General features: G+C 35.8%; 8 protein-coding genes and 2 non-coding genes across 12 annotated transcripts in view; 5 read left to right on the top strand and 5 right to left on the bottom strand.

The window, feature by feature from the left end:
- LOC132053555 (signal peptide peptidase-like 4) overlaps positions 1-11,695 on the top strand; it is a 13,983-nt gene extending 2,288 nt beyond the window's left edge. Inside the window, exons 2-14 of one of the 2 annotated variants that reach the window (XM_059445642.1) lie at positions 1,429-1,587; positions 1,699-1,810; positions 2,122-2,241; positions 2,456-2,607; positions 2,743-2,925; positions 4,021-4,055; positions 5,478-5,640; positions 7,663-7,716; positions 8,111-8,203; positions 8,320-8,462; positions 9,342-9,412; positions 9,594-9,677; positions 10,830-11,695. In XM_059445642.1, the coding sequence (XP_059301625.1) occupies positions 1,429-1,587; positions 1,699-1,810; positions 2,122-2,241; positions 2,456-2,607; positions 2,743-2,925; positions 4,021-4,055; positions 5,478-5,640; positions 7,663-7,716; positions 8,111-8,203; positions 8,320-8,462; positions 9,342-9,412; positions 9,594-9,677; positions 10,830-10,936 (1,476 nt within the window). In that variant the 3' untranslated portion in view covers positions 10,937-11,695. Of the gene's footprint in view, positions 1-1,428; positions 1,588-1,679; positions 1,843-2,121; positions 2,242-2,455; positions 2,608-2,742; positions 2,926-4,020; positions 4,056-5,477; positions 5,641-7,662; positions 7,717-8,110; positions 8,204-8,319; positions 8,463-9,341; positions 9,413-9,593; positions 9,678-10,829 lie in introns of those variants that run through there. The other variant, XM_059445643.1, reaches the window with a different exon arrangement.
- Positions 11,696-15,877: 4,182 nt separating this feature from the next.
- LOC132053554 (ATG8-interacting protein 1-like) lies at positions 15,878-19,447 on the bottom strand. Its single transcript, XM_059445641.1, has 2 exons — positions 17,354-19,447; positions 15,878-16,169 (listed from the first exon to the last, which is right to left on the bottom strand). The coding sequence occupies exons 1-2, from the start codon at positions 18,335-18,337 to the stop codon at positions 16,062-16,064; spliced, it is 1,092 nt and encodes a 363-aa protein (XP_059301624.1). The 5' UTR covers positions 18,338-19,447; the 3' UTR covers positions 15,878-16,061.
- A 3,591-nt stretch (positions 19,448-23,038) lies between these two features.
- Positions 23,039-23,548, bottom strand: LOC132054210 (uncharacterized). Its single transcript, XM_059446255.1, has one exon. It carries the CDS (start codon positions 23,546-23,548, stop codon positions 23,039-23,041), a length of 510 nt encoding a protein of 169 aa, XP_059302238.1.
- Positions 23,549-42,543: 18,995 nt separating this feature from the next.
- Positions 42,544-50,122, top strand: LOC132053552 (uncharacterized). Its single transcript, XM_059445639.1, has 9 exons — positions 42,544-42,642; positions 44,096-44,176; positions 48,061-48,150; positions 48,266-48,432; positions 49,072-49,141; positions 49,275-49,354; positions 49,455-49,517; positions 49,621-49,697; positions 49,827-50,122. Exons 1-9 carry the CDS (start codon positions 42,565-42,567, stop codon positions 49,925-49,927), a joined length of 807 nt encoding a protein of 268 aa, XP_059301622.1. The 5' UTR covers positions 42,544-42,564; the 3' UTR covers positions 49,928-50,122.
- A 418-nt stretch (positions 50,123-50,540) lies between these two features.
- On the bottom strand, positions 50,541-53,507 carry LOC132053553 (uncharacterized). The gene is made up of 3 exons (XM_059445640.1): positions 53,154-53,507; positions 51,157-51,285; positions 50,541-50,892 (listed from the first exon to the last, which is right to left on the bottom strand). Exons 1-3 carry the CDS (start codon positions 53,463-53,465, stop codon positions 50,719-50,721), a joined length of 615 nt encoding a protein of 204 aa, XP_059301623.1. The 5' UTR covers positions 53,466-53,507; the 3' UTR covers positions 50,541-50,718.
- Positions 53,508-63,373: 9,866 nt separating this feature from the next.
- On the top strand, positions 63,374-71,184 carry LOC132053551 (bifunctional L-3-cyanoalanine synthase/cysteine synthase 1, mitochondrial). Its single transcript, XM_059445637.1, has 10 exons — positions 63,374-63,644; positions 67,698-67,807; positions 67,900-67,957; positions 68,731-68,994; positions 69,608-69,745; positions 69,836-69,887; positions 70,001-70,080; positions 70,369-70,428; positions 70,799-70,879; positions 70,997-71,184. The coding sequence occupies exons 1-10, from the start codon at positions 63,456-63,458 to the stop codon at positions 71,093-71,095; spliced, it is 1,131 nt and encodes a 376-aa protein (XP_059301620.1). The 5' UTR covers positions 63,374-63,455; the 3' UTR covers positions 71,096-71,184.
- A 4,015-nt stretch (positions 71,185-75,199) lies between these two features.
- On the top strand, positions 75,200-75,285 carry TRNAY-GUA (transfer RNA tyrosine (anticodon GUA)). The gene is given in 2 exon segments: positions 75,200-75,236; positions 75,250-75,285. It is a non-coding gene; the product is annotated as a tRNA-Tyr (tRNA).
- Positions 75,286-86,253: 10,968 nt separating this feature from the next.
- TRNAY-GUA (transfer RNA tyrosine (anticodon GUA)) lies at positions 86,254-86,339 on the top strand. The gene is given in 2 exon segments: positions 86,254-86,290; positions 86,304-86,339. It is a non-coding gene; the product is annotated as a tRNA-Tyr (tRNA).
- An 818-nt stretch (positions 86,340-87,157) lies between these two features.
- On the bottom strand, positions 87,158-92,011 carry LOC132053556 (ubiquitin-conjugating enzyme E2-23 kDa-like). The gene is made up of 6 exons (XM_059445644.1): positions 91,780-92,011; positions 91,603-91,682; positions 90,557-90,671; positions 90,411-90,463; positions 90,189-90,317; positions 87,158-87,337 (listed from the first exon to the last, which is right to left on the bottom strand). Exons 1-6 carry the CDS (start codon positions 91,821-91,823, stop codon positions 87,210-87,212), a joined length of 549 nt encoding a protein of 182 aa, XP_059301627.1. The 5' UTR covers positions 91,824-92,011; the 3' UTR covers positions 87,158-87,209.
- A 16,650-nt stretch (positions 92,012-108,661) lies between these two features.
- On the bottom strand, positions 108,662-118,561 carry LOC132053550 (AT-rich interactive domain-containing protein 1-like). 2 transcript variants are annotated; one of them, XM_059445636.1, is made up of 3 exons: positions 118,413-118,561; positions 115,374-116,463; positions 108,662-109,748 (listed from the first exon to the last, which is right to left on the bottom strand). In XM_059445636.1, the coding sequence occupies exons 2-3, from the start codon at positions 115,866-115,868 to the stop codon at positions 108,915-108,917; spliced, it is 1,329 nt and encodes a 442-aa protein (XP_059301619.1). In that variant the 5' UTR covers positions 115,869-116,463; positions 118,413-118,561; the 3' UTR covers positions 108,662-108,914. The 2 variants fall into 2 exon arrangements, with proteins under 2 accessions (XP_059301619.1, XP_059301618.1); XM_059445635.1 differs by lacking the exon at positions 118,413-118,561 and adding an exon at positions 117,221-117,426.
- Between the last annotated feature and the right edge of the window lie 25,618 nt (positions 118,562-144,179).

Here is a 144,179-nt window from a genome sequence, read left to right as displayed (position 1 = left end):
AGACTAAAAGTAATGTGAAACACTCTCCATGTCAAATTGGATTTCCACCTTTCTTTGTTGAGCCATCCATAATAATTGCAATTTTTCTTAAAAAGGAAAGCAATTATGCCCGAGAAAGTATTATGTAGACCAGATAGTACATGCTACCTTCAGTGTGCGGTGCTTTCTCAACCTCAAAAATTCCGAAAATTAAGATTGGCATCCACATGATTCATGTTTGACTTTAGTTGGTTCCGCATTTAGTATTAGCAATATAAATATACTTATATTTTTGTGAATTTGTAATGGTTGTGCCAAGTTGAAAGTGAACCAATCAATTTGGATGGAGAGGCTATTAGTCTTTATTATTCCCTCTGTTTTGACATTTCAAGTTTATTGTCTCGTCCCAACCCCCCAACGGCCCAACCCCTACCCCTTGACCATGCCCCTGCCACCCCTGGAATCCCAATCCCTACCCCATCCCACCCCATAGTGTTTTGCTACATTACATGTAAACACTCTTAGGATAATATTTTTTTTGCATACTTACCAAACACTAGAAAATAAGTAAGAAACCCACTTGTTTTCCAAGAAAACATTTTCCTTCATACCAAACACACCCTTAATCTTACTAACCCAACCATTTTAGGCAGTCCATTGTCTATGTACCAGCTTTTGGAACCTAGAACTTACAAAAGGAAAATATGAGTTCAAAAGTTTAAGTTGCATCTTTGGTTGATATGACTCTTTGGTGCATTTTCGTGTCCTTTTGAGTGAAGCATTCATCAGTTTGTGTTTCTGTCATTAGTTTACGAAAGTAAGGACTAAACCTTCCAAACAGAAAAGGCAGGGTCGATAGCTTAACTTCACCACCAGTTTGCTCCATGGCATCTGTTTATTAGGTCAAATAAAAGGACTTCCAAATGGATAGAACTGCAAATTTGCCATCCTCAGTAGTCTTTCTATTGATATATATCATGTATAGAGCCCTGAACTTGATGGATTAGAAACTAATAGAAAGTAAAAATTTTACTTTTTGTCATGATAGTTGTTTATTTCCGTGTTCGTTTTCGGAACAGAGATAAATAATCCAGATTATATAGTTTGATCATACATGTAGGGTGTGTTTGGTATGGAGGAAAACATTTTGCGTCCAATTTTCCCATGTTTGGTTGGTCAAAATATTTTCACTAGGAAACAAGTTCCTTAAAATAAGAAAAATGACTTTCCTAGTGGAAGTAAGGAAAAAAAGTTCCATAAGTGGCATTCCAATTTTGGTGCTATATTAGCTCAACTTGACAAAATTCCATGTTGTGGATGGTATAGAAGTTATGTTTTGTTGTTTGGCATTGTGTGAGCAGAATACTGCTCCGATGTACTTTGATTATCATTCTCAAACTTGGAACTTGTAACAGCACTCATCTCTTAAAGTAATGTTTCCTCAAATAGGTAAAAGTTCCAACATGGGTTAATGGGAGCGAAGTAACTCAGTTCGTTGGCATTGGGGCTCGATTTGGCCCCACATTGGAATCAAAGGAGAAGCGTGCTAATCAGACGAGGCTTGCCTTTGCAGACCCACCAGACTGTTGTAGCAAACCTAGGAATAAGGTTGATCTCGCATTTATTTTGAAAAACATGATTCCTTTTTATCAGAAACATCAACAAGGTTGTCATATATGTAGCGCAAACTCACCTTTTAGGTCTTCGATTGTGTGATAGCTCACCGGTGAGGCCATCCTGGTGCACCGAGGTAATTGCAGCTTCACCACAAAAGCAAAAGTTGCAGAAGCTGCTGGCGCTTCAGCAATCATCATTGTAAACAACCAAACAGGTTTTGCTGCTCTAATTTCAACATTTTCATCAGTAATTCTCTTCTTCTTTTCCTTGTTCTAATATGAATATAGGCTCTTAACTTGATATGTACTTGTGCAAACTGCTGTAAGCTGCATAGCAGTCATTATAAAATTTCAACCGACTGTGGTGCTTATGCTTGAAAGTTCATTAAAATAGGCCCGATTTGGGAAAAAATGAATATCTAATATTTCCTTTTATTGTAATACAATCACCTTTCAAGTATCATTTTCTCGATATGCGCAGTCCAAGGGTTTAAATATGATTTTGTGTTCTCTTATTGCTCTATAGAGCTCTTCAAGATGGTTTGTGATCCCGATGAATCTGATGTGCACATCAGTATCCCTGCTGTGATGCTGCCACAAGATGCAGGAGCAAGCCTGATACAGTTTCTCGTGAACAGCTCTGCAGGTAGGCTTATTATATTTTATTTCTTGTTAGTACCTTTTTTTTTTAGGGGGGTGGGGGGGGGTGGGGGTGTGGAGGAGCAAGGTAGACATCCATCTGCTTTTTTTTAAAAAAAAATCTTTTTCCTGCTAGCTGATCTTCACTGATAGCTATTGTGGAATCTATTCATGTGGATTTGTTCCTACAATTGTGACTTACAGACTTCCCTTCTGTTCAGTTTCTGTGCAGCTGTACTCTCCGAAACGTCCAGCGGTTGATGTAGCTGAAGTGTTTTTATGGCTTATGGCAGTTATTACCATAATATGTGCTTCTTATTGGTCTGCATGGAGTGCTAGAGAAGCCGCAATTGAGCAGGACAAGTTCTTAAAAGTAAGCCATAGTCATTCCTCAGTACCTTTCCCCACTCATTAGTGACCGTCAATGCATTTCTTTTAAGATAGGCGAATGCTCATTGCAACTCTCCTTGACAATTTGGTTGAAATATGTTCTATCTTGCTCTGGTAGGATGGCTCAGATGATTATGATGGCAAGGAGGTGACTCATTCCAGTGGTGTACTGGACATCAACACGACATCAGCACTTCTTTTTGTGGTGGTTGCATCCTGCTTCTTGATTATGCTTTACAAATTGATGTCCTTCTGGTTTATTGAGGTTCTGGTGGTTCTGTTTTGCATCGGCGGCATTGAGGTATGTCATAGCTATTGAAGACAATCACTCGATTAACTAATAATGTGTTTTCTCTAACAGCTTGGGTTTTTAGATGAGATCGTCACGTAGTTCATCATGGTATAATCTTTGTCTGGGTTCAAGTATCCCTATCGCTCCTTTATCAAAAAGAATTTTCACGTGCTAGGCCAAGGAAAGGAGTCAGACCCGCACGTGAGCGGGCGTATTGAGGACTAATGAAGTAATTGATTAATAATGTACACTCTCTAAAGTTTAAACTTTTAGATGAGATGTATCACACAGTTCAACAGTACTGAATGAGGAGCCCACACCCAAGGATACAATATTCTCCCTCTGTCCCAATTTGTGTCACACTCTTTCCTTTTAGTCAGTACAAAAAAGAATGACACCTTTCTATATTTAGTTATAATTTAACTTTAAGTTTCCCTTCTTACCTTTAATTGGATGAGTTATAGCTACACAAATATTTATGAGTTGTTTTGACCACAAGTTTCAAAAGTTTTTCCTTCATTCTTAAATTCCGTGTCTAGTCAAACACCTTCACATGAATTGGGACATAGGTAGTACTCCCTCCATTCCAAGATAAATGTATTTCCCACACCTCTTCTACGGTCCAAAATAAATGAATTTTACAAAGTCCAAATATGTATTAATTAATTGCTTTCAAAATTACCCTTCTCTCTAATGGTTTTTTCAACTCCCAACACTGACTATCTCTAGTTTTAAGAAAAGTGTGGGAAAAGTAAAAGGGTAATTTGAAACAAATTACCCTTTAATTAATGCCATTAATTAACTTTCTTAAGGGGTGTGCCACACCCCAAAAATTCATTTATTTTGGAATGAAGGTAGTGTTATATTAGTTCGACTAATAAAGCTCTATAAAAGTAGCGATTAAGGACATTTTCATTTGTACTTCTTAATAACTTCCATCTGTAGGTGATTCAATATTAGTTGTGCTGAAGCTAATAACTTGCTAGCATGGGATAGTTAAGCACAGGAAGTAGATGAATAAAATGAATGGAATAAAGATCATCTTGTCTCCACGTGACAACATATGAATTCCATGCTGACACTTCTTCCTCGTTGTGCTTGCAGGGTCTACAAACCTGTTTGGTGACCTTGTTATCATGGTATGTTTATTTTACTGATGTTACTAGTTGTTATCTTCTTAGTTACGGTATGTCAAACAGTTTGTTTGGCAAAATAGGGGAGGACGAAGAGGAAACGGATTGGTAGGACTGTAGGAGAATTTTCAAGAAATTTATTACTGGAGTAGAATCGGGACCAAACTGAACTTTTCCCCCTTTTCTATTATTTGGGGTCTTGGGTGGTTGGCTGATTCCATACCCCTCGTTCCTCGTTTTATATTAACCATTGTAGTACGGAATCCCTCTCATTTAATGGATGCAGGTGCTCATTAGATTTAAGTTTCCACTGTGGCACTTATTTTATTTGGAAATTTAGTACAGAAAGGACTAAGGAGGATCTAAAATTAGCTCTTTCAGTCTTAATTCAAACCTTAGCATTTCAAAAATCTTTTTTCAATCCTGACATTTTTGGACTTAACTTAACCAAATATATTATTCCCCCAATCTTAACCAAATATATTATTCCCCCAATCCTAATTTATGTGAAGGTGTTTGACTAGTTACAGAGTTTAAGAAAGAAAGACTTTGACACTTGTGGTTTAAAACCTAAGTTGCTCGAACTCTCCAAAATTGTTGCCGCACCCGTGTCGGACCTCCAAAAATACACTACTTTTGGAGGATCCGACACTCACCCATCGACATTTTTGAAGAGTCTGAGTAACATCATTTAAAACATCCCATAGATATTTATGTGGCTACAAAATCATGTCAATAAGGGCAACCTGGGAAGTTCAAAGTTTAACCATTTCTAAGAATAGAAAGGTATCATTATTTTTGGGACAGAATTAAATGGAAAGTGTGTCACAGAAAATAGGGCAGAAAAAACAAACAGTACAACAACAACAACAACATACCCAGTATAATCCCACCAGGTGGGGAGGGTAGAGTGTACGCAGACCTTACCCCTACCTTGTCAAGGTAGAGAGGCCGTTTCCGATAGACCCTCGGCGCAAGAAAAATCAAACAGTACACTTAGTAAACAAGATATGGTGATTTAGCAGACTACTGAGAAGGGACTGTTTTGTGACACTTTTGTATTTCAGAAGATTGAAAAGGTATATAAAGTCTTAATAAAAGATAAATTCGTTCTCCTTGAAGTGAAAAGTGTCTAATCTGTTTAGGACAGGTGGCCCCTTTAAAAATTGAGAGGAGCTTCCTCTGCTATATATAAATTAATTGGCTTCAAGTAGATGTAGGCTTTTGAGGAAGGCAAAAATATTCCCCTAAAGAAGAAATAGACATGATATCGTTTTCGCAGTAGGGTACTTCAAAATTATTGAATCGGTGATTGTGACTAGGTTTCTATTAGTTTATTATTATTGAAACAAGGTGTAAATTTTACTTACCATAATGTTATTTCATTAGTTGATTCTCAGACATCTGGCTAATGGTTATTATTTATAGTTTCAGATGGTTTGAACATGCTCAAGAATCGTTTATTAAAGTTCCACTTCTGGGGCCCGTTTCATATCTTACTCTGGCAATTTCTCCGTTCTGCTTAATTTTCGCTGTTTTGTGGGCGGTTTTCCGTCGTGTCTCCTTTGCTTGGATAGGTCAAGACATACTCGTAAGAACTATTATCTAGTTCCCTTGTCAATTTTTTGTCTTCATCTTTGAATCCAACTGTCTACCTTCATATTGACATTTCATTATGGTGATATATACTTATTTGGTAAGGAATAAACTCCTTTTTATGTACTTCAAAAGAAAAAGAAGTTGTTTGCGTGAACTCATGATATGTTTGAAAAAGAGTAGACATGTATGTAAGAATATTTATTGTGACAAAATAAGGGGTAACCTGCTCCTGTTCTATTATCGAAATATGCGTAAAAATCTTAGCACTTATATTGACATTCCTCTGTTCTTGGGTACCTTTTCATCTCTCTTTTTATAAAATATCATTGTAACTTTCTTTCCCTTGGAACTACTATACTTCTGCTGAGGTATCATGTTTTCTGCAAAAGTGAAATTAACTATATCTGTATGAGAGTCCTTATTTTGTGTTTATGCGGAGAGATCAGGGGGTGTGCTAGGCATCTATTCCCTGTTGGAGTTCAGCTTCTATTTTTTCTTTTTCTTGGCTTGCATGATCACAAAAGACCAAAAATAATTATCATTTTGCTTTTTTATATTTATAGCAAAAATATAAACTGTTAAAAAAGAGGCTGAAAAACACTTAGTATTTGTTAGGTGTTTGGACAATATATGAGTTGAAGTTGAAAAAAAAAAAAAAAAAAAAACAGAGAGTATTTATAGCTGAAGTTGACAAAACGTTTGTGGAATTTGAAATTGTCTTTGGGCATGAGCTTCACTTGGAAAAAGAGTTTGTAGAAGTTGAAGATTTTGTAAGTGGAATCCAGTTTTTCTAACTTGAATACCTTCAGATCAATATTTAAATCACTTTGAAGTTCAAAATTGATTTCAGTATTGACAAATACTCCCTCTGGTTCAATTTATATGTCTTACTTTCCTTTTTAGTCTCTTTCAAAAAGAATTCCACTTTCTATATTAGTAACTTATAAAATTCAACATCCCACATGGCATGTCTAAGATCACAAGATTCAAAAGGCATTTTTGGTACATTATACGCATCTTTAGTTTAAAGACCACAAGATTCAAAAGTTCCCTTAAACTCTATGCCCAGTCAAACTAAGACACAATATGAAATCGAGGGAGTAGTATATATGCCGAAACAGACCGTTAGACCCAAGGAGACCTCCCAACCCTCCCACTCTCCACCACCCTGAAAGAAAAAGAGAGTTTAAGCAAAAAACCTCTCATGACAGTGAATTGTGTAGCTGTATTCATGTTCTTATTAATATTGTGTGTCTTTGTTCATGCTCATATAGTATTGGCTTGAGATTAGACTAAGGAGATCTCTCAACCCTCCCCCTATCCCCTAACACCCTGAAGGGTAAAAAAAAAGGGGAAGAAAAGCAAAAGTCTCTGACGACAGTAAATTGTGAAGCTGAATTCATGTTCATATTAATGGGTGCTTCAAAAGAGTGGTTGGTTCTTCATATGGAAGGGGGGGGGGCGGGGGAACCACTTATTGTTGCATTGCTAGTTCAAAATTAGATTGAAGCACAACATAGATATGTCCGGAATCAAGTGGGTAATGCCAAGAATCATTAGGTGGAGGAAGAACAGGCGGAGGAAAGCATGGGAGGTGATCTTCTTTGTGCTCATGTGAACAGTTTGGAAGGAGAAAAATAAAAGAGCATTTGAGGGAGTTAAAATTTCGTATGTAAATATAAGGGGAATCATTTTTGTCTTATGTTCGCTGTGGAGTACACATGATACTTCAATGTTACAAGGTTTTGGCTGTTGTTTGTAAAACATGTTTCCATGTAACTTTTCATTTTTTGGATATACCTTGTATACGTGTGGTGTATATCTTACTCCGCCTTTTGGCTAAGATGAAGTGTAGTCGTGTTCTTGTCGGTTTAACATTGTATATGTGGTATGTCTCTTCAATTAATGAATGATTTACCTTTATCAATGCAAAATATGACTCAAAGAGCGTGATGTTCTTATACTCTATTTTTTTTTTTTTTTTTTTTTTTTTTTTTTTTTTTTTATAAACTAGGGTATTGCATTGATCATCACCGTTCTTCAGATCATACGAGTTCCCAATCTCAAGGTAAATCGCTGCATTTGGGTGGACTTTGTTATCTAATTGTTTCTGCTATTTTAGATCACAAGCAAATCATTTTTTGACAGAACCTTCTGCCCTTGGTGCTTCTAACTTTGGATTAGCAATTCCTTAATGTGGCGCCCCTAATTTTATTCGTCAACTAATGAGTAGATAATTACTCCTCAACAAGCTAAATTTTACTGACAATACCTTGCTAGCATCATGCAACTAAGCAAATTGTAACAATTAAGCACAGTAGGTACTAAATAGTATGTTTTAGAAACCTATTTTCTGGTGATTACTTTTACGTCTTCTTTAAACTCAAACTGTGGGACTTTAACAGGAACTGTCAGTGAAACCATTAAAGGAGATTAATTATTTTTTTCTTTGACATTATCAGGTGGGAACAGTTCTTCTCACTTGTGCATTCTTCTATGACATTTTTTGGGTATTTGTTTCCAAATGGTTGTTCCACAAGAGTGTGATGATAGAGGTAAGCTCAGACTTACTTGTTTTGTCTCTACTTTAGGTTTACTTGGGTACTTTTGCCTCTGCTGTCACAGAAGGGTGTTGGTGTTGACAAAGGAAAATTTGTTGTTTTCGGTGCAGGTTGCACGTGGTGATAATAGCGGAGAAGAGGGAATTCCCATGTTACTGAAAATCCCACGGATGTTTGATCCCTGGGGCGGCTACAGCATCATTGGGTTTGGCGACATAATTTTACCAGGATTGGTAGTAGCATTTTCATTAAGGTTTGACCAGTAGCTAAATGAGACTTGTGTTTTATCCATGAATATGGTTCCATGGAGCCCCAAGTATCTAATACTCCCTTTGTTGCAATTTATTTTTCTTAGTTTGACTGGCCACGGAGTTTAACAAAGTAAAGAATTTTTTTAATCTTGTGGTATTAAACTAAAAATATGTATAATGCACCAAAAAATGCCCTTTAAGCTTATGGTCTTAAACATGCTATGTGGGATATTGAAATTAAAGAATTTCCAAAGAGGCATTCTTTTTTAAACAGACTAAAAAGAAAAGTAAGACAAACAGATTGAAATGGAGAGAGTCACAATTGGTGGAAAGTTGTAAGCCCGACTGGTGCCGCTAGGGGCTATATGTTATGGTTGCTTAAAGCTTCCATGTTAGAGGACTTATACTGGTACTCTCAACGTCCCAATTGATGTGGCACACTTTCCTTTTTAGTCTGTCCCAAAAAGAATATCATCTTTCTATAATTAGAAACAACTTAACTTTAAAATATCCCTTTTACCCTTAATGAGATGATTTGTAACCACACAAATATCTAAGGTCTGTTTTAAACCACAAATTTCAAAAGCTTTACTTTCTTTCTTAAACTTTGTGCCTAGTCAAATAGTGCCACATAAAATGGGACGGAGGGAGTAATAAATTATAGAAAATGCTGTACCAAATTTCTTGTTTGGGACTGAGTCGTAGTAGTAATTGTTGTTGCTGTTGTTGTACCAAAGTCAGGGGTTGTGTACTTAGCAATTAAAAAAAGGGTTGATGCATCATTGATTAATGCTGCATGCTTACAACTTGAAATATAAAGGCAGTCAATAGCTTGTTAACACTCTTTGGTTTTATTTATTACATTATGCTCTTTGTTGCAGATATGACTGGCTGTGCAATAAGAGTCTTCGAGCTGGTTATTTTCTGTGGACTATGACTGCTTATGGTTTAGGTATAACTTCTGCATAGAAAAATGTGCTTTGATTTGATTTGATCACTTGTCATAATACTCTTCTTATGACTAAGTCTGATTTGATCACTTGTCATAATACTCAAGTTTATACCATCTTCTCTTTGTTAATACGTATCATATCAGTTTGTGTTTTCATTTGACTCTTATTTTCTTTGTACAGGTTTATTTGTAACATATGTGGCTCTGAACTTAATGGATGGTCGTGGTCAACCTGCTTTGCTATATATAGTTCCTTTCACACTAGGTATGTTACAGGAAGCATAAAAAGGCATTCTTACGGTCATAAAAATTATAATGGAGCAGCCAATAATTGGTTTGATAGTGAAGGCGGAGTCTACACTACATATTCACTGTGATTCCGCAGGAAAGAGGAAATTAGCCAATTAGGCATTGAGTCTTATGTCCACATAGAGAGCAATTTCGAAGCTGTTATATGCATGGCTCCGAAGATGTAATCAGGAGCACCACACCCAGTCTTGTGGCCTAGTTGTCAATTAAGTGAGTGGAAACTCTAAAGAACAAGGTTCAAATCCCAGCAGAGATAAAAAACGCTAGGTTATTTTTCATATGCCTAGGTCTTGATGGACAGAGTTACCCAGTACCTGTGTTGGTGGGAGGTAGCAGGTTTTCGGTGGAATGGTCGAGGTGTGAACAAACTAGTCCAGGCACCATTGTTATTAGAAAAAAAAAAAGATATAATCAGGCGTACGCAACATCAACTTGAACTTTGATTTAGTGGTGTCATAGTGCAGTGTGGATAGTGTTGAAAGTATGAGTAGTGTTGACTAATTGCAAAATGAGTGGACGTTAGTCAGCAAAAGAGAAAATTTACAGATCTGATATGAATGAATAGGTTGACATCATTTTTCTTCCTTTTTTTGGTAAATTTTTGGGCAAGGGGGTCAGAGGTGGAGGCTTTTGTCAAATGAGAGATGATAGTGGTAGGATTTGATTAGGGTGTTGATAAGTCCTCATTCTTCCTCTTGTTGCGGTAATGTTAACCTAATTTCTTCCTCGTGAACTATGAATCTAGAGTACAAAGGCCTAAGGTTCCTCCCCTTTTCTATGTATTGACCTTTTAGTTACCAATATCTAGGTAGCTACGCAACCCCCCACACCCACACCCACACACACCACATGGCGCGGATTTTAAAACACAGAAATATACTCATCCCAGAGTGAGTCTTTATAGCAGAAACAGGAAGAAATGAAAATATGCCGGTTTTGGAATATAAGGTAGACTGTAGGCATAATTTTTCCCCGTCGATGTGCTTACATGCCTTGCCTTCACAAGGGTATTAAAGCTGAAGGCTGCTGTTCTAAACATTAAAATCTCGATCTTTTCATATTTAGTTTGTGGTGTGATTACGCTGAGCTCTATTATTGTTAACTCCAGGCACATTTTTGATGTTGAGTGCGAAAAGAGGGGAGCTGAAGCATCTATGGACAAGAGGAGAACCATATAGGCCTTGTCCGCATATCCAGCTACAACCGGCCGAGTAATTTGACATTGTACTCTCTCTGTAATCACATATAGCTCTGATTTGTCATATTACAAAGTTAGGGTACATATGTTAGTAATGTGAAAGAGGTTAGAGTTCTCAAAGTCATAGGTTTACTTAGGTTTCTCCCCGACCTCCCTGCCCGAACGCTGAGTATGTTGCTGTTAATGACTGACAAGCGAAGGTGAAAATAGAGCATGTAGTTTACCAGTTATGCGTTTGACTAGAGTTGCAGCAAAGTTTTGAGTTTAACTTCTATACACTATACACTGACAAGTAACCGTTAATGTAAAGTGGAATTAGTAATCTGGAAAATAAGACAGGTCATAGTTATAACAGTGTAAAAGTTGTTAACGTTGTCAGTGTGTACAAGTTAAATCCTAAAAGAGTTATACAGCTCGTGCAGTTTATAAGGCCTTCATGTGTAGCTGTAAAATCCCTCATTATATGGCATCGCGTGTAGAGTACTTTATCGGGAAACAAGCCTCATCAATGTGTTATACAGCATATGTAAAAGTGAAGACGATGTCTGTGATAGAGTTTGTACAAGGCCATGGTTAACTTAAACTATTCTTTAAATGTTTTGTTGTTTTTCTCCAATTGTTTGTCAGTTTTTGTTGAGAAACAGAGTCTAGTTTTACTTTTGGCAGCTGATACCAATGATTTTGTATCCTTGGTACGGCATCAGTGTGTTTCTTTACCTTTATATATGTATAAAGACTATTATTGACCTCTATATGTAGTATTATTTTCTAGCGAAGGGTGTTCAATTGATCACTTTGGTCACATTAGATTTACAATTTGCCCGATGGGAAATAGCCTCTTGACTGCTGCCCTCCATGTCCAGGCGGTTTCTCAAATCTGGGCAGAAAAACCTAAGGGTGTGTTTGGTATGAAGTAAAACATTTTTCAGAAAATATTTTTCAATGTTCTCGTGTTTGGTTGGTTAAAACTTTTGGAAATATATTCTCTAGGAATACATTTTTTTGCGCGGATTGCCCTTCTTTTGGGGTGGTCTTTAATTTTGCCCCTCATATTTGTGGTCTTTAAATTATGCCCCTCATATTGCTGGTCATTAATTTTTGCCCTTCGCATTGCAACTCTGAGCGTTCACGCAGAAATCTTGAGGTTCTGAGTTCGAACTCCCGCTCAAGCATAAATTTTTAAAAAAAAAATTGCAAGGCAAGGTTTGGGTCGCGTGTATGCCAAAACCGGCATACACTTGTTAAGGAATTATCAAATTTATGCTGGACCTGGCATACTCATGGGTAGACTTGGCATAAGTATGCCGGGTCCGGCATAACTTTGGTAATTCCTTAACAAGTTTATGCCGGTGGGGGCATACTTATGGGCAAATTTTATGTCGGACTCGGCATAAACTTGTGAAGGAATTACTAAAGTTATCTTGGGATCAGCATACTTATGCCAAATCTGTCGTAAGGCATAAGTATGCTTTGGGTCCGGCGTAACTTTGGTAATTCTTCACAAGTTTATGCTTATGGGGGCATAGCGAAATTTAAACTACTGTGTGCGATTTTTTTTTTAAATTTTATTTGTGTGAGGGTTTGAACCTGGAACCCATGGGTTTTAGTCGAAGGGCAAAATTTAAAGATTTCAAATATGAGGGGCAAAATTTAAAGACCACCCCAAAAGAAGGGCAATTCGCATATGTAGTACAATTTGCCGGCGAACGCTTTGGCCACATTATATTTACAATTTGCCCAATGGAAAATAGCCTCTTGACTGCTACTCTCCGTGTTCAGATGGTTTTTCAGATCTGGGCAGAAAAACTAAGGGTGTGTTTGGTATGAGGGAAAACATTTTTTAGAAAATTTTCTTCAATGTTCTCGTGGTTGGCTGATCAAAATTTTTGAGAACATATTCTTTAGAAAAATAATTTCCTTAAAAATTAAGGAAATGACTTCCTTAGTGAAAGTAAAGAAACAAGTTTCATAAGTGGCATTTTACGAATTGTCCAATACCTCCCTACAACGCCTCTCGGATGAGAAAGATTAATCCTGAGTAAGCTTCAGTTGATTCTCAAACTAAATCTTTTTATAAGCAAGGAGCTATTTATAGGAAGATAATTGCCAGATCAGTCTGGTCGGAAGGAAGCTTGCTTACACCTTGCTTTATATTGAAAGAAGTCTTCCTCCTTGAGAAGTTAGCCTTTCTATCATTTAGTGGATAACTCCTTGCTCCATTCCGCTTAAGGTGGCGCGCCTTAGTCCCATAAGCTTATGCCTATACCTGCTTTCCCTTGAAATATGCATAGTAGTCTTGGCCCAACTTTGCCCGGGGGTTGGCCTTTTAGGGCTTATTTCACTTCTTTGTTTCTTTTTCTCTTATTGCTAATTGGAACTCCGGCTCCGGTAACCTCCTGAACCTTATCCATTACCCTTACACGCCTAGCTTCCATGCCAACTTCAATAGTGTTAGTCTAGATTAGATACTTTTGGGACAACATATTGAATTGATTTACTAAACATTCGAAAACAAGTAAAAAACGTACTTATTTTTCAGGAAAACGTTTTCCCTCCTACCCTAGATAGACATCAATTTGTTTGTAAATTCATAAGTAAACAACTATTCACTAGAGTTCCAAAAAAAAGGCGCGCAGTAAAGGACAGACGAGCACCAAGTTAGTTTTATTTCACTAAGCCTCTTCCCTCAGCACGGTTCTAGTTCTTACGAGACAAACTCAAGGTGCGCGAGCCACCTTCAGTTTTTAAAAGGGTATCGGAGTCAGAGGCAAATTCAGGATTTCTAAAATATGGGTGCACTACAAAGAAAAAAAATGTATAGGTTGGGGTTGATCCCTAATCCTCTAGATAAATAACTCAACATTCAACCAGTGCATCATTTAGCTTTCTTGTAACATGGGTTCCAACACAGTTAATATTATACCAATTTAAGAAAAAATTATGTACACAAAATATGTGATTTTACGGAGAGACCATGAGTTCACGTGCCCCAAATTTTGTACAAAAATTCGCCCCTTACCGGAGCATCCAAGCCCTCCATGGCTTAGGACTCGTCTCCTCCTCCAACTAGAATTTTATTTCCTATGTATTTATGTTAGCCTATTTCTGCAAGGGGTTTTTATGTTTCCTAAACTGTTGTAAATTCAATAAGAAGCATTATTCATATTTTCCGGTCTCCTCTTTTACATTGCTTTGCTGTGAACTGATACCTGTAATACCCCCATCACCTTTTTGGGCGTTGATTTAAGATAAAGAAGATTTCCTATCCCATTTAAAAGGGTAGCGCAATATTGTTCCAAACCTACAATGTTAATCTTCAAAAGAAGAGAGAAATATTATTTCGGGCCTAAAATGTTAAGGAAATTAAGTAAAATCTACTCGAATATGATTGAATACTTAACAGATGAACCCACCCACACAAATATCTATAACTTCGTTGATTGCCAATAATATTGGTAATGAATTTATAGGTTGAATGCATGAGGCAAAGGGGTTTAAGAGAGTTCATTTATATTTCCTCCGTTGAAAAATTATACCAAGTAAATAGGGTAAAAATATCTTTTGCATTTGTTTAAATTTTTGAATCCACTAGATATATTTTTTTTTTCCCTTTGAATCCCCTTTTCAAAGCCACAAATTGAATGAACCCTGTCATATAATGAAAGAATTGGTCTTTAAGATTGGGTTGTCCTGTTGACTCAGTCGCAACTCAAATAACTAATTTTTAATGAATTTAAGTTATCTACACTAACCGTCTAAAATGTTTCTATGATCGAATCTTAGCATGCAATAGTATGTTTGTTACAATTTTTATCAAGCTACTAATTAATATTAACTTCAAAATCTAACTATAAATCCTTGTAAGTGACTTCCTTATAAGTGGCGTGATTGTGTCCCTCAAATAGGAAAGGTAATCCAAAAGACCAATCTATCAAAAAATATTCCTTTTAATTTGCTTTGGATACTATGGATCACAATTATGTTGCTTGACTCTTAAAAATGTCCAGACGAGTGTGTGCCAAATCCTGTAAAAGTAAAGCATTTTTTGAGGTGCGAAAACATTTTTAAAGAGTCCAAACAATATAACATCATGAAGAGGTAATGATTAAATTAATAATAACAATAGAAGAGAGAAAATAAGTAGGAAATATTGTTCTGCACTCTCTTCGTTACCCCCTCCTTCCCAATTTACGTGATACACTATCTTGTGATACACTATCCTTTTTAGTCCGTCCCAGAATAATGATACATTTTTATATTTAGAATAATTTAACTTAAAACTTGATTTAACTTGATTTTTTACCCTTAATGAAATAATTTACATCTACACAAATATCTATGATTTGTTTTAAATCACAAGTTTTAAAAGTCTTTCCTTTCTTTCTTAAACTCCGTGTTTAATCAAACTATATCACATAAATTGGGATGGACGAAGTATCAGTTTTACATAATATAGTCACAAGTCTGAGGATAAATAGTTCCAAGAATCCCTACAAAACAACTACAGTACAAGCTCCATTGGAGTACTGAGGATTGGCTATTTTAGGGGCTTTTAAGTAATTTTGTAGTGTAAGGGTAAAACAAAAAAATACTTTTAAGCACTTTTTTAAAAGCTAAAATGACAAAAATAAGTCAAAAGCCATAAGCTAGAATTTCTAACTTATGACTTTTAGCCTATAAGTCAAAAGTTATAAACCTATCCAAAAGCGCTGTTCATAACTCGGAACCTGAACAGATAATGGCATAGTAAGATCCGTCAGCAAGCTATCAGCTATAGGCTACAGCAAATTAGCTTAACTGTAAGCTGAAAACTACCTTAAATATTAATTAAGCTGTTCAGAAGACCACTAGTATACTACTACATTCTCTTCTTTAATTTAGTCTTAAGATGTTTTTCAAGTTCTGGGGAGCTAATTTCCAGAAAGATAGCTTCAATTTTATGCACATCGCCAAATTCTTGGGAATCAACACATTTACTAGTTTTTACCCATCAATGTTGCTCACAGATTCCACCATTACAACCCTATTAAAACAACACATCCACTCGTTAAACCCCATGAAAAGTAAATAATATTAGGTACACTGAAAGCAAACCTAAGCTATGACTTGCACACAGACAAGCTCATTTTCGTCATCATCATCTTAACGTTGTGCTGATGCACTCCCTCGGATAAAGGAACCAGGGCGACCACTCCCAATCATCACTTCTTTCAATCGGGATATGGGACTAATAAATGCCCTGCTCATTCTCTGTCGATGCAAGGAAAACAAGTCGTGATTCAACGATGCAACTTATCAAAGAAAGTAAATATTTGAGGCACAGATATGAAATGCAGTAGTATGGTTTAAAAGAATCATAAAACACAGAAATCGTCCATGTTAGGCCATTTTCATCTAGTTTACAAAGAGTAGGCTCTTAAGAGGTTCTATTTGGCTGCAATTTGTCTCAAATTTGTAACCCTAAAGAAAGGATCACTTAACCATTTAGAAGTCTTCATTCCGTCTTATTTATCTATGGTTATTGACTAGATCACAAGAAAGCAGCAGAGTGAAAGCTTTGTCATAACACTGGCCCCTCCAAGAACCAATCCTATTTGTTGGGCGCTGTGTGTTTGTAAAATAGCCTTACTTCAGTCAACTTAAGAAGAAAAACTTGAGGCTGCAAAGGGAGCTAAAAGAACTTCCAGTCTCAGGTTATAGAACTGAAATCACACCTGAAACACTAAAAGAAACCAGCTCAATAAGAAAAATCTACTGCCAAAGTTGAGCCCTGAACTTTCCATATAATTGGATAATCCCCCACTCCCTACGCAACCAATGCTACCTACTGTTAGCATTGCTTCTTCCAGGAAAAGCAGAACAAATATTTCAACAGTACCACAATTATAGTGGTATTTGAGAGATTGAAATCTCCGCATGAGCCAGATTCAAGCAGTAAAGAAAAGATGAACCACTTAGCAAGCAACAAAGGGGTGAAATGGCAAGTAAGGTATTTTATTATCCAGCAAGTATCACTATTATTTGAAACGAATGGGATGGAATCTGGACACAGGGGAAAAGAAGTAGAGCAATGGAGACGTGGAAGGAGGAAAGCTAAAAAAGCCACTTAGGTCTGTTGAATAAGACAACTGGCCTGCAACCAAGCTGAAAGTTTATTATTTAACTCCAGCAAACAGGAGTATAAGCCAGTGTTTCTTCATCTGATTTGATAAATACCACCAACATAGGAAGTATTGAGATCAGGTAATCACCTCCTTTTTCAGGAGGTCTTAACCAAAACAATTAAGGAAAAGCTACATAATCAATTACTTCAACGTTTATTTAGCTGATTTGTTAATAAGCTCACTAACAAAGTAAGATCCAAGGTAGAACATGATCAACTTAGTGAAGACACCAGTTTGAACTATTTTCAAGTAGAACTGTCATAAACTTACCTCATCATGTCCTCCAAACTTCCACTTCATTTCCAATACCTGCCACCTTTTCAGCTGCCATCTCTGGCCAATAATCACAATGCCCATAACAGCTGCAGCAATGAAAATGGACCAGAATGCATTTGCATCTTTAGCATGGGCAATAAGTGAAACAGCTCGCCTTTTCCACCAGGCTTGACAAGGAAGATTTACTGCATCATCGTTATCTTCATCTTTAGCCTTTGGCAAATTAGATATGCCTGAATCTTCTTCAACTGGTTCTGCTAGCATATTGTTTTCTTCTGTTGATGCTGACACACCCATGGGTTCTTCACTATGGAAAGAACTATATGTAGCAGAACCAAAGAAATTCTGCTCTTTGTCCACCAAACTTGCCCCCTGCAAGGCTGCATCTTCTTCAAATTCTGCACCACTTAATGATAAAATGTTAATCTTTTCATCAAAGATTTGATCTCCAGGAAATTCCATTGTGCTCAGTCCTTTAGTTTTTGTACTCATATCACATGTATCTGAATTAACCCCTTTGTCAGCAACAAATTCAGAAGTAGTATCTTCTCCACCCCTCTTATTAAGAACCTCGTCATTATCTGGTTGCAATGCCGAATTCTCAGCATGAAATTCCGTTGTGCTCAATCTTTTTGTTTTTGTACTCTCTTCATATGTATCTGAATTAACGCCTTTGTCAGCAACAAATCCAGGAGTAGCATCTTCTCCACCCTGCTCATTCAGAACCTCATCATTATCTGGTTGCACTGCTGAATTCACATGCTGATTTTGTGGAAATCCAAAGTGCCCCGACATAAACATTGGATCAGAAGTTTCAGCTACATACTTTGCATTACTATCATCAGCGAGATCAACCTGTCTTGGACCAGGGGCAGCAGCATATGCTGACTGTGTGAGCGACACCACTTCCCACTCATTTCTAGGAGGAGCAGTTTCCTCATGTTCCTCTTTGTTTTCCATTTTCTGAAATTGGATCATAGAGAAAGAGAGGGCAAATGGAACAATGAATAGAGATTAGAGCTTAGGAGCTAAAAAGCACGAAACACAGTGAAAAATCAAATATGTCCAAGAAAAAATAAGAAGAGAAGGTAAAAGGAATTCCAAGACTTTTCACTTTGCAATATTTTGCACCTATTCCAGTCGCTAGTTTAATATCAAATGATGCTTTACAGAGATAAACAAGCTACCGGTAAGTCGCCAAATATCAAAACCTGAAGTTTCAAGGAGAATACTTTATCTGAAAAGAAAAACATAATTATACTTCTAAACCAAAACTTAGAATCTCCATTACTTAAAAACATCTCCAAATTGCTAACAGACTAGAGTGTGATCCATCAAGGGAATCTATTGTGTTAAAAGACATAATTATATTGTGCAAATAAAAGTGTGACCTCTCTAATATTTAACTTTAAATAAGGTGATCACATACTTCAAGATGGTATCACATAGTGATACTATGTTGAAGTCCAACCACCAGCGGCGGAGCAAAAAGTAGTAAGTAAGGGGGTTAAACCGAATTCCTTCCATCCGAAAATTTAACTATGCAAGTAGGCAGTGGTGTAGCCAGGAATTTATAAAAATTCTGGAATGTCACAAATGGGATATGAAGCTATGAGCTACAACAACTTTTAAACCCCCTTTATCACTATAGTAGAACTTTTCAGTCAAGGGGATTCAACAGTCAGCATATAACCAAAAATCATTTTTATTCTATTTGTGCAGTATAATTTTTTGACAATGAGGATTCAAACCCATTCATTCTACTTAGTTCTGCCACTGAAATAGGTAAAAATATTTTTTTTAACACATATATAAACTGTTGAATCCTCTTAGCTTCTAGATATAGCATTTTTACATCTTCTCAAATCGCTTCTTAGAATTCTGCCACCACCCATATTAAAAAAAAATAAAAAAAAAATCACATGCTTAGCCCATAAAAGAAGAATAAGGGGGTGTTGAAGACATATACTATATATATAATTAAGTCAATGAAAGTTTACCATCTCTAACATGTTAAGCTTTTAGATAAAGTGGTCTGACACTTCTAATATACTTCCTCCGTTTCAATTTATTTGTCTTACTTTCCTTTTTTTAGTCTGTTTAAAAAAAATATCTCTTTCCTTTTTTAACAACTCTTTATCCCAACTTTACACATGGCAGATTTAAGATCACACAAGATTCAAAAGATTCTTTTTACTTTCTTAAACTCCGTGTTAAGTTAAAACCAGACAAACAAATTGAAATAGGGGGAGTATATCATATATCATATAACGAAATAGATAATTCATCCCTCTCTTTTTGAGTGTTTAACAGCAAGCCCTTTCTCTCTCTTTCTTCATCCAAGGAGCCATTTGGACATGGTTTGAAATCCCAAATCATGCCTTTTTGGATGATTTGGGATTTCATCTCATGACATGAAACCATGAGATGAAATCAGTGTTTGGATATGCGATTTCATCTCATGGTTTCAAAACATGATTTCAAATCGCATGTCCAAACGCCTACTAATTATAACTATGCAAAGCACACATGTGTATACCTTATAATACAAGTTCTTAACATTCAATTTGAATAAGCAGCATCACATACAAGAGAAGATAAGCATAACAAAAATTCTCAACCATCCGCCAAAATCATCAAAAGGACATGCAGACACCCAAAAAACCATTTGGTAAAGCAGAGTACGTAGTAACTGATACATAAGTCAATGATCATATAATACTATCTAAAAACCATAGGAGAAAAATAATCATACAATTAAAAAAAAAAAAAAAAAAAAGAGTTGAATTATGGAATACTTACAAGTGAAAGGCAAGATAGATAGAGATGAAGAGATAACTGTGAGAAATGATTTATTAGAAACTGTCTCGAAGAACGAGCTTAGATGATTATAGGGACACGATATTTGATTGAGTAGGCTACCGGGATAGCCGGTAACTGTGTCAAAGACTTTTGAGGAAGTAACACATGACAAAAATGGTCCCTTATGTTTGAGGGTAGGCTCAAAATGGTCCTTTAAAGTATGCACTGAACAGTTTTGGTTCTTAAGTTTGTTAAAAGCCAACACTTTTTTACTCTCTATCAAATGCTTACCGAATTCTGTAGGTTAGATTTGACGAGAACTATAAAAGAAATGAATTAATGAGAACTCACATTTAGAGGTATAATTTTTGTAGTTTCTGCTATTTTTATTTTTTATTTTTATAATCCGGTAAAACTTGTCGATATGTAATTTTTGCTATATTTTATACTCCCTTTGGTTCAAAAAGAGTGTCCAATTAGCTATTTGCACATTCTTTAAGAAAATACTAACTCCTAGAAGAAGAAAAAAGTAATTTCACTAAACTTAACCTTAAATAAATAAGTATTGAAATTTTGTCACTTAACACTTAATAAATGCAAATCTGAATGTACACTCAAACATAAGAGACCATTTTTATTATTTTCTCTCTGAGGAAGTTTTGTTGTCAAACGGTGTAGTTTGGTTGATTAATTAGGACATAATCTGTGGGTCTACGTCAGGCGTGTGGTTAGTCCCCGGTTTTTCTTTTGATTGCTTGTGCCAGGAGAGAAGCATCCAGCGTGGGGCACGCAACCAATTCTTGTTTTTTCCTTTTCCTAATTGATTCTTGTTTTTTTGCTTTTTCGTAATTAATTCTTGTTTTATTTTGTTGAAAAGAAATTAATATTGCTCTATCCTATCAAAATATGTTTCACGTTTCGTTTCTTGAAATCGAAATTCAAATGATATGAATTTATATTAATGTTTTAAAATATTTTCACTATATTAGTATAAAATAAAATTACAATATATAGTATTGTTCGAGTAGTTTCAATCTCTATATTTTAATTTTAAAATATTAAATATAATACGATTCAATTTTAAAAATTAATTAAATTAACTCTTGAAAAAATAAAAATGACACATATTTTGAAACTGAGGTGTTAGTAGTTTTCTATTTTTTGTACTCACATGGGCAGATCTAGTAAGGAGGGTTGGGATGTCATGCCACCCGCACACCTCGAGCGAAACCTTGGATATATAAACAAATACATAAAATGGCACCCTAATAGACAAATAGTTGTTTAGTGCCACTGGTTAAGGGCTGAAAGTTTTGCCCACGGCGTGGGATTGAGCCCAACTTGCACCACTTTTCTATTATATATAAGTGGCTAAGGAGGACCAACACAACAATGCCTATTTGTACCCAAAGCTTTACAAATTGTACACGCAAATGCTTGTACCAAAAGCTATATAACTTGTATACTTTAACCAACTATTTTTTTATCCCACGTGGACATATGTCATAGTACTTAATATTTATTTTCTTCTCATATATAGACGTATGCACTTCAATTTTAATTCTTCGACACATTTATTTTCGTCGTGCACTTTTACTTGTTCACTTTTGACTTTTCACGTTCTTGCTGAATATTTATTCTCTTCTCATGTATAGACGTATGTAGTTCAATTTTAATTCTCTTACACAAATTTATTTCCTCCGTGTACTTTTATTTGTTCACTTTTGACTTTTCACGTTCTTTAAGAATTAATAAATCCCACGTGAACATATGTCATAGTACTAAATATTTATTCTCTTCTCATGTATACACGTATGCACTTCAATTTTAATTCTCTGACACATTTATTTCCTCTGTGCACTTTTACTTGTTCACTTTTGACTTTTCACGTTCTTGCTGAATATTTATTCTCTTCCTCGTGTATACGTATGTACGCAATTTTAATTCTCCGACACATATTTATTTCTTCCGTGCACTTTTACTTGTTCACTTTTGACTTTTCACATTCTTTAAGAATTAATACATGAAGTACTCCCTCAGTCCCATATTACTTGGCTACATTACTTGACTTTTCACGTTCTTTACGAATCAATAAATAAAGTACTCCCTTCGTCTCATATTACTTGGCTACATTACTATACTTGACTTTTCACGTTCTTTAAGAATTAATGAAGCACTCCCCCATCCCATATTATTTGGCCACATTTCTAAAAATATATGTCCATTTTTTCATTCTATATTTTTCTTATTTATTATATATATTTCTGTTATCTTATATTATTTATATTTCTATTATATATAAACGTGAAGAGATGACTAACATAGCAATACAAATTTATACCACAAGATATAAATTGTACAATTTAACCAACTATTTTTTTATCCCACATGGACATATGTCATAGTACTGAATATTTATTTCTTCTCATGTATGCACGTATGCACTTCAATTTTAATTCTCCGACACATTTATTTCCTTCATGCACTTATACTTGTTGACTTTTCAAGTTCTTTAAAAATTAATAAATGAAGCACTCCCTCCTTCCCATATTACTTGACTACATTACTAAACTGTTTTTTTATCCCACGTGGACATATGTCATTGTACTGAATATTTATTCTCTCCTCGAGTATACACGTATGCACTTCAATTTTAATTCTCCGACACATATTTATTTCCTCCGTACATTTTTACTTGTTCACTTTTAACTTTTCACGTTCTTTAAAAATTAATAAATGAAGTACTCAACATTTTTTTTTTTGGTAACTAACTTTTTCTTAATCACCAATGTGAATAATTACAAGACTATAGCATCCCTAACACAGGTTGCTATCTCAGCAAATATACTCAAAGAATTACAGCAGTAACGAATTAATCTAGTAAACCAGCTGCTGCATTCTAGTTCTAATGCTCGCAGGAGCTCTCACACAACACACATAGGCAATCTCTCTTGCTACCGCCTGCCATGATCTCCTCTTATCTTCAAACGTTCTTTGGTTTCTTTCCATCCACACCGCGTATATAAATTCAGTATATACCAACTTGAGGGTTTGTGCTGCTTGCGATTTACCTTTTGTCTTGCTTCGGATCCATTGTAGGTGATTTCCCCAGTTAGCAGCAGCATAATAGTCCGTGTGAACCCATCGGAGAAGTTTCATCCATATGGCTCTTGAGTAATCACATTGAACGTATATATGATCCCGCGTTTCCAAGTAGACATTGCAGAGCTTACACTTCAAATCGACATCCAGTCCCCATTTTTGTAGTCTATCTGTAGTGGGCAGCCTGTTTTGTAGTTGCAACCAGAGGGTAAACTTTGCTTTAGGTCTAGAACCATTATTAAACATCAAGTCTTTCCATTCCATTCTTGGCCTGTCTCCTACCATAGCTAAATATAACTTTCTGATGGTCAAGTTCTATTCACCCATTACGAGATGCTGCTCCAATATGCTTCTTGACTCTATAATCTTCCGTACCATCCACGAAGCCTGCTTAGGAATGAGGGTAGTAGCTAGCTGTTCTCCCTTGAGGTAATAACTATGAATCCACCGGATCCAAAGCTTGTCATATTTGTGAGCCAAGTCCCAATAGGTTTTTGCAATTGCTGCCTTATTCCAAATCTGCACATTGATGAGATTGAGGCCTCCAGCAGAGATAGGTAAGCATATCCTGTCCCAAGCTATTAAAGCCCGCTTTGTGATAGTGTTAGTGCTTGACCATATGTAACTCCGACAAAAAGCATCAATGACTTTAAGGACCTTTGAAGGAATCACAAACAGCTGAGACCAGTAAGATTGGATACCAAACACTACTGATTGGACTAATTGAACTCGCCCAGCATAAGAAAGCTTCTTCGCTGTCCATGAAGAGATTCTAGCTACCATCTTATCAATAAGTGGGGACCACTGGAGTGTAGTTAATTTTTTTTGTGGAAAGGGGGATACCGAGATATTTAAAAGGTAGTTCACCAACACCAAAGCCAAGTTGCTGTTTGATTGCATTCTTCACCGCCTCTGTTACCCCTCCAAAGTACAAACTACTTTCGCCTTTGTTTGCTTGTAATCCTGAAGCTAGTGAAAGTCTTTGGAATTTGCCAAAAATAGCAGAAACAGAGTCTAGATCCCCCCTTGTAAACAACAAAAGATCATCAGCGAAACATAGGTGTGTAATTCCATTTCTTGCACATTTAGGATGAAATTTGAATTTCTTGCAATCCTTCAATTCCCCCAAGCACCGACTCAAGTACTCCATGGAAATTGTGAATAGGTAGGGGGATATAGGACCCCTCTGTCGTAATCATCTAGCAGCATCCCATGGTTCGGAGGGTTCCCCATTTATCATGATAGAATAGTTAACAGTGTAGATGCACTCCATGATCCATTGAACAAATTTGATAGGGAAACATAAAGCTTCTAGGACCTGTTTCAAGTATCCCCATTCTACCGAGTCATACGCCTTTTGTAAATCAATTTTTATCATGCACCTTGCTGAGATATGTTTCCTAGAATAAGCTCTGACCAGTTCATTGGCTAGGATAATATTATCAGCTATCTTTCTTCCGGGAATAAAACCAGATTGGGCTTCATTGATGATTGTAGTCATGACCTTCTGCAGCCTAGAAGCCAGAATCTTATATAGAACAGAGCAACAGGCAATAGGTCTATATTCCTTGATGTTCGCGGGGTTAGGAGTTTTTGGAACAAGGGTGAGAAGGGTACAATTAATAGCTCTATGCATCTATCCAGTTCGAAAAAAATCACTGATGGCAGCAACTATTTCTGTTTTTATTATATTCCAGGACTTCTTGAAAAAGAATGCATTGTATCCATCTACTCCTGGAGATTTGTCATCATTTATGGATTGTAGTGCCGCCCAAATTTCTGCCTCAGTGATCTCTTTACATAACTCAATTCCCTGGGCATGTGACAAGACTGGGCCTTTCCTCATTGTCTCTATATTTACTACAAGAAGGGCTTGGTTGGCAGTTCCCATGAGAGACTTATAGAAATCTGTTATCTCCTTCTTTATAGCTGCGGGTGTAGTCAATTTGATGCCTGATAAAGAGGTCAATTCTAGGAGCTGTTTTTTGTGAGTCCTTTCCTTGATCATAGTTGAAAAATATTTATTATTTCCATCTCCCAATCTGATCCAATGGGCTCTAGCTTTTTGTTGTAATGCACTCTCTTCAATGAGAGACCATCGTTCCAGATCTTGTGGGTACTGTTTTTCTTTGGCCAGGAGGGTATCATTGCACTGATTATTGATCTGGTCTTGTGTGGATAGTAACTCCATTCTGGTGTGAGCAATTTTCTGAGAGATAAATTTGAATTCCTGCTCATTCAGCTTCCTCAGTTCTCCTCTTAGAGTTTTAAGCTTCTTCCATATATTGCCCATCTTATTCGAGTCTAACTTCTTTTTCCATACTGTTTCTACTATGCGGAGAAAGGAGTCATGACCTGCCCATATATTGAAAAATCTAAATGGAGTTTTAATACTCCACTGGACTTCTTGAATATTTAACAGCATTGGAGCGTGGTCAGAGATATGGGGTAAGTCATATACTGTGGTTATATGACCCCATTTCATCATCCAATTAACATTACCAAAAATCCTATCAATTCTGCTACATATTCGGTCAGTACCCAACTATTTGTTTGACCAAGTGAAGTATTCCCCTCTCCATGACAATTCAGTAATGTTTCAACTGTTGAACACAGTCATTAAAATCCTTCAGTTCAGTAGCCGTAATTGGTGCACCAAACATTCTATCAGATGGATGAAGAACAGCATTGAAATCCCCTCCTAGGATCTAAGGTTGGTTTATACTTTGCCCAATATCTTGCAATTTCTCCCAGAGTTGTTTTCGTCCATCTAGAGAGTTGAACCCATATATGATAGTGATCAGGCAGTTCAGTTCCCCTTTATAATCTGCAATATGGCAATGGATAAGTTGCGAGGAAGAGCAAATAAACGACACCTTATAGACATTAGGATCCCAGACAATCCAAGTTCTGCCATTAGGTGCTTCGGCGTAGTTGTTTAGGAAGTTCCACCCAGGAAATACATTAGCTAACACTTTTGTTGCTTTGTGCTCTTTTACTCTAGTTTCTACTAGGCCTACAAGCTTTATTTGTTTGGACCTAAGATAAATCTTAAGCTCCTTTTACTTGTGCCTTTTATTCAAACCTCTAATATTCCATACAAGCCAAGACATTAATTGGATTTAGAGGTACCCCCTTTGCTTGGAGGGGGCTGGGAATTCCCACTTGAATCACCTTGTACTCCACCTTTTTTCTTCTCGGCAGCAGTTGTTCCTAGTTCAGGAAAATTTGTCAAGTCAAGTGTAGGTCTTGGCTGATCCCTTTTGTCATGAATCCCAGTAGGTTGGGCTTGAGTCTTCTGCTGGACAGTACACTCTTTCTGTTGGTGAGATACGTCTTTGGTGTGCTGCTGAGTCCCCACATTAGTTTGCTGCTTGCTTGCTTTAACTTGCTCTTGATTAGCAGTGTTCTGGTCATCTAAACTGAGATAGGAGTTGCTCCAATCACCAGGGCACTGCTGTAAGGGGCCAACCACTTGAACTATACCTTTACTCTTCCACTCCTGCCTGATCTTTTTTGGGACCTGCCTTGGTTTAGGGAACGCACTTTAGGCACTTTAGGTTGTTATTTCTCCTTAGAAGGGCATTGGTGACCAACCACTTGACAAGATGCACAAAAACTTGGCCTCCAGTCATATGTCACTACTTGTTTGTACTTCTCTCCTGCTGGTCCCAGGACTATAACCTCATCCGGTAGAGTTTGAGTAATATTCACTTCAATCAACATTCGAGCATAAGTGATACGGGTCTGTTTTGTTGTGCACTCGTCCGCATAAATTGGAACTCCTATCAAGCTAGCTACTCTGCTAAGCGAGTCCTTGCCCCAGTATGACATAGGTAAGTGAGGGAACTTCACCCATAAAGGGATTTGTGTAGGGAATTCAGCATTGAAGTCGAAATCCATGGACCAAGGTTTAAGGATTATAGGTCGATTGTTAATGGTATAGGGTCCAGAGTAGAGTACCTCATTCCTATCATCTTCAATATGAAATTTGATGACATAGTACCCATCCTCATAATATAATAACTTTGGTTCACCTATTCCATTCCAATGTTGGGTGATGTATCTCCTCATTGCATTATAACCCGATATTTCCCCAATAAAATATGCAATAAGCACATTTTTCCACTTCTCTGTTTCTTTATCTACTTCCTCTTTATCCAGCTGAGCCACCAGTTGTCCATCAATTAATTGAGGCGGAATATAACTGAGTGACATACCATTAGCTGCTGCTCGATTCTTTGCAAATAGAGTATTCCAAGTAGCTACTGGTTTCTGAGTATCATCTTGACCCTCCTGGATTATCTCTTCTTGTTGCATTTTTGTTTCAGTCGGATCTGGGTTAGTCACCATATTAGTGAGGTTAGGGTTTGTACACCCAGGAGTTTTTGTACACCCAGGGGTTTGAATAGTCAGATTAGTAGTAGAAGATGGTGAGGGGGTAAGGTTTAGCCTTTTCGAGATCCCACTCTGTCCCGAAGAGGAGTTTGCCAGATCTACTTTTTGCCCATCGTTGTTCTCCGTCTGAGCAGTTTGTTTACCCTTCTTCGTAATGTCCACTTGCACTTGAGCTCCCACCGAGCTCCCAAACGCGATGATAGGTTCTTTCCGGGGCCGACCTGGGCCTTTTCCTCGTCCTCTCGCCATGGCAGCCACCAGCGGCGTACGTTTGACTAACATGCGCCGAGAGCCAAAGAGAGAGAACAAATAAAAAAAATAAGTACTCAACATTACTAAAAATAAGAAATATGTCCAAATTACTTGTTCATTTACAAAATCAAGATAAAATTAATTAAATATTTCCCATCTTACCCTGTCTGTCCCATATTACTTGGCCACATTACTAAAAATATATGTCCAAATTACTTGTTCATTTACAAAACCAAGATAAAATTAATTAAATCTTTCCCATCTTAACCTTAGTAATAAATGTTCTTGAAAATAGTCAATTTTGATTAGAATGTATTTATTGGAGAGAGGTAGGAGTAAGATAGTAAAATACATCTTTTATTTATGGTTTCTTAAGTGGCGTGCAAAAGGGATTCCCGTTTTTCTTCTTTGTCAATACTTTAAACGGGAATAGAGGACGAACAATAACAATGCAAATTTTTACCAAAAGTTATATAAATTGTATACTTTAACCAACTACTTTTTTATCCCACTTGGACATATATCATAGTACTGAGAATTTATTTTCTTCTCATGTATACACGTATGCACTTCAATTTTAATTCTCCTACACATATTTATTCCCTCCGTGCACTTTCACTTGTCCACTTTGGACTTTTCACGTTCTTTAAGAATTAATAAATGAAGTATATATTTTATCATAATTTATTGATGTATAGTCTCAATAGCCTCAGAAAATGATTTGAAAATGAATAATTAATATGAAGGGTAAAATAAGAAAAAGAATTCTTTTTATCTATAATTGTTAATGTAAAAAATTATAATATATTTTTTAATTAATTTAAGAAAAATATTTTATTAGTTTTGCTGTTAAAAAATCTAATATATACAACAATGGTTCTTATGTTTGGATTTGAATAGTTAGTTAATTGAAATGGATATCAACCTGTCGGTGTACATACAAGATATTAAAGAATTTAAAAGAAAAAATCTAGAATCAAAATATTAATTTTCCCTCATATTCTTACTAATTTTCTTTTTCACATCGATGAACAACTTTCATTGTCATAATAATTAGAAAAAGGTCCGACTCTTTTCATCTCAAAGACTTAATTCCATCATATGTTTTTAATTTTTAAACTCCATTTTTAAATTATAACTAAAGTGATGGTACATAAAATACATTTTGTATATGTTGCTATATATAATAACAATTAGAATGTTTTTAAAAGTTATTTTCAAAATACATAAAATACATGTCTAACTATTTAAAGTGAATAGACATGTTCGACCCGTGCATTACACAGACATGTATTGCTGGTCTCTTAAAAAGACTGTTCTATTTTCTAAGAAGCCTTGCAGTTCGTTCTCCATTTTTCTTATTTTCTTTTTCTATTTTGCTTCTTCTTTAGTTTCTTTTCCTTGTTTCTTCTTTTCTTTTTATTTATTTGCTGGTGACTTTTTTCCCTTATAAATCAATTTCCTTGTTTCTTCTTTTCTTTTTATTTGTTTGCTGGTGACTTTTTTCCCTTAAAAGTCAATTTCCTTGTTTCTTCTTTTCTTTTTATTTATTTGCTGCTAACTTTTTTCCCCTTATGAGTCACTATTGACTTTTTAAATTTTATTAATCCTTGCTTCTGTTTATAGTTCACAGTGTTTATGAGTAAGTTTTTATTTTGAGTATCTAAATATGCATCTAAGGTGAGTTCTAGTTCTAGTTGATTAGTCTTGAGTTAGCTGATAGCTTCAGAATATAATAACTCGTCAAGGATAATTATAAATGGATAATATATATTTGTTGGTATTAGTAATACTATTGAAGTTTATATTTTGTTTAAAATTGTCATAATTATTAAATTATTTCGTTTAATCGATGTTTATATAAATCGAAAAGATGAATAACACGAACTGCGGCAGTAGAAAGAATAAATCAAGTTGAAACCCAACATAGTGTGACAATCGGTTTGTCTATATAAACGGCCAGAAGTTGCTTCATTCCCCAACTCGTTTAAGTCAACAGATGCCATGGGTGGATCATTCCGTTGTTTACGGAACTGGGCTATGAAACACATCGAGAAAGCCGACGCTTCTGCCTTTCCACTTTCCACGAGTTAAAAAATGTAACGATAGCTAAGAGAACTAGAGAGCTAGAGCTAAATACTTGTAGCTAAGACGAATAACCCAAACCGAAGCTCAAAATAAATCAAGTCGAAGGCCAAAATAGTGTGATAATCGGTTTGTCTATATAAACCGAAAGGCTGAATAACCTAAATCGAAGCCCAAAATGGATCAAATCGAAGCTCAAAATAATGTGACACCTGGAATCTCAAATTTTGGATCCGACTCTTCTCACATACTAATATATTTGTACATAGATATGTTATCATTAAATAAGCCTATTTTGATAATTTGCTACAGAATTTAAATATATGGCCTAAGAAACATCAAACATAAAAGAAAAGGAATAGGTTTGCATCTAGTTTTAATATCTCTTCCTGCACAATTTAGTTAAGTTAATGTTTCATGTAATACTTTAAAGGAGAAATGAACTTTGAATGAGCTTATAGCATAAAGTGCGCAAGAAGAGGTATAATCTAAAAACATAAAAGATTGAAAGTGCTCATTAATTTGGCATCCACTTTTGGTACTAAAATTGCTTCACCTAAGCGAAAAATATATTTATTTAAAAAAAAAAAAAATGCAGATTAAGGAACATTACAGCCTACGTTCGAAACAAAACAGGATCCTGGACTTTCTTGCTACTTTTGTAAGAAAGTTGGTCACATGATGAAGAAAGAATGTTCCAAGTCATACGCTGCTTGGCATAAAAAAAATGTATACTTTTCAACGTTGTATGTTTAGAAGTTAATTTGATCGTGGTACCCATAGGCGGAGCTAGCGCATCGATTACGGGTTCAACAAAACTCAGTGATATTGATCAAATCTCTATGTTTGTGTTAAGAAATTCACTTAATACGTGTAATTAGTTTATCCAGAGCCTAGCGGCTGCTTTTCTTAGAATTCAAAACCCATATATTCCGAATTCTAAATCTGCATCTGGTTGTACTTACTGACACTTGGTGTATAGGTACGGGTGTGGCTACTCGTATGAGTATCATTGTGCAGTATTGTTTAAGGAGTTCAATGTCAATTATTACTAAAAAAATATACTCCCTTTGTTTCAATTTATATGAACCCATTTGACTGGGCACGACATTTAAGAAAGAGGGAAGACTTTTGAAACTTGTGGTTCAAAATAAGACTTGAAAATTTGTGTGGTTGTAAATCATTCATAAAGTGAATTTGTTTCCAAATTAGGAAAGAGGTCATTCATTTTGGCACGGACTAAAAAGGAAATAGGTTCAAATAAATTGAAACAGAGAGACTACCTTTGTGGGCAATGGCAATAAGGTAGCTTTTGAGGTTATTGATATATTTAGAATTATATTAGATATTGACTTTTATTTGGAATAAATAAGAGGAAATATTTGTTTTATCGTCATATAGACGGAATTTAATTTCTATTTCTTGTTTGGACAATATCGGATATATTTATTCTTTTAGAGATGAGAATTATAGTATTTCTCTAAATTTTAATATTATTGGAAGTGGCATTTTGATTGATAAAGTGTATAAGTTAGAGAATCGAACTTCACACAATAATGAAAATCTGCAAATTAAAGTTATTTTGGTACTAAGACGCATATTACGAAATGAGATTCCATCAATGTTATGGCACAAACAATTGGGTCATATTATTATACAAAGAATATAAAGGCTTATGTTAGAAGAAATTTTTGATTCTCTTGATTTATCAAATTTTAAAATTTGTATAGAATGCATAAAGGGAGAACAAACAAATATAAGTGATAGAAACTAAGCGTCCACCAAACAATATAGAGAACTAGGTTCTCTACATGTTCCCTCAAGTAAACAAATAGAAAGTAAATGAGACAAGATATTTACGTGGAAAAATCCTTGCTCAAGGGATAAAAAATCACGACCCACCGGAGTAGGATTTCAACTTCACTAAACTGAGCAAATTAAAGATTACAACCTCTTGCAACCTAGGAATTAACCTCTTAATTCCTCACCCCTTACAATAACTCTATTGTAAGCTACAACTCTTGACTAACTCTAGTCAAGCAACAAAACCAACCTTGACTAACTCTAGCCAAGAACTCAAACACATCTTGACTAACTATATCCAAGAAACCAAAATGACAAAGGTTGAAACCTTCCTATAGTGACACTTCTTGAAAGTAGAGTAGGATTACAAATGAAGAACAAAATGAAAAAGACTTAACAAACCTAGGACATAAGAAATCTTCAGTTGTTAGGATTTTGTCCTTTGACTTTGATGAAGCTTTGTTCTTGATCGTGCAAAACGAGCAGTGGCGGCTACACTTGTGAGAATGTGATTTCCTAATTTTGCAAGTGTTGGGTTAAGCATTGTAACATGTTGTACACATATTGGGGAGCCTAAGAAGAATGTGACCATAGATAGGGGCATTTCATCTTTTGGTATTGGCCTTTAGCTGTATGTTTGGCCTCCAAAGAAACTACAGCTGTGCTGCTACGATTTTGCCAGTCGGCACGATGCTGATACCGTAGCTTTACAGTTGTAGCGCGTTGACTGTATGACACTCAGAGGACCTGATTGAGTACCTGGTCCCTCTCTGGTTCCTCGAATATTTGTCAAATCATCAAAACATAAAATGGCATAACTTATCAATTTCTCTCTTTTTGATGATGACAAACCCATAATTGATATTCCGCCTGAGAACCAGATTTCCTACTTGTTTCCCCTGCGAATCAGACTTCTTAAGCAATATGTTAGCATCAACATATCATTTTCACCCGCTTGAACTTTCAGCATATCAATTTACCCCTTACCTTTTGAACTTCCCCCTTTTGGCATCATTAAAAAGAGTTAAAAGACAGCTTTTGCATAAAGAAATTCAGTGACAGTAACTCATGGCCACTCGGACAACACAGTATGCGTAAAAACAGGAACAACATAGCATAAAAACAGGGTATTCATTGCACAAACAGAGTAATTGCCTATAAAACAGAGTAAAATTTAGCTTATCCAAAACATAGTAGTCTAAACAGTACCAAACATGATAATTAAACTGCCACAAGTGCCAAATGTCATCTAAAACATAGGAGTAAAGAACGGGGCTTAAAAAAATAGGGCTTAAAAGGGAAAGGAATAGGCTGAAGGGACATAGGAATTGAGGATAAGATGGGAAGGATCTAAGGGTCGAAATCCTTGAGGACCCTATCAACTCTCTCACTGGTAGCCCTCTGGTCCTGGAACATTTTTGGTCACGGAGCTCATTAACCTTCTTCCTAAATTTTTCATTGTCAGCCCTTAACTCAGAATTAGTAGCCGTTAACTCACCACTGGACCTGGTTCCTGTTCCTTTGTAACCAACTTAGCTTTTAGGATAGCGTTTTCAGCGCGAAGCCTTTCAATTTCTTCAGTTGCCTTCTCCTGAGCCTCGATCAGACTGGAAATGGTGGAATTCCTGCTAACGCCACTCTTCTTTGGCAGACACTCACATTCCTCTAAGGTACCCATGGCGATCTTCTGCTTTCGAGTGCCCATGGTTGCCTTTCCAGTCTTGACTCTAAAGTGTTCAAAGACCTGGTCAAGAAAAACCCATATGGAAGACCATGCTTGCTTTCCCTGGCATTAACAACTTTTATCTTGTGCTCAATCATTAAAGTGGGTAGACTGATGGAATGAAAACCTGCTAGAGCTTCAAGAAGGACCAGGTCTGCGACAAAAGCAATACATCTCCTTTCAGCCCTTGGCAGCAGCATTTTATTGACAAGCTCAAACAAGAGCCGATACTCAGGCTTAAGCTGTTTTTTATAAAGCCTTGCACCAATCGCAATCACCTCCTTTTTTACAATCAAACTTTTGAACTCTTCTGAGGCCTCCCCTTCAATAGTTTTCAGTCCATCAGTGGGGACACCAAGAATCTCACCCAGCTTTGCTTCATCCACCTCAAATTCCACTTTATTTACTGACACGACTAAGGTGGAGTCATCAGTGTAAATTAAGTTGGCATAGAACTCTGCCACTTATTTCTCAAAGACGTAGGGGCAGGAGAGACAAACAAATTATCCCACTTTTGAAATTCAACAATCTCCAATAGCTCCTTCATCCCATGTTTGTTAGCAATCTCAGAGTCAAAAACTCTGCCCAGTAGCACCTTTTGATCCCTCAAGTTTTTTTGCCTTTCCAATTAACCTTTTGATTTTTCATGGAGGAACCTGGTTTCTCACTCACATTGCTTTTTCTTTTCTTAGGAGTTTGAGACACACTCCTCTTCTTTTCAACCTGCTCATAATCATCAACTATAGCATCATCCTCAACAACAGTCTTTCCTTTTGCTTCTTGGAATTTTTTCTCACAAGTGAATATTGTTCCACCTCCTCTTCTTTATCAGGAACTGTCACCACATCCTCCTCTTCATCTCTCAACCTAATCTTCACTAACCTTCTTCTTTTCTTTCCAACACTCTGCTCCTTATTGACCTTTAGAGCAGACTCATGTTGAGCCTTGCTCTTTTGCCTGGTAGTAGGTGGCCTATAAGAAATGTGCTTTCTTATATTGACACCACTCTATTTTCTAGGACCACCAGAAGTTCTTTTAAAAACATATCTTATAATGAGATCATCATCAGAGTCAACCTCTTGAGAAGGACTGGAGGAACCAGGTTCCTTCTCAGAAAAGGATTCTCGCAAAGGTACAATAATGGTAGCCACAGTTCTAAGGTTAACAACATCCAGATCTTCCTTTGAGGGACCAAGCCCCTCTTTCAATTCCTTTGTTTCTAGCACACTACCCTTTCCCCCTTGAATCCCTGCACTACCTCCTTAACATATAACGCATCAATAAAAGCAATCACAATATCCACTTCACTCTCCAAGATATTAGATATACCCCGTCCCTTTTCAGACAAATTCCCATCAAGATCTACAGTAGAATCTGCTACTCTTTTATCACTATTAAGAGGGATGGAGTTACCTAATTTTGGAGGGTTTTCCTTAGAATCTCCTTTATCAATGACATTCTCTTGATCCTTGTCACCGCCAACACTGGTAGACTCATGCATGGCAACATGACTCGATTTTCCTTGATACCCATATCCTTAGTAGCCACATTTTGGCTTGAAACCTCGACTCCATCATTTTTTTCCTCAAGCTCCTCAATAATTTGGAAGAATTTTAAGATAGAAAGAGTTTGACCACTTTCTTCTGAGTCAGGCTTTTCATTTAGAGTAGGGGTTGTGAAGGAAGAGACGAATTTCTTTAGGGTTTGACCCTTGCGAGTCCTATAGGGACCAGAAACCATGGGCTTTGGTGGTGAGACGGGTGGGTTTTGATCAATGGAGATTGGTACTTTTGGGGGTGATTCTAGTAGTTTTGAATCTGATGGAATTGGGTTTTTAGAAGGTAAGAGCGTGGAGTTCATTTCTAGTATGGTAGGAGAGGTGGAATCATTTTGAGGCATGGTTAATTTTGGGACAAATCGACACAGGAGAGGAGAAGAGAAAGAGTTAAGAACGTTACACACACACACACACACACAGAGAGAGAGAGAGAGAGAGAGAGAGAGAGAGAAGGTGAAGTGAGTTTTAAGTGAGGAGAGAGACAAAAGCTTTGGTTTAAATAGGGATGCAAGAAATCGATTCAGATTGATTAAAAAAACTTTTCATACCAGCCGGCTTGGTTCAGAAAAGATGTATCGTTTAGGCTCTAAATTTGAATTGGAGGAGGGAATTTAATGACATGACACCTTTTAGACAATTTAAAAACATATAAGTACTGAAGAGACTATTAATCTGAGTCACAGGAACCAGGTTCCTTGACATTTTTTTAAGATGTAGGCAAAAACTCTGAGAGATGCAATGTCACTAATACTTATATTGTTCTTAAAAAGTCATGCGTGTATACCTGTAACAGTATAGGAGTGAGTTAAATGCCGCTAAAAAACACTTATTAGCATTGTTCCTTTCCTCTTAACATAGCCAAAATATAAGGGATTTTTAAGGAGAGGCAACTATTTGAGCTTAATCAAGCCCAACTCCAAATGATTTCTTTCAAAATGTTTCCTGCTCAGTGCCTTCGTAAAGTGCCTGCTACCTGGTCCTCTGTGTTGCAAAACTTCATACAGATCAAGCCCTTTTATCCCTTAGGAAATGGTGTCTCACATTAATGTGCTTGGTCCTTTTGTGTTGCACTGGATTCTTTGCCATATTAAGTGCACTTGTATTATCACACAACAAGGGCACACAATCAGTAGGCACACAAAAATCCTCAAGATGTTTTTTGATCCATAACAATTGAGCACAACAAGAGGCAGCAACCACATACTCAGCTTCAGCAGTAGAAAGATCCACGAAATTCTATTTCTTTGTGTTCAGCTTCAAGTAGGGTAATGGAGGAACCAGGTTCATCTATGCCTTTTGGATGCTCTATTGCATCTTCTTCATTACTTTGATCGACTTGGCTCATCATCTCAGTTTTTCCATTTGAGATTTTTATGGCCTCATCAGGAATTTTTGAAAATTCTCCATCTTCAGCTTCATCACTATGTATCCCTTTATCACCCAAATCATTTGATTCATCAAAAATCACATGCACACTTTCTTCTACACACTGAGTTCTTTTGTTGAAGACTTTGTATGTCTTGCTATGAGAAGAGTACCCCAGGAAGATTCCTTCATCACTTTTTGCATCAAATTTTCCCAAATCCTTCTTACCATTGTTGAGACCAAAACATTTGCATCCAAAGGCTCTTAGGTAGGTCAGCATGGGCTTTCTCCCATTTAACAATTCATAGGGGGTCTTCTCAAGCAAGGACCTGATCATGCACCTCTTGATCAAATGGCAAGCAATGTTAACAGCCTCAGCCCAAAAACTTTAGCACACACCACTTGCTATCAACATTGTCCTAGCCATATCTTCAAGTGTCCTATTTTTCCTCTCTACAACACCATTTTGCTAAAGTGTTCTGGGAGCAGAAAAATTGTGCCTTCTACCATTTTCAGCACAGAATTCTTCAAACTTAGAATTTTTAAACACAGTATTATGATCAGATCTAATACTCACAACTTGATTTCCCAGCTTCACCTGAATCTGTTTCACAAAGGCCATAAACACAGGGAATGTTTCATCATTAGTCTTAGAAACAGAGTCCAAGTGAATCTGGAGTAGTCATCAACAATCACAAAGATATACTTCTTTCCTTCTCTCGCTTTCAACCCTCATCGCTCTGACACGTATCCACGCAAGAAAGATCTAATGTGGTTTCGAGGTGCTCACTTCCTTCTTTGGTTTGAAGGAGGATCTCACCTACTTTCCTTTTATGCAAGCATCACACGCCTTGTGATATTTGAACTTGACATTTGGCAGCCCACGGACTAGGTCCTTCGCCATAAGCTTGTTCAGCAGAGAGAAGCTTACATGTCCCAGTTGCCTGTGCCACATCTCAGCGTCATCATCTATAGCACTGAGGCATGTAAAATCACCACCATTCAATGAATCAAAATCTACAACATAGATGTGTTCTTTCTGAACCTTGCTATCGCAAGACCATTTCATCACCAGATTAGTGATGTTGCAAGAACAGACAAGAGCTTTACCCATTTCCTTTATCACGTATTTGTGGGACACTAAACCCTACCGTACCGTACTTCAAGCCATTTACATTATAAACATTTTCAATCGCATGGGAGAGTGTCTTGCTAATTTTGCCAATACCAAAAATATGTCCTTTCGTGCCATTTCCAAAAGACACACTCCCATCTTCATGCCCCGAGCCAGAGGTAATCATCCATTTTCACTACATCGTTGGCTGGAGTTGTACCACTATACATGTACTATTTTGACTGCCTCCTCTCACTCCATCCTGCAACCAGAGTCACTTGTTAGATTTAGGAACTCAAACTAACTTGGCTAAACCATCTCGGGTCCTTTATATTGATAGAACGGGTGAAGTAAGCTTCTTTTTTCCCAGGTAGGCAGCACATTCTTCTTCATTAAGGGACCAGGTCTCTAAACTTTAGACTTATTTTCAGCAAAATACTTGTTTTTCTGCAAGGACTGAAATTTGACTTTACATGTATCCTTGTAATGGCCAGTTTGACCACAATGACATACTTGCTATAGGGATTGTATGGGGCTTTAGCCTTTTGAAAACCAATGCCTTGCCTTCCATTATTACTCTTGTACATAGCAACAACTACATCAGAGGACCAGGTCCAATGAAGTGACTTATCAAGATCAATTTTAACCCTTTTCAGATCTTCTTGAAGTTGCCTATTCTTTTCTAGCTCAACAATGAGACTTATTTTGGTTTTCTTAAGCTCATTTTCTAGCTCAAGGTGAGTCTCACTGGCCACTTATTTTCCTTTAGATGGAGTGTTCATCCATTTTTTCATTTGGCTTTGTAACAGAGAATTATCTCTAGTTACTTCCTCAACTTGCTCCTTCAGTTCTACAACAAAGGACTACCAAATCATCACTTACTTGTTCTAAATCATTAATTTCTTCATTTGTAGAAAGTATTTTTTCTCATTAATAAGGCTAAGATAGCATCAATCAACACATTTGTATAAAGATATCAATTTTTTCTGAAAGTAATTTTAGATTTTTCTGAACATAAAAAAAAAAAAATTACCTCATCTTTTTCAATGTCATCATCAACATCAGATCTGGCTATGAGTGCAAAGATTGACTTATATTCAGAAGGTTCATTGTCGATGGCCAATAGATACGTATCGCTGTGATCATCTCCATCTTCGCATTCACCGGGAGGAGTTTCCAAGGCCGCAGCCTCGTTTTTACCAAGTTGTCAGCAGTATCTTTTCTATTGAACTTCTTGTCAGGGACCTAGTTCCTTTTAGCTATCTTATCAGCATTTTTATAATAATCTTACCTCAGAAAGAGGACATTCTTGACGGCGTTCAAAGCTCTCTACATCGTGACAAAGAATCATTTCTTTTCAAGTTCCCCGCCGGAGCTTATCTTTTGGGACCCCACCATTTCTTCGAATCATCTACAAACCTTCTGTGAGGTACGCCATCTCGTATTCATCACTCCTTGAGTCACTTTTAGCAACTTTCGAGAACCGTGCTTTTTCTTCTTCTTAGGCTCTCTTTCTTTTCAAGATCTTCTCTTTCTTCATCTCATACGTCTTAAGGTTACTAATAAGCTCGTAGATAGTTTGTTCCATAGTGTCTGTGTTCTGTCTTGATGGCATTCACTTTGCTTTCCAAGATCCTGGAGAACACAAGAGTATTTTTCGGACTAGCCCGTTGGTTTGGAATGATTTCTCCAAGAGAATAAAGTCTATCATTAAGAGGTGAAATGAGCGTGCATATCAGCGAATAACAGATTCATCTTCTTTCATTTTGAATGGGCACATACCAAATGTGCTTTGCATCTATTTTGGATTGCTTTACCTGAGTAGTACCTTCATGGGCTGTTAGAAAAGCTTCCCATATGTCCTTAGCAGATCATCAAGATGTAACACGATTGTATTCATCTGGCAGAATACCACAAATCAAGATCTTCTTTGCCTTGTAGTTCTTATCCACATATTTTTTGTCAGTTTCAGAGTATTCTTTTCTTGTTTTGGAACTGACTTTGAGTTCTTCGAATCAGTCTTCATAGGGATAAAAGGACCATTATAGATGATGTCCCGAAGCTTCGAGTCCTCAGCCATTATATAATCATGCATCCTTGGCTTCCCCCCACCCATAATACTTTTCATTAAACCTTGGGGGTTTTGTAGTTGATTGTCCTTCCTCGAGGTTTGGTGGAGCAACTATGATGAAGATCCTTTCTAAATGTTAACCTTTTAGAAAGAACCTACTCTAATACCAATTGAAAGAAACTAAGCATCCACCAAAAAGTATAGAGAACCAGGTTCTCTACCAGTTCCCTCAAGTAAACAAACAGAAAGTAAATAAGACAAGATATTTACGTGAAAAACTCCTTGCTCAAGGGATAAAAAATCACGATCCACCAGAGTAGGATTTCAACTTCGCTAAACTGAGCAACTTAAAGATTACAACCTCTTGCAACCTAAGAATTAACCTCTTAATTCCTCACCCCTTACAATAACTCTATTGTAAGCTACAACTTTTGACTAACTCTAGTCAAGCAACAAAACCAACCTTGACTAACTCTAGCCAAGTACTCAAACACATCTTGACTAACTATAGCCAAGAAACCAAAATGACAAAGGTTGAAACCTTCCTACAATGACACTTCTCGAAAGTAGAGTAGGATTACAATTGAAGAACAAATGACAAAGACTTAACAAACTCAGGACCTAAGACATCTTCAGTTGTTGGGACCTGGTCCTTTGAGTTTGATGAAGCTTTGTTCTTGATAGCACAAAATGAGCAGTGGCGGCTACACTTGTGAGAATGTGATTTTCTGATTTTGCAAGTGTTGGGTTAAGCATTGTAACATGTTGTATATATATTGGGGAGCATGTGAGAAGCATGTGAGCATGGGTACAGACATTTCATCTTTTGGTATTGGCCTTTAGCTGAAAGTTTGGCCTCTAGCAAACTGCATCTGTGTTGTTGTGGTTTTGCCGGCCTGATACAAGAATAGTACCGCAGCCTTACAACCAGAAATGCGTTGGTATCATTTACTCGAGGGGACCTGATTGAGTACCTGGTCTCTCTCTAGTTCCTCGAATGTTTGTCAAATCATCAAAACACAAAATGACATAAATTATCAATAAGAAAAAGTGTACTATTAGAGAAAGAACCTTCGGATTTCATACATATAAGTAGTTGTTGTCCTTTCTTATGGTTTAATGGAAAGGAAAATAATTTTTTTAACTTTATAAATGATTACTTCCGTTATGGTGACCTATATTTAACTCATGAGAAGTCATTGTCTTTAGATTTTTTTATTTATTAAATAAGTTGAAGTTGAAACTTAATTAGGCCAGGGAATTAAAGCTGTCAAATCAGATCGTGAATGAGTATACTATGATAGATTTAATGGATCAAGTAAGCAACATTCATGACCTTTTACAATATATTTGACAGAGTGTGGGATCGTAATGCAATACTCTATGCCAGAAACTTCGTATCAAAATGATGTAGCTGGGAGATGAAAATGAACTCTTAAGGATATGATAAGAAGTGTGATTAATCATTCTTCTTAACTTGAATTGCTTTAGGGAGAGGCATTAAAGACCGTATGATATCTTCATGGACAAGTATGAAGCTATACAAGCATCAAGAAGAGACAATTCTCGAGGTTTCAAACCGGAGATGCAAGTCAAGATTGTTGGGCTTCAATCGGAGATCAAGAAGATGCTTATCGTGCGAGAAGAGTTCAGAATTGTGACACAGAGATGGCTAAGTGCTACACATATTTCATTGTTCAAGTCCAAGAAGAGGAGAAGTGGACTCATATTGAGCCCAAATAGAGCTGTAGAACACACCGCATTAGGCGTGTATTTTTGGTCCAAGAATTGTCACTTCTTTCCTTATTTTGTTAGGTGGTTTTAGGAAGAAGTGTGATATTAATTTGACTTGTTTTCCAGCTCAAAGTTTATTTCTTTTTAAGAAATTTTTCCATAATTTCCCAGTTTCCTAGTTAAGTTTTATTAGTTATTATTTTCATAAAAGGAATTGTTATCCAAAGTAGAGTATGATTCTACGTAATGGAATTGGAGGAGGGTTACACGTTTTTTTCTTGTCCTATTTATAGGGGTGGATCTTGTTTTTTAAGAGACATTATTATTAATATTATTTAGAGTTCTTTTCTTTACTCCTTTGTGTATTGGATACTTCACATTTATATATCTTACAACCTTATAAGTGTTGAGATATTGCTGTCTCAATAATGGTTTAGAACTTAAAATGAAGTTTTGATGATTGATAAAGAATGTATCAAGAGACAATCAAGTACAAGGAAGGTGTTGAAGAACCAAAAAAAATTTCTCCCACTGTTTTATTAGGTAAAGAGATTTTAAAGGAAAGAAACAAGAAAAGGTTTCTTTAAAAATAATATTTTATAAAAATATTGTGTTTAAAAAGAAAAGAAACAATATATTTATTGGAAATGGGCATTTTTGACCCAATTAAGTAATAATAGGGAAATTTTTGTTCAATTTCGTATAGTTTAAGGATATTTTTGGACTAAACTATAAACGGAGGGCATTGTTGTTCATTTCGTATAGTTTAAGGACATTTTTGACCCTTTTTCGTATAAAAAATGAAATAGCTAATCCGAGAAAATATCTCAACCCATGAATATTCTTGTCTATCCCATTCCGCGTGTCACAAGAGCCTACACCCTAAAACTATCAATGATTGATGGAGAATATCTTGATATAAAGTTCTATTCAATGTGAATTCAGATTAATCCAGTCAATATGTCCTAAAATAAAATAAAAAATAAAAAAGTGGGAGAGTGTACATGTCTTTCGGGTCGGATCAGGGGCAAAAAAGACCCATGTCTATAAAAGGACGATGATCTTACAATGAATATCCTGCCTTTGAGTTTGTCTCGAAAAGGTATTTGATCAAATTTGATTGGCGGGTATTAAACCCCACAACAAATCACAAAGGTATAAATTTAACATCCAAATTAGAGGCACAAGTGGCATAAAGATGGGTGATTTGTATGCTTTGGATTTTGACGGAGTTCTCTGTGATAGCTGTGGAGAGAGCTCTCTTTCTGCTGTTAAGGTCTCATTTTTTTTTACTCACACAAACAAATTCATTGCCCCTTTTTGCTTCCCAATATTATTCAGTTTTCATTTCTTTCTTTTTTCTTTTCTTTTCAACATTGTTGGTTTCACTGGCAGAGCTTGAAGTTGTATTTGAAATTTGAAAAACACCAAAAATCTATCACTTTCTTCACTTTCAATACGTTCGAACAACTAATACTCTGTTTGGATGGTTGTTTTCCTTGGTTCATTAATGTACAGTATGATATGGTACAGTATGGTGTTGTATAGTATTGTACTGTATTTAATGAACACAATGTTTGGATAGACTGTATCGTTTATTGTGGTTTAATAATATTTTTATTGTTTGGTTTGACTGTATGGTACTGTATAATAACATGTAAGTTTACTAAAATACCTTTAAACTCTTAATTAGAAATTAGTTTATATATATATTAATAAAACTCAGGTAAAGGACAAAATAGGCAACTTTAACAAATAAGTAGGTGGTGGGTGGAGTGGTCATTGGGTGGGTGGTGTGAGGTTGGTGGTTGTGGGATGAGGGTGGGGGTAGTTGGTGGTAGGGTGAGTGGTTGTGGGGTGGGGTTGGGTGGTGAGGGGTAGTGGGTGGTAGGGTGAGGGTGGATGGCAGAGGGGTGGGGTAGTTAGGGGTGGGGGTGAGTGGTAGGGTGGGGCGGAGTAGGGATGGGTGGTGGAGGGTGGGGATATAATGGAGAAATGAAATACTTAACCACGCAAAAACCTTCAAAATCTGTGGTTACAAAAATTGAAGTTTTTCATGGTTATATAACCACGGTATTACAACGGGTTTACAACACCATACAACATAATTTTAAGAACAATGGATACAAACATAATTTCATAGAAAACCATACATTAATGAACCACGAGAAACAACCATCTAAACAGGGGGTAAATATTCTTTGCAAAAACTATAATCAAACACAACTCCATTTTCAACTCCAACTTTATAAATTCCAAATAAAGTGAAAAATATTTTATTTCTATGGCCAAAATGCCTACTAAGTATCTTAGTTTTATTGGGCATAGAAATTAAGTTAGTTTTATTGGGCATAGAAATTAAGTTAGTTTTATTGGGCATAGAAATTAAGTAATAAAAAAAAAAATTTGAATTTTGTGGTCTTTAAAGATGTGTGTAATGTATTAAAATGTCATTTGAATCTTGTGGTTTAAATGTACGATGTTTGAATTGTCAACTTACCAAATCTAGAAAGAGACACTATTTTTGGGACAGACCAAACAGGAAAGTAAGACATTTAAATTGGGATGGAGGGAGTAATATTTTTTTTCAAATAGTGTATTTGGTGTTAAGAAATTTATTAAAATCAAATATTAGATTTAGAACTCCATTATTATTACTTGAAATCATTATTCTAAAATTCGAAATGCATAAAGTTGAAATCTTGACTCTGCCCTCTGAACTTTTGCAGGCAGCTAAAGTGAGATGGCCGAGTCTTTTCAATGGGGTGGACTCTTCTTTGGAAGATTGGATTGTTGATCAGATGCATGTGGTAAAAATTTTTTTTTTCTTTCTTTTTTTTTCTCTTAGCTTGTTAAAGTATTATTCTTTTGTTCATTTCCTTTTTCATGTACATTGCTATGTAGAGGCCGAGCTAGGATTTTGAGTTTATGGGTTTTGAATTTTAGAAAATAAAGTTTACTGGGTTCTTGTTACATTATTTATATATATTAAGTGAATTTTTAACCAAAAATACAAAGTTTGAGCCAAAACTACTGGGTTTTGATGAACCCGTAGCCGAAGCTGTGTAGCTCCGCCCCTGCCGGTATGAGGCTAGACCATGTTTGTCTTGCTAATTCTAGAACAACTCATTGTATATCTATTGGTGAAACTTAGCTACTTAAGTACTTATAAAGAACCCAGTAGCTTTGACTCAAACTTCGTATTTATGTTTTATCTGATATGTATAAAGAATGTATCCAGAACCCAGTAAAGAAGAAAAGAATGTGGTTCGGAACCCATATACTGAAAATCCTGGCTCCGCCTCTGCTGGTGGTATTGGACAAGCTCTTGACCTTAATTTAGTTTAGACACGGCTATAATGTGTTTGTGCTAAAGGTTGTAATGCTGCTGTGACAGAAAACAAACTATGTTTCCGTGAGAATAATTACTATCATAAAGGGTGCAAGAAATGCACACATTGAGTAACAGTGTCATTCCAAGTTTGGTTCATCTAAGTTTGCCTTTGCCATTTGAGTCTGTTGCTAGATATTCTTAGTATAGTCTTTATTCATATGCGGTTAGTGTGGGGTCCAACCCCATATCCCATGGTTTAAGGAAGAAAAATCTTCCTTTGTCAAGGTCTACAACAAATTTTTACGTGCAACAACCACCTTTTGGAATTGGTAACCACCCAATTAATGCAAGGAAGAAAAAGGGGCACATTTCATCCTATATATAGGGAGCTCTCCATCAGTTTAGATACATCAATCTCAGAGAAAATATATCTGAGTGTTAGAGAGCAGTGTGAGATATATCACATACTATGTAAGAAAATAGTCTGTGAGGAAAAGTAGTGTGAGAGCAATATCATAGTAAGGTGGAAAAATCAAAAGAGAGTTCTTTCTTTTGAGTGTGGAGTTATCTCTTGAATATAGTACTTGGGACTACCAGTATATAATTCTATACTGTAGTGGAAGGGTTTTTCCCTTATGAAGTGTTTTCACGTAAAAATTTTGGTGTCATTGTTGTTCATTTTAATCTTGTTGATTAACCGAATTTGTGTTCCGCTTTTATTATATACCGTGAACATTATTTCTGTGGGTCCTTTTTATTCCCAACAAGTGGTATTAGAGCACAGATCTTGTTCATTCACAGAGATATTTTTTCGCGGTTGGTCGTACTATATTACGGGAAAGATAACGTCTGGAGGTAGCAAAATTCGACGCTGATAGCGGTTTCTCAACATGGCAAAGAAGGATGAAGGATTTGCTCATCCAACAAGGATTACATAAGACAGTAAGCGGCAAACTAAAGAAGCCCGAATCCTTGTAACTTGAAGATTGAGAAGAAATGGATGAAAAGGCAGCTAGTACAATCAGGTTGCACTTATCCGATGATGTGATCAAACAACATTGATGAAGAGAGTGCAGGTGGCATTTGGACAAAGTTAGAAAATCTATATATGTTCAAGACAGTGACAAAAAAATTGTATCTAAAGAAGCAGTTATACTGCCTCAGTATGGGTGAAGGTACGAATTATTTGTCAAATTTAAATGTGCTTAATGGACTAATAACGCAGCTAGCCAACCTCGGAGTAGAGGTTGAGGAAGAAGATAAAGCTATCGTGCTCTTGAACTCATTGCTATCTTCATATGATAATTTGACAACAACCATCTTGCACGGTAAGGACTCCATTGAGTTGAAGGACGTTACGTCGGCTCTTCTACTAGATGAGAAGATGAGAAAGAAGCCTGAGAATCAAGGGCAGCCTCTCATCAGAGAAGAGAGAGGCAGGAGTCAATATAGAGCTTCGAGTAGCCACAATAAATTCAAAGGTCATAGAAAGTCCAGGTATCTGTCAAAAGGTAGAAACTGGTATGATTGCGGTCAACCTGGTCAGTTCAAAAGGAGAGTGCCCAAATCAAAAGAAAGGTCGCGGAGAAAGCAGTGGTCAAAAGAATGATAACAACACAACTACCGCAATACACAATGATGACTCAGTGGTTCTTTTCGTTCACGAGGAGGAATGCTCGCACCTGGGAAGCCAAGAGTCGGAATGGTTGGTAGTCCCGAGTACAATACTCAAGAGATCACTACACACTCAAAAGAAAGAACTCTCTTTTGATTTTCCGTCTTACTATGATATTGTTCACACTCTATTTTTTCTCATAGATAATTTTCTTACACAATTTGTGATATATTTCACACTGCTCTCTGACACTCAAGTATATTTTCTCTTAAATTGGTGTATCTAAAGTGATGGGGAGCTCCCTATTTATACGGATGAAATGTGCCCCTTTTCTTCCTGGCATTAATTGGCCGGTTGCCAATTCCAAAAGTTGGCTGCTCATAAAGATTTGCTGCAGATCTTGCCAAATGGAGAGGGAGAGATTTGTGGGGTCCAGCCCCATATCCATGATTTAAGGAAGAAAAATTATCCTTTTGGCAAGATCTGCAGCAAATCTTTATGAGCAACCACCTTTTGGAATTGGCAACCGCCCAATTAATGCAAGAAAGAACAAGGGGCATATTTCATCCCTATATACAGGGAGCTCTCCATCAGTTTAGATAAATCAATCTCAGAGAAAATATATCTAAGTGTTGAGAGCAGTGTGAGATATATCACAGACAGATTATGTAAGAAAATAGTCTGTGAGGAAAAATCGAGTGTGAACAATGTCATAGTAAGGTGGAAAAATCAAAAGAGAGTTATTTCTTTTGAGTATTGTAGTCGTGACTACCAGTGTAAAATTCTTTACTATAGTGGATTTCCTTGCTCCTCTTGGCCCATGGTTTTTCCCTTATTCAGAAAGTTTTACACGTAAAATTCTTGGTGTCATTATTGCTCTTTTTATTCTTATCGATTAAACACATTTTTATGTTTTGCTCTTATTATATACCGTGAATATTATTTCTGCATGTCCTTTTTTTCCCCAACAGTTAGCATGTTACCATTTTCAAAAAATTATTCATCTGCGGTTAGCCTTGGCTAGTAGTTTTGGTGTGTATAATCATGAGAACCATTCGAATCAGCTATGTAGTAAGTGGACCTATTAGCACCTCTAGGTGCTTTGAAATTGCAAAAACCAGGTGAAGTATGCATATCAAACACATAAGTGTGTTGGTCTTGAAATGCTGATGGTGCTCTGAAATATTGATTCTTTTGAATATCAGCAATGGATTTTCCTTTTACATATTAGTCAATTTATTTATTTTTTGGTTTAAGCGGAGGTACCCTGGAAACAAGGGGAGAGAAAGGAAGTAGAGAGAGGAGAAATTAGGTATATTTGAATCATCCATCTAAATTGTACAGCATTGAGTTACAACCACTAGACTGCTACACCAATTAATCCCGGATTTTCCTATTTTTTCAATATCATTGTATGGGAATTCTTTTTTTCCCCCTTTTTGGTTAACCTGCTCCTACAATACTTATTCTTCCTTGGCTGCGTATTTGACATTCGTAGAACTGATTTCTCGTTCCCTTAATAACTTGAGCAGAAGTGTTTTGAATTACATTTGATAATAATTTAACAGACTATTCTAATAAGCGAATGTTTCCGATGATCATCTCCATCTTGGCAGAGTAAATCTTTTATTAGCAAGTGAACTATTTTCTACTGTAGTAACAATAATTTGTGATCCATACATGGGTGCTGATTGTTTTTCAGTTTACAGTTATGTAGAAGTGATAAACCTTCAAACTTTCTGCAGGTTAGACCTGTGGTGGAAACTGGATATGAAAATCTCTTACTTGTGAGATTGCTCTTGGAGTCAAGAATCCCTTCTATTCGCAAGTCTTCGGTGGGTACTCAAAACAAAAAAAATTAAGAGTGTCTTGGATATGATGATGCAACCTATTCATTTTAGTTGATGTATCTTAAAGTTCATCAAGGTGATATGTGTCTTAACATGATAGGTTGCAGAGGGACTAACAGTTGAGGGAATACTTGAGAACTGGGCAAAGCTTAAACCCATTATAATGGCAGAATGGGATGAAGACAGGGATTTTCTCATAGATCTTTTCGGTAAGGTTAGAGATGAATGGATGGACAGTGATTTGGCTACTTGGATAGGTGCAAACAGGTAACTGTAGCTATCGATCATGCTTGTGAGATCGAATCAACCGCTTGAGGGTCCTGATTAGCACCTAATCTCTTGGCTAATGTATAATCTCTGTACCAACATAAATAAATACAGACAAACAAATACTGTATAGATTACTTACTCTGAGTGATGTACTCCAAAACAAGCTAAACATCTATCTGCTTATGAATTTCCTAGCTTTGATAAACTTTTAGGGGTCATTTCGTTGCTTTAGGAAGTGAATTATTCCTGTATTAAAACCAGTACATACCTAGTACCATGTTTGGTGGCATTTTAGTTGCTATGTATAAAGTTCAGTACACCAAGTACGGTGTTTAGTTACCAGTTTACAATCTCGCATAACTAAAACATGTATGAGTTATGAGTTAATTTATGTACTATTTTATGAAGGGTAGAAGATGGAATAACTAATACATGAATAACTAAAACCATAGCTAATCCTTGCATAACTTGATCAACTTTTAAGCTTTCGAGTAGCAACACAAAGCTATAAGTTGGCTGATATTCATTTTATTTTCATTCTCTAGAATCACCTATTGTTTACAGTTAGTACTCAATCGCGTCAAAGAACATACTGTATTTTGGAAAAATACTAAAAAGTTTATGCTTTCTATACAGGTTCTATCCTGGAGTTCCTGATGCACTGAAATTTGCAAGTTCAAAGCTCTATATAGTCACTACAAAGCAGGTTTTTTAGAATGTGCACATTCACCTAAAGATAAAAATATTCACCAGAATAAAAGGATATTTTAGTTTTTAAAATCTTTTGCTAGTTCATGAGGAATGTTGAATCTAATATTTGTACTCCACTGCTATTGTAGGGCCGCTTTGCAGATGCATTACTTAGAGGGCTTGCTGGGATAACTATTCCAGCTGAAAGGATCTATGGTCTTGGGACAGGGTAAGTTTACTTCTCGCGTGTGAAGTTGGATTAAGCCAACTGCAATATTAAAGAGACGTGATCAATTCATGTTGTTTACGTGAAACTTCTTTTTAATCAGGCCTAAAGTAAAAGTGCTTAAGCAACTTCAAGAAATGCCGGAAAACAAGGGTCTGACCTTACAGTAAGATTTTTATAGCATAAGAACTACTCATACTTCTTTTTAGATAAGTACTTAGTTCTACTGCATGAAATTGAACGCGTCCACTTTTCTCAATATTGATCAGCTTTGTGGAAGACCGACTTGCTACTTTAAAGAATGTGATTAAAGAGTCCGAGTTGGATGGATGGAACTTGTATCTAGGTGACTTATCATACTGTCTTGGCTTCTTACAGATGTGTCATACTAATTCATTTTTTTCTCTCTTCATGTTCGCGTTAATTGGCTAATTGTTATGCTGTACTCATTGCTGATCTGTTTTTCTTGAAACAGGGGATTGGGGTTACAATACTCAAAAGGAGAGGGAGGAAGCTGCTAGCATTTCCAGAATTCGCATTCTCGAGCTCTCTGACTTCAGCAATAAGCTGAAATGATCCTGTGTTCTTTCAATTAACTTGCATTATTTTAAAACGAGAGGGTCTGCTGCAATATCCTCCGGTATCCATTATTTTTTCATACAGAATTATGTATTGATCAGCTTGCCTACTCTGCTCATCCCAATGTATACACAATTTAGTTTATGGGATGGTTTATATTATGCTTGAATTAAAATAATTTTATGATGAGAAGCACACACTTTTGGAATGTCATATAACCATCTAGCAGATCTAATTTTCAGGACTAGAGAATGCTCTCCCAAGGGGAGGATTGGCAGCATTATGGAGATATATTAATTGTCCTCTTTGAGGCATAATACACAGAATAGTACTCTAATTAGGCGACAACAACAACATACCCAGTGTAATCTCACAAAGTGGGGTCTGGAGAAGCACTCTAGTTAGGAACTAGCACAAATTGTGGAGCTTGAGTCAATTATGCATAGCCCGATAGGGCAAACCTGAAAAGACCATACAAGGGTACCATTAACAATCCCTAAGCTCCATTCATTTATCATAATTGGTGAAGACATGGAGAGATTTAAACACCATCATTTCCTTACAAGTGTCGTTACTCTGACTACAGATATTTCCCAGCACAAGATGTTCATTGATCGAAAGTCAGAAGAATTCACTGATTATTTGGACAGAGCTTTTAAGCTCACAGTTTCAAATGTATAGAGAAAAGAATATGTAAGATGCCAGCCGTGTACACCTGCCCTTCTGATAATACATGTTAGAATATAAGTGATCAAAATTAGCTGTAAAGATGGTGTTTTTTCTGGTGATTACAACTCATTATGCCTATTCTTCTTTTTTGAGCTGGCACGATCGGCTTTGCTTTTCTCACTCTGCATCTTCTCAAAAGCTTCTTCGAAAGGAGGATCTCCTGGTCTTCGAAAAAGTTGGTCACCTAGTTTAATCTCATATGCTTCTGGTTGTTCCAACAAAAACTCTTTCAACTGCAAAATGGACGATTAAGAGAACCTCAACTTTTCTAGCACACGTCGTCCCAAAGGAAGAAGAATTAAACCAAGTAAAACCATGAAATAAAGAGTGCATTTGGAGGGCTAAAAATTTAAAGGAAAACTAGAGCCTTGACTTCCTTTATACAAGTGTTCCGATATTGTTCGAATGATTCAACTCTTTGCTTCAAGGATCAATAGGTAAAGTTAGCAAGTATAGAATAAGACACCATATGGCATATATGGGAAGTGAGAACAAACCTCTATAGAGTCTTGACCTTTCTCCATAGTGAACATGATCGTGCTCACATCGACACCCATGAACTTTGCCTCAATTGCTCCAGTTCTTGCTATTTTGGACCATCTCATGGCTATTTCTGAAACTTTTTCCTGGAAACATGTTTTTATCTCAGTTAATAATACAATACAATTACTTCACAATCCCTCCCCAAGTCTTCTTTGCAAACTATATATCCTTCCATTCAATCAACTATGGCTCAATCCAAATCAATTGAGGTTAGCTTTAGTAATCTTCCATATTTATTCTGTTCTATCTAGGTCCATTTCACTGTTAATACTAAACAATTTGGCTTCTAAGCTAAGTTGCTCGGACTCGGCTGCGGGTGTCCAATGCGTGTAAAGGTTGGATTCTTCATCACATAAAGTATATATCTCGATTAATTAAAGTTATTGAACAGAAACTAATAGAACTTAATTCTTTATAAACACCTAATAAGTTCGCAAGATATCTTGTGTAGCAAAACATTCTCAATGGGTTTATATATATATGACATAAACCCAAAAATCAAACCAAATACTCAATCAATCTATACTTCTCGGTCACAAATGCAGTCAAAGAACCCAAGGTAAGTTGACCAAATCCGATATGGATCCACACCCACACCCATGTCGTGTCACTACGAGTGTGACAAGGATTTTGAAGAGTCCAAGCAACATGGAGAAGACACATGAGGAGTTATGTAATCTCAGAGTTTTCTCTTCTTAACCCAACCCGAATGGGAAGGGAGGCCTGAAACATCATATCCCTTCCAAAAAAGAAAATAGAAGCTTCAGATCTTCTCCCTCCGTCCATTTTTACTTGTCCTAAAAACTAGTAAAATCACCCAAAGCAATTAATAAACATAATCAGTGTGTAAACACTGCCCTGTCAACCCCACCTTGCACTTGTACTCCATACGAAACCCAACAAGAACTAAACCAAGTAGCTGTAAATAGTGGTGGATCTAGGATTTTCATTCAGGGGTTCGTAAAAAACAACAAAAGCTAAATATAAAAAAAAAATGTTGTCAATGGGAATCGAACCTAGGACACTAGAGACAATTTTGAACACCCTGGACCGCTTGAGCTAACCTTTTGCATTTGTTCAGGGTGTTCAGAAGTTAATATATATACATAAATACAGAAAATCTACCCTACATATACACTGTAATTGTTTGCCGAGAGTGTTCGGGTGAACACCCTCGGGCGCCTTTAAATCCTCCCCTGGCTGTAAACACTACCAATATTAGAAAAAGATTCGAACAAGAATGACCCCAAAAAACAAATGAGGGTTGGTTAATATGTCCTTTTTATAAAAATAAAAACTTTTAGGGTAAAGATTAAAAATAGCAAAACAAAAGTAAAGGTCCAAAACAGAAAATGGAAAAAGTGAAAACAAGGTTTTGGTTGTTTTTCAAATTCCAAATACAACTTCAACTTGTATTCGGAATTTTTATGGCCAAACACTAATTTTTAAAAAAAGTGAAAAAAAAAAATCCGGAAAGAAGTGAATAATTCTCATGGCCAAACGGGTCCTTAATCTTACATATTCAAGGTTCAAAATTCTTTGAAAATATGGGTCAAAACATTATATATGTACTAATTTTCACATAAGGTCTACATTTAAAATTGTAGGTTCAATTGAACCCATCCCTAGAACTATACATCCGCCACTGCAAATGTATATAGAAAATTCACATTATGTACTCGAACTAGCTTGGAATTGAAAGGTAATTGGTGAATTCTATTAGGGTTATGCTATAAAATAAAAAGAAATTGGCAGATTACTCTTTCAGCAAGGCAATTAATATTTGACTAGATTCAATGCTCTAAGCAGGAACATCAATTTAGCGCATCATTCCATCATAATCAGAATTAACAAAAAAAATAGTAACAATTACGGTCGTTTGACTCTCGAAAAGCGAAAAGTGTCAAACAATTTGGGACGGAGGGAGTAAAAGGTAAAGCAAAGAGATTACCGGAGTGCGAGGAGTTCCAAGTCGGAGCTTAACAAACCCGAAAACAGGACCCGATTGCCCCTTCATCATTTCCGCTTGAATTTCCGATGGACTCATTTTACTGAAATCCATTTTTGGCAGATCGAAATCGGAGTTTTTCGATTTCTTCTTTCCCCATTCTTTCCAAGCTTCGTCTTCTTCATTGTCAACCACGTCGTCTAGATCGTCGGTTACTTGGATTCTACGTTGTAATCCATTGGCAAATCTGTAGATGTTTGAAGTTTCACTGGCAATTAATACAAGTAATGTGTAGACAAGTATTTGCTTTGACATTGGGTTAGTGATTTAATTTCACTTAGGGATTTGCCTTTTTTTTTTTTTTTTTGTTTCTTATCATAATGTTTTGGTTGTGTATAAATAGTTTTGGAAATTACGTGCTGGAAAGTGGAACTGTGCATCAGTTGAGTTGGGCATGTTAAAAAATACGGAGTATTAAGCAGGATTTGCATGAATGTTCTAGTTCACCATTTTTCCTTTTTCTTTTTGATGTTGAGGAAAATGGAATTAATAGCTCTTGAGAAATTTTTTTGTCTACTGGACAAGCATAAATCGTGCGGGATAAAAATTTAGTATCGTCTTATTCCTTGTTCTGTTAATAATCCAGGACAAGTTATACCGCGATTAAAAATAGTACTTCTTCCGTCTCATTTTATGCGAGGGTGTTTGACGCACGAAATTTAAGAAATAAGGAAGACCTTTTGATTTAAACAAATTATAGAAATTTGTGTGGTTCATTAAGGGTAAAAGATAAATTTAAAATTGAATTTTTTTTAAGTATAAAAATGTGTCATTATTTTTTTGTCCGACTAAAAAGAAAAAAGTAGCATACAAATTGAGACTGAGCAACTATCAGGATAAGTTATCCTGGTCAGATAGTGAAATAACAGTACGAGAATTATTAATCGGTAAATATTTCCTGTTTCAGTGGCAATTAGTAGCAGCAATGAGTAGAGAAGTGTAGGTGAAATATTCTTTATTTGCTTTGTCATTGTGTCAATGATTTACTTTCAGTTAGGGATTTGGTGTTTTTATAATGCTTTTGAGAAATTACGTGCTGGAAAGTGGAAGTGTGTATTATCACATGAGCATGTTAGGAATTAGAAATTAAGCAGCACTTGCATGAATGTTCTAATTCACTTTTTTATCTTTTATTTTTATTTTTTATTTGAGGTTGGAGAAATGGAATTAATGGTTCCTAACTAACTTTATAATTATGTGAGGAGGGATGTAAATTTTCTCCCTTTCACTACTTATTTCTTAGATCATGTTCTTATAAGAAGGTTTTTTACATAGTTAACGTCAGAAGATGTCAGTAGATTATGTAGAGAACTTTTAATTTTAGAGATTTGTTTGTTATAATACCTTCCGTCTCAATTTATGTGCCACAGTTTGAATTTCATGATTCAAACTTCTAAATTTTAATCATGAGTTAGGAGAAAAAAAAATTAAAAATTTATATATTTGGAAACTACGTATAAAATATTATAAATCACAAAAATTAATAACTTATTATAAGGCATATAGAAAAATTCCGGTAAAAAAAACTTGATTGACTCTTGAAATTTCAACTGTACCACATAAATTGGGACGGAAAAAGTATTAAATTGAAACGAGTTTAAATAAAATGGCTTGTGTGATGAAATTTTATATAATTGAGTTCAACTAATTTAAGATTGCATACTTACTGTGCTGCAGAGACCAACAGGTAACTAAGTTTGAATTAGTGGTGCATTTTTATACTTGGCCAAGGTATTAAAAGTGTTTAAACTATTTCCTTTAACTTCTGAAAAATAATTTATTTACCCATAAAAACACTTTTTTTTTTTCCTCTAACAGCTAAACCAAACACTTTCACCTCTATAAAATAAGTACTATTATTTAAAAAAATTACTAAATTTGGTCAAACAGGCTATACTACACCTACGAATCTGCCAATTGCCAAAGCACAATATACCACTTCATTTAATTGCACGATTTCTCCTTCAAATGGGCTGGTCTTTATTTTGCCCGTTAAAATCGAACTTATGCGGCATAAGTTCTTTAAGTACGTGGGACATAACTTATGAGATATTATGATCTGAAAATATAAACTTATGTTCCCGAAAAAGTACTCCCTCCGTCCCAATTTAAATGTATTACTTTTCTTTTTGGTCTGTTCCAAAAATATTTTCTCGTTTTATATTTAGTAAGTTTTTCAATTCCAATATTCTATATAACAAGTTTAAGACATAAAACTTAAAGGACTGCACACATCTTTAAATTAAGACCACAAAATTCAAAAGTCTCCTTTTGTTTATTAAATTTTGTGTCCAATTAAACTGAGACGCTTAATTTGAGACGGCGGGAGTATTTGTTTAAGGGAAAAAAATTAAAGACCATCAAAAAATACGGACAAAAGTGCAAATGACCCATACCACTTCGCCTCTTTCTTTACTGCAATTTGCACGATTATCTTTATTGGGGGATGATCTTTAATTTTTGGCCCTCAAAGTGCTGGTCTTTAATTTTTACCTTCATCTAATACGCCGATGCTTACGAGTAACCCGGCTAAAAAAAAAAAAAGAAATTATAAGCCGTAGTTTTGAAGAAAATTAAAAATATTCAGCAAACGTTAGGCCTTAAGCGCGCGTGTTTGCCTTAAAGCAAACTTTTTCCCAAAATTAGGTCTTAAGGTAAACCTCTGCCTTAAGGCCTAACTTTTTCCTGAATAGGCCTAATTTTGGACAAATGTTAGGCCATAAGGCAGAGGTTTCGCGAAAGCCTTGCCTTGCCGTTTCTTTTTTTTTTTTTGATTGAGCAGGTGTTCGAATCCAGAACCTCAGGATATTTTCAACCACTTTTTTAAGCAAAGGCAAAAATTAAAGACCATCAATTTGAGGGGCAAAAATTAAAGACCAGGGCCTTTGAAGGAAAATCCGCGCAAAAAAATGGCAATTAATTGCACGATTTTCCCTTCAAATGTACTAACGTTAATTTTTGCCCTTCAACTGAGCTGGTCTTTAAATTTTGTCCTTTAAACTCGAATTTATGCCTATCGGCTCATAAATTCTTTAAGGGTGCTGGCATAATTTGTGTACATTATGATATGAGAGGCATCAGTTAGATTTTGGAGGGCAAAAATTAAAGACCAACCCATTTGAAGGGAAAATATTCATTTTTTTTGCGCGGGGTATCCTTCATATGGACTGGTCTTTAATTTTTGGCCCTCAAATCGTTGGTCTTTAAATTTTGAGCCTACTTGAAAATTTTTGGGTCGAAGTACCCTTATTCGCTGGTCTATGAAACCAGAGATTCGGGTTCGAATCCCAGTAGAGTCAAAAAAAAATTCTCAAGGCAAGATTTCATATCAAATTTGTCGGAATAGACATAATTTGCTATGAAATCTTGCCTTGCGATTTTTATTTTTTTACTCTGCAGAAGTTCGAACCCAAAATATTAAGGGTATTTTTGATCACTTAAAGTGCCGAAGGCCAAAAATTAAACACCACCCCCGAAACATGACATTTGTGCGAATTGAAAGAACCAGTACAAAATAAGGACAAAGTGCAAATGACCTTTCGTTTGAGATTTAGAGATGGGTTGGGCCAGGCAACTTCAACCCAAGCCTAACCCTTTTCAAGTGTCCATTTCTAGGTTCTCGTTAGGCCATGGTCTTCTAGTTTCTTTCTTACAAATATTCAATTTTAACAACTTGGTTTCCAAGTGAAATATATATTAAAACATGACTTCAATTTCAATTTTTTTTTTCACTTAACTTCAACTTCAAAAATTATATATTTCAACTTCAACTATAATATTGTCAAATTCAGACGCGGAGCCATGATTTGAAACTGATGAGTTCTGAATTCTAATCTTTTGAAGTTACTGAGTTCAAAAGTAATATATTCAATGAATATTTAAGATAAAAGTTTTAACTAAAAAGAATATAGAAAGCTCCGCCCTGATCCAAATGTCTGCTAATCTGCACTGATTTGTTAGCCGACCCCAATAAGCCATGTGTTTTATATTGTAAAAAAAGAGTATAGAAAGCAAAAAAAAAGAAATAAAAAATAAAGAAAGCAATTATGATGATCAGATTTGGCAGAAAACGAAAAATAGTAAAGGGGGAGCAGGACAAGTGCAAAGCACTTGCCCCTACAACTACAAGAGAGCCAGCAGCCTATCAACTGTGCTTTAGAATTTAAAAGAAAAATAAGATAACCAATGGACAAAGCATGTGCACCAATTGATGAAGTCATTACATATGAATCTGGTCTACTGAGGAAGCTTACTATATGTTAAACACTTAAACGTATAACTTAGGCAAGTGCACGGTTTAGGAAGTTCTTTGTTATTTATTATATGATAATCATCCGTAATCTACAATTCATTAACTCAATAAAATTAGTGGCCTAAAGCTAAATCTTGAAAAAAAATCTTAAGCTTATTTAATAAAATTGTTGGAAGTTTATTCTTTTTTGTTTTTGAAATGCATAGTTGTTAATTTTTCTTATAATTAAGTTATTATGATACTTCTTTTCATTTGACAATGTACTTGACCAATCAACTTATAACTCCAATCTATTTCTTGTTCTAAATAATTAGCTTAAAGTGAAAGGATAAAATTATCATACTAGAAAGCTAAGTTGAAACAAAATTGATTCAAGTAATTGGAAAAGACAAGTAACTACTAATTTAATTTGTCATATTCTTTAATCATATTTACCTCAACCCTGAAAAATTGAACTTTTGATTAATGATAGGATTAATTTGTTGGGGCCTAAAGCTTATGCTTTAGTGGCTTGGGAGTTAAATCGGGACCGGGAAGTTTCATTTAGTTACATCATTACATACGCACAAGCTTTTGAAAGCATCACTTTTTTTTTTCGGAGGGTGGGGGAGGGGGGGGGGTTGGAGGTGTGGGGTTAAGTCTTGCAGGAAGGAAAGATTAAGTTGAAATATGGAATCTTTCACCAAAGTAAGCAATTATTTCAATCAATTCACCAAAATAATACATTTTTAATTTTTTTTACAGAACTTGAATAAACATATTCCGCAGTAACGTATTAATCATAAAACGTAACTCACAGTAACAAATTACCCTTTAACATTATTAACTATTAACTTTTTTGCCCATTGATTTTTTTGAATAAAATAATGACTAATAAGTTACTGCGGAATACGTTTATTCTACTTCTGTAAATTTTCAAAACTATATATTATTTTGGTGAATTGACTGAAATAATGACTTACTTGGGTAAAAAATTCTGAAATATGTAGGGACGATTGCCTAGATTTTGGTCTTATTCAAGGTGCGCTAAAGTGATAATTTTTCTGCTAAAAAAATTATAAAAAAAGTATTATTTTTTATGAGTTTAAATAATATATATTATTAATATAATTGATTTTCACTTATCAGATATTTTTCATATTTTATAGCAATATGAACATTTAACTTGATGGAAAAAGAAACTCGTTAATGCATGAGATAATTTTTTTAATCTTTTGAGAAATAAAACTTGGAATTGGCCTTTGACCAATGACCATAGCGGCGGCCAAAGAGGTGCATGCACTGATGAGTGCACTGTTTTATGCGTGTCTTTAGCCAGTTGAGCCATCATAGGTCATGTTGGCAATTAAACGTGATTTATTTACCCAAATAGGTACTTTTGGAAGAGACAAGAATTTATATAATTAACTAACTCAAATTTTTGAAATTGAGGTACATTTATTGTTGTTGATACTCCACTTTCGTACACCATCATCAAAGGACGTGGTGCACCGAATGGGGTTGCTCTTCCCTTAAATAGAAGTCTTGAATTCGAATTCTGGATATGGAAAAATCTTTGGCACGGCGCACTTCCCCCGAATGGGCCCTACGCGGCACGAATCCTGAATAGTCGGGCTCCAATGCGAATACCGGACACCGGATGAGAAACCAAAACATTATTTCTCAATCCCTAATTAGACATCTTTAATTTGGATTATAGGAATGAAAAACCTCTTAGTAAAATTAGTGAGTACTTGAATTTGACCCCTTAGTGAATATATGTAATAATCGAGTTAATATATTGGATACCTAAAGTGAAAAACAAAACTTCCGTGTTCCGTTTCTTTCTTGAATAATGATTTGGATTTAATTTGGTGTTTGGAAGGAAAACTAATTAAAATTTTCTATGTACAATACATGTTTTCAACGTTTAAAAGTTTCGGAATTCGGAAATGAAAAAAAGTTTAAAAAGAAAATAGACCTTGTGACTTCATACATTTAATTTAGTCCATGGTGTTCCAAAATAAAAAGGGTCAACTACCTATATATACATCTTAAGGAGAAATACTTACGAAACATGACGATAGTTTTATATTTACAAAACATAACATTACAAACCCTATACAAAACATGCTTTTTAAAAAAAAAAAAAAAATATATATATATATATATATATATATATATTTTATTTTATTTTTTTTTAAAAAAAAATTTTAAAAAAAAATTTCGCTCAAAAATTTATGTATGAAATGTGTATATCTCGCTCAAGGCTTAAAAAGTTCTCTCAAAATTTAATGCATGAAAACGGTATGAAAAATGTATGAAATGTGTATATCTCGTTCAAGGCTTAAAAAATCCGCTCAAAATTATGTGTATGAAAACAGCATGAAATTTGTATCTCGCTCAAGTCTTAAGATTTCGCTCATATTTTCGTATATAAAGTTCACGTTAGATTTCTGTAAAATTAATACAACTACAACAACATTGTATACAACTTTGATACAACATTCAAGACTTAAAATAATAGCTCAAATTTTTGTGTATGAAATGTGTATATCTTGCTCAAGGCTTAAAAAGTTCGCTCACATTTTATGTATGAAGAACGTATGAAATGTGTATATCTCGATCAAGGGTTAAACATTACGCTCAAAATTTTATGCATGAGAATAGTATGAAATGTGTATATCTCGCTCAAGCCTTAGAATTTCATTCACATTTTTTGTATATAAAGTTCATATTAGGTTTCTGAAAAATTAATACAACTACAACAACATTGTAACAACTTTCATACAATATTCAAGGCTTAAAGTTTTCGCTTACAATTTTGTGTATGAAATTATGTTAAAAATTTCGCTCACATATATACATTTCATACAGCTTTCATACACAAAAAATTGAGGTAATTTTTTAAGCCTTTAAGCAAATTTTTTTTTTTTTTTTTTTTAAAATATATAATTTTTTTTTAAAACAATTAAAATATTTTAATTTTTTTTAAAAAAAATATATATATTCTAGAAAAAAATAAAAAAATAAAAAATATATAAAAATTCGTCATGTTTCGTTATATATCATTATGTTTTGTAAATAAGGAAAACTATCGTCACTTTTCGTAAATATTTCTCCTTAACATGTATATATATATGTAGTTTTCCCAAATAAAAATACATTTAGTCCATGGTTAAGATGAAAAATGTCTTACCAAAATTGGAATTGCCTTTTCAAAATTTATTTCCTTTAACTAAACTAAATGAATTTAATCTAGAACTTTAAAATTTTAGATAAGACAAATGCCACTCATTCAAATAAGAACTCAATGAAGTGAATAAATATATAATGGAGCGAGCTTATCCCTTTCTTTTTATCTTTTCTACGAAAATATACGTATGTTTGCATTCGAAAATTTTGTAATTTTAAACTTCTCATTTTATTCTTAATCACATGAAGTAATAGGCTATATTGATAGAAATGTTTGATGTATTTGAAATTTCAAGTGATAAGCGCATTTTTGGTATATGAAGAAGTCTTTCTTTCCTTTATTACATTTTATATCTAGTCTAATCAAACGCCGCTGCGTAAATAAAAGTGAAGTATTTCCTCCATTTTAATTCATGTGAACTTATTTTCTTCTTATTCCGCTTTAGGAAGAATGATTTTTATTGGAAATAATTTAATTTACACTTCTCATTTTATATTTATAATCACATAAATATTATGGCATAGTAAAGACCAGATCACAAAATATTATTCCCTCCACTTCAAAATAAATGAATTTTTGGGGTGTGGCACACTACTTAATAAAGTTAATTAAAGACATTAATTACTGGTAATTTGTCAATAATATACTTTTTTTTCTTCCCAAACCTAATTTGTCAATAATATCCTTTTTTTTTTCCTTCCCAGACCTTTCTTAAAACAAAAGATAGTCAATATTGAGATTTTTTTGGAAGACCTATTAAAGAGAAGGGTAATTTTGAAAATAATTAATTAATACATTCTTTGGATTTAAAATTTATTCATTTTGAACCATAAAAAAATGTCAGAAATCCATTTATGTTGGGAGGGAGGGAATATAAGATATTTAAAATTACAAATGGCAAGAATCGACAATTCTTTCTTTAATTTCGTTCCCAATCAAATAAATTCGTGTAAATTAAAATACTCCCTTCGTCTCAAATCTTCCGTTGCTTTTTTGCTTTACACGCCCCTTAAGAAATATTAATTAGGAGAGGTGTTTGACTACTTTATCCTTATCTATGTCTAGGTTATAAACTCTCTTCATGAAATATTTATTTTACTTATGTGTCATCTCTACATTAATGACAAAAATCTACTAAGCGTAAAATGAGAAAAAAATAATTAATTATGCCTTGAACTTCTAAAACGGTAAATAATTAAAGACAACTAATTTCAATAATCATGACAGATAATTTGAGACGAAGAGAGTTGCGGAAGTAATAATTTTTTTTTCCAAAAATAGAATGAAAAGACGAGAAGAAAGAAAAAATAAAATAACAGTCTCATTGCAGAGTCCATATTTCCATTATAAAAAGGGTGTTTCCATCTTTCAAATTTCGAGGTGTAGATACAAAGTCACAAAGCAGAGAGGCTTTCTAGTTCTCTGAACTTGCAGAATAATTTCATCAATGGCGTCCATAAGCAACTACTAATTACGAAATGACATACTTGAATAGGCCAGAAGTATAAAATATTAGATATACTTTTCATATATGTCGTAAGGTTTTTTGTTTTTCGAATAAACTCCATATTTGGTCCAGTCAAAGATTATTATATAAATAAAAATGAGATATTCACTCAGTTTTAATTTATACGAATCTATTTTCTTTTAGTATAATTTTTTTTTAAAATTTAAAAATTAATTTAAGCTTCTCAATTTACTCTTAATGATTTTTTTTTATCAACATACAAATATTATGATATATTATATTAAACAAAATTATAGATTATGGCATGTTTATTACTAGAAGTTCCAAGAATCATCTTTTTTTTTTCCTTCTAGCGCGCAGTCAAATGAATTCACCTAAATTGAAACAACAGAAGTAGTTACTTAGCTAGCATTTGGTCATAGATCCCAAAAAATATTTAAAAAATTTGATTTGGGTGAAGTTTTTAAAATTTTGAAAATGTGTTTGGCCATAATTTTTCAAGACATATTTCACTTTTTTTTTTTTTTTTTGAAAAACATGAAACATGACTTATACCCATAAGTTTTAAAAACTATTAAGAAACCCAACTATACCAAACAAACATACTTGCTAATCCCAAATTATTTCTATCTGTGTTAATTTTGTTGTTGAATTTGATTTTTATACTCTTATTTTACTGATTTTGTAATTTTCTTGTTGAATGCATCTCAAATTGTGTAATTTTGTTCTTGACTCATACCGTTTTCTGCATTTCAATTAGTACAAATATGAGAGGTCTTTCGATATGGAGACTCAATAATTAGTTATTGGACATTACAAGCAATGACATAACTTTGGGGATTAAAACAATAGTAACTGCTTAGGAAATAGTTTCAACTCTTCAAATAATTCTAATTTTTTGAATTACTTTATTCTTGATTAATGGGGAAACATGGTAGATACGAATATGTTGGATCGTAAATAGATGAGGTTATTCTTATAAAATATAAAAGTTTGGGAGCAATTTTTGAAAATTTTATAAAGGCCAAATTATAGATCTTGGCTCAAAAATAGGTTTGAGGCAGAATTTCAGATTTAAAAATTTATTTTCAAGATCTGTTAAAATTTTATGGCCAAACAAAACTTTGAAAAAATATTTTAAAAATATGCTCTCAAAATTGATGACCGGGAGCTTAGTATTTCTTTCCAAACATAAGATGGGAAAGAAAAAAAAAAAAAAGTCCCATTGGAGAGTCCATCTTAATTTGCCATTATAAAATGGGTGTCCCCCCATCTTTCAAATTTCGAGGTGTAGATACAAAGTAGAGACGCTTTCAAGTTCTGTGAACTTTCAGAAAAATTTCAATATCAATGGCGTCCTTAAGCAACTTACTTAAGAAGAGATCTAGCATTAATGATGTAATTAAAGCTAGCAATAGATTTTTCTCAAGTGAGCCTTTAGCTGATAATTCTTCAACATCATCATCATCATTTGCTCAAAGGTTAAGAGATCTACCAAAGCACCTTCCAGGCACCAACATCAAAACTGAAGTTTCTCAAGTTAGTATAATTTTCTCTATCTCCTTCTCACAATGTGTCTAGATACTGGTAATTATTTCAGGGGCGGAGGTAAGAGGCTAGCGGATTCATCGGAATCCTTCGGCAAAAAATTACACTGTATATATTAGGTTAAAATTATTTTTAAGTATATATAATAGATGTTGAATCCCGTGGCTTCTTTCTGTGTTTATGTCTTTTATATTTTTGAACTCCGTAGTAAACATTCTAGCTCCGCCTAGGGGCAGAGCCAAGTAGAGCCCAGGGTTTATTCGAACCTCCTTCGGTGAAATTTTATACTATATATACAAGATTAATGTTATTTTTTAAGTATGTATAATAGATGTGGATCCCGTGACTTCGTGTGTTTATTTTTTATATTTTTAAACCTTTTAGTAAACATTCTAGCTCCGCCACTGATAATTAATTAGCTTCAGCCTTCTTGAATCACATATATCCTTCTTCTTCCTTCTTTTTTTACGGTTACCTATATGCTCTTTCAGTTCATTTTTATGTGGCTAGCTTTTCTTTTGATCTGTGCCAAAAGTTTTGAGAAGATATTTTGTCATGTATCCGTACTTAAATTGAGATATTTTGCCGTAATTTCTGATGATTGTTAAATTCTTTTGTCGGGCTTTGACTTGGTATGGACTTTTAAGAAAGTAAATAAATTTTTTAAATTTTGCGATATTAAATTAAAAATATGTAAGATATATTAAAATGTTCTTTTTTTATACATGTCACGTAGAAAATAGAAATTAAAAGTTGTTAAAAATGAAAAGAAACATTCTTTTTAAACGGAGTAGAAATAAAAGTAGGACCAACAAATTAAAACAAAGGGATTATAAAATACATCATCGTTTATGAGAAGAAAAAAAAATACGAAAGAACATACGAAACTCTATTTGTCACCCATTTGATGGTTAATGGTTAGAACAATCTGGTTAATTATAAGTTGACACATAAATAATATGTGCATAATTTTTTTTAAAAAGTATCATATTCTGGCACACATTCGGGTAAAATGAAAAGCATAAAATTATCTGGAAACAATTGATAGGAGGAAGCTTTATCTCTAAGTGATTTCTTCTTATTTATAAAATTATATTAATCGAGTCTTAAAATGAGTATCAATCAAAAGTTTCTTAAAAAAGACTTAAACATTATTTGTGACTTCGTCACGTGGTGTTACTTCTCTTGGATTTCTCGCCGAAATGACGAAAACCTGCATGGGTCACTCCCTGTTCCCGGTTACTAAGCTAGCGATTGGCCATAGATTCTTAAATTTTTTTTGAAAAATTTGATTTGGGTGAAGTTTTCACGTTTTTAAAATGTGTTTGATCATAGGTCTTCAAAACAGATTTCACTTTGGAAAATATAAAATATTACTTATACCTATAAATTCTAAAAATTATCAAAAATACCAATCATATAAAATATACATACTTCCTAATCCCAAATTCTGCAGAATATGATGTTTTAATAACAACAGCTAATAACACACTTACTAGCTATTACAATTCAAATTACAATACAAAGATTCATTTTTATTAGTGCAACGGATTTCTACAGTTGGCAGACCAATTTTCCCTAAGGTTTTTTCTTCTACTGTTTGGGCACAACTTAGCTAGGTCATTTTATAAAAGAGACTATTTTAATTACGGAAACATGATAGATAGGGCTTTAATGGAGGAACATGGTGGATAGAATTAGTTAGGTCATAAATAGATGGAGGTTTTTTATAAAATACAAAAGTTTGGGGTAGTTTTTAGAAGATTTGGAAAGACCAAACATAAATCTTGGTCCAAAAACAGGTTTGAGCTAGAATTTGAGATTTAAAGATTTATTTTCAAAATCAGTTAAAATTTTATGGCCAAACAAAAATTTAAAAATAAATCTTCAAAATATACTTCCAATTCTGTGGCCAAACGGGAGTTTAAAATTTAAATATGAGCATCGCCAACTCACTTTACGGGTTACAGAAGAAAAGAGGAAAAAGCCAATTCTCTATTCCACTTCTTCTCTGACATCCTACATTATTGTTGGAAAAAATATTCTTGTGGATTCTTTTTCTTTTATTTTCTATATTTTAGCTAAAAGGTTAAATATGTGTATTTACCGATCTAATTGGAGTAAGATTGTCACTTTCTATATTCATTATATATTTGCATTTTTACAACCCAGCTTAGCTCAATGGTCAATGGGTTCAAATATACTACAAGGTCTCCATTTTAATTCTCACTAATTGCGGTATTTTTCGGGATTTTAGTAGCTCAGTTGGTTGGCTATCTGAACTTTCAATTAGTCGGTAAGAGTTCAATTTCCCACCTTTAATTTCCTCCCCTATTTCTCCTTCCCCTAAACTATGCGAAATTAAACAAAATGTCCTGCATTTTTAGACCAAACTATTAACGACAGGGGCATTTTTGGACCAAACTATTAACAGAGGCAATTTTTGTTCAATTCGCATAGTTTAAGGGAATTTTTACCCGTTTTCGATTAAAAAAATATTCAGTTAACTCTTTATGCCAACATCCTACCTAACACATCTAAGAATTAAATAACAAGATTCAAAAATATTTTGGGACATTGCACACACCTTTAGTTTAAGACCATAAAATTTAAAAGTCTTTTTTATTTTCTTAAACTCTGTGCGGAGTCAAACCAAGACAAAGAAATTGAAATGAAGGGAGTATAATGGATATCCAATTAAACGGGTCCGGTTGGATATTATTTTATGCTAATTAATTAAATGTTCTCTTGGTTAATGTTTTCATTTTTCTTATATAATATCAGTAATAGTTGATAGAGTTAAATAATTTTCTTTATGATTTCTCAATCTTTACTAAGTATTTTTAATTTAGAAAATATTAACAAAAAATATATTTACAAATTTCAAATTAATACCGGAATTTAAATAAAGTGAACAATAAAATCATTACTTTCAAGAATTAATAACTTTACCACTTCAGTGGTTCGATTCATTCACAAATTAAATTCAATGGTGAAATTCTATCTAAAAGGATTCAAAAAGAATTGCAAGAATATCACACTTAATATTTGAACGTACACTTAAAGTAATTTAAGTCATACTTTTTCTTCTTGGTAATTAATGATTTTAGTATTAAGTGAATAACTTTACAGCAACAAAAGGCTAAACTTCGGACTTCTATGCACTAATTTAGTGTTCTGTTCACAGTTCACCAACAAGACCTCCACATCTACTAAACATCATACAAACAGGAATGCATATACTGTTTTGTGCACAAATCTGTATCATATTGGGTAACTCCAATTCTCACAATCCTATTTATCTATAGTAGTTAATGCTCCTTTCTTTCCGGACTGTTCTTTCATGACTTTCTCGCTTTTGTTATTCCTTATTTTCATATTGTTTTTCGGTATGCTTGGCCCTATCTGACCTTTTGTCTTGTTTTTCTTGTTTTCCTCTCTTGAGCCGAGGGTCTTTCAGAAATAGTGAAAGGTAGGGGTTAGGTCTGCGTACACTCTACCCTCCTGCACCCCACATGGTGGGATTATACTGGGCTTGTTGTTGTTGTTATTGGTAAATATACAGGTCAGAGTCATGCCTAAACTCCTCCATCGTATGGATGGAACTATTAAGTTAAAAAAAGGATAAGTATCAAAACCTTGAACATAGCTTGCTAGTTTTGGATTCAAGTGAGCTTTGAACAATGCTTCCTGTATGATCCTTCTAGCAATACACTCTACTTCCCTTTGCTTCTTCTGAAATATCCTGATATTTCTCTCCTGCCACAAATAATAATATGCTGTAGTTGATATTGATTTTTAAGTCTTATTTTTTTGTCAAAGAGATTCGACAATTTTTATATATACAAAAAATTATCCTTACCATGTTTGTGTTGTATAATTTTCTAACATTTGAGATTTAATTGAATTCCTTCGGACCATGCAACTCCGTTCATTTGTTTATGTGATGGATTTAGTTTTTTGGTGATAAATTTATGTGATGGATGTTTCCTTTTCCTAATAAGCATATGTGATGGATTTGTAATATTTTCACATTTTCATCAGCTCATTGGGAAAACACCATTGGTTTATCTTAACAAAGTGAGTGAAGGACATGGTGCTTATATTGCTGTTAAACAAGAGATGATGCAGCCTACTTCTAGCATCAAGGACCGGTAAATTTTTGAGCTTGTATCTTTCTTACAACTAGAGAACCTCTTCCATTTTTTAATTTTTGAACTAAAATTTCTTTTTATATTTTGTCCAGACCGGCATTCACTATGATCAATGATGCAGAAAAGAAAGGATTAATCACACCTGGAAAAGTAAGTAAACATGGTTCTTTCCTTTTTCTTCCTAAAAATACTCCGTTCATCTTTATTTGCCCCCGAAGTTTAAGATGTTTAGACTTGTCTATTATATTAATGATGATCGAAGAAAGTACACGTAATAGTTGAAAAGGTAGTGTACAGAGAATTTCACATCAAAAGTTTAACTTAAAAAAAAAAGTTTAATGAAGTTAAATTTTTGAAAGTTGTGGCATGGTATCAAATATTTTTGCAAGTCCAAAAATAAAAGATCTAGAGTCATATAAAATAATAAATCGAGAGGGAAAGAAAAAGTAGAGAACAATGATTATCCTGTATTACGTTCGGTCCCCAATAGTAGATGCTATAGCAATGTACTGTTTTCCCGAAACTACACAAACAATAAATTCTCTGTTAAGTGAAATGTTGAAGGAGAAATAAAGAATGATGTAGACACATACTGATTAAGGCTATCAAATAATACTTCTCAGAGGTTGTACGAAAATCTTAAAAGACAGATAATATGGACCAAACAAACTTATAAAGAATTCAGTGCAACTTGATGCTGCTGTTTGCATAGATTTCGTCTCTTATCTATTTTATGGATGATATGCAGACAAATACTGATAATTAAGGCTATTAAATGACTTTTTGAAAGGGTGTATGAAAACCGTAAAAGACAGATAATATGAGCCGGAGCTAGTATTCGTTTATCAATTGTTTAGTGCAGTTTGATGTTGCTGTTTGCACGTACTTTTTTGTCTCTGATCTATTTTATGGATAATATGCAGACAACACTAATCGAGCCAACATCGGGTAATATGGGAATAAGCATGGCGTTTATGGCGGCCATGAAGGGCTACAAAATGGTTTTGACAATGCCCTCCTACACAAGCATGGAGAGGAGGGTGGTTATGAGAGCATTTGGAGCTGATTTAATCGTAACTGATCCAACTAAAGGAATGGGAGGAACAGTTAAGAAGGCTTATGACCTTTTGGAATCTACACCTAATGCTTTTATGCTTCAACAATTCTCCAATCCTGCCAATACTCAAGTAACTTCCCATCTACCGTTTGCTATTTTCCCCTTCTGTTACATACTATTAGAAATCTCTTAATCCTTTTACTGTACAAAATATTCTAGTTTTACTATCTGTCAATACTTTACGATTATTCATACATTGTCGTTAGTGAATTATCTGGTATTTATTCTTGACCTTAACAGAGATCCAGTGGGATTCCACGTGTCAAAATATTCACTAGCAGAAAATCGCTAGTTTCTGACGGAATCCGTCAGAATTCGGCTCGTCGTTAATGTTTCCAACGGATTTTCTTTTGAAAATCCCTTACCGATGAGCCGAATTTCGTCGGGACATCCATCTGAAATTATTGATTTTCTGGTACCGTTTTCTGGAAAATGGGTAACATTTATTCCCTCTATTTTTAACTATGGTTTAAAACTGAGCACTGATTACACTTTGGTTGGAGTACTATGGTTTAAAACTGAGCATTGATTACACTTTGGTTGGAGTCCACGCTGGAGCCTGTACAAAGTCAAGGACAAGTACAATGGAGATTAGATTAAGATATTTCGTAGAGTAGAAGGTCCTTTTTAATATTTTCGCTTCTACTAAACTAAAACTTCTTCAACATTGACCTTGGACACAGGCTCATTTTGAGACTACTGGGCCTGAAATTTGGGAAGACACTCAAGGTAATGTTGACATCTTTGTCATGGGAATAGGAAGTGGAGGCACTGTCTCTGGTGTTGGACAGTATCTGAAATCCAAAAATCCTAATGTCAAGGTAAATTTATGTAGTTATTTATTTGCGATTGCAAGCTTAATTAATGTGTAACAATATAACATCATCAATCTTATTCTCCTGTCTTGCTAGATATATGGAGTTGAGCCAACTGAAAGCAATGTATTGAATGGTGGAAAACCAGGTAATTAACTTGATATTTCAGAAACAAAATCTGTTTTTGTTTTATAATTTGTTGTGCATGTGTAGAATTTGTTTTACAAAGATTTCTAAATCTTCAGATAACCTTGTATACAGGTCCTCATCAAATAACTGGTAATGGGGTTGGATTCAAGCCAGATATCCTTGACATGGATGTAATGGAAGAAGTTCTTATGGTATTGCTGAGCTCTTAATTTCATTTCTTGCATAGCAGAAGAATTATATAATTGCAGAATTTTGTTTAGGCGTATGGAGTGTACTGTCTACAGGTTCAACTAAATCCAATATTTTTGATATGGAACATAGATTTATGTGTGTGAAAAGTTACTAAAATTTCAACAAATATTAAATTCTGAACCCATAATTTGAAGTAACAATGAATCAAGTTTAAATCTTGGTTCATCCTCTGACAACAACACGTCATTTTGATAACTTATACATGACGCATAATTGTTCTATTGCAGGTTTCAAGTGAAGAATCAGTAAACATGGCTAGGGAGTTGGCATTGAAGGAAGGGCTTATGGTAAAATTTTTAGATAGATGCATTTTCTGCTATTTCACTATCTCGTCTTCGATAAAAATTGATGGATCTTTATTTCAATATTAAATTGTCAGTATATGTTTAGTACAAGTAAAATGAGCTTATACAAGGCGACATATTGGGTCTGTGAGGATTCAGGTTGATTTCTCAGATGGTCACTCAACTAATAATTATTTTCTCGTAAAGTCACATTTCTTATACCATCTAAGAAATCAACTCGTGAGGAATATATATATCTGATCCCAACTTCTTGTGATTGAGGCGTAATAGTAGTAGTCGTTGTGTTGTTATATGAATAATACAAGTCTGTTATGATTGCTTTGTATCATAGAACGAACCTTTTGTTGTATAGGTGGGGATATCATCAGGAGCTAATACAGTAGCCGCGCTGAGACTCGCCAACAGACCAGAAAACAGGGGAAAACTCATAGTGGTATGAATAAATAAGTTGCTTTTATATAGACTCTTCTCAATGTTCTGCCTTTTTTTACTTCTCTCAATTTTCATATGTTAACTAGTTGTCTTGAACTTGTTTGTTTTGGAATTTCAGACAATACATCCAAGTTTTGGAGAGAGGTACTTGTCATCTGTCCTATATGAAGAGCTCAGGAAAGAGGCAGAAAACATGCAACCTGTTTCAGTTGATTAATGTTCTATTCTTGTAATAATTGTAGTCAAATTGGTACAAGAAAAAATATATGTACTACCTGGAAACATTTTCCGAAATAATGTTTTTGCAAAAAAATGATAATTAAAGGAGATTTTTCTTGTCAATCCTGCTTATGCTCATATTGGTTCTGTCTTGTGGTGTCCTGTGGCAGAGACAGGATTTTTTGCTGAAGGGGTTCGAAAAATTTAAAAAAAAATGGTGAGAGTCAAAGTTGGGTGCTCTACGAGCATTTGAAACCCCTTTACCACTAAGCTAAGTTTTTGGTTTGTGTTAAGGGGGTTCAATATTTACTATATAATGTAAAACAAAAATATAACCTTATATACACAGTGTAATTTACCGATGAGGAGGCAAATTGCGCCATGTAGATCGGCCCCTGATTTTGTTATAGTAGCTTGTAACTACGGTGCCTATGTGTTCGCTGACGTGTTCACAACTAATAAACTTTAAATCCTGGCTTTGTCTTTGTACCTGTGTTACTAGAGATTAAAGCTGCAAGGAAGTAATGTTTTCTGCAAACACCAAATGGGCATTTCAGGAGCAAATCTCCTTTCCTCTTCCTCTTTTTATTTTTTATAACGGTAGGTAAATTGCACAATTATCTTATTAGATATTTGCTACCTCCCACTAGTATGGATAACTCTACATATTTAGGAGCCGTTTAGACATGATTTCATCTCATGAGATGAAATCACGAGATGAAATTATGTTTGGACATGCAATTTTGATTTTTTAAGTTGTAATTTTTTTTTTTATAAACATAAAAATCCCACAAGTTGTGAAAACCATCAAAATTTTCCCAATTCTTATACAATCTTACCAAATGAGTAAATTACAGTTCATAATAAAATTAATACGCTGTTAGAAGGTCTTTCTAAAAAATACAATATCAATTGATCAAACTTTAGTTCAATAAAAAAGAAAATTTAACATGAATAGTAATGTAACTACTCTTTAATATAAACTTCCCACATGGTAAACATGATTGGTAAATATATTTTACCAACTTGCAGATTAATATTTAATACAAATGGTTGGTAAAAATGATTGGTAAATATATCTATCAACTTATGGGTCTTTTTTTTTACAAAATATAAACGTATGGGTCAAATTTTACATTTATATTTTTTGAAATCATGATTTCAAATGGATGATTTGAAATTTCATCTCATGAAATCAGAGTGAAATCGCATGTCCAATCGCCTACTTATACAAGTGAAAAGTAATCACTAGTACTTTTTCTATCTTCTTGGATTTGAGGCATTATTATATCTTGTCTATCCACCTAATCTTTGCTATTCATTGATATTTTATAGATCCTATTCTCTTTCTTACTTCAGTTTTCCTCTTTTTTTTTTTTTTTTTTGTAGGATGGTACATTTTTATAGAGTCGAGCCAAATTCAGTTACGAAGTACAAAACAAATACTAGAGTGAAAAACAGTCCAGTTCCTCTATATGAATTAATAAAATGTAAGTAGGGCAGCCCGGTGTACTAAGCTCCCACTATGCGAGGTATCCGGGGAAGGGCTGGACCACAAGGTTCTTTTGTACGCAGCGTTACCCTCCATTTCTGCAAGAGGCTGTTTCCACGGCTCGAACCTGTGACCTCCTGTTACTTGGCAACAACTTTACCAGTTACGCTAAGGCTCCCCTTGCAATTAATAAAGTGTAGTAAACAAACCATTAAAAAGTCACCCAATTAAAAAATTTAACCATTCACCATCACAGGGATGTCTTTAAAAGTAAACAGAACACAAATCAACTTATACAAACGTATGAGTCTGAAAAGGAATAGAACTATTAAACTAAAAGATTAAGATTACTCATCAATAGGTGCTCCATTTTGATAAAATCCCCTTCTCATCCAATCAAGTGAGTTGCTTTCTCTGTGCATGCATGACATTAGGTTCAGGAAAATAGAAACTCTCAGAACATATCTGAATTATGTTATGTTTTGAATCATTGGATATTCGAACTGGCTTAACGAATTTATGTCGTGTAGGATCATAGATGATAAGATGTTCAAGGTCCCTTCCTACTTGAAAGAGAATTTCGTCACTTGTCGTGCAGCCCAAAAGCACAATATTCCATAAAAATTGATCGCGAAAGATTGAATTGTAGCAATTAATTTTCATTAACCTAGTCCATATACCTTGTTCCATTATCCAAATGTTCAATTCTTTGCTATAATTGCTGCCACCACATAAACCAATACGACCCTTTAAAGAAGTCAAACGAAAATGATTGTTTTACACCTATAAAATCTGGTTTCGGAAGCTCCTTCAGTTCATTCGACTTCACGTCGAAGTATATAATCGTAGAAGAACTATATATTGATTGTTCAAATGTCAAATGCAAAGGCCAAAATAAACAACCATCAACACTAATCCCCTGAATGCACTCCCGTGACCTTGCCTCATGTACTGGTGTTACTGTTTTCTTCATCCAATTATTCCTCTTTACATGATAGACAGCACAAAAAGATTTATAGATCAATATAACCTTGTAGTCATCGTCACTAGAATCATAACACAATCCACAACGGCGTGGATTGATTCCTTCAAATATGGACATACAAATGTTTGATATTCGTTGGTACAAGGATTCCACAAAGCGTACTCATTATAATCCATAGGTGTCTTCATTAGTATCAAACAATCACACGAGCACAAGGGCGTAGGATTTTGGAATCTCTTTAGAGGAGACTGTTGTTTCCCTATTGCAATTTGGGGATTTTCCAAATCTCTAAACTCGAATACACCATCATTCATTGGTACCAATAAGAGCTTTTTGGGACTCGACGCTTTGGATTGATCGTTGTGAGTTTTCTTGAATTCTTTGTCGGATATTATAGAATTCCATAGCTTAGAAACAGATTGAAAGCGTAACAAAGATTTCACTGGAAGCCTAATAATGATGGGAAATAGAATATCATAGGATTCCATGGCAGTAGCTTGCTTGGAGGCAAGGAAAAAAGCTTTGTATTAGGCTATGAAACCTAGAAGTAATTAATCAACCTAATATATACTTATATTAGCATATACAATGTGTTGTAATTGCATGTAGGACAATTTTCTTTTTTCGGAAAAGTACTTCTTAAAGCTATTTAAGGAAAGAAAATCTAACATATGATTATTTTTATCAAAATGAATCTTCTAACTGATGAATTTTGCTCCATTAATTGTTGCTCAAGTAAGACTTGGAAGAGAAAAAAGACTAAAATCTGGCCAGTCCAGCAAGAGAGTCTTATAACTTTCTTTTCTTTTAATATATACTAATCACTTGTTTAGTAATCACACAATACATTGTTAGTCGATTTTTAAGAATATATATGAAAGTTATAGACATAATATACAGTTACTCGATTTTTAAGAATAATGATTTCTTTTATTCTCCTTCAAGAACTGTTTTTTCTTTGTTTGTAGGCATGCATTAGATTATATGTTAATACTTCATAAGCTAAAATTAACATTTCATGTAACTAACTATTTAATTGTTGATTTTTGCAGGTTCGAACAATATCTAACCACGTTAAGTTTAAACTACTAAGTCACTACCCAATTATATTCATCATTTAACAGATTTGTAATTTGTTTTCAATATTGATTTTATTACTTGAAAAATTGTCTTATTTAATACCCCTTCTCTCTCAATTTAGTGGCATTTTTCATTTTTCTAGATCCAAACTATGTAAACTTTGACCGATAATTTATAATATATTTTTTCATCATATTGACGTGAGAAAAAAATGCAACATATAGTACTTTTCATATAATTTTTGAATATCTAATTTTAATTTTGAAACATTAAGTTGATCTAATTTAATTTAACTTCAAAGATTAGTTAATTAACTTTTGGGAAGCAAAATGTGCCACATAAATTGGGACGGAGAGAGTAATTTTATATGATTATTCAAAATTTATTACCAAATGAATCGGGATAGAAACTAGTACCAGTATCAATGGTAACACACTATTTTGTGGTTGGACTTACCAAAAAAAAAAAAAAAAAAAAAAAACCGAGAACAGCTATTATGAGAAGAGAATAAAATATGTAAATATGTAGCTATTTCACTAACACGACCGACCTTAGCTCAGTTGGTAGAGCGGAAGACTGTAGTGGTACTGCTGAAATCTTTAGGTCGCTGGTTCGAATCCGGCAGGTCGGATTTCTTTTTTTTTTTTTTTGGCTTTCTGGTTTTTGTAGTTGCTTTGCCTTTTCATTCATTATCCGGAAAAAGACTCTAATTGCTATTTTCACTCAGTTTTTGCAAAAGATCTATGTTTTCTTTTCCTAATTCCAGTTATTTGGTGGAATACAACAATTAGTGTGAGTGATTTGATGTGTGTCTCAATATTGTGTTAAAAAACATCAATTTGTAATTTTTTTTTTTTAAAACATCAATCTGTTTGTTCCACTTGTATGATAATTTGGAAGATTGGCACATGTTAGATAACCTGCTATTTACTGTCTGTCATGCCAAAACACTGCTCCTATATACTTTCAATATGTTGTTTTGCACTATTATCAAAGGCGAAAAAAGCTCAGAAGTCGATAGAGGCTTTAAGCGCTAATAAAGAGTGAGCTTTGTAGGCCTTTGGCTATAGATTTCAAATATTTTTCATTTTATTTGGAATTTAAGATGTTAGGGTCGAAGATGGATTTGTATCTGATTATACTTTTTGCTAAGGAGAGAACAACATCAACATAACCAAAGATAATCTCACAAGTGGAGTCTAGGGAGAGTGGTGTGTATATCCCCTACCAACATACCCAGTGTAATCTCACAAGTGGAGTCTAGAGAGAGTGGTATGTATGCAGGTCTTATCCCTACCTTGTGAAGGTAGATAGGTTGTTTTCACCATAGACCCTCGACTCAAGCAAACATTTTATTTGGAATTTATGGAGATAGAGTTGGAAAAACAAATTTGGAGCACGTTTTCAAATTTGGAATCCAACTCTAAGTTGGATTTGAACATTTTATAACAAAATACTAATTTTGAAATAATGTGATTTTTTTAAATTAAATGACCACCGTATGCGGTGTCTATATTATTAATATAATAATTTGTAAAATAAAATAAAGCAAAAGACAACAAAAGGAAGTAGAAAAGTGAACGGACAGATCTAGAAACTGCACTAAAACCCAACAATTACCCAAACAATCGATGAGCTTCCAGGTGGTATCAGTCGCACGTGAAATTCCGGCAACGCTTGATCCAGCCCATTCTGCAATTAGTCTAAGCTCAGGTAATACCGTTGTTGCTTTCTATTGATAGATCTTTCTTTTCCTCTCTTGCTTACCATTCTCTTATACTTTGTGAATGAGCTGCTTTTGTTTGTTTGTCATGAAATCAATATCGTATCCACTCTCAATTTCTTAGTCGATGATTGTTGTTGTTGAATACCCTATTTTCGATTTGAGTTCATCAGCATAAACTGACTAATCAGGCTTCTAAATCATCTACACCTCTAGATCCTGTTTGTTTATGTAAGCAGCATGTGAATCTTTGATTGATGCCAATTATATGTCCCTTAAAGCTCTCACCAGAGACTTGGTTAACAATCATAAGGAGTACGTCTCTAGATTCAAAATTGTAATGACCCTCCTGGTCATTATGGAAAATCTAGGATCGCCCTACCAAATAGAATCTTTCCAAGGGTAGAATGAGCTAATAAAAACTCAAAGGTTAGAGTCTAAGAATTGGAAAATTGGTTTGTTTGTGGATATTGTTTCGTTGAGTTAAGTCCGTTTGGGGGTAACGTAGGAAATTAGACCTCCGTTGGGAATTTCGAGGCCACGGGTGAGTCCGTACGGTGTTTTTACATTAATGTGCATGTTTTGTTTGTGTTGTGAGGCCTCGGATGAAGTATTGGTGGTAGAGTGAAAAATTGTGGAAATTAGCGAACTTACTGGCTCAGTGGTACCGCTGCAGTGGGGCAGCTGTAGCGGCGGGTGTCTCGTCGCCGCGGTCAATCGGGTTTTGGGTGTGTCCGCTATGGCGGACACTGGACCGCTGTAGCTATGGCGCTATAGCTGAACCATGACCGCCACAGCGGAGGAGAGTTTTGAGTTGGTCCGCTACAACGGGCACTTAACCGAGACCGGCTTGCGTCGACGGTTTGACCGCCGCAGCGGTCGACGGGGACAGAATCCCAGTTTTTAAACACTTAGTTTCGAATTCTTTATTCATAAAACTCCAAAACAGTTTCCAAGGAGCACCTAGGGCGAAATTCTAAGCTAGGGCAAGAATATTCTTGAGAGGTAAGTCTCAACCATTCCTTCCTTCATTACGCGTTTATCTCTAAGATTATCATCCTTCTAATGGGTCTACAATGGTGAATTGGGAATAGTAACCCTAGAACTTAATAGACTTTCAATAGTTGGTGGGTTATGATTGTTGTTGTGGGATTATCATCTAAAGGCTTAGGCTACCACTTTCTAATCACGAATTGAACCACTAGAGACGTGAACTAAGTGAATTGAGACTTAGGGTTTCATAAAAATGGTAGCTTGACCATAAAAATTGCTTGTAAGATATAACTTGGTTGAATAACCTTATAAATTGATAGTTGTGGTTGCTAAGGCCAATGTTAGGATGATTTACGCCTAGTAATCATTCACCCATTAGAAAGGGGTAAAGTGGAAGGGTGTGCATTGTATTGATATTGTTGACTAGAATGTTTGTGACTTATTTAGAATTTTAATTGCTAGACTTTGAGCGTTCCGAGGCTTTACGGAAGGGAAAGGCTATAGCGGAGTGATTCACATTGTTCCAGCTCTGCAATTAAGGTAGGTTACGGTCTACTTGAGTTAGACTTTGATTAGTTGAATGTATGCGTTGTGAAATTGATAGGAGAAAGCATGTCTAGTCTTCAGGCATAATGTGTGTGGTTGAATTCCTATATGCTATTGATTGGGTGATTATGTGGGCTTAGTGCCACTATTCGCTGTGTTGTGACCTACCATTTGATGATAATTGTGGCGAGAGGTTAATATGATCTTTTTGATGAAATTGAGATACAAATTGTTAATCGATTATTGAAAGTGATGTGACAAGAAATATATATATATGGAAAGGCTCATTTGACCGGGGTGAGGATGAGACCTAGACATGAAAAGGCACATTTGACCGGGGGTGAGGATGTGACCTAGATTATAGGCTCGTGGTCCGAGGTTTGTTTCGGAACGAATGGTACATGGACAGCATGGGTTCCCTGCAGGTCATGACTATTGGGCAATGACACCAATTAGCATGTATGTACACGAGTGATCGGTGACTTGATATGTTGTCGGGAGACTTATTTCCGTTGTTTGCTTCCGTTGACTTGATTTTTGATATCATTGGGTGACTTGATTGTTAATATCGTTGGTTGACTTGTTATTGGACTATTTGATTATGTATTGTTGACTGGTCTGTCTATTTTATTGATTTTATGACTCATGCATGATACTAATCTTAGTCGGCCTATGATATCTACCAATACATAGTGTTTGTACTGATACTACCTTACTGCATTCTTTTGAGTGCAGATTGTGATCCAGAGACTGCTACCCGACCTCATATTTAGCGTTGAGGCCATTTGCTGACAGATTGAGGGTGAGCTTTTATCCATGCTAGGCCGCCCGAAGATCTTCTTTTTCTAATGTCTATTTCCATTCCAGACATTGATGGTTATTTATTTCAGACAGTACACATTCCTTAGACATGTTTTGGATTAGAGTCCTTGTACGGTGGCTTTCGGATTTTGGGTTGTAATAGTTAGGACTTCCGCATTTACGTTATTATTTTATGGCATGACTATTTATTGATTTACCTTGTGTTTAACTATTATGAATTAGTTAAATAAAAATGGACTTGAATGAGTAGATGGTTAGGCGTATTGGCTCGCCCGCTAACAGATAGTGTGGGTGTCAGTCATGACGGGTTGGGTATAGTGTGGGTGTCAGTCATGGCGGGTTGGGTCGTGACAAAAATGGACTAAATATCACAAAGTTTACTCTCTCTAATAGTGGAGATTCTTCAAAATAATGTGTACATAGGTCTTCAATTCATACCACTCTCTGTATGCCACTTCTGAGTATGCAATCTTATCTGTTTCTCTAGTATTGATATTTCTTCAACACTTTGAGCCAAGCTAATACCACACATTTGAAGAAATGCCAATACCTGAGTCACAGTTATAGTCTTGCACTCCCTAGATGCCCCAACTCACTCTTTGCTGATCCTTAGGTTAGGTATCTGCTGTTTGTCCAAATTGAGAATTTTCCCCACTACGCTAGGCAATTCAAAAAAAGAATAAAACTTTGGAGTACCTGTAAAATCAAAAGTAATGTTAGTTAAAAAATCAGCCAAGGTGTTGCCTTTTCTGTACACATGTTGGATTACCATATTACAATTCTCTTTATTCCCTCAACATGTGACACAATACACCAAGGAGTCACCCATAACCCATAACCATTGAAATCCACCATGATTAACTATCACTAATCACTAGATTAGCACTAATTCTACCAAAAAAACTATCACTCAATTTAGAGTATTCATCTCAATTCAACATAATCTAAGTAAATGAAATGGCAAAGTCTAGTATTTATACTACTAGGCTAGAGAAGACTAAACTAGATTATTACTAAAATACCCTTAATGAAGTAAGGTCCTTGTTTGGTCTTCTTGGATGATGGCTTGTTTTCGAAAATTAGTCCTTTTGCATAAATAGCCACCTTCCGGCCTTTACCACCCAGCTTGCAATTGTAGCCACTTTAGGAGAGCTTTGGGCCTTAGGCTCTTGGTCTCTTGACTTCTTCCTCCATGCTATCTTCCATAGCTTGAAGGCCCTCCAATGACTCTCTTTAAGTGCTTCCATAGCCTCATTCTCTATGAACATGGCTTCTAAAGCTTGAAAGTCCTTGTCTCCGCTTCTAGTACAAGTCCTTGGATAAAATTGAGCACTTGAGCCATTCCGGATCGTATCAAGCAGGAACTACTAATGTGTGGCATGAAGACTAGACAAAGTTGGGAGCTCTATATCATGTGGTTCCATCTTATTTCTACATTAATGAAAATTTGGTGGATATTGTTGAATTTATAGTGTCACGACCCAACCCCGTAGGCCATGACTAGTGCCCGAGCTGGATACTCGTATACGTACCTGTTAAACATAATCAGACTGAGTCTCAACATAATATGGAAGCTTTCAACGACAAGACTTTATTTCAGAACGTCACTTTTATACATATAGGTAACCTGTCTCCCGAGGAGTCACAACCAATCAAAGATAACATAATACACGAGCCGACAAGGCTGCCATAACATATGGGAACATCCTGAATATATCTACGCAAGACGACAAGGCTGTCACTACATGCAACGTCCCAAAATATGCCATATTGACACAACTGAACAACATCTATATACAACCCACACATGTGTCTACAGACCTCTAAGAGTATCAACAATGACATATGAAGGGACAGGGCCCCGCTGTACCCCTGGATAAACATATATATATATATATCAAAAGGATCTGCACCAAAAGTCTAGACTCCGGAACAACGGAGCACTCCAAGACAGCTGAGTAGAAGTCCTAAGCTGAAGGATCACCAAAGCGAGTATCGCGCACTGCGGACATGAAACGCGGCCCGAAGAAAGGGGGTCGATGCGAGATATGTGCGAGTATATAAAGCATGAAATACAATAAGAAAGATCATAGCTGAAGTAGAGATTTCAGGAGACAAGTATGATAATCAGAAATCACTGTACATGTGTCTTATGAAATAAAATCATGCATAGCTATATCATATACCATATCCGGCCCATTATGGACTCGGTGAATCAGTCGTATACATGTATATCATGCCCGGCCCATCATGGGACTCGGTGCCATCATCATATCATCATATATATATACCGTACCCGGCCCTCTAGTGAGGGACTCGGTGAACAATGCAGTGAAACTGTGCACGAATACATACCCGGCCCGGGACTCGGTGAAAGATGTAATAACAGTATGCACGAGCAGAGTAGTGAGTAACCATATGCAACTAAATCATCATCTGAGACTCAATAGATAAGTAGACTAACACACACTCAAGTATCAAGGCGATAGTCATGTTAAGTATTCTTTGAATGTCACTATGGACTATATCAAATAGAGTTTCAGGAATCATAGACATGTATCAAGATAATGCGAAACAACTTATGGAAGTCAAGGACATTAGTCATTGTAGAGTCTTTAAGAATAGGAACCTTTGCGTACCAACTACTATCCAACGTATAGAAGACTCGAGGGGCAATAGCTCAATTACCTTAAAAGTTCTAACATCAAGAAGTGAATAAGAATCATGAATCACGCTCGGAACTTATGAATAGAATTACCCCAAAGCTCATATCATATGTTACTTATATCTAAGACATGCCAAAAGAAAGAAGGGATAGCTTTACATACCTTTAACGCTTATCCGTAACACAATACGTATACGCTGCCCGAAGCGTCTCAACCTATATTAAGACGTTAAGAACTATGGTTAAGCTACGAGAAGGTTCAAAACGTATTCCAACGTTAGTAGTCGTTTCTAGAAAATTAGACGATGTTTCCTTTATATTCAACCAATTACACAATAACCAAGTCAACGTCAACAACCACACGTTCAAGTACTATGTTGAGACTAATCAAGACAAGATTCGAGAACACTCCGAACAGCCCGCATGACATTTCAAATCAGCCCACATATTATAACATTCGATAATAACCTACATACGACTACGACATATCCAAGTTATTCGTAATGATCCATAGTCATATCATTTTCATCGAAACGACCTATTAACAGCCCAACCAATATAACAACACAATGTATAATCTCAACTATCCTTAATCTTCCAATTCGACAAGAATAACGACATGCCTGTAAAACAACCCCTAATTAACAACATAGAGGTGCCCGACAATCTTACGAACATCTACGAATACACCAAGCAAACCACATACGCTTCTTATACATTATTTTATACACTTCTTTCATCTAAATTAGTGAATTATACCAGCAACCATACGACAACAACATCATTCATTCATATGCAAGAAACTACATTAATATTACAATAAGTCCTTACAACAGCCCACAAAACAAATACAACTTCAACTTTAACCATTTAATTCCTTCATTCCCATCACATAATCCATGATAACAACAACCATAATACCAATTAAAATTAATTCACCATTCTAATCAAAACAGCCTCCTACACGGCCTATCAACATCTCAATCATTAACATACACAATTCTTTAGATTCAATTCATATCTACCAAATTATCCAAGTCCAAACCACCCCCTAAACATGTAAAAGAAGATTAAACCTTACCTTAACAACTTGGCTCCTCAATTTGCTGAAATTAGTGAATTTAATTACAATTGTCCTTGCTGCCTCCAAATGCTCAATTCACGTTACCATGACCTTCAATTGGTTGGAACACCATGGAAATTAATTTTGGCTATTAAGAATTATGAGTTCAATTTGCACAGCTATGGCCGTGAGCTTGGCAACCATGGTTGTTCATGCTTCCTTCTTCAATCCAAGGTGAATTTTAGCAATGTAATGGTATAAAAACAAGGCTGGCCATGAGCTTCAAGGGCTGCCATAGCCATGGCCGTGAGCTTTCTCTCTCTAGCTTAATTGTGAAGATGAGAGCTTCTCTCTCTATTATTCAACTTATGGAAGATGAATTATGAATGAGTCATCCATTTAGTTTATATATGCTGCCTATTTGGTTGACATGTGTCCAGCCCTTGACATGTGTCCAGCCCTTGACATGTGTCCCATTAACATCCATGAGCCAATCATATTCAGCCATGTCTTAGTGGGGCCCACTTAGTGGTCTAATTAGGCTAATTAATCATAATTAATCACTAATTCCCACTTAATAATCTAATCATGGTTGATTAATCCCTAATCTCCACTAATATTTCTACACCAATTAAAACTCATAAGCAATTCGTGCACTAATTAAAAATCGGGGATTAAAGTCCTTGTCTCGTATCCCAAAATAATCTTGTCCTTGGACTTATGTCGATTAGCTTACGAATAATTCATCGTACAAAAATACGGGATATAACATATAGAGGATGGGAAATGGAAGGACAATCTACTACAGCAATCATTCCCAAATAAGATTGTGGAAGGGTTATGGGTGACTCCTTGGTGTATTGTGTCACATGTTGAGGGAATAAAGAGAATTGTAATATGGTAATCCAACATGTGTACATAAAGGCAACACCTTGGCTGATTTTTTAACTAACATTACTTTTGATTTTGCAGGTACTCTAAAGTTTTATTCTTTTTCTGAATTGCCTAGCGTAGTGGGGAAAATTCTCAATTTGGACAAACAGTAGATACCTAACCTAAGGAGCAACAACGAGTTAGTTGGGGAATCTAGGGAGCAACGAGTGAGTTGGGGCATCTAAGGAGTGCAAGACTATAACTGTGACTCAGGTATTGGCATTTCTTCAAATGTGTGGTATTAGCTTGGCTCAATGTGTTGAAGAAATATCAATACTAGAGAAACAAATAAGATTGCAAACTCAGAAGTGGCATACAGAGAGTGGTATGAATTGAAGACCTATGTACACATTATTTTAAAGAATCTCCACTGTTAGAGAGAGAGAGTAAACTTTGTGATATTTAGTCCATTTTGTCACGATCCAACCCGCCATGACTGACACCCACACTATCTCCTAGTGGGCGAACCAATATGCCTAACCATCTACTCATTCCAATCCATTTTTATTTAACCAATTCATAACAGTTAAACACAAGATAAATCAATAAATAGTCATGCCATAAAATAATAACGTAAATGCGGAAGTCCTAACTATTACAACCCCAAAATCCGAAAGTCACCGTACAAGGACTCTAATCCAAAACATGTCTAAGGAATGTATCTTGTCATGCGAAATAAATAACCGTCAATGTACCGGAATGGAAATAGACATTAGAAAAAGAAAGATCTTCGGGCGGCCTAGCATGGATAAAAGCTCACCCTCGATACGTCGGCAAATGGCCTCGACGCTAAATATGAGGTCGGGTAGCGATCTACGGATCACGAATCTGCGCTCAAAAGAATGCGGCAGGTAGTATCAGTACAAACATTATGTATTGGTAGATATCATAGGCCGACTAAGATTAGTATCATGCATGAGTCATAAAATCAATAAAATAGACAGACCAGTCAACAACACATAATCAAATAGCCCAATAACAAGTCAACCAACGATATTAACAATCAAGTCACCCAATGATATCAAAAATCAAGTCAACGGAAGCAAACAACGGAAATAAGTCTCCCGACAACGTATCAAGTCACCGATCACTCGTGTACATACATGCTAATTGGTGTCATTGCCCAATAGTCATGACCTGCAGGGAACCCATGGTGTCCATGTACCACTTGTTCCGAAACAAACCTCGGACCACGAGCCTATAATCTAGGTCACATCCTCACCCCCGATCAAATGTGCCTTTTCATGTCTAGGTCTCATCCTCACCCCCGGTCAAATGAGCCTTTCCATATATATATTTCTTGTCACATCACTTTCAATAATCGATTAACAATTTGTATCTCAATTTCATCAAAAAGATCATATTAACTTCTCGCCACAATTATCATCAAACAGTAGGTCACAACACAGCAAATAGTGGCACTAAGCCCACATAATCACCCAATCAATAGCATATAGGAATTCAACTACACACGTTATACCTGAAGACTAGACATGCTTTTTCCTATCAATTTCACAATGCATACATTCAATTAATCAAAGTCTAACTCAAGTAGACCGTAAGCTACCTCAACTGCAGAGCTGGAACAATGTGAATCACTCCGCTATACCCTTTCCCTTCCGTAAAGCCTTGGAGTGCTCAAAGTCTAGCAATTAAGATGCTAAAAAAGTCACAAACATTCTAGTCAACAATATCAATACAACGCACACCCTTCCACCTTATCCCTTTCTAATGGGTGAATGATTACTAGAATGTTTGTGACTCAAACTCTGCCTGAAGGGAGAGTTTTGGCAAAACTCTCCCTTGCGAATCCACACTCTACCTTGCGAATTTTTTTAAAATTTTTGACTGAGCAGGGGTTCGAAACCGGAACTAAGGAATTTTAGCAAAGAGAAAAAATTAAAGACACCAATTTGAGGGGCAAAAATTAAAGACCAACCCCCAATAAGGACAATCGTGCAAATTGCCCTTTGTTGATTAGGTGGAAGTAAAGGTTTGTAGCTATCAATATTCTTTTCAATTATTGGCTCTAATATACTTATTGGGCTAAATCAGCCATATGAATATGTATGCTTTGTGCAAGTACACAATTTCTCCAAAAGTCCTAATAATCTTTAAGAGTATTACTAAACTTATATGTATCTTCTAGTAAGGGTTTTTAACGTATAACATGGACCACATAACATGGTTTAGGGAGACAAAAAGTATCATGTATCCCCCAAATCAGATGATACTACATAAACAATTTGGATTGTGCTGATTCACGCATCTCTTACTATGAATAGAACAAAATATTTAATATATTTTAATCAATAATAAGTAGTACACCGTTTACAAGGGAATATTGAACTTAATAGTTACTTTATTGCTTCCTCTGTCGTAGTTAATTGGGCACAAAATTTAAAAATATAGGAAAGAATATTCATTATTTGGTCTTAAATTAAAGGTATGTACATACCAAAAAATATCTTTTGAACCTTGTGATTTTAAACATATCATGTCATTAATTTTCTATAGGAGATCGTGTCATTAAAGGCAAAATGAGAATGTCACTAAATATATAAAATGACATTTTCTTTTTAACAGAAGAAAAATGAAAGTAAGACATATAAAATTGAAATAAAAAAAATATATTATACTTTTCAAATCAAATAATTGTCAAATATAGAGCTTAATTTGATGATGCTTCGTAATGACTTGTTTGAATCTAATAGCTTCCTTTTATACTACTAGTACTATTACTAGTATAAATAGACACCATTTTTGTGGGAAGATTTAGCAAACAAATAATATAGAGAATATCAATTATGAGAAACTATAAGATACATCAATCTTTGTCATGTTTCTAACAAAACCGACCTTAGCTCAGTTGGTAGAGCGGAAGACTGTAGTGGTACTGCTGAAATCTTTAGGTCGCTGGTTCGAATCCGGCAGGTCGGATTTCCTTTTTCATATTAACGTATTTTTATCATCAGAGGAACTTCTTATTGCCTATTATCATGTAGTTTTTGCAAAAGGTCTATGTTTTCTTTTCATTATTTGGTGGAATGGTACAATGCGTGCGAGTGATTTGATGTGTGACTCAGTATTTTACTATGTTCTAAAACATCAATTTGTAATTATCTTTTAGAAAAAACATCAATCCGCTTGTTTCCTATACTTCGATTATCGTATTAGTTGATGTAGTTACTGTTTCCTTTCTACATAATGCTTTGTTATGCTTTCTTTTATATTTTGTGATGACTTCTGTTAATTCTTGTCTGACCTTATTTGAAATATCTTTTCTTGAATCGAGGCTATCAAACAACCTCTCTACAAAGTAGAGCGAGGTATCTTACTGTTTCTAAGCCAGGGCCCCACTTTGTGGGAAGGGTATGTTGTTGTTGTTATCAATTTGCTTGTTTCCACATGTATGATAATTTGGAAGATTGGCAGGTGTTAAATAACCTGCTCTTATTGGCTGCCATGCCAAAATACTGCTCCTATTTACTTCCAGTATGCTGTTTTGCAGTGTCATCAAAGGCGAAAAATGCTCAGTAAGTCCATTGAAGCTTTAAGTGCTAATAAAACGTGAGCTTTAATGAAGAGGCTAAATTGTAGGAAAAGATAAACACACACAAATAACCGGAAGATCATGGAAATCAAACATAAAAATTATTTACATTGACATTAAAACCAACAGGAGGGAACTTTCTTTTAGAATCCCCCCACAATGAATAGTCTTTAACTATGAAGTTTAACTTGATTTTAAACAGTACAAATAACATCATTTACAGATACAGACAGGAAATGGAGATGAAGGAGATATTATTATGGATCAACAGGGCCTGCCATTGCCTCATCATCTGAGTATTCAGCTTCACTTAACTCCTCATCACTTGACTTCTCCTCAGGGACAGCTCCAACGTCTTCCGGCTTGGCATATTTTTGACAATATTCTGGATAAAAAGCATGTATATGTTAGATTAGTAATAACTTATATCCACTGACAGTGTATAATGCAATTTAACCTGCTTAGACCAGGAGACAATGACAGCACAAATCTAATTACTCTGCTCCCTCGATTTTCATACTACTATTTTACGAAAAAGGTTTAACCAAATCCTGTAACATGCTCAACAACACTATCACACTGATCTCATAGATTCTGTAATAGATTAAATCAGTATCACATATCTTCCTATCCACAGCACAAGTTTTTCAGGAAAAAATAGGGCAACACCTTTAGCAACAAAAAGGTAGAAGTGCTTAGTTAACGCTTAAAAAGTTGCTACTCCCGTGGCCTACACTTCTGAAAGTAGAAAAAAAAAATGGTATTCTGTTATATGTAGATACATAGGTTCCAACTTGGATATACTGAGACAAGGAATAATGTATCATGAAGATACCCAAAACACAAAGGAGATGGCAAACACACTAGAAGCATCTGCGCTTCAGATCTTATCCCAACTAAACCACGAAGGGGAGGTTAACGTGAATTAACTTCCTAGGTCAGACTAACTAGGTTCACCAACCACCATCAGTGTGTATTGATTTTGGTCACCACATGCACCATTTGGCATCCAGGATTTTAGAGTTGCACACTATGTTATTCATACTATCACTGTCTACATTTTTTCATCTTAAAAAATATTGTATTTTCTACCCCTGCCAAATTTGTTAGCAAAATACCTACCTGATAGCAAATTTCCAAGCATACTGTCCACTTAATAAAGGTGAAAGAAAGAGAAATGCAGATTCTTAAGAAAGATTTTAGCTCAAAAGAACAAAATCGGTCTGCTCCAAAATAAGCATGTTAACTCTCCAAGAGTTTCTCAAGCAAACCATTGTCCGGTGAGTGTCCCTGCTAAGTAGGGTAGGTGAAGAGCAACATCTTTAAAGGGTATAGGAGAAAACAGTTAGCGATACCAGATTTGAACATAACCTGATTTTCTCCGCGATTCCATTGGCTAGCATTATTTCTCTACTTCCCCAAGGTCCTAAACTGCTGGTCCCATATAGAATGGAGTAAAGAATCTAAATACTATTTGTGTTTCAGCTTAAACCTAGGCCCTGATAATGATAGCATTGGGAGGTTTAATGATTAAAGAGGTCACAGATGGGTGAGCCTCCGTTCATATGTTTCCTTTTACCAGAAAGAAAGTAAAGGCAGGTCTGATTAAGCCGACAGCAGCTGGAGGTTCCCTTTATAAAAAATTATTTTGTAGGACTCTTTGGTTATGTAAACAAAGACCAGCTTAGAAGTGATCTAAAATAGATTGGAGATGGTCAGACTCCACTAGCTAGTTTAGAATGCTAGAAATAAGATAACTGAGTTTCTTCAACAACATATCCAGTGTGGTACCACTAGTGGGTCTGGGGAGGGTGAAGTCTGCGCAGACCTTAACCCACCTTTGCAGGATAGAGAGGCTGTTTCTGATAGACCCTCGGCTCAAGAAAAGCATTTTCAAAACAGCTTTGAAAAATACAAGAGTAAAAAGCTATGATGAAAATACTGAAGAAAAGAAAACTATTGACAGGAAAATAGTAAAGATAACCAAAGTAAAAGGAACAACAGTAGTAACAAAATTGAGGAATAAGATGACAAAAACAAAATAATAGTGATACTGATAAGGGGAAGAGGGAGCAGATAAAGTGATCTAAACTAGAACCTAGCTCTCCCACAGGAAAGAGAGAAGACGCTCGACTACCTAATAACTTTCTACCCTAAATCCTCAACCTCCATGCTTTCCTATCTAGGGTCTTGTGCTCGGTGAGCTGAAGATGTGTCATGTATTGCTTATAAACTTATGTTACCGGCTCACCGTCTAGTGGATGTATACTGGAAAGTTCTCTACATCATTTGTCTGCCAATCTGGAAGATGCTGCATGGGGACCGCCTAACAGGTCTTGTAGATAAAATGTACATCTTCATTGAGGCAGACTAAGAAAGCATACAATGCACAAGACCAAGCAAATGAGAAGGCTGATCTACAGCAGTGTCCCGATAAAAGGTTAGCCTTGCTTTAGGCAGCAAGTGCCAAGTGGGTGCAATTATTGCTAGTTTAGGTCATATGTTATTATCTGTTACCTAGTTCTTAGGCTAAGGATCTCATTCGGCTTCTGGTTCTTTGACTTCCCTTCCTTCCCAATGCAGAATCTTGTGTTAAATTGGTTTTAAGGCAATTGAGCTAAACCTCGGTTTGAACGTGATCACTTCTATAGCATCCAAACTTAACTTCCTGATATCACAAACGTGCGAATGAAAAGAATTGGAAGTCTATAACTTCAATGTGTTTCATTAAATCTCACCCGAACTTAGTCTAACCATGAAATGTTCAAGAGAAGCTAACTTCAGAAAACACTAGCTATAATAGAATGTTAACATATATTAACGTGCAATCAGTTCCCTAGAAACCAAACCAAAATTATGAGATTTTAATTCTGAGTCTACCCTACTCAAAGATTCAATGAAAACCATAGTTTGTTTCGTCCACTTGAAGCTACCACTTTTGTAACATATAAGCATCTGATAAGATTCATTATACCCAGAGGCCAATCCAGGATTTCTAGAACATGGGTGCACTACCAAAAAAGAAAAAAGTGCATTAAGTGGGATTGATCCTTGTTCCTCTTGGTAAATAACTAAGTTTTTAACCAAGTGCACCATTAAGCCTTTTTGTAGGATGCATGCCGTCGGGTAATAATAAACCAATTCTAGAAAATATGTACATAAAATATCTAGTTTTGCAGGAAGACCATGGGTTCACGTGCCCCAAAATTCATACATAAATTCGCCCCTGATTATACCTTTAACTCTTAGTTCATACGCAGTTCGGTCTCGCATCATCAAGGCAGCTGCTTCCCCATTCAACGGGTCTGATGGGTTTGGATACAAGAGAAGTTGTGGAAGAAACACTTCAAATATGTTCGTCAAATCTGTGGAGATTGTCCCAATACCAGATATAATTACTGAAAAATAAATCAACAGGAAAGCCATAGAAATTTCAAGAATTGCTTAAATCCTATTACCAAACATGGGACTCCAAGTCTGATTGATAACGTCTAAACAAACTGAACCTGACCTGAAAAATGATAATCCGGGAAATTTCAGACTTCGACTAAACGAAATGAGAATGATGAAATTATCTACAGAAGTTAAGCATTTTAAAACTCACATCTCATCAACATTTGGATGGTACATTTTATTAATAAAGCCAATCGATGGAGATTTATACGGGTAAGCATCTGGAAGTTCCACCTTTATTTTCCAAACTCCACCATGATAAGGACCTGCAAAAAACAAGGCTAACTAAAACCACAAACTGAAGAAAACAACAGCACATCCCAAAGGTGGATGCAATGTATAATCAATGGGTTCAACTGAACCTAGCATATTTACATGGATTACAAATATATGTGAAAAATCACTAAGTTTTCAACAAACATTAAAATCGAAAACCATAAGTGCGAAAAAACATAAGGTTGAAACCATCAAGTTTAAATCATAAATCCGCCTCTTTTACCAAACACATCAACTGCTTATCAGTTTCAACACTTGTATCCCAAACATGTAACTGTTTACTTACACATTTAATTTGACCACTTAAAAGTGCTTATAAGCACGTAATGCTTATCAGCCACTTACAATCAGCTAATCCAAACGGGCTATAAATATAACTCCTTTATCCATTCAACATAAGGACCCCTAAAAAGAATTCCAGAATAGACCAAGAAGCACAATTAGATTCATAACCACACAGTACAACTATAAATTAACAAAGCCAAATAATACTACTTCTTAATTCAGCCTCACCCAAGTTAATTTCCAATTTTTTTTTTCTAACTTCCTCTTGAAAAATGCCAGTCAAAAACCAAGATAGACACAAAAAGAATATACCTTTAAAGATAAGAAGAAGAAAAATCACAAGAAATATTAATATCTCAACAAAGACACTCTCAAGTAAATGTCTTAAAGAGCTAAAAAATTTAGTACTGGAAGAGGTCGTTTGATTCGCGGACAAAGTTATCCCGGAATTATAATCCATGGACTAATTTATCCCACGTGGAGGTGGGATAAAGTAACACCAAGTTTGAGGTATAAATTATATCTTCAACCAAACACAGTATAAATTTAATCCCAAACTTAATCCTAAATATCCCACCTTATCCATATAGGCTAAAAATAATGGAAAATAAGATAATAATGGTAGAGCAAATTTACTTTCAGGAGGTCCATGAAAATGCACATAAAACTCTTGCATCCCATCATTAATCATTTCCACCTTGTAATCACTCATCATCCTAATTCAACAAAACAAAACTGAAATAGATTAAACAAAAATAATAGCTCAAATATATAAATTTAAATGAAAACAAATAAATTGTTAAGAGAATTCACAGTTTCATCAAGTCCATCTCTCTCCTTTTGCTAGGGGAAGACATGATTTTTTTCTCTTTTTGGTGATTTTTGTAGAGAGAAAAAGAAAAAATATCAGCTAGTTGTACAAGTCGGAGAAGTAATAAAATGAATATAGTTCAGACATGGAGGAGGAGAAGAAGGGATAATATTTGTAATTTTTGGCATATTAAAAAGATTATGTTATATGTTGCATTATAAAATTTAGGTGGCTGCCATTTTCAAGATTCTCATCTTTCTGCTTTTGTCACAACCCCCTTCGTATTTCTTTCCACTTTTTAATCCATGACCTAATTCTAGTACTCCGTCCGTCTCAAAATATTTATCTGGTTTTGATTTAGCACAAAGTTTAAGAAAATAAATAATTTTTTTAAATTTTACGGTCTTAAATTAAAATGCTTAATTTATACTAAAATATCTTTTAATCTTGTGATTTTAAATATAACATGTGAAAAAATTGGAATTAACGAGTTGTCAAAAAGGAAAAAAACAGTCCTTTTAAACAGACTAAAAGGGAAAGTAAGACAAACATTTTGAAACGGAGGAAATAACATCTTTGTTACTTCTTTTATTTATCTTACTTTTCTTTTTAGTTTGTCTTAAATGATTATCTCTTTCCTGATTTGATAACTTTTTAAAGTTCAGCATCTCACATGATATATTTAACACCGCAAATTTAAAGAACATTTTAATATATTATACATATCTTTAATTTAAAATCACAAGATTCTAAAAAAAAAATTACTTTCTTAAACTCTGTGTAAAGACAAACAAATTCAAATTAAAAATATTTGCTATGTTTTATTTAAGTGTATTAATCTAATTATGTATGTAGTTTAATAAAAAAAATTGAACTTTGTGATTTAAAATAAAAAATATAGATAATGTATTAAAATATTTTAAATCTTAGTGATCTTAAATAAATTAAAGTAAAATATTAAAAAGTTACTAAATATAGAAAGAAATATTTTCTTATAACATTCTTAAAAAATAAGATAATTAGACTGAAACAGAGGAGTACTATTGTTTACATAGGGCTATATGAAATGGGCTTACATCAATGCTAGTCGTGCCAAATAAAAAGTTTGGCAATAATTTCTTTGCGACCAACTTCTTTATCATAAAATTAGAAGTTTGTCCATTTTTATTTTTTTGAAGGTTATGTTTAGCATTAATCAATTCAAGGAGTCCAGTTTATTCTCTTGTCTTTTCAATTGAAAAATGTGAATCTTTAATTTTGCGTTCAATCAAGAGAGTGATTGAAGGTGATTTATATACATTTGATTTGATAATAATGCCTTCTTTGCATCATATCATAGTATAAACTAGGTCGTTCGTTTGTCTTCAATTGTTGAAAACAATATTAATCTAGGAGTAGGAAAAAAGAAAGAAAACATAAGAAAAGACTTCAACCTTTTCTGAAAATTAATTTGGAAATTGAAGGAACATATGCAGAAATAATTGGTCAAAATTATATTTGTGATATCAATAGATTTTGTTTTTGGTTTCTCCCTCAATGTTCGGTATCGATATTAGGCAGGGCCCTTACTAACCGGATCGCGCCGCGTAAAGCTCATTCAAGAAAGAACCATTTCTTAACAAGATTTTTTCTTACTCAGAGCTCAAAGCCGAGACATCTAATTAATAATGAAAGAATTTTATAATTTTCACCGCATCATTTGTTGATATATCAATAGATTTCTAAAGAAAGACAATTCTTGGAAGCAAGGTTAACATCCTTTTTGTTTTTTATATTGCTGAGATTCCTTCATTAATTAGGAAACTTGTATGTGGCAGCTATTAGGTTGGGTGGGCAAGCACATTATAAGGCAGCCCTCTGTATGTAAGGAAATGGATAAACATTTACCCCATGCCATGTTTACATTAAATCATAGTAATTTATTATAGTTAATTTATAAATTAAAGTAAAATGAAATATTAATTTTGTGGTTTAGTGATAAAAAGGTAAGTGTATATGAATATATACATAAGTGTATATGAATATATATACATCATAAAATTATTGAATTAGTGTAAACACAAAAACAATAGAAGTATACCCTTTATAATTGTTGGTTGCGATTGCAATCAAATAGGAAAAAAAGTGAGAAACGAAACAACTCACACGGTCTCTCAAATTTTTTCTTTATTGAGTTTCACGTCTCGGTGTGATTATTTTTTATTTTTATTTTTATTTTTATTTTTTATTTGTTTGTCCAGATACGTGTAATTCTATATTATCTCCATCATGTTGGACACGGAAAGTCCCTGCTTGGATGTATACAAATAGCATTTTATAGTGTTTAAAAATATTGAAGTACAAAATTTACAATACTGGTTTGCCTATAGATATTTACAAAATTGAGCTTCAATATTTGTAATACGAGAAAAATATTGAACATCAGAACCATGTTTGAACACTAATTTAAGCAAAATAATAGTGTTCACTTACAGATTTTCAACTATTTTTTCCGTGAAATTTATAAATTCAAATCTCGAATATATTCTTTCAACTTCTGAACTTTTCTTCATAATTATGTATCCTTGTAAATACATCTTTCATTGAATAATAAGAGTGGTGACGATCGTGGTTTTCTTCCCTTGAGGATTTGCACGTTAAAATTATTTAATTATTTTTCCTTTTTGTCATTATTGCTCGAATTCTCGTTGTCTCATAACACAAACATCCAACTAGGTATATTAATGTTTTCCGGTAAAATCGTTAGCTACCAAAAGCCGAAGTTAGAGATTTGTTTTTACGGGTTTAAAGACAAGTAGGTCGTATTCAATCTGGAGACTCTCTCGAATGAGCTCCGGGTTTGGTTGTTTTTCTTATGAGGGATGCAAGCAATAATACTTATCTAAGTTAATAATGTAAATGGAAAGTAAATAAATCACAATAATGATCAGATCTCCGAGAGCGAGTATATTTCTTAGCCCAAAGATGATAATACAAGAAGTGAGGACTTGGATACAAAAGTGATTTTCTTTTCTTCTTTCCTTAGCTTCGTTTATGTAGCCAAACCCTTGGTATGCTACTGCCCTAGGTGACGTCAGTTGAGTGATGCTGCTTGGACTCTATGCATAGTGGGCACTCTGCTCGATGACAACTGATGTGATGGGAGTTGTTGGGAGTGGGAGGCAGCTGTATAGATCCGTTTGAGACTCTTGCGACTGCGAAAACTTCTTGTCTACGCTTTGATTCCTTCGAACCTGCTTACTCCTAATGTTCCGAGACCCGGCGTCCTCGGATCTCGCGCTCCTCGGTATGAGAATACCCTTGGATGTTTATTCCTGTATATAGATGGTCCCCCACTTTTCGGAAGCTTTGTGCTAAAGGATCCGGGAAGTGGAATAATCCACACTTTTCCCAAAAAATGACCCTTTGTGCGAAACGAAGCGTCATGACTGGACACCATACGACGTTTTGGGCGGTTGCTTACGCATATGGTCAATTTTTCCTCAAACGACGGCTACGCTTTAAAGGCATCGATTGACATCTCTCTGACAGGTTGCGTCGCTCCGACTTCCAAGGGGAATGATTACTGCGCGGCTATATATATATATATATATATATATATATATATATATATATATATATATATATATATATATACATCTCGATTGTCCTCCGTCACTCATTTCAACTTATTCACTCCATTTGTATTAACCGTACTTTTCCCTACCTTGCAACCAATGTCTTCTTCTTCGACTTCCGCCTTTTCTGGTGGCATTATATTGGCCAACATAGCGGCTGAGTTAAGCTTATCTCGTCGTCGGCCGTCCACGAGTGTCTCGTAGGTCATCTATTTAGGATCTACAGCCTCTGACATTATTCCTCAGAATTTCGTCTTTGAAAGAGACTTCCGTGCCAACAGCCGTCTTGACTCAGTAGAAGATATACTCTCCTTGGTGGATGAGGCCGCCATTCCCCAAGTCCGTCGAGACTGTGGTTGGGGCTTGGATATTGACGTTCGTCCCCCTCCTTTGAATACCAGCATTACTCAATATGTCCCGGGGATGTCGTTAGTATATACTTACCTCTCGGCTTCGGGTTGCCGATTCATCGAGTCCTCGAGGCTATTTGCTGTTGTCGCTGTAAATGGGCCTGCACGCCATTTTTGAGAATATTGATGAATGCTCCGGCCTTCGTGCCGTACTATTTTGATTTTTTTTTTTTTACGTTCTTGTGGATATTCCTGGTTTTCATACCAACCCGTTTGTGTTAGCTTAGTGACTTTTGCCCATGTTTTTGCTGGAGCCTTTTGGTTCCAGTAGCAAGATGTTCTTGGGGTTATATCCCCACATGTTATATGGTACCGTATGTTTAAGCATTTTGGGGAACGATGATTTACATTTCTCGCTCTTCTTTTACACTTTGACGTGCGCTTTATTTGTTTGCAACGATTATAGCCACTTAATGGCTTGTTGGCTTTGTTAGCACTTACCCGTCGAGGCGTAACCGCTAAGCGCGTCTACCGGTAACGGGTGCACGCCGTTATGGTACTTTTAGCGTTTTGGTGTTTGAGGTCATCTTGCCTTATCCCAACCCGGGAATGTCACTTCCGGGAATGCTAGCCGCGACATCAGGATCGCATAATGTTCAGTTTCGAAACAAAGCATGGTACTTTGTTTGAGGTGCTGATGGGGAAGACGTCTCAACCCCATGTAAAGGCACAAATTTGGGTTCCAGGAACGCACACACGCTGAGGCCCTTCCGGCAGTGTCGTGTTGTTTGCAGCAGTTTTACGAGGCAATGTAGCTCCCGAGTTCGGTTTTGCTCCAAATGTTTTTACAATGTGTTGGACATATTTGCCTAGGTTATTGGTCAAGCTCTTGTTTTATTTCATTCTTTCAGGTTTGCAGGGGGCGACTCTCCTTGTAAGTACATGATCCTTCCCGTTATTACTTTACAAAATTTTAATAAAAGAAAGTGACCGAGCAAGTTCAGCGATTACCAACAGTCCCAGTCTATGAGCAATCATCTCGATGTATTGAAGGATCTGGCCATAGGGGCTTGAGTTGCTAATTTTTGAAAAATTGTTTTCAAGGGTTGCCTCATTAAAAACCTTGTTGGGAAAACCCGATCGAGGCAAAACCTCGGCCAAGAAAAGAGTGCAACGCGTGCCCTTTTGCTTTCGAAACATAGTTCCCCCATTTTGCAGACAGTCCCTGCCAAGACAAAAGGTGAAACACGTAATCAAAAGGCTACTTAGGAAGGAGCAAAACGTACCTGATTCTCCCTGTTCTTAGAGGTAGAATCTTTTCAGGTGGCTAACGTTCCAGTTGTTGCTTAATTCTTTCCCGGATTCATCTTCGAGCCGATATGCTTCTTGCCCGCGATGTTGATAATCCGATACGATTCTTCCCAGTTGGCTTGCAATTTCCAGCACCCGAATCTTTCATCAAGAGGGTGACCTTTCTGAGGACGTAGTCCCCAATTTTGAAATGCCTCAAGTGTGTCTTCTTGTTGAAATATCTTTCCACTTTTTGCTTCTGAGCTGCTAGCCGTATGAAGGCCAACTCCCTGTGTTCTTCCAGCAGCTCTAGCCCTGTTGAAATTATTTCTTTATTGGACTCTTCGGTAGCCTGTGATTATCGAAAGCTAGGCTCACCCACTTCTACTAGTATAAGGACTTTGGCTCCATAGACTAGCGAAAAAGGTGTTTCTCTAGTGCTTGTTTTAGCCGTGGTTCGATATGCCCACAATACTCAAGGCATTTCTTCCGCCCATTTACCCTTTGATTTTTCCAACCTTTTCTTGAGGTTCTGCACGATAATTTTGTTGGTTGATTCCGCCTGTCCGTCTGTGCACGGGTGATACGGTGATGAAGTGATTCTTTTGATATTTAACCCTTTGAGAAACTCTGTGACCTTTTCTCCCACAAATTGTCGGCCGTTGTCATAAGCGATCTCCTTTGGTATTCCGAACCTACATATGATGTGGTCTTATATGAAGTCGACAACCTGCCTCTCGTGAATCTTCTTGTAAGCCTTAACCTCAACCCACTTCGAGAAGTAATCAGTGAGGACCAACAGAAACCTTGATCTCCGATGGCTCCCGGTAATGGTCCCACGATATCCATCCCCCATTTTATGAATGGCCAGGGGGCTAATACCGAATGGAGCGGTTCAGTCGGTTGATGTATTATTGCGAATGTTGTTGACATTTTTCTCATTTTCGGACGTAGGCCTTCACATCTTCTTCCATCCGGTTCCAATAATACCTCACCCTTATTATCTTTCTCACCAGCGACTGTGCTCCCGCATGATTTTCGCAATTCCCTTTATGTATTTCCTGTATCACGTACTCAGCTTCCACCGGTCCTAGACATTTGGCCAGGGGTCCTAGGTAGTATCTTCAGTACAGCTCTCCCTCGTGCATGCAATACCTAGCTGCCTTCGTCCTCAACGCCCGAGCTTCTTTAGAAGCTTCTGGAAGAGTCCCCACATGCAAATAGTTGATGATATCATTTCGTCAGTCCTAAATTGGGCTTATGGAACTTACTTCGTGCATGCCCGAATTCAAAACGGAATTCAGGAGGTGGACTATAGCATCCGCTCCTCCCTGGGTGGGTCCGGTCGAAGAGCCCAAATTGGCCAAAGCATCAGCTTCATAAATCATTTCCCGTGGGATCTGCATCACTTTCCATTTTCGAGAACAGGTTAGCAGGGAGATGGTTTTGCTCAAGTATGTCTACATCCTGCTGTCTTTGGCTTCGTATTTCCCTAGTATTTGATTGATAACCAGTTGCGAATCGTTTTTGAGCTCAATATCTTTGGCTTCGAGCTTCTTAGCTAATTCCAAACCTGCAATTGCGGCCTTATACTCAGCCTCATTCTTAGTTAAAGAAACACACTAGATAGCCTGCCTAATCGTGGCCCCTGAGGGCTTGATGAGGACGATCCCTAGCCCCGTGCCTTTCATACCAAAGGGCCCAATCCGTGTATAACATCCATTCTCGGAAGGCAGCTTCGGTTTCCCAGACTACCTTTGAGTAAGTGAGCGGCATTATATCCGGACTATAATTAGCTATGAAGTTGGTCGATGCCTGTGACTTGATGGCGGTTCGGGGACAATAGGTGATATCATACCCGCACAACTCGATTTACTAACTTGCTAATCGACCTGACAGTTTGAGCTTATGCAAAGATGTTCCGCATGGGGAAAGCAAAGACTACTCATAGAGGATGACATTGAAAGTAGGGCCTCAGCTTTTGAGGACCTATTACCAAGGCTAAAGCCAACTTCTCCAGGTGAGGGTAGCGGGCTTCAACCACAGTCATGGCTTTGATAATGTAATAGACAGGAGATTGCGTACCTTTTTTCTCTCGAGAAAGCACATCACTTACAACAGTTTCGGATACAACAAGGTAGATCAGCAGCGGCTCCTCTTTTTCTGGTTTTACGAGCAAAGGAGGGTTAGACAAATACCTTTTGAGGTCTCTTAAGGCCTGTTGACACTCTGGGGTCCATTGGAAATCTTTCTTCTTTTTAAGCAAGCCGAAGAATTTTGGGCATCGGTCGGACGATCGAGATATGAATCGTCCCAACGCTGTTATCCTTCCGGTCAGTTGCTGCACTTCCCGCGCGCAGCTGAGCACCTTAGGAATCTGGTCTATGGCTTGAATGTGATCCGGATTGGCCTCAATCCCCCTGCTAGACACTATGAATCCCATGAATTCTCCTGAGCTTACTCCAAAAATGCTCCCCTTGGGGTTTAATTTGAAATTATTCTTTCGGAGAATCTCGAACACTGCCTGTAAATTCTTCACATATTCCTCTGTTCCCAGGGACTTAACGATTATATCATCCAAATATATTTCCACGTTTCGACCCAACTGATGGCAAAACATCCATTGGGCCAATCGATGAAAAGTAGTCCTAGCGTTTTTCAAGCCGAATGGCATGACTTCGTAACAATAAGTCCCATGCTCAGCTATAAATGAAGTTTTCTCCTGATCCGCGGGGTCAAGTCGTGTTTGACCAAACTCGGAGAATAAATCCAGGAAGCTGAGTAGCTCGTGCCCGGCCACTGCATTAACCACTTGATCCAGACAGGGCATGGGGTGCGAGCTCCTCAGGAAAGCTCTACTCAAATCTTTTAAATCTAAAAATATTTGAAAAGTGTCAGGTTTTTTAGGAGTACCACTACGTTTGCCAGCCAATCTGGGTATCTTACTTCCCGGACTGCCCTCTACTAGATGAGTCACGCCACTTCCTCTTTGATAAATTGGCTACGCTCTGCCGACACTGGGTGTCATTTCTGCTTAACCGGTAATCAATCTGGAGTCATGTCCATTTTGTGTAGGGCCGCCTCCGAGGGTACACCTGTGATACCCAATACTGACCAAGTGAAGCTACTAACATTGTTATTTAGGAACATAATTATGTTCTTCTTGAACTCGGGGTTTAGACCCGAGCCCAGGTATACATGTTATCTGAGCCCGCTTGGTCGGCAAAAAGCGAGTTCAAGGTCTTCGGGCGTGAACCTTCCCGTGTCCGATTCCTCGGGTGCGACGAATCTCGTGGTACCTTATTTACACGGACCTCCGAACGAAAGGTCATTGTCGACCCACACCGCGGCTCGACTCGCGGATTATCCTCGGGATTGAGCTTCTATGATTGCTAGCTATCGCTCGCGATCGAGGCGCCCTGTCCATCAACTAAGACGATCTCTGCTGGGCCACTCTCGACATCCGCCTTCACTAGGGCCACTCCTGAGGGTGTCAGGAACTTCATCACCTGATGATGAGTTGATGGGACAGCCTTCATGACATGTAATCATGGTCTGCCAATCACTATGTTGTACTAAATTCCCCCTTCGAGAATGTCAAACAATGATTTTATTGACACTTCCTGAACGTGCATTTCCAGCTCAATCTTCCCCTGGGTTGTTTCACTGGACAGGTTGAATCCAGTCAAAATCCGTACGACGGGGATCATCAGTTCGGTGAGCCGCATCTTCTTGAGTACCCGGAGTTGTACAACATTGACAGCGCTACTTGGATCAACAAGTACACGCTTAATGTTAAATTGAAACACTTGGATAGAGATCACCAGAGCTTTGGCGTATGGGTCCACGATGCTTTCTCGTTCCTCCTTGTCGAACTTGATAGGATTGTTGCGCTCATCCCTCATCCTCTTTTGGGGTAATACTGCACACATTAGCTGAAGTGTTCGAGGTCCTGCCCCGACCGTAGTCCCTTCAGCGATCATGTTTATCATTAATGGCCGGGTCGGTCGATTCTCCGGAGTCCCGGTCCCTTTTTTCTTGACATACTTGGATCGATTACTGAAAAATTCCTTTAAATAACCCCTCCCCAAAAGGTGTGCCACTTCATATTTTAGGTGTTTTCATTCCTCCGTCGAGTGACCCGGGATTCCGTGAAACTTGCACCAGAGTTCTATATCCATACCCTGTTTGTGCGGGTTGGATCTAGCTGCAACTGGGAATCGAGGCTCTTTCATTCCTTTCATGGCCATGACCAGCTCCACGACCTCCACATTGAAGTTGTAAGAGGCAACGCTCGGTGGTCCTGCATCATTTGCGAGCCTCCTCTATGGTAGTCCCCTGTCCCTTCTGGGATGACCTTGGGCATACCTCTGCGTTCCTGCCTGTCGCTTATACCTAGGTGATAGTGGAGTTGAGTAATGCTCGAACCACCCCCTAAGATCTCTTTGCCTTTATGGAGTGTTATTGCAGGGTCTGCCCTGCTGTTTTCTCGTGTTATCGGCATTGTGGTCTGCTTCTATTCTTATCTTGGCGGTGTACATGCTGTTTACCTCATTCCATGAATTAGCCGGGTGTTTGATGTGATTGAAAACAAGATAAAGACTATCACCACCTTGTTTGGAACAAAAAACAAGGATAAAGAACAAGAAATAGAGAAAATAACTCTATTGCAAAATTTAGGTTTATGCTAAAAACATGAATAGTATTTAACAAAGAATAAGAACCATTTATATAAGCCTAGGGTCTCTTCTTTGATGACTACAAATCCCCATTCTACTCTAGAAAGGAAATAGCTGAAAATAAGGAAAGTAAAATTCCTATTCTACAAGGAAAAGAATAAAGAAAACTAAAATCCTATTAGAACTAGGATAAAGATCCTACCAAGGATAGGAAATTAAATCCTACTATACTATAAATCAAGAAATAAGAAACCTATTTAGAAACGGATTCAAGAAACAAGAATGGGAAATAATCTTCAAACTTGAGCTTCTTGAACTTTTCTTTTTCTTGAATTTCAGTCTTGTATTTCTTGAATTTCTTGATATTCTTCATCTTTCATTAGTGTTGCTTCAAGCTTTCCTTCAGCTTTCGTGACGCATCCGATCCATCGGCGTTCAAACCATCGGCAAAAGCAGCGGCGGCCCAACCTTTAGAGATCGCAGGCAACTACATTCTCTCTCACTGAAAACGCTTCACAAAGTTGCGAAGCGTCTCGTCCTTCCTTTGTATTATGGTAAATACATCTGCCTTATGAGTCGGTCTCCCATATGGGCCTTGACGAAAGCATCTGCAAGAGCAGCAAAAGAATCAATAGAGTGTTCAGGTAAGAGGGTATACTAAGAGAGTGCTACCTTTGTGAGGGTTTGGTTGAATTTTTTCGGCATGATAGATTCAACTTGGTGCTGCTGCAAATCATGGCCTGTAATTGCTGCTTAGAAGGTTACGATGTGCTCATCCGGGTCCGTCGTGCCGTTATACGGTATTTTCCCATATTTTCTTGCCCCGACCACTTTCAATACAGGAGGGCCCCCAGGTATCTGGCTCATTCTTTCATGTAGTTCTTTTTCCAGCACCATAAGCTTTGCCAGGTTAACTCCTGGCACAAAGAGGTTCTGCTCTTATTACGTCGGCCGTAGATGCGTCGAGAGCACTGCGGCTTCATCATCTTTTGGCTGACAGCCAGGTGCCATTCCCGGTAGAGATTCTAGGAACTTTTCCATGCGCTTCATTATTGCGCTGTTTTTAGCCAAGGTTGTGGCTAGAGCCACTTCCAAAGGAGTGCCATCGTCTTTGAACATCCCTTCCAATTTAGAATGGGGTTCTCTCCTTCTTTTCTTCGGGTATCGTTCTCGAGGTCGCTTCTCGCGACTCTCCGATGGGCGATTGTGTAAATCCTCTTTACTTTCTATTTTACCCTCACCTGAAGGTACTGTTTCCCCTACCTCGGTTCGCATCGTATTAGACCGTTCTTCTAAGTCTCGATGTTCTATGAGTTTAGGTGCAACCTCAAATTCTGGCTCGTTGCAAACGACATTGCCCTCTTCTACCATATTTTCTTTCAACAATGACATTAGTTCCGAGATTTCCAAGAAAATCAGCTACAAATCGAGACAACTCCACAACTGTCTATCCCCACAAACGGCGCCAAACTGTTTTCCGGTAAAATCGTTAGCTACCAAAAAATGAAGTTAGAGATTTGTTTTTACGGGTTTAAAGACAAGTAGGTCGCATTCAATCTGGAGACTCTCTCGAATGAGCTCGGGGTTTGGTTGTTTTTCTTATGAGGGGTACAAGCAATAATATTTATCTAAGTTAATAATGTAAATGGAAAGTAAATAAATCACAATAATGATCAGATCTCCAATGGAAAGTAAATATATCACAATAATGATCAGATCTCCGAGAGCGAGTATATTTCTTAGCCCTATGATGATAATACAAGAAGTGAGGACTTGGATACAAAAGTGATTTTCTTTTCTTCTTTCCTTAGCTTTGTTTATGTAGCCAAACCCTTGGTTTGCTACTGCCCTAGGTGACGTCAGTTGAGTGATGCTGCTTGGACTCTATGCATAGTGGCACTCTGCTCGATGACGGCCGATGTGATGGGAGTTGTTGAGAGTGGGAGGCAGCTGTATAGATCTGTTTGACACTCTTGCGACTGCGGAAACTTATTGTCTACGCTTTGAGTCCTTCAAACCTGCTTATTCCCAATGTTCCAAGACCCGGTGTCCTTGGACCTCGCGCTCCTCGATACGAGAATACCCTCATATGTTTATTCCCGCATACAGTTAAGTTCCCATTTTCAAAAAGTTTTCATATGATATTATCATTTTTATTGAAAAACTTTGATCTGGATCAAAGACCAGAAGAAAAAGAAAAGACAAAAAGAAGAAAAAAGAAAAGAGAAAGTGAAAGTTAAATAGTGGTGTAGCGTGCACCTTTCGGTTTGGTTGATGAAAAGGGGCAAAAGACAAGTGTATGGGATATTATTTTCTTGTCAAATGAGGATTCCATTAATGCTAATTGTGTTTGATAGTTTGTTATAAAATAAGGGAAAGCGGGTGAATCCCACATCGTTCCCCCTGCAATATTTGGCCCCTCTTTAAGTCTCTGTCTACACATTTGCGCGGATTGCCCCATGGGGGTGGTCTTTAAATTTTGCCCCTAATATTCGTGGTCTTTAAATTTTGCCCCTCATATTTGTGGTCTTTAAGTTTTGCCCTTCACTTGAAAAGGTGGGCGAATACCTGAGGTTCTGGGTTCAAACCCCTGCTCAGGCATAAAATAAAAAATAATTTCGCAAGGCAAGGCCAGGGAGCCTATATGCCGGATTCGGCATACGCTCCTTAAGGAAAAATTGATCCTAAGATAACTAAAAGTCTGCCCTAAAAGCAGAACTTTTCCTTAAGGCATAGTTTAGTTATGCCTTATGGGGCAGACTTTTAGTTAAGGCATAACCAGAACTTTTCCTTAAGGCATAGACTTTGCCTTATAAGACAAACTGTTAATTATGCCTTAAGGAAACGTTCCGCCTTATGGGGCACACTTTACGTTATGTCTTATGGGGCACACTTTTAGTTAAGGCGTAACTAAAAGGCCTTAACTAAAAGTGTGCCCCATAAAGCAGAACTTTTTCCTAAGGCATAAATAAAAATTTGCCTTGAAAAGTAAAAAAAATAAAATATATGCCTCAAGGCCAAGTCTGCCGGAGGGGGCAGAGCGAAATTCGAACTCTACCTTGTGAAATTTTTTAAATTTTTGACTGAGCGAGGGTTCGAACTCGGAACCCATGAATTTTAGGCGAAGGGTAAAATTTAAAGACCAGTAATTTGAGGGGACAAAACTTAAAGACCACCCCAAAAGATGGGCAATTCGCACTATAACTGAAAAAATTAACTTTGGATTTAAATTCAAAATAAATAGACACAACTCTTTTCGAAATAAAGTGACTTTTCGAAAAAGGCACGTAAGAAGATTGTCAATATTTTCCCTAAAGCCGTATACGGTAACATCTTCTTTGAAGAAAGTCGTTTAAGAAGAAAGTTATTGAGGAAATGTCTACTAAAAAAAAAAGTTATAGAGAGAAAGTCGTTTAGAGCATTGTTTGGATGGGCTTAAAAAAAGCGAATGTTTTATAAGCCAAAAAAAAAAAAAAAAAAAAAGTTAGGGGTAGTCTAACTTATTTTTTTTGGCTTATAAGTTGTTTCACATAAGTTGCTTTGGATATGTTAAGTCAACCCGCCTAATTAATTTATGGGCTTATTTTTAAGACAAAATAACAAAATTTACCAACCAAACACTCAAAAAAGCTAAAAATAGCTTATAAGCAACTTATAAGCCAATCCAAACGGGCTCTAAGAAGAAAGTTATATTGGCCAGTGTCGTACTCATACATTCATTGAATATATTGCACTATTACTTTTCTATATAATTCAAGTTTGGCACTTGATGGGCCTCATTACCAAATTGCACATTTATTTTGAGTACGACACTGGCCTATTTGGCTAAATTTCAAAATCTACTTATTGTGAAATACTTTTTCTCAACCAAATATAATATAAATTCAATCTCAAACTTAATCCTAAGATAACTTTATCGCGCGTATCAAACGACCACTTAGAGAGTAGTCTTCTATGTTTGTTAATCAATTTGAAAAACACTTTTATCAATACTAGAGCAATACTTTGTGCTTGTCCAATGTTTTAAAAGTGCTTATGGGTAAAAACTATTGTTTTTAGCTTCCGAAAAACAACTTATGCTACTACTCAAAAAAAAAAAAAAATCCTAAAAGTTTGACCAAACACCTTAACTTTCTAAAATAAGCACACTTAAAAAGAGAAAGATCTTTTAGCTTCGCAAAAACTTAGCCAAACAGGCTATTGTTGGCGGATTCAAAATTTAAATTTGATGCATTTAACTCTTAGTAACTCAGTTGGTTGGCTACCATTCTAACTTTCACCTTATTGGTGGGGGTTCGAATCCCACGTTGTAATCCCCTCCCCACTTCCCCTTCCCTACCTCCATGTGAAAAAAAAAAAAAATGTTATTACCACTGAAATATATTATAATATTATACTTTTGAAATTGTAAGTTGAGAAATATATTATTCATCAAAACTTTAATCATACATATATGATCTGTGTCGTACTGATGCTTGAATCAATACCCAATTACTTCAAATTCCATCAACCTCTTCTCTAAAGCATATCAAACCACTCGCCGAAAGCTAGTTTGAAATCAATATTTCAGTTATCAAATCAAGTTTTAGAAGCACGTTATTGAACTAATACAGTTTACTTAAATCACACCTAATAAGTAATTTGGCATATTAGAAACATTAATATTCAAAGTTACTTAACTTTGTCCTGATAAGGTTCAATTATTACTCTCGTGACGCAAACGAACTAGCGTGTCAGTTGTAAAGGAAACCATTCAAAGAAAAAATAATTTTGGAAGTTATTTTTTAATAATTAACAGATTCATCAAAATATTTCTTTTTTTACTTTCAGGTGAAAGTCATTTTTTCATAACTATCATAACTTTTAACTTTATATTACTTGCTCCAACTAAAGGTAAGACGTTATTATTATTATTATTATTATTATTATTATTATTATTATTTAATAATAAGTTTTTTTATCAACACACTTTTCAATTTGCTAAAATTTGCATCGATCTTTAACATGGAATTTGAGATTAAACGTAGCTACTGGAGTCATTCTAAAAGGAAGAAATCAACATTGGTAAAATAGGTTCTATTAGAATTAATTTCAAACTATTTATTAGAGCTTCTAACTATTAAAACGATACTATATCAAAACTCTTTGGATATTGCGTAAAAGTCATTACTTTACGTTCAACTAACACTAGGAAAGATTTTCTGACTCCTAGTAGATTCGTGTAATTATTAGCCTAGCCCAAAGATTCATTTGCAAATCGTATAATGAAATTGAGATTGTCCAAACTTGAAAGCTATAATTTGCATTTACATAACATTGTCTGTCATATCGTTGACTCTATTTATTCAAAGAATTGTCTTTACTTATTCTCTTAGCAGTGGATTTTTTCTTCTTAAATTGCTTAGTGAGCTTCAATATAAATGATATTTCAGAAGTTTTTCATATTTGATATTTTTGTTTCTTTCATCGAAAATAATTTTTACTCACCAATTAAACATCAAAAAAATATATTTTTCAAGAAAAATAATTTTCATCAGACTCCCTCTGTCCCAATTTAGATGACATTCTTTCCTTTTTAGTCAGTCTAAAAAAATAACACTTTTCTGTATTTAGTAACAATTCAACTTTAATTTTACCTTTTTACCCTTAACGAAATGATTTCTAGTCATACAAATTTTTATGGTTTGTTTTAGACCACAAGTTTTAAAAGTCTTTCTTTATTTTTTAAACTTCATGTCCAATCAAATACCCTCGTATAAAATGGGATGAGGGAGTACCTAAGTACACAAAATTTATATAACATGCAACCTTGCTTCAGCCTAAACCAGAAAAGTGTTGGGGACAGCCAAATCACAGCTCTTTCCAGAGCATTGACAAGAAAAGTGAAAGGCAGTCCAATTAATGATGTCCTTATAAAGTTTAGACAATACATGAACTCTTTTTATTACTTGTGCAATAATCAAACAGGCTAGAGGACTTTCAATTGGTCATAGAGTTGCACCCTCACCCTTTATGTCATTAATTGTGTTTGAACCAACCTACACCTTTTGGCACATGGCTTGCAAGTGGATTTCAATTTTGTATTATCTAAAAGTGGATAAAATTTATATGTATTGCTTCATTGAGGATAAAAAAATAAGGGTGAAAAATCCTCATCCTGGAGTAGTCACAGCAGAGAAGTTGCAAATTGGATAAGTTGTGATATATTAATGTATCTTTGCTTGGTCCAGAAAAGCTCTAGATCCAGAATGTAGTTAACAAAAAACATGGAAGATAGAGACTTCACAATTTTAAATTCAAAAAATAACTTGCTGGCATGATCTAATCCGCCACCGCTACCAGCAATCATTTTTTATATTGTCTAGTGAAGTTTGTGTCACTAGCTCGGCATTAATATCTGTTTGGCCCAACCTTTCAAAATATGCTTTCGGAAAAAGTACTTTTGAAAGATAACAATTTGTGTTTGGCCAATTAATTTGAAAAACACATTTGCCAATATAATGTAGTACTTTGTGCTTGGCTAATGCTCCAAAAAGTGCTTATGGAAAAAAGCTACCTTTTTAGCTTATAAAAAACAATTTCTGCCACTACTCAGAAGCACATATTTTTCCCAAAAAATCTCAACTTCTAAAATAAGCACATTTAGAAAAACAAAATAAACACTTTTGCCTTCCGTGTTATAGTGTGACCAAGAGGTCCTCGAAGTCGTGAATACAATCTCTTGCAGTAATACAAGATAAGACTGCAGACAATAGACCCAATATAATTTACCCCTCCTCGGACTCCGCACATAGGGGGAAGCATATTGCACTTGGTTGCCCTTTACTTACACCAAAAATAACTTGTCAGCTTCTATAAAATAAATTCATTGATTTATCAGTTATCCGAAATACAAGGACTATGGAGAAGCACAAGGATTTTAGAACAAAAGGCAAACAGCTAATAATGTAGAGCAAATCATCACATTAGTAACATTCTTGATCAGTGATTTGAACAATGACAAAGTAGGGAAAGTAAACTGTGTATGCCAAAAAGGGTAAGAAGAATGATATCCTTCAACATTTCTTGTAACCAAAAAATCCACCAACTCAAAATATACAATTTTCAGATGGTATCATGTATATCTGCACTTTGCAACTGACTTTAAAAAACCTGCAATCTACATTTCTGAACAGCAACGTGGTATATAAACATTCAATTACTATCTAGGATCTAGATGTGCTTTCTTCGGGGAACAAAAGATGGAGAATGTAGAATCCCTTCCGAAACAATTAGTTCTAGGTCCATACTGTGGTTCATCATCATCGCTGTCGATATTACTTGCAGTAGTCCGATTCTGATGGCCTCTTTGCCGTAAAAGAAAGACATTAAAGTGGTAGCTCACCAAGGATTCCCTGCTTCTGTTAGGAAATAACTTGAATATTTCATTCCAAAAACTCTTGTCCGTCGACAAAGGGTTCATTGTCGCTATATCCTGGAATTTCTTTTCTTCTTCATTTGTCCAAGAAAGAGCACCTTCTTCACCCATCGAATCAAATTTCCACCGATAAAAGGCTGATCCCAACTCAAGTTTAACCTTCTTCCGTTTCTCGGAAAGATGAAAGTTGATGCATTCATAAGAAGTAGGGTATTGGCAGCCACATGTATCTTGCCTTCCCTTTCCTATAGGATCTCTTTCGATTAACATTCTTTTTTGTTCTTGTTTGTCAAGTGGCCAGATTCGGGTACCCAACCACTTGGAGTCACTTTCACTTTCACATTTCTCCTGTTTCCATTCAGGAATATCTGCTTGGAACTGTGGACCAACTGGTATTCGTTTTCGACGCTGGTTCCACAAAAGACCAATTCCTGACTCTGCAGAAGAATCAGCGGCTCCATCAATCGGATCCTCATCACTTGGAGAACTTGAGGATGATAATGCTGAAAAAGGTGCCTTCTTCAATGGATTTTTAGTGAGTAGGACTCGCTTGCTGCATCTAACTCTCTCAAGAGAAGCATTATCGTCATACATAGATGGATGCATCTTCTGTTTTATCTACAAGGCAAAGAAATAATCTGATTTAAAACCGAAGCTTCCATAAAGAGTAACTTTGTGATATTTCATAAAGCTTGAATATCAGTGCAAATGATTGGATATGTGTGTGTATATATGTATGAATGCAAAAGCGTGATGGAAAAGCTAAGGGTTCAAACGATACGATCCTCTGGACTTCAACTCTGTCACTAAGTAAATTTCACTTGAAAAGGTGATACAAATACAGAATAAATGAACGACTTACTCGCCAAGGGGAAATGCATTCTATGTATAAAAGGGGTCACACAAAAGGAAACATGGAAGAAGGAACTTTACATATATCTATTCTCTTCACAAGCTGAAGCTGTAGAAGTGCTTTGGTAACAACTCCGGGACATGCTACACAAAATTGCAAGTTGGAATACAAAATCCGTATTTTTAGACAAAATGGTTTCTTTCCAACAAACTAAAATGAAGTACATTTTAGAGTTACCAAGCAAAACTTAAGAAATTCAATGAGATTATAAAAGAGGCTATGCTATGCCTGCTCCAACATGATAAAATGGGCAACACATAATCGAACAAACAACTTAACTACGAAATACATGGCCTATTCCTCGGCAAACCACAATCTTTGAATGATCATTCCAAATAATAATGTGTGAACTGATTAGAAATTAAATTCAGCCATCCAGATTACTACTGCCATTTTACATGTGATTTATTAACATATATAATGGAAAGCTGGAAACTTAGTATAAGTACAAAAGTTTGGCATTTAAGCTTCTGCATTCTTGTCCATACCGTTCAAAATTATGCGGCTTGCTAGTCTTTCACAATAATCATCATAAACTAGAAAAAAATGCAAATAAATGGCTGGACCTATGACTACATGATGGTTCATGGCGACTAGCCACATATCTCGATAGACACTCAGAAATTGAATGGTCAGAACATGGAACCAAATTTGTTTCTATGACTGAGGTTCAACTGATATCTTTCAGTGAGATAGGCGATTTATTTACAACTATAAGTAACCAAACCACATTAAGCTCATTCCATGTTCTACAAAATATGACTCACTATACCCAATTAAAAGAAGAGAGTCAAGAACCAGTAAATTTATTTAGAAGATAACATGAATCAACCATATCACAACATCAACCCTGTTAGGTGGGAAATTATGGTCCTTCTCCCCCTCCCCGCCAAAACTCCAGGCTGACTTCACTTTTATCTCCATTAAGATTTCATGGTTTCAACAAGCAGACAAGACAATTGCACAATATCTAATTTAGGCAAACACTTTTTCTTCCTATCTTATTCTTTTCTAGCTTCCACTATCAAATAACTTATGACTAATTAAGAAATTCTTTCAACTTTTAATCTTACCTCTAGTACTGCTTTAGATCATTTATTTTGCCTTAAAGGCACTTAATAATGTTTCCAGTAAATGCTAATAACCACATCTCAACATAAAATAGGCTACATGGTCCATTTAAGCTTTAAACTAATGATTGTTTAACTACAGTTTAATAAAACGTTGTGGGAAGCTACACCAAATCATATTTTTCTTTTTTCAAGCTGGAAATCAGTAATTTGACTCTTAACAGTGAATTGGATCACATAAATGGATTGATTGGATTTACAAGTTTTGTGAATTCAAAGTTATCAAATAATTGGGAGGGTGAGTACATGTCAACCTATTTCCTAGCTCCTTAATCACATACTCCATATATGTCACATGAGACAACACAACTTTTTTTATTTATCAAACTATTACTGTAAGTAGCCAAACCACATTAAGGTCAATCAATGTTCTATATAATATATGATTAATGTTACCAATTAAAAAAGAGAACCAAGAACCAGTTTTTTTTTTTTTTTTTTTTGACGATAATAAGTGAATTTAATAAATAAAACCAGTAATTTATCAAGATCCAATAAATACATCTTAAGAAAAAATCCATAAAATATGAATCAACCATACCGCAACATCAACACAACTGGGTGAGCGAATACACCGCCCCCCCCCCCCCGCAAAAAAAAAAAAAAAAAAAAAAAAAACACAAACACCTTTGCATCATATCCTATACTTTTCTAGTTTCCACTATTTAATTAAATGTGACTAATTATGAAATTCTTTCAATTTTTTATATCACCTAATACTGTTTTAGATCATTTATTTTGCCTTAAAGGCACTTTATGATGTTTCCAGCAAATACTAACAAACTCCACTCTACATCTCAAAATTGGCTACATGGTTCATTTTTATGATTTGAACTAATGATTATTTAACTACAGTTCACTAAAATGTTCAGCTTTTGTTTTAATGATAAGGTGAGATTTATTTAGGACTTTGATGTCATAAGTTGCTCGGACTCGGGTGCGGGTCCGATATGGGTACGGATCCGAGTGTCGGCTTCGGCAAAATCTAAATTTTAAAATTCGGGGGTGGGGATCCAGGTATGGATACGGTGCGGGATTTAGCTAAGAAAATTCAAAATTATAAAAATGGAGCTATAAAGAACACGACCCCTTGAATTCTTGGTTTCTCTCTGTTTGGCCTGAAACATAATATGAGACAAAAGGATTATAATATTGAGGTGTGCCATTTCTCATGTCTTAAATCTATTTTATCTTTCATTTTGAGAAATCAAAATCTCAATTTTTCCTCCAAATTTGTCCATGGACTCCGGTCAAAGTATCCGAAGTTGATTGACCGAATTCGAGACATATCCCGCACCGCACCTGTTCCAATCTCGTGCCGGGACGTGTTCGGCATAAAAAATGAAGAGTCCGTGCAACTTAGTTGATGTCTGCTATATATCTGAATCTTAAGGCGAGAGGAGCTAAACTGAGTCATTTTTTCTTTTCTCAAACTAAAAGTTTAATAATTTGACTCTCAACAGCGAATTGTATAATATAAAATGGATTGCTTGAATCTACAAGTTTAGTGAATTCAAATTTACTAAACAATTGGGAGGAAGAATACATGTCAACTTATTCCCTAGCTCCATCATCACATACTCCACATACCACATGAGACAAAATAAGATAAAACAGCTTTTTATCCGTCCCAAACTTGTTGGTTATGTTACTCAAAATTTTGTGCGGCATACTATATTCTGGGAATGTGGTGTCCATATCTTGAATTGGTTGAGCTCAGTGTCATCAAAAGTGAAAAGCGCAAATAAGCTCTATGGTTAGCTGGGGCTTTAAGCACAAAGCACAAATAAAGCGTGGGCTTTAATGAGAAAAGGCGCAATGGCGCAAAAATACAAATATATATATGTTTACTCCAAGACTAATAATAAGCATGAATAACAAATATACGGACAAAGAAAATGTAAAAACATTACGATAAAGTGAAATATCAATTATCTAGTGTCATCTCTTCAATAGAAGCTCATCAGCAAGGAAAAGTATAACTTAAGAGCCTTGATGATGACACTGAAGCGCACATAAAGCGAGGCGAAGCGCTCAACATGTTTCGCGCCTCGCTTCAGGGCTTAAGCGCGCCTTTGACAACACTGGTTGAGCTGCTCTATTTTTGTTATTATTTTTTATGATTGTGGTGTCCGGGCCAGCCAGCATGCGCACACCTTGACTAATTCCACCAAGTACCTGCTACCTCCCACCAAAGACAGGTATTGAGTAACTCTGTCCACCAAGGCTTAGACAGATGAGAAGAAATTTCAACCTAAGTTCTAGGTTGAGTTGCTTTATTCCAGATTGCTTATTTGGTTTGGCGGCTTACATTTATCATTCTACTAGACAGAGGCGGACCTGGAATTTTAAGACAACGAGGACACCATCAAAGGAAGATGCACGTTAGTCAAAGCATCGACTTCAAATCCTGGGTCCGTCTCTAATCACAATTTTCTGCAACATTGCCTCATTTGAAATTTTTGTTAAACACCCATAGGACCGATGTAATATATATATATATATATATATATGAAGTGGCATAATTGTTTAGAACTCGCTTGCTGGCCTGGTGGTTTGGTGTCAAGTTATACATGTTAGGTTCCTTGTTCGAAACCTGCCAGCAACACGTTTTGTTCCTTCTTTTTTTTAACTGTCATCTTAAAAACATGTTGTAGTCTGGACTCGAACTTGGGTCGCGCGCTTATGCACAAGGAGCTAAGGGACATGCTTACCAACTGACCCACTTCAACAGATATTTTTGAGGGGTCCTCTTAAAATATATGGTAGTTTTTCAAGGTATATATACAGAGTTTTTCTCGAAGATAAGGGGGACACATGCCCCCACCCCACCATGTAGGTCCGCCCCTGCTACTAGATTCACCACAGAAAACTGCCAGTAAGTAATACAATACAAATCAGCAAGGAAACTGAAAAATGCTTGAAAATGCTTCAATTGGTTAGTCCAGCTTGGAAAGGGATAAACTAATACCAACTAGAAAAGAGATAAACCTCAAATTAGCTAAATTCCCTTAATTAAAATAGCAACGGGCAAAGACAAGCATGTAGTTTCTTACTTCAGTCACGAGGAGTTCATCTCTTATGTAGATTAATACTTTATGATAATAACCCCCTTTAAGCCCATCCGCATTTATATCAATGCTTTAAAAGGTGCAATTAGGACTCCCCTCAGGACTCGACTTGGAAAGGAAGTCTATAAACACTAAGAAGCGACCATGGGAGTTAAAGTCTCATGGGACTAATACCTCAATATGCAGGATGTTTGTCCAATGCACAGTCTATACCTTCTACTATCCACCGCGCACACCCCAAGAAAGCCATGTACGCGCTGCTTTATGCCTTAAATGTTCGTTTTTTACACCCTAGAAATTTTTTATTTTATTTATTCTTTCGAATATATGACTATAAAGTAAATCATACGTTGTTCTATAACTAAGAACTTGGATATTTGGATATTATTGTGCCTAGATATCAAATTGCTTTCTGAAAGTTTTTTTGCTTTTAAACTTTATAAGTATTATTTTTACTTCCATAAAATTTCATAATATTTTAATATACTTCTCAATTTCTTTATTTTAAAATATTAAGATAAAATATGTGTTATGCTAACAGCCTGCCCTATGATACGTGAAATGTCCCATCCTGTGCCTCTATCTTTAAAACTCTGAATTATATTTCAAAAGAGAAAAAAAAAAAAATAGGCAGCCCGGTGCACAAGCATCCTGTGTTAGCAGGGTCCGGAGAAGGGCCACACCCCAAGGTGTGTGATGCAGACAGCCTACCCTAATGTGTAAACATTAGTGGCTGCTTCCACGGCTAAACAAAACTGTTTTTCATTGCTTGCCTGCTCGGTTAAGGAACACTGATTAATGTTTTCATCAGAGCCTAGATGATCCAGACTTTGGCGACCTGCTATGTTCTTGACGTATCCTATTTTCATCATTTCACCCTTCAGGATTATTAGCATTTTGATCATCTTTCACTTATACAAAAGTGAAGGATCCAAGCACTGATCTTCTTTGTTCTCTTCAATTTGGCACTTCCGACAATTTTTTTTCATGGAAAATTAAACTCTAACAACCTTCCAAAATTAGAAAGTAGTTCAATACAATGAGATAGAATTGACAAGTATAATGGAGATATGTTACAATGATGCATCACAGATTAAGCATTCAAGCCAGAAGGGAAAAAGTAAAGTACCTCCCATATCGAGCATTGAGCACTTGTATCTGCGCTCTTTTTCAAAAGCATTTCATCTCGTAGCGCCAGAACCTGCTTCCACATTACATCATTCCCGTAAAACTTCCACTTAGACCTTTCTGGCAACGACCCAATGGCAGGATCACAAGGATCTATCGCAACATTAGTAAGCCACGTCAGCAAGTCTGTGTAAGACTCTCGTTTCCTCTTTCTATTATTCTCATCTTCCCTAACCAAACTTGACGTCAAATGTTTGTCATTGTGATCATCCTTCACGATACATTCATTGAGGTCCGGACTTATCTTACCATCAAATTTCTTAGAGTGTCTATTAATGAAAACAAAATCATCAGCCTCAGTACCATTGAACAACTGTTCATCAACTGCAGTAGCAAACTCACTCTTTTCTGAATCAACGTTTGCATATTCATCATCTTTGTTCTTTTCATCTGATATTTTCATTAAAATCTCCCTCAAATCCAGCTCAAGCTCCATCTTAACCCCACCCAAACACCAACAACACCTTCTCAAGTTCACTCTTTGCTTTATTGACTAAGCACAGTTCACTCGCTCTGATCAACCAAAGACGCTTTTCACCACTTGTTAAGTTTATCCTTTGAGTCATACACTTCTTGCACTCTTTCCGTTGTATAACGTGCGGGTTTAGCAGAACCCAATAGCTTTGGTCTAAATCTTAAATGTGTTAAAAGTATCACTACATACGTACAAAAATCAAAATTCAGAACCCCATTACTAGCACTAGAAGTCGTGTCCTAAAATCCAGAACCCAAAAAGTTCAAATCCTGAATCCGCCTCTGCAGTCCAAACCACATTGTTATAACAACAAAACCCAAAAACCCACTTTTGGAAACCTTAAATACACACTTCTTTCCCTCACAACAAAGTAAATTTAGGAAAAATCACCTGTTTTCCCAACTTCTATTAACAGTTTCAAAGTTACTATTTTCTTTATCAATCTTGAAAAAAAGATTCAACCCACATTGAGGATTAAACCAAAGGTCATTGTTCCATACTTTTTCGGGTATTCTTAATATTTTCTGACCCGACCCATCAACATTCTTGGATAATCCTGCCATTGACATGAGAATTCAAAACCTATAAACAAATGGAGTATATATTGTATACATACACAAACACAGAAAAACACATACAAGAAACAAAAATTGTAACTTTCCACATAGTTTGTATAAAGGGGTTCTTTTAGAATCAATATTAAACCATTTATTTAGATGTTATAGCAATCCACAAAATGGTTACACAAACAAGTGGGAATATCTTGTACACAAACAAACACAGAAAAACACATAAAAGAAGAAAAAAATAATTGTAACTTTTTACATAGTTTGTTAAAAGGGGTTCTTTTAGAATTAATGTTAAACCATTTAATTTAGATGTTGTGACAATCCACAAATGTTTTATTACTAAGAAAAAAATGATGGGGTTGCCCCAATTTGAAGTTTGAAGATATTACTAGTTCTAAATTAATAATCTATACATATTTAATTTTAAATTAAAATTACTAAATTTGACCAACAACTTGACCAAATATTGCAGACACCATTAAAGAAAGGGGACATTAGTGGGTCGATTAATTTTGGGCATACTACATTAATTTTAGGTTGTACTAAGAAAAAAACATTTGGACCCTAAATGAATTAAAGACAATCTTCCTTGTTTATAGAGGGGGATAAAGACATAGGTCAAAGGGGGTATATTTAAATTGTTGAACATAAATAATTAGTCCCATTAGTAGATAATGAAATTGTGAAAAATAAAATTGGGGGATAATAGGGAAAAGAGAAAGATCTAATCTACCAGTAAAATACCTTATTGGAAGTACAGGGGTATAGGGTCCTTTCTCTATTGTCAATTCTTGACCTTCTTTTTTGGCCCTTTGGTTTTCTATAAGCCCTTTTTATTCAATTGAAAGTTTTTGTTGTTTGTCTTATGAGAGAAAAGGGTTGCGGTAGATCTAAGATTTGCAATAAAAAGAGAGTAGTGGAAATGTGGCATGAGTTGTATGGAGACCCAAAATAAAGAACTAGTATTTGTTTAATTTAAAGTTGGAATTATTGGTTAACTATAGTTTGTTTATTGGAAAGTTGGGTTGAGGAGAGTTGGAGTGTGGTTGGGTGAAGAGTAGTTAAGTTGTATGAGTTTTTTATATTAAGATGTTTGAATCTGAATATATAACTGATTATTAAAATATTATTTTAAAATTTGTACACTAAATAATTAAAATAATTTGTTTCTCAAAGATCTGAATGTGTATAATTTATCTTTATTTAAAAAATTAAAAATTATATCCACAAAATATTAAAGAAAATCTTTATGTAAATTTTGTTGTAAGTACACTTTTTGTTAGATGAAACACTCTCTAAAATCTAGTGGCGGTGTTGTGGTGGTTGGTGGTTGTTGTGGTGATGATTTTAAGGTGGTGGTTATAAGAGGCGGCTGACGATGGTGGTAATGCATTGATGTCCAAGGTCATAGTTGAGCGGTGATGGCCAATAAAGGAGGTGGTTGTTGGTCGCAGTTGATGGTAGCGGTTACGTGATGGAGGTGGTTGATGATAGTGGGAGTAGGTTAAAGTGATTGGTGGTGAAGTGGCTAGTGGTGTAGATGGTTTTATGGTGATGGCTAGCATTAGTGGTGGTTGTACAGTGCATATGGTCATATATAGGGGATGGCCGGTAGCAGAGGTGGTTAATAGTTGTGGTTGGTGAGATGAATGTGAAAGGAAGGGTAGTGATGGTGATTGCATTATAGTATTTCTTTTGTTTTCTTTTAACTGTCGCTTTAGCTCTTTTCACGTTCATTAAAAAAAAATAAAAAAATAATTACTACGTATAATTTACAATGCTATCGATATTCATTAGATATTTTTTGAAAATTGAACAATATTAAAGAAGAGAGTATTTGAATTTTGAACTGAAACAGTCTCAGTAGTAGATAATGAAATTATCAAAAGAAATTGGGGGATATTAGGGAAAAGAGAAAGATCTACCAGTAAAATACCTTATTGGAAGGAGAGGGTATAGGGTGTGTTGTGGGGTGACATCCATCTTTCTCTCTCTATTGTCAATTCCCGACCTTCTTTTTCTTGGCCCTTTGGTTTTCTGTAAGCCCTTCTTATTCAATGAAAATATTTTGTTGTTTGCCAAGAGAAAAGAGTTGCGGTAGATCTACGATGGAATGAGTTGTATAGAGACCCAAAAATACTACTTTTCTTTAGTTTATAGTGGGAATTATTGGTTAACTATAGTTTATTTATTGGAAAGTTGGGTTGAGGAGCTTTAAACTATGGTTGGGTGAAGGGTAGTTAGGTTGTTTGAGTTTTTTAATTTAAGATGTCTGGATCTGAATATATATCTGATCATTAAAATATTATTTATAAATTTATACACTGAATAAATAAAATCATTTGTTTTCTCAACATTTGAATGTATATATTTATTTTTATTTAAAAAATAAAAAAATTATATCCACATATTAAAGAAAATCTTTATATAAATTTTGTTGTAAGTACACTGTTTGTTGGATGAAAACTCTTTAAAAGCTAGTGGCAGTGTTGTGGTGGCAGGTGGTTATTAGAGGTGGCTGACGATGGTGTTTATGCATTGATGTCCAAGGTCATAGTTGGGTGATGATAGCCAACAAAGGAGGTGGTTGTTGGTCGTAGTTGATGGTAGTGGTTATGTGATGGAGGTGGTGGTAGTGGATGCTGGTCAAAGTGATTGGTGCTGTAAGTGGCTAGTGGTGAATGAGGTTTTATGGTGATGGACAACACTAGTGGTGGTTATACTTATACAGTCAGATCTCTCTATAATAATATTCACATATAACAACACCTATGTATAACAGCTAATTTTTTTCGGAATCGACTTTTTATGTTATATTTTACTTATCTATAACGGCATTTTACCTATAACAGCAACAACAACTTTACAACTGTACGTTCTTTGGATAATTACAACCCCCCCCCCCTCCGCCAAAAAACAAATAACAATTTTTTTTGGTACTTTTAATAATTAACCATCTTTAAAAAAAAAACCTATGATTACCAATAATAAGTGTAGAGATTTTGATCAAATATTTAATTTGATACCTTAATATTTCATATTTATGATAGAATATTACATATGAATACATATTTGTAAAATAACAATACATATTTGTAAAATAGCAATAGCATTGTCTACTAATTTTTATTCACATATAATTTTCAAAAAGGGAAAAAATGTGAATAAGTAGTACGAATCCTATTATTTAGAGCAAGCAAAGAGACAAATCTTTGATTCCTTATAATCTTTTTTAAACAAGCTACAATTATTAATTTCTTCCATTAATCTTGAAAGAATTTAATTTTTAAGTAGATTTAAAATGTGTGTCTTAGTGTTTAAAACCGTATACATTCATTTATGAATTTATTGGAATTGTATTAACTTTCTTTAGTGTTTAGTTAGTGAAGTATTCATATCTTTGATATTTAAATTTAAATAATTTTGTTATTTTTTATAACTTAAAAAAAATAAAATAAAAATAGATTTTATGCATCTTTTTTGCCTATAACAACCAACTATTATTTAAATGTCATATGCAGTTATAGACATATAATAGCTATTCTCTATAACAGCTAAAAAATTTCGGACCCAGCGATACTATTCTAGAGAGGTTTGACTGTATATAGGGAAGTGGCAGGTGGTGGAGGTGGTTAATAGTTGTGGTTGGCGAGATGAGTGTGCGGGGAAGGGTAGTGATGGTGGACCAAATGGTTGCATCATAGTACTCCTTAAGTTCTATTTTAACTGTCATTTTAGCTCTTTTGATGCTCATTAAAAAAATACAAGGTATAATTTATTACGTTATCCCTATTTATTAGATGCTATTTGAAAATTGAGCAACATTAAATGAGGAGGGGTGTTTGAATTTTGAACTGAAACAGTCTCATTAGTAGATAATGAAATTGTGAAAAAAAATGGGAGATATTTGGGAAAAGTGAAAGATCTACCAGTAAAATACCTTATTGGAAGGAAGGGGTATAGGTAGGGGTGTACATGGACCGGGTTGGTTCAGATTTCTTTAACGCCAAACTAAACCAATTGCGTCGGGTTTTTAAATTTATACACCAAACCAAACCAATAAAATTCGGGTTTTTCAACCTCGGGTTTTCTCGGGTTTTTCGGGTTTTCTCGGGTTTTTTTTCGGAATAGTCTTGATACAAAACATATAACTTTTACTTCAAATATTTCTTTAGTTCTAGTAAGATACAACTATATAATTAAGGTGTTTCTTAAGAAAATAACACAAAATGTGAGAAGAGTGATGACATTGTATTAAAATATTCAACAAAAGCTAATAAATTCGATCAAAATAAATATTGCTAATTAACAAGCCATAAAGAAAATGACCATAATCTAAAAATACTAAGTCATGCTAAAATAAGTAGGGCTAATAAGTATTAATTACATGACAAAGAAATAAAACTTAAGTTATGTTTTTTCACTCTCTAAATAAATTATGCAAAATCAAGAATAGATATCCAACATTATTGTCATTCCTAGTGGTAAATTGAATTTCTTTTGTTAGCATTAATGTTGAGTTAGTTTTGGTTTGGACTTTATTTGAGTTGAACTTTATTTGAGTTACTAACATCCATAGGATATAAAACTTATTGACATTCAAAACTCGAAGTTCAAGCTTGAATAATATGATAATAGTTAAAGAACTACGAAAAAATTTAAGAAATATTTATAAATTACATTACAAATAAATATTTTTATGTATAAAATATTTTAAAATTTGAATACATGTAATGTCGGGTTGGTTTGGTTCGGTTTGACTTTTTTTAGTTAAAACTAAACCAAACCAAACCAATTATGGTCGGGTTTTTTTTCCAACACCAAACCAAGTCAAACCAAACCACTAGTCGGGTTTTTTTCTCGGTTTGACTCGATTTATCGGTTTGGTGCGGTTTGTCAGTTTACTTTGTACACTCCTAGGTATAGGGGTGGGGTTGTGTGGGATGACATCCCTTCTTTCTTTCTCTATTGTCAATTCTTGACCTTCCTTTCTTGCCCCTTTGGTCTTCTATAAGCCCTTTTATTCAATAGAAAGTTTTGTTGTTTGCCTTATGAGAGAAAAAGGGTTGCGGGGGATCTAAGATTTGCAATCAGAAAGTAGAGGAATGAGTTGTATAGAGACCCAAAAATACTATTTCTTTAGTTTATAATTGAAATTATTGGTTAACTATAGTTTATTTATTGGAAAGTTGAGTTGAGGAGCTTTAAACTATGGTTCGGTGAAGAGTTGTTAGGATGACTGAGTTTTTGATATTAAATATCTGAATCTGAATACATATTTAATTATTAAAATATTATTTCAAAATTTGTACACTAAATAATTAAAATGATTTATTTTCTCAGAATTTGAATGTGTATAATTTATCTTTACTTAAAAATTAATAAATATCAAATACAGATAAAATAATAAAATACTTATCCACAAATTATTAGAGAAAATATTAATTTGTAAATACTTTTTGATAGACAAAACGTAATCTAAAACATGATGATGGTGATTGTTGTGGTAATGGTTTTAAGGTGGTGATTGGTGGTTGTTGTGGTTGTTACAGGGAGTTGGCCGTGATGGTTATGCAGTGGTGTCCAATGTCATAGTTTAGCCTTGGTGGCAAACTGTGATAGAGGTGGTTGATGGTGGTGGGTGTTGGTCAAATAACTAGTGGGGTAGGTGACTAGTGGTGAAGGTGATTTTATAATGACGACGGTGGTTATCAGTGAACGTGGTTACATATGAGTATATATGAGGGGATGACTGGTAGTGAAGGTGGTTAATGATTGTGGTTGGCGAGATGGATGTGCAGTGAATGATAATAATGGTAAACCTAATTGTTGCAATAAACTAGTAGATAAAGTAATAATAAAAGATTGCATTCACATGAATTTGAAAGTTTACGATGTTTTAATTTCTTTAAGGTTCTTTACAAGATCTGAATGGATCAGATCATTATATTTGTTGTAAAATAATAGAAAGAGAAGAAGAGATAGAGAGAATTGTAATGATTCTTATCATAAAATATGTTGACACAATTGAGGTAAGAGAGCCTCCTATTTATATACTGGAGAAGAAAATCTTGTTTCACAAGAAAACGTGCTAACTTTTAGGGGGAAATTCAAGCTACCATACAATCTATTGTGTCCTTTGCTAGATCTAACCATGAAATGAGTGGACATCCACAAATATATTTGTTTATAACACTCCCTCTTGGATGCCCATTAATAAATAATGTGCTTCGTTAAAATCTTACTAGGAGAAAATCATATATGAAAAAATCCTAGTGAAAGAAAAAGAAAAAAAAAAGAAAGACACATATCTGGTTATACGCATTTCTAGCTGCCTCATTAAGAACCTTACTAGAAAATCTCTATTGAGACAAAACCTTATTTAAGGTAAAAAGGGTACAACACATATTTTATTCCTCCTGATGAAGTCATCACTTAATATCTCAGAGACGATGTAGCAATTCTATTTTTTCCGATTCGAATTTGCGCTTGCCTCATTTAAAAAGGAAAGTGTCCCGGAAAAGTATGGTTGTCAATCGTACTGGGAAAAAAGGAAAAAATATACTTCTACGTGGATGGTGCTCTAAATGGACATCGTTTTAGAGTCGCCACCTAACTTATAGGTAAGTTAGGAAAACCTGTTCGAAAAGGTTCTTTTAAAACGGTTAAATTTTAAAAGAAACCAATCTATACCAAAGAATGGGTAAGGTTTCTGGTGATCCCCCGGGAAAGGTGTTAGGCACCCCGATATTAAGGATCCGTAAAATACGGTTGACCTGCGGGTTCTAATAGTATGCCTTGTAGATATAAATTATTTTTGATAAAAACTGCTTTTGTTTATATTTTTGCAAATAAAGGTTAGTCATTTATGCAAAAATACAACACTTTCAAGAAGTAAAAGTGGTAGAGTTTTGCCCAAAATTGGGCGTTTTGGGTTTCGGACTAGAACACCTAGGTTAAAACCCGAAGGCGTTAACCTAAGTAGAACACCACGTAAGCCCACCCGAGTTTTAGGAAAGAGTTTTTAGTTTAAGTTTTACAAAAATTATTTTTTGGCATGCTATTATTATCCATATTTTACATTTTTTTAAATTTTTTTTGTCTTTTAGTCCAAATTAATTCAAAAAAGTCTAAGTCCATATTTTGTCCAAAATGTCCACATGTACACGGTCCACAATCATTTTTTGTCTCAAGTCTATAAAATTAGTCAAGTGCATTTTTTATCCAAAAATCATGTTTCCATTTAAAAGAAATGTCCACTTTTATTCATAAGTAGCAATTTTAGTCTCGAAAACGTTTTTGCATGCTAGTATTTGTCAAAAATCAGTTTTGTATTTAAAAAATGGTTTTTTGGCGATTCTAATACGTGACAATTTTTAAAGGTTCCAATAAAGCACATTTTTCATCAATTTTGACAAATAAGTAATAAGAGATAGGGAGTTGGGCCTACCAAGCCTAACAGAAAAATATAACAACAACAACAACAACAACAAGCCCAGTATAATCCCACCATGTGGGGTCTGGGGAGGGTAGAGTGTACGCAAACCTAACCCCTACCTTGAAAGGTAGGGCGGCTGTTTCCGAAAGACATGCCTAACAGAAAAATGTGTATAAAAAATATGTCCGCTCCAAATGCTTAGACCTTCCATGGTTGAGGTCAACTCGATCTAGGAAAGTTAGTGGGCCTCGTTGAACCCACCAACGGATAGGGGATTTACAAATAAAATGGGTATACATTGCATTAGTATTTGACTTAAGGACATAAATTAAATTACAAAGCCAAAAATTAAATTACAATAGAATTGGCCAAGCCCATAATCACTAAATAAATGGGGAAAGGGACAGTTTATGCAAAAGGGACATTTCTCTCAAATATATATCGATCGAAGTATTAATCAGGCCCAACTGGCCCTAATTATCAACTAGGCATGAATTTTTCTAAGTGTCAAATTGTAATATACATGGTATACTATGTGATATACCCTCATATGAGAGCAAAACCCTTGAAAGGCATACCCTCCATAGACCTCCCATAATACACTATATACTCTTCTATATTCACTCCTCTCAAACACCCTATTTAAACTACTTAATAGGATATTTCAATTCCCAGAAATGCCCAAAATTTTCCAGGTTTAGGATACTTCAAAATTTAGCTAATAATTAAACATATAAATAGTCAAGGCCATGGATTCAAGGCCAACAATTCAGGCAAGCAAAACAAAGTAGTATTCCAAAGAAACATTAGCAAAGAACAAATAATCTCAAATCAAAACAAGCCACAAGAACCATTGTCCAAATACAATGCAAAGAGCAGATTTTATGTCAAATTGTTATCCAAATAGGACATGATCAACTTAGCCTAAATGAGACCTCACAGAATTGACAAGGTTCTCCAAAATAAACTTTGCAATTTTAAAGCTGAAATGCAGGTTCCACATACTTAGTCACAGATTGTAATGACCCCTCTGGTCGTTATGGGAAATGTAGGATCACCCCACCAAATAGAACCTTCCCAAGGGTAGAACAAGCTAATAGAAACTCTATTGTATAAGTCTAAGAGCTAAAAACTTGACTTGTTTGTGGTTTTTGTTTGATTGTATTGAGTCCATTAGGGGGTGACATAGGAAATTAGAACTCTGTTGGGAATTTCAAGGCCATGGGTGGATTCGTATGGTGGTTTTATGTCTATGTGCATGTTTGTTTATGTTTGTGAGGCCTCAGATGAAATGTTGGCTGGTCGAGTTGAAAAACTGTGAAAAATTGCTAGCTACTGCCTCAGTAGTACCACTGCGGCGGAGGTTGTACCGCTGCGGTGGTACCGCTGTAGCGGTGAGTCCGCCGCCAGCGGTCGTTCAGTTTTCGGGTGGCTGCTGTGGCGAGAGATATGCCGCTGTGGCGAGAGATATGCCGCTGTGGCGATGTCGCTATAGCGGAACATGGCCCGCCATGGTGGTGGACGTATTTCTCTTGGTTCGCTATAGCGGGCACTTGGTCGCTAAGTGAGACCCCTGCTGCGGTGAAATGACCGCTGTAGCGGTCGACGGAAAACAGTAACCCCGTTTTAAAAAATTTAGTTCCAGATTCTTTATTCACAAAACACCAACACAGTTCCCCACAAGCACTTAGGGCGAAATTCCAAGCTAGGGCAAGAATATTCTTGAGAGGTAAGTCTCAAACATTCCCTTCAATCATTACGTTATCTTCTTCGTGATTATCATCTTTTTTATGGGTCTTCAATGGTGAAATTAGCAATATCAACCCTAGAATCTAATAAACCTTCTATACGTGATGGGTTATGATTGTTATCATTTATTTATCATCTAATGGCTTGGGTTAACTCCTCTTAATCATGAATTACACCTTTAGAGCCATGAACTAAGTAAATTGGGACTCAGGGCTTCATAAAAATAGTAGCTTGGCCATGGAAACTGCTTGTAATTGGAATGTTGATGAAATATTGTCATCGTTTGATGATTAGTGATTAATAAGGCCCTTGTTAGGTTTTTTTACACTTAGAAAATTATTCACCCATTGGAATAGGGCTAAAGGGAAGGGTATTCTTGAATTGGTTTTGTGACTAGAGTTTGTGATTCATTGAACATTCTATTTCTAGACTTTGAGCGTTCCGAGGCTTTAAGGAAGGAAAAAGCTGTAGCTGAGTGATTCACGTTGTTCCAGCTCTACGTTCGAGGTAGGTTCCGGTCTACTTGAGTTAGACTTTAATTAGTTGATTGTATGTGTTGTAAATTCGATAGTAGAAAGGATGTATAGTCTTCATACATGATGTGTTTGTGTGATTGAACTCCTATGTGCTATTAACTGAGTGACCGTGTGGGCTTCGTGCCACTATTCATTGTGTTGATTTTACAGTTGATATTGTGTGATGAGAAGTTAATATGATCTTCTCAGTGTTGTTGTGATACAAAATGATTATTTGAGCATTGATAACAAGCGAGCAAGAAATACTAATATGTATAGATGTCCGAAAAGGCACAGTTGGCCGAAATAAATATATGTGACCTAGATTATGGCTCGTAGTCCAAGGTTCGTTCTGAAAACGAGTGGCACTTGATGTGACCCATGTCCGAGGTTCTTTCCGGAGTGGAGGTTTTAGGCTCGGGTCCGATGAGTATCCGGAATGAGTGGTACATGGACACCATGGGTCCCCTGCAGGTCATGACTACTGAGCAATGACATCAGTTAGCATGTGTGTACAGCGAAGTTATGGTTATTGTTGGTAGAATTGTTCTCGTTTGTTGTTTCCATTGATTTGATTTGATATCTTTGGGTGACTTGCTTCATGGTTATCCTTGGGTGACTTATTGGTTGGATTACTGATTTCGTGTTGTTGGATGACTTGTCTATTTTATTAATTTTATGATATATGCGTGATACTAATCTTAGTCGCCTTATGATGCTTACCGGTACATAGTGTTCGTACTGATACTACCTTGCTACTGCCCTAACATATAGCGTTGAGGCCATTGATGATAGATTTAAGTTGAGCTTCTATCCATGCCAGGCTGCCTGAAGATCTTCTTTTGTGATGTCTACTTCTACTCCAGACATTTTGGTTATTTGTTAGACATATTTCATTCCTTAGACATGTCTTAGATTAGAGTCCTTGTATGGTAACTTTTGGATTTTGGAGATTGTAATAGTTAGGACTTCCGCATTTATTTCGATATGTTATGGCATGACTTACTTTGATTATTTTATGCTTGGATGAATAATAACTGATTAAATTGGTTAATATAAAAACGGACTTGAATGAATAGATGACTTATGTGTTGGTTCGCCCACTAGGAGTTAGTGTGGGTGCCAGTCATGACAGGTTGGGTCGTGACATAGACAAGATTTTCAATTCAAACTAGCTTATTTCTGAAAGGATTCAGGGATGATGACAGGCAAAAGGTACACCTAGGTTCAAATTCAGACTGATGTCAAACAGAAATCATTCAGGCAATATGCAGATCTTTCAGGTTTTCAAAAATGCATTTTTCAATCTCAAGCTGTTCCAAAACTCACAAAGACAGTCTTCTAAATTGGCTAAGTGAGGCCATTTTGCAACTTTAAGCAGTTTCAAGTACTGCCAAGTGGAAAAATAGTGATTCATAAGCAAAATCCCTACCTAGCAGTTATGCTAAATGGCACAATAATGCACAACAAAGAAGAAGAAAAAAACAGAACTGCATTATGTCCTTATAAGTCTTTCCTAATCAAATAACTATGTCAATCCCAAACAGGATTTAGGAAATGTACAGTGTGATACAAAAGAACACACTAAGTAAGATTGAGGAATATCCCAGTTAATCAACAGGTTAAGAAGCATCTCATATTTTCAAACTTACGGCCTTTTTTCAAATTTCTTTGCAATCAATTTTTAACACAAGTAACAAGTTTCAATCTTTACTCTTACCATTTCGCCATTTATCTTTTAAGACAAAGTTCACATATTCTAAGTGTTTCAAATAAATCAACAAGGAGAAATGAGAGAAACAAATACACAGACAGTTTAGGCAATACACACACATAGACGGTCTCTACTCTTTCTTTCAAACCAATTTTAAGTTTTCAAAATCGATGTAATGCATCCTTTAAACAAACAGAAGTACTCTTGACTTTTATGCAGAAAATCCGAATTAAAATGCAATTCATAACTTCAAAGAGTATCCTAATTTCTGTATGTAAGGCCAACTCTGATCCTAAACCAGTTTTAGGCTAAATGACTTAATGTAGATATTTGGCAAAAGCAGGTAATCCAATAAGTTTAGTACTATCAGTTTCACAAAAGGCTAAGAATTCTTATTGTTGACAGTTGCACTTATTTAACTAACTTAGTAAACAAAGAAAATAGGACAGGATTCAGTATTGCAGGTTCAATAGTTATTCTAAGTTGCAAGGCAACAATTAACAAGGATCATATAGAAACAGTTCTTGGCACAGAAGAGGGCTTCACCTAATTTTAGATTCTCAGACTGGGAAAATAAACAAGAAACTGCAAGTTATAATGATATTCAATCACATTTGCTATTCTTTAGTCAAAACAGATTCATTTTTTGTAGCCTTTAGTCTCTAAGACCTATATCTGGCAAATAACAGGTTCAATTTTCAAAAGACAAGTTCTGGAAAGTGTCAAGCTATTAGCTAAGGTTGACAACAACATTCAGGGCAAGTTCTATCCTAAATGGATCATAATGATCCCAAACACCACCTAAATAAACTCAGATTGATCTAAAAAACAAATTGCAAAGCAGGTTTTTCACTTTTCAAATCACATAGTCAATCAATTTTTCACAAAGATTGCTAGTTTTAAGGAAAAAAGACTTATGAAAGGTTCATGAATCTATTCTGAGGTAAAAAAGACACATTAAGATAGGCACACACTAGGTCACACAAAGGCCAAGTAAGCAGGTTCACTTATCCTACTATGTATCATGTTTTAACAGTGTTGACAACAAAAGGGAGTGACAGAGCTCAATCATTCGAACAAAACAAACTCTGGACATTCAATCTTCAAGGAAATTCATTCAAAACTTAGCAAGTAACTTCCATGATTCATTTCAAGGGAAAATGCTTGCTTATTTGAGGCAGTTTAAACATATCAAACAAGCATAGTATTTTAAAAATGGACTTAAGCTAATAGAAATCATATTTAGCTAAGTCAAGCAAGATAAAGTCCAATCTAAGGTAAGCCACAAAATTATTTTCAGACCTTGAAAGTAAACTTCACCTTTACTAAAGTAGTAACTACATATTACTGTTTCATTAAAATAGTTTCTAAACATCACCATTTCAAACAACAAAACTGAAAAAAGTATGACTATAAAAAAAACTTAACACAAATTTAGCAACTTAGAATTCCCATCACACCATCTTATTTAACTTATCCTTGAACCAAAGACTATGCATTTCTAACTCAGAATTTCCAAAATCCTATTCTTCAACCACTCTTCTCATTTTATTAACTAACAGGTTATACTATCTACTTAATGTGACATAATTTAAACCTTAACTTATTTTTTATAGCATTTTTGAATAACAAACAAGCTTAAACAGTAAATAATCATGAGTAAAAATAGAATAAGGTTTGAAATAAGAAGTTACCTCTTATTGGGGCAACCTAAAGACCAAAGAGGGATTCAGACTCCAAATTCAAGCAAACAAATCCCTTTTTATCTTCAAATCCCTTATATATATATATATATATATATATATATATATATATATATATATATATATATATATATATATATATGTGTGTGTGTGTGTGTGTGTGTGTGTATTGATTGAATATTTATAGTATTTTATAGTATTTTCTTTAATTGTTTATGTATATATAGTGTATATATAGTATATAATTTGGTATAGCTTTTAGGTTTTTAGGCTTATTCTCTTAAATTTCGAAAAAAGGATCCCCCAAAACCCCCAAATTTTGTACCTTATTACTAAAATTCAAAATTTCATCAGATAAGACAACAAAAATCACAACTAATTGTACCCTAAAATCCACAAAAAATGTAATAAAAATCAGAAATACCAGGATAGTACGAATAAAACAAATTTTGTACCATTCTAACAATGAGGATAAAATCCCCAAATTTGTACCTTAACCGTGAAATATCTAGGAAGTTTCCCCTAAATTCTTTATTTTAGTGCATATGGTGCACAATATGGCCAAGGGCTTAAGGTCCTGCCCATGGCAACTATAAACACATAAAGAATCCGAGTAACAACCTAGTATGATTCAATTTAGGTATGAAAAAAAAATGAAATCCGAATGAAAATAAACCTGAAAATCAAGAGTATTCATGATTGGGTGTGAAAGCCCTCAAGAAATTAGCCAGAAATAGCCCTGAATCGCCATGAATTAGCCATAGTATATAAAACCCTAATAAAATCGCAAATTGCCTCACGAAGGAGACGAGGGAGTCGGGTGAAAATGAAATAAGAATGTGGGGTGTGAAGTTTGTTTTAACAAACTTCACACCCCTTCTTTTTTTTTTTTTAAAACATTAACCCTTTATTTCTTAAAATAACAAACAAAACCCCCCTCCCTAATTTAAATCAATTAAAAAATATATATTATAAATACGCGTATTAGTAAGTAAAATAATTATTTAGGATAATTTAAAATTCAAAAATCGCAAATTTAAAATATTAGCTTTAAAACTAGCCCAATATTGACATATTTCCAGGCATTATTTTAAATGTGAAAAAAATGCGGTCAAAATGAGCCGTAATTCATACCTTGTTTAAATTAACAATTTTCCCGGACTAGACGGAGCGGGATGAAAGTAAATAACTTGTATTTCTTATGTTTTTCAGTTTTTTTAGGAAATAGTAATTAAACGTCATTTTTGAGATTTTTCTCGGGATTTTTAAAATTTTAAAATTGAAAGGAATTATCCTTACTCCGTCTTTGACTCGGGAAATTTGAAAATTAAAATACGCATCTTATGAGGTGAAAATTAGGTGTCAACAGATGACACATTTCAGTTTTGTGTATCAGCCATTCTGTTGAAGTTCATGGGTGAAAAATACTTTTGGTGAAATGTGCTTTTTTCTGTCTCCCTTTGATGTGTATTCCTTTTAGTTGAGTTATGCATGTAATATTATTTTTGTACAATGTTGATAGAATATTCTTGCTCTGTGAAAGAACACATATTTTTTGGATGTGTTGAGTTATTGACCTCAATCAAATGAATTCCGAACTTGCTTCATGAATTGTGCTTATCTCTGAATGTTTTGAAGAAGCAACAATCATAGTTTCTTTGTTGATAGCCATGGTATGGTTGTACCTCCATATGCAAATAAACAATATGTCTGCGATCTAGCTTTATGTGGTCAGACAAATAATTTGTATCTGCATAGCCATTAGTGGTGAATTGATTATTTGGATAAAACAGACTTACATCATCCTCCAAGGTATCTAAATATTGTACATGTTTAATACCATTTCGATATCTTTGTGTTGGATAAGAGCTGAATCTTGTTAATAAGCTTATAGAGAATGTTATGTCTTGTCGAGTATTATTGACAAGATACATTAATGCCCCATTACACTACGATATGGTAATTTAGCTCTTTGAAGCTCTTCATCATTTTCATAAGGTCGGAATGAATCTTTACTTACGTCAAATGATCTCACAACCATTAGGGCACTCAATGGATGTGCTTTATCCATATAAAACCGCTTTACAATATTTATGTTGATTGATGGACAAAAATTTAGGGATTTAGTAGCTCAGCTGATTGGCTACCTGAACTCTTGCCTTGTTGGTGAGGGTTCGAATCCCCACATTCTAATCCCCCCTTCCATTTCCCCTTCCTCTACCCCACTATTTGCTAAAAAAATTACTTTAAAAAAATGGACAAAAAATTTCATCTGTGATATGTTTAATTTGTAGCCTAAGACAAAATCTTGTCTTTTCAAGATATTTCATTTCAAATTCTTTCTTCAAACAATCCATTGCATTTGGAAGCTCTATAGAAGTTCCAATAATACTCATCCCCAAGATTTCGTTTAAAATCTCTCTCTCTCTCTCTCTCTATATATATATATATATATATGTGTGTGTGTGTGTAGATATTTTAAAATAAATCTCTGGGATGAATATTTGTGATTTTTCTGAAATTGAAATAGAACTTGTTCCGAATTGATAGGATACATTATAGATGAATGGTCAACACAATGTTCTAGTTACTTTAGAATATATTTGTGGAGGTTTATATATGATCTTAGAGTACTAAAATTGTTTGTTTCTTTAACTTTTAAGTGTATACTCTACTTGTGATTCTAAGAATTTGGGGGAAGAGACCCGTGTCTTATCTTATACTTCAGCACTGTGTTATAATGCTGATAACTTTAGTTCGAGAGATGAAAGTTATTGGCTGAATCAAATGAGTGCAACTCCTATTTGACATGTTTTGTGTTTTTCGAATGCTATTGGATTTCCATTTTTGTATGTGCTATTCTTGAATTTCAAAGTAAGCATGATTAGTTCACCCTTTTTCTTCTCCATTTGTCAATTTTTTACTTTTTGTTCTCATACCAATTTTCCTTATAATTTTGTTACAGGAATCAGAGATTGCTAGCATCTTAAAAAATTAACCGTCCAATTGTCAATTGCTGTATTAAGGATTTGATGTTGTCTTGGCTCGTGAAAAATTGGGTGAATTGATTGAAGTTCATAGTTATATTAACTAGTAAGTTTCCTCTTTGAAAATAGAACTTTCAAAATAATCATCTTAAAGCAGAATAGGGTTAAGTCATATACATTTAACTGTATCATGGTTTGATATATGCACAACCTCTCGAGTTAGATAAAAATATTAGATGAGATGTGAACACGAATTGGTTTACCTCAAAATTTCCAATTTTCATGGAGAATATCCTAAAGTTTGAAATTTATTATCCTGAGCAACATGTTTATGTTTATGCTAATTACTATTATACAGAGTTCCAAGTCATAAAACACTTCTGATTTTATCGTACCATCATCAGCAAGTGAGTAGTCTTGTGTTTGTAGTGCAACAGAGACTGACAAGAAGCGGAGAAAAGTAGAAAAAGAAGCGAGCATCTGTCAATTTGTTAAGTTGGGAATAATTTTTAATTGCTTTACAAACATGAATTATATTCTAATTAGCAGCCTTAAAGTGTAAATTCTTCAAAGCGTCATTTTTCACTCGTAGAAGATGACTATTTTTATTGGGTGATTTAAAAGAATGGTCTTTATTAGACAATGTCCTAGTCCTAGTGCGAGTCCAATACCTACAGACACAAATAGCCGACTTACTTGTAGCTAGGAGTCCTAGTTCTAATGTGTATCTATGTATTTCATATGTCTATATATTCTTCCCTTGTTGTATCAATTAATACACAGACAATATAATAAAACTCACGACTGATTCTTGAGTCGATATTCCTCCAGTTCTAATATGGTATTAGAGCCTCTAACGGACTCGTCGTCCACATTGACCATCATTAACACTGCCAGTTCTTCTTTTCCAACACCTCTCAACCATGCTCACCATTTTATTTCAATTAAGTTAAATTCCTCCAACTATCTCTTCTGCAAACACAAATTTTGCCCTTTCTTTGTGGTCAAGATCTCTTCGGTTATGTCGATGGCAGTCGCCCGTGCCCTCCATCTCATATGCCGGGCAAAGAAAAAGAAGCAGCTATAGCTAACCCAGCCCATTCTCGCTGGATTCAACAGGACCAAGTGATCCTTAGCCTGCTTATCTCGTCTCTATCAGAAGAAATTATTCCGATTGTAATCGGTCTTTCAACATCTAAAGAAGTTTGGGCTGCGCTGAAGGCAGCTCTTTCCTCGCCATCCAATACGAGAATACTCAATCTTCATATGCAACTTCAAAATATGAGACAAGATGATCTACCTATCACTCAGTACCTTCACAACGTGAAACTTATATGTGACGAACTAGCTGCTGCAGGTCGTCCGTTGTCTCTTTTCGATCAGAACATCTACATATTCAAGGGCCTCCAAAGTGAATTTAAAGGTATTTTTACCACCTTATCCGCTCGAGCTGAACTAGTCTCGTTCAGTGAATTATATAGTCTTTTCCTAAACCATGAATTCATTCACGGGTAGACCCTCTCCTCTCTATCAATCACAAATTCTTTACCGTCGGAACTCGCATCCAACCCAGCTGCAAATCTTAGCCAGCGAGCATCACAATCTGATCGCAACTCCAATGCCAATCGTGGAAGAGGTCGCCAGAATGGTCGGGGAAGAGGAGGCTATCGTGGTGGCAGAAACAACTCATATAGGGGGGGTCCGAACACTGGACAATAGTGGGTTGATTTGCGCCAACGCTGCCAAATATGCAATGGTTTCAATCATCTAGCCCCCATGTGTTCTCAGCGCTTCAATCATACAATCAATCCTATGGCTTACTTATCGCACCACCCCGCTCCAGTCTCTAGCAATTCGCAATGGTTCCCGGACTCTGGCGCCATACATCATATTACCCCTAATCTTGCTAACCTACAACAAGTGGAAGGCTATCGAGGCACTGACCAAGTTCACGTCGGCAATGGCCAAGGACTTCCAATTCATCACACTGGTAATTCGACTATATCTCTCCCCTCAAAATCTCTTGCTCTTAAAAATATTCTCTATGTTCCTTCAATTACGAAAAGCTTAATCTCTGTTCAAAAATTTGCAAGTGACAATAATGCCTTTTTTGAATTCCATCCCTCTTATTTTGATGTCAAGGATCGAGCATCCAAGACACTACTTCTTTCAGGTCGGACTAGTGGAGGCCTCTATACTCTTCCTCTCAAGTCATTCTCTCGGCGCCATTCTTCAAGGTCACCTTCCGCTTTTCTCTCGGCAAAAACATCCTCTACATGCTGGCATCTTCGGCTAGGACACCCTCACCAGCGTGTGTTACATCAAGTCATTAGGAAGCATAGTTTACCTTGCTCTAGTTTCAATTTTAATCATATTTGTAGTGCTTGCCAAGTTGGCAAGTCGCACAAGTTACACCTTCCAGTTTCAATAAATAAAAGTACTTCTATTTTGCAATTACTTTTTGTGGATGTTTGGGGCCCTGCTCCCACCTTGTCGTCTGATGGTCACAAGTATTTTCTCGTATTTGTTGATGATTATAGAAACTACACCTGGGGCTCTCCTGTGAAACTAAATCTGACGTAGTCTATATCTTTCGTCAATTTAAACTTCTCGCTGAAAATCAATTTAACACAACAATAAAATCCATTCAATCGGACTGGGGCGTCGAATTTCGTTCGCTTTGACCTATTCTTATGTATTTTGGAATTGCTCATCGTCTTTCTTGCCCACACACTTATGAACAACAGGGCAAGGTTGAGCGAAAACATCGTCACATAGTTGAAACTGGACTAAGTCTCTTAGCTCATAGTTCCACATCGTCTCGCTATTAGCACTTCGCTTTTGAATCAGCCGTCTACCTTATCAATTGCCTACCATCCCCCTCGAACGCTAGCCACTCACCTTTTGAACTTGCTCTACACAAGTATCCTGACTATTCTTTCCTCCGAGCATTTGGTTGCCTATGTTTCCCACATATTCGACCATATAACAAACATAAATTTGATTTTCGAAGCGTTCCGTGCGTCTTTCTTGGGTACAGCTCAATGCATCTTCGGTATCGATGCCTAGATAGGGTGTCAGGTCGTATATATATTGCTCGTCACGTGCGCTTTGATGAGTCCAATTTTCCATTTGCGCGCCCCTCTATTTTAGGTCCTCATCCCTCTACACTACCCTCGGCGCAACCATGGGCTTCTTCTCTAATTTCTCTGCCTCTAACATTGCCATCTCAGCAATCTGCTCCTCCTCAAAAAATCATTAACCCCTCACCTATTCCATTAACCTTACAAACAAAGACATGGCAAGTCCGCGGGAAACACCTTCGCAAACTCACACACTACCGGGACTGACTCAATATATGGGCCCTCTGCACTAGTATCACGGATATGCGCCAAATAACCTAAACACCCCGTATTAACCAGCTTCTTTGCACGAATAAAGGAAATAATTTTCTTTAGGAAGGGACTAAGTTTACCCTTCCATTCAAACCTAGGCACCTCAGGCATAGCTAAAGTGACTGTCTTGGCATGACAGTCCAGAATTGCATGATAAGGAGCTAACCATGTCTAGAATCACTAAGTCAACCCAGGTGCCATACCTCATAAGTGTGATAGTACAAGATCGATAAACTCTATCTAAAACCACAGAGTCTCCAACTGGAGTAGATATATATATAGGGGCATCAAGCAAATCACTGACCATATCAAGACCCATAGAGAAATATGTAGACACGTAAGAAAATGTAGAACCCGGGTCAAACAATACAGAAGACATCCAAAAGAATAGACCGAGATATTACCTATGATGACAGCATCGGAGCCCTCCGCCTCTGATTTGCCAGGAAAGGCATAACAATTAACTCATCCGCCAGTAGCCTACGAATCGCTGCGATCAACCTGCCCTGCCTGAGCTTCGCTCTTGCCGGGCTGATGTCCCTATCTACCTGACTGGAATTCGCTCTGGCTGGGCTGGGTGCCACCTCTACCAGCTATATGACCTCCACGCCCAGTCTGAGCACAGTTTCCACCATAAGATCCTCCCCCTTTACCTGATGTTGGAGCTCTGGGAACCTGAAAATGAGCACCCTGGCCACGTTGCCTAAATTTGGGATAATTTCTCTTGAATTGTTCCATCTCACCAGACTCAAAGCATTCGCGGTCTAGCATCGGACACTGAACAGAAACTGAAGACGCCGAATAACCACTACAGTTTAGAACTCTGGCCTGCGACCCCCCTGGCTGATTGGAATAGTACTGACTAGCCCCTGATGGGCCTCCAACTGAAGCCTGCATGGCTGACTGAACAGGGCATCCCGAATAGACCTGGGAACTCTGGCCCTTAGAGAAAGAGCCACTGAAACTACCACCCTTTCGGGCCTTCTTCTCTGCGTACTTATTATAACCATCCTGCTTAACACCTTCGACGGTACTGACATGATCCACCACCTCCTGAAAGGAAGCAAATGAGGCCTCAAGTTGAAGAGCTGACAATTGAAGAGCAGTGTTCAACCCTTTTACAAATCTCCTAACTCTTTCCTCCTCAGTGGGTAACAGCTGGAGAGCATAATGAGACAGAGAATGGTACTGGGCCTCATAAGGCCGATTGATGAATTACCCTACTCAATATTACTAAACTCATCATGCCTCCTGTCCCTCAAGGTACGAAGAACATGCTTATCTAAGAAGACCTGATAAAACTGAGTCCATGTCAATGGAGGCAATTCCGCTGACCTACACTCCACAAAAGTCCTCCACCACAACTTGGCATCACCCAAAAGCTGGAAGTTCACCAACTCAACACCATACTTCCCCACCGCCCCCATCTGATGGAGCCTTTCATGACAGTCTATGATAAACTCATAAGCATCCTTAACCTTAGTGCCATAGAAGACTGGAGGCTTCATCTTAGTGGACCTCCAAAATAAATCATACTCATCACCGGTCAACACCGGCCCTACCACTGGTCTAGAAAATACCTCAAGTCTTGGAGCCTCATCTAAACGTAGGGCCATCGCTGCAGCGTGCTGTACCCCTAGAGCACGAACTCTGTCCGGAGCTTGACCACCCAATCTCACATCTCGGCCAGCTGGAACAGCTGGTAGCACACCTGCCTTAGTCAAACCATTCAACAGATCCAATACTCGACCCAAAAAATCTGTTACCGCTGGAGCAGCCACTACCTCTGGCTGAATTGGTGCTGCTGCAACCTATGCTGCCTAATCTGGAACTACATGGGGCTTGGGGGTCCCAGCGCGAGCCTAACCAGTTGCTAGAGCTTCACCCCCGGGCCGTGCCGCCGCTTCCTCCGCCGCTGCCCACGCCCGGCTCGACCTCTCTTGCGAGCCGTGGCCCCAAATCGCTCGCTCGTGCACCTCGTTTTAAGGCTGCCGCCGCCGCACGAGTCCTAACCATCTGTGAGAGAATAGAAAGAAAAGTCAGATACCAATTTGAATCGTCCAAATACCAATTGGAATCAAGTAGCACGAAAGAAAGAAAGAAATTGAATTTTCCTAGTGTCCCATAGCCTCTCAAAGATAAGTACAGACGTCTCCATATTGATCCATAAGACTCTACTAGACATGTCCTTGTACAACAAGATCGACGAACCTAAAGCTCTGATACCAACTTTTTCATGACCCATTATAGCCGTGAGTGGCACCCACCCTAATTCTCATAGTAGGCGAACCATCCCCTTAACCAATTATCATTTAATTAATCAATTTTAAAACATTAAAGGATATAGCACTAATAATAATCATAACCAAACTGTCTAGTCATGCCATAAATAAATAAAGGTGCGAAAATCCTAACAATTATAACCCCAAGGATCCGAAATTCATCGTACAAGGACTCTAAAACATAGCTTTCTAAAGAATGAACAATTTTTTATAAATGTAAATAATGTCTGGAATGAAAGTAGACATCAAATAAGAAAGATCTTCAGGTGGCATGGCATGGATAGGAGCTCACCCTCGGATTTGATCAGGAATTGGCCTTTAGCTAAATATGAGGTCTGGAAGATGTCTCTAGCACACAATCTGCACTCAAATAAAAAGTGCAGCAAGGTAGTATCAATAGAAACACTATGTACCGATAGATATCACCGGCCTACTAAGACTAGAATCATGCATACGTTCATAAAATTAATAAGATAGACAGATAGGCACAACACATAACTAAGTAATGTCATCAACAGAAATCAGCCAACACAGGAATAAGATAAGTCCAGCCACCACCATCAATAGGAATAATATGAGTCCGATGCAATGCAATGCAACAATAATAGTATCTCAACTGTGTACACACATGCCAACTGGTGATGTTTTCCCAATTAACCATGCGCTACACGGGACCCAAGGTGTCCATGTACCACTCGCTCCAAAACTGACCTCGGATCACGAGCCCATAACTAGGCCGTATCCTCACCCCTTGTCAAATGTGCCTTTCTATGTGCATTCTTTCTGTATCTCATCATAGTATGAATCTCAATGTATTTCCAGTCCAACAGTTAATATGGAATACGATCAGCCAACAATAGCATGCCAAGAATTACAAGGCATCAAGCCGCAAGTCATAGCAAGACTCAAGTAAGTTAACTCATCAACATAGTGAATATGTAATTATCTCAATCAACAAGAAGAATATATATAAACTCCTTCCTTCTTATAACACAACAAATACACCTCAAGTTTTAGTACATAAAGTAATGGCGACAAGCCCACATAATCAATCAATCAGTTCCAACCTAGGAATTTCTAACCAGATTTCATGTCCGAAGACCTATACATGGTTTCTCCCATCAATTCTATTACATATACATTGAACTAATCAAAGTCTAAATCAAGTAGACCGTAACCAACCTCAGATGCAGAACGGAACAATGCAAGATAATTCGCAACAACTTTTCCCTTTTGCAAAGCTTCGGAATGTTCAAAGTCTAGCAATATAACGCTAAGTGAGTAATGGATCGTTTAACCTAATAAGAAAAACAATTGGGAAAGAAACCCAATTACTTCTACCCTTTTGAAATGGTGAACCCATCGTTTAGTGATGAACTTATCATAATTTCAATCCCAACAATCTTACTATTCGAATTCATGGGTTTTCAATCGATTCAACCCCTTTCAAGTAATTTTTATGCTAAAGTTCTTTTTTTTATTAGAACCCTAAGTCTCAATATGCAATTTTGACCATAAGTAATCAATTCTCATCCTAGAATGTGATACTCTACACCCCTAGATGAATAAGCAATGATAAAATAAAAAAACCCATTCATTATTCAAGAGTTTACTAATTCTAGGGTTCTAAGATTTCATTCACCATTGGAGGACCTTAAACTAATCATGGAACTTAAAGATGATAATGGAATGAACAACAAAAGGGTTTAGTCTTACCTTCAAAGAGGCATTTCACCCTTGCCTTAAAAAAATCGCCTCTCATTTTCTTGGGAACTGTTTTGCTGTTGTGTGATGAATGGCTTCAAAATTTGTGATTTAAAAGTCAATTTCTGCCTCCCGTCGACCACTGTAGTGGTTATATCTTCACTGAAATAGTCTCGCTGTAGTGGGAAACCGCTACGGCAGGCCTCATTAAACCTGAACCCCGCAGCGGCAATCGGCAGACCACGGTGGCGGACTAGCTACAATGGGTCTCAACCAACCAGTGAGCTCTGGTTTTTCACCAGATTTTCACCCAAAATCTCATCAATCCGAGGCCCTATAGACGCAACCCAAACATGCACATTAATGTAAAAACATGCTACGGACTCACTTGTGTCCTCAGAATTGCCAACGTAGGTCTAATTTACTAAGTCACCCTCAACGGAAATAAGTCAAGTTTTCAAACAAGTGCACAAATACAATCAAAGGCCTTTATTTCAGAACTCTAGCTCCTTAAGTTGTCACTAGGCTTGCTTCTTGTCTCAAAAAGGAACTTGCTGGGGTAAAAATGGTCAAAATGCCTATAATGACCTAGCAGGTCATTACAGGGTTCCATCAAAAATGGAAACTTTGGCTTAAAATCTATTTTGAAAAGGTTAAATTGATAAGAATCCTATAAATTAGAGGATTATGAAGTTTGGGATTGAGGTTATGATAAATTCACCATTAAATGATGATTTCACCCATTTGAAAAGGGTAGGAATAATTGGGTTTTCTTTCCCAGTTGTGTTTCTTATTTTGAGTAGATAGTCTATTACTTACTTAGCATTATATTTCTAGACTTTGAGCATTGTCAAGCATTGCGAAAAGGGAAAGCTCTAGCGGAGTAGCTTGGATTTGTCCCAGTTCTGCATTTGAGGTAGGTTATGATTTACTTGAGTTAGACTTTGATTAGTTGATGGTATATGTAGTAGAATTGATGGTAGAAAGCATGTTTAGGTCTTCAGACATGACGTCTGGTTGGATAATTCTTAGGTTGGTACTGATTGCTGAATTATGTGGGCTTGTCGCCATTAATTTATGTACTGAAACCTGAGGTGAAATTGTTGTGTTATGAGAAGGAAGGAGTCAAAATATATTCTTCTTGTGATTGAGATGGTTGCATATTCATGCTGTGTTGAGTTGATTTATCTGAGTCCTTTTATGACTTGTGGCACGGTGCCTTGCATTAATTGACATTGAATTTATTGACTGATCATATTTCATATTGACTGTCAAATGTGCCTTTATATATATATATATATATATATATATAAAGGCACATTTGACAGGGGGTGAGGATGTGGCCTAGTTATGAGTTCGTGATTCGAGGTTAGTTCCAGAGTGAGTGGTACATGGATACCATAGGTCCCCTGCAGGTTATGACTATTGAGAGAAATAGCCTTTAGAATGTGTGTACGGTTGAGATACTATCATTGGCTGCCTTGCATTGCATTGGACATATCTTATTCGTGTGATGCACTGTTGATTTGTTGATAACTGACTTTTGATACGGTTGTGTTGTTGTGCTGTTGTGCCTATCTGCCTATTCTATTGATTTTATGAATGTATGCTTGATACTAATCTTAGTCGGCCTATAATATCTACCGTTACATAGTGTTTGTACTGATACTGCCTTGCCCTTACCCTTTTTGAGTGCAGATTTTGTGCAGAGACTTCGTCCAGACCTCACATTTAGCTTGAGGCCATTTCCTCACCAGATTAGGGGGTGAGCTCCTATTCATGCCATGCCGCGTGAAGATCTTCCTTTATTGATGTCTAATTCCTTTCCAGACATTTATGATATTTATTCTTTAGACAACTTTATGTTTTATAATCCTTGTATGATGACTTTTAGATTTTGGGGTTGTAATAGTTAGGATTCCGTACTTTTATTTTATTATGGCATGACCAGACAGTTTTATAGTTATATTCTTGCTATTGATGTATAATTGGTTGAACGAATGAGGATTGTTGACACCTAAGTTTTGACCTCCCGTAATTTATTTTAATTACTCAGGGTCCTTGGATAATAAATAAAATCAGCTGCGCACACTAAAGGGGCTAGATGATTTTATGAAAATTATTTGGGTTAATGTTTCACCCCTTTAAATTGATAAAGAGAAATTTCAGTATATTTTAAATTTTGTGGAAATTAATTGAGGTTTTATGACATCTAGGGAATGTGTTTTTTAAATTAATCAAGGGCAAAAAACCATTTTGAATAATTATTTACATAATTGATTAAATCAAGGAAAATTAGAGTAGTGGGTGATTTATTCTATTAATTGTCCAGGGTAATTTAAGTAATTAGAAGAATTGACCATTTTACCCTTACCCCTCAAACCTTGATTCTGTGTGTTTGCGTAGTTGTTTAATTGATAAATTATCTGTTTAATTAATTTGATTAATTATTGGGACCATTATCTGCTAAATAATTTTTAACAACTCATGTTTTAGAATTAATTAAGTCCTAATAGGCTAAGGATTGGGTTTTTTTATTTTTTATTATTTATCCCTGATCCCCCATATACATACACACACACACACACACACACACACACACACCATGTATATACAAATATATATATATATATATATATATATATATATATACACTTACTATGGCCCATTCATTTTTTTTAAGAAATGGGACCGAGCCCAAGCCCAATCGCCCAGGCCCGGCCCAAGGCCGAGTAATAATACTCCCCGCCTCATATCCAAAGACCCCTGAGGGTTCATTCCTCTTTCTCTCAACGCTAGGGTTCAAAACCCTAGCCGCCACCGTACCCCTCCCCCCTACGCGGTTGTCCCATCGCCACCATGATGGGTGAACAGGGCTCGACGTAGAGGAAAGGACGGAGCATTTGTTGCTCCCATCCTCCTTCACGCCTCCTCTTCCGCAAATTCTGGCCAAACAGCCCCTAAAGGTACAAACCCCCCCCCCCCCCCCCCCCCATTTCTTTGTATTTTTTGTCATTTATGTTAGTGTTGAAGTGATTTGAGCCATTGATTTCTTTTTTACCTCAAATCTAGGCAGTGTGTTGGATTTTTTAGTGAAGACTTGTGTAAATTTACAAGTCCCACATCGGTTGTATGAGTTTCTGAGATGTGTTCTGGGATTCTATAAATAGAACCCCATTTGTTCATGAAGGGAGGTGGGAACTGAGAAAGGCTTGAAAATTATGATTTTTTCAAAATTTTAAAGTTCCATCAGTCAAAATTTTAAGCTTAGCCGAAAGGTTACATTTTGTTTTTAGTTCTAAAGTTTCTGCATTTTTATTTGGTTGTGGTTTTGGTGGCTGAGTTTGGCGTTGGAAGGATAGAAGCATCCAAGTCCATTGCTTGCCCCGGTTGCACTCGCAAAAGGTAAAAACTTTTTAGTTTATTGCCTTCTATTTAGATTTCTGTCTATATTAGTGTAGTTTAATGTGATTAAGAGTATTATGTGTGGTTTAGAATATAGTTTAAGTTAATATGCTGGTTTGATTTAGATTTCCATTTAAATATCTGTCTATATCATGTTTGTTTAATGTGATTAAGCGTATCATGTGTGGTTTAGAATATAGTTTAAGCTATGTGTTTGTTTAATGTGTGTGTAATGAGTCTTGTGCTTTGAATTAGGATGAAAGGGGTCTGTTAAATATCATGTTGGGCTTAGTTCTATGTGTTCCATGTAATAGTTCTTGGTTCAGGGGTTGGTTTGAAGTTATAGGACCTTTGAGTGATTTATTTGACTTACATTCTTGGCTGTGTCCATTTGGAAATATGTTTTGGCTTGAAGGTTAACTCAAAAAGGGGCTAAAGGCCTATTGAAGTGAGGTGTCTGATCTGGTGCTGAGTAATTTATTTGATAGTGTGTTTGTTTTTGGATATTGTCTAAAGGTTGGAGATTTGTTATGAAGGGACCTTGTCTGATCATTGTTTGTCTTACTTAATCATGTGTTTGTTTGGAAGTTGAAGGTTTGATATGTATTAGACCTAGTCTGATCATGTTTGTCCTATTTAACAATGTGTTTGGTTTGAAGATTGAAGGTTTACTGTGTACTTTGTGGAATTCTATTTGTTCTACTTGGTAATATGTTTGGCCTTAAGGGTGTTGGTGGCTACAGGTAGATTAAGTGCCTTGATTGGCCTAATCTCCGCTTGCTTCATTTAAGTAATATCTATTTGATTGAAA

The sequence above is a fragment of the Lycium ferocissimum genome, chromosome 4 (genome assembly GCF_029784015.1).
Source record: "Lycium ferocissimum isolate CSIRO_LF1 chromosome 4, AGI_CSIRO_Lferr_CH_V1, whole genome shotgun sequence".
Classification (NCBI taxonomy): Eukaryota; Viridiplantae; Streptophyta; class Magnoliopsida; order Solanales; family Solanaceae; genus Lycium; species Lycium ferocissimum.
The sequence above is the reverse complement of the archived record's forward strand: the minus strand, read 5'-3'. Positions and strand labels throughout refer to the sequence as shown.

Excerpts from the sequence above, each read along its gene's own strand:
- LOC132053554 (XM_059445641.1), bottom strand. The coding sequence starts at position 18,337 with ATGATCCAATTTCAGAAAATGGAAAACAAAGAGGAACATGAGGAAACT. Across the intron at positions 16,170-17,353 it reads AGTTTGGAGGACATGATGAG|AGAATGAGCAGGGCATTTAT; the intron begins GTAAGTTTATGA and ends TTGCATCGACAG.
- LOC132054210 (XM_059446255.1), bottom strand. The coding sequence starts at position 23,548 with ATGGTAGGAGACAGGCCAAGAATGGAATGGAAAGACTTGATGTTTAAT.
- LOC132053552 (XM_059445639.1), top strand. The coding sequence starts at position 42,565 with ATGGGTGATTTGTATGCTTTGGATTTTGACGGAGTTCTCTGTGATAGC. Across the intron at positions 48,433-49,071 it reads ACTTGGATAGGTGCAAACAG|GTTCTATCCTGGAGTTCCTG; the intron begins GTAACTGTAGCT and ends CTTTCTATACAG. Across the intron at positions 49,698-49,826 it reads TGGATGGAACTTGTATCTAG|GGGATTGGGGTTACAATACT; the intron begins GTGACTTATCAT and ends TTCTTGAAACAG.
- LOC132053553 (XM_059445640.1), bottom strand. The coding sequence starts at position 53,465 with ATGTCAAAGCAAATACTTGTCTACACATTACTTGTATTAATTGCCAGT. Across the intron at positions 51,286-53,153 it reads TTGGAACTCCTCGCACTCCG|GAAAAAGTTTCAGAAATAGC; the intron begins GTAATCTCTTTG and ends ACATGTTTCCAG. Across the intron at positions 50,893-51,156 it reads AAGGTCAAGACTCTATAGAG|TTGAAAGAGTTTTTGTTGGA; the intron begins GTTTGTTCTCAC and ends TCCATTTTGCAG.
- LOC132053551 (XM_059445637.1), top strand. The coding sequence starts at position 63,456 with ATGGCGTCCTTAAGCAACTTACTTAAGAAGAGATCTAGCATTAATGAT. Across the intron at positions 67,958-68,730 it reads GATTAATCACACCTGGAAAA|ACAACACTAATCGAGCCAAC; the intron begins GTAAGTAAACAT and ends GATAATATGCAG. Across the intron at positions 68,995-69,607 it reads CCAATCCTGCCAATACTCAA|GCTCATTTTGAGACTACTGG; the intron begins GTAACTTCCCAT and ends CCTTGGACACAG.
- LOC132053556 (XM_059445644.1), bottom strand. The coding sequence starts at position 91,823 with ATGTCTTCCCCTAGCAAAAGGAGAGAGATGGACTTGATGAAACT. Across the intron at positions 90,672-91,602 it reads TTTTCATGGACCTCCTGAAA|GTCCTTATCATGGTGGAGTT; the intron begins GTAAATTTGCTC and ends TGTTTTTTGCAG. Across the intron at positions 90,318-90,410 it reads GACTTGGAGTCCCATGTTTG|ATTTGACGAACATATTTGAA; the intron begins GTAATAGGATTT and ends CAATCTCCACAG.
- LOC132053550 (XM_059445636.1), bottom strand. The coding sequence starts at position 115,868 with ATGGAGCTTGAGCTGGATTTGAGGGAGATTTTAATGAAAATATCAGAT. Across the intron at positions 109,749-115,373 it reads CTCAATGCTCGATATGGGAG|ATAAAACAGAAGATGCATCC; the intron begins GTACTTTACTTT and ends TTTGCCTTGTAG.